Source organism: Quercus robur, chromosome 9, assembly GCF_932294415.1.
Source record: "Quercus robur chromosome 9, dhQueRobu3.1, whole genome shotgun sequence".
NCBI classification, from domain to species: domain Eukaryota; kingdom Viridiplantae; phylum Streptophyta; class Magnoliopsida; order Fagales; family Fagaceae; genus Quercus; species Quercus robur.
Genome location: NC_065542.1, coordinates 23,523,754 through 23,667,932, shown reverse-complemented (window position 1 = coordinate 23,667,932; position 144,179 = coordinate 23,523,754). Strand labels below are relative to the sequence as shown.

Genomic DNA, 144,179 nt, shown 5'->3' with positions numbered 1-144,179 from the left:
GCATCATCAATCTTGACATTGATGGACTCCATCACTATCTTAGTTCTCTTGTTAAAAACTCTATACGCCCGACTCGTAGTAGAGTATCCAAGAAAAATATCTTCATCACTTCTCGCATCAAACTTCCCAAGATTCTCCCTATCATTTAGGATATAACATTTGCTTCCAAACACCCGGAAATACTTCACTCTAGGCTTCTTTCCATTCCAAATCTCATAGGCAGTCTTCTTTGTTCCTACTCGGAAAAATATTCTATTGTCAATGTGACACGAGGTGTTGACAGCTTCTCCCCAAAACTTTTGAGGTATTTACTTGTCAAGCAACATGACTCTCGCCATTTCCTGAATCACCCGATTCTTTCTCTCTACCACTCCATTTTGTTGTGGAGTTTTGGGGGCTGAAAATTCCCTTTTGATTCCATTCTTTTCACAGAAAGACTCGAATCTTGCATTCTCAAATTCCCTCCCATGATCACTTCTTATTTTGGCAATAGGGACCCCTTTCTCATTTTGTAGTTTCTTGCACAGAATTTCCAACTTCTCACATGCTTCTGATTTTTCTCTAAGAAATTCAACCCAAGTGTATCTTGAATAATCATCCACAATGACCATAATGTATCTCTTTCCTCCTAGACTTTCAGTTCTGGTAGGCCCCATTAGATCAACATGAAGTAACTCCAAACACTGAGAAGTAGCAATCACATTCACCTTGTGATGACTTGCCTTTGTTTGCTTTCCCATTTGGCATGCACCACAAATAGTCTTCTTCACCTTTCCAAACTTAGGAAGTCCCTCAACTGCTTCAAGTTTGGACACTTTAGCTACTTGTTTGAAATTTTCATGCCCAAATCTGTGATGCCAAAGTTCCAACATGTCAACACGAGCACTTCTACACGAAATGGGTGCCGTGGGAACTACTCCATAGCAGTTGTCTGTAGTCCGATTTCCTTCCAAGACCTGAATCCCTTCTTCATTGATGATCAAGCATCCCTTCTTAGAGAATTGTACCAGGAAATCATCATCACAAATTTGAGTGATGCTCAGAAGATTTGCCTTCAGCCCTTTTATGTATAACACATCTTTCAACAGAGGTAATCCAGGTATCTCGATAGTCCCTTTGCCTAGGACTTGAGCATGACTTCCATCATCAAAAGTCACATAGTTACCAACTTTTTCTTTGAGTGTGTTAAACAGTGACTTATCCCCTGTCATATGACTTATCCCCTTTTTGGGCTTGAATTGCTGTTCAGGCTTAATTAAAATTCTATAGATACAACTCTCGATCGGTCGAGCTAGGTAGTTTCTGAACTCTTCTTTCTACAGCTTGTATATTCTTGAATCTTGACTTGTATAAAATTGAACATTGTCTAATAATACTTATAGACTTTAGGATCTATATCTAGACAAGTTTGTGTTCACAGTTTCCCAATTGTTTGTAAAGGGCTGTTTTCCTTGTAACTTTAAGCATTGTTTTTGTGTTTTGTCATGGATTGCCAAAGGGGGGTTTTGTTAGGTTCTAAGTACTTAGGAACTAATGTATTAGAACTCTAATTTGTATTTTTGGCAAACCATGATCAAAACAGGTTTTTAGTCTTGTTTTAAACTTGCTCAAAGTATGTGTTTTATGTAAAGTTGGAATCGAGCTGCTGTAGAATTCATTGTGCAATTCGGTTTGGCTCGATCGATCGAGAATTAGACTTGACCGATTGAAAGTCAAGCAGCATGTTTTTTTTGTAGAATTTCCAACTCAGCCCTAAGCCCATATGGCGTGTAGGGTTTTATGTTTTGCTCTAAGTATAAAAGGGAAACCCTAGCCACGAGGTGGCTCTATTTGCTATGTGTGCGAATCTCTTGTGAGATCTGAGAGATTTTTTCCTTCACACATGTTTAGGATTATCAAGAAGGAGATGTCATTGAGAGCTTGATGATCATTCAGTTGCTACACTAAAGAGCTTAAAGATACGCAAGCAGGAGTGCTTGTACTTGTTGAAGAATCCAAGAAAGAAGGAGCCCGTGGTCTTAGAGCTGTCACGTGGTCATGTCAGTAAGTTTTCTATTGGTGGGTAGTAATAGGATGTTAGTAGTCTAAGTCACTATTGTAAAACTTTGATTCTTTCATAGTGGATTCAGTTTTACCTTGAGGATAGCTAGGTTAAATCATTCCCAGGTTTTTACCGGTATGGTTTCCTGGGTCATCATATCTTTGTGTTCTTTAAATTCCACACTTTACATTAATATGATTATATGATTGTGTTAACCTAGATCTGGAATCTGGACTAAGTAATAACTTGGCTTGTTAACTAGGTTAATCCAATTGTGTTTGCTGGGGTCAAAAAATGTACAAGTGGTATCAAAGCAGGTAGCTCTGTTGTTTTAGATCTTTTAATCTAAGAACTGATTCTTGACCCCTGTTGTCATGGATAATTTGAAGTGTCTTTCTGATCATGTAACTGCTCATGCTTCTGTTGATTTTATTGATGCCTGTGAAACTGTTCGTAAGGAATTATTGAAATCTATGAAAACTGCTAAGAAATTCAAGGAAGAGTTTGTAAGGTTGAATTTATTCAACCATCTAATTGGCTTTATTCCGTGCCAAATTTGCTTGTAATTCAGCATTTAGTAACTCTGTATTTAGGTGGGTTTGTTGTAAGGGTAGTGAGTGAGATAGAGTGAAGATTGCTCAAGAGTGTGCAAGAAAATAGAGACTCGCGGCTGGGACTCGCGGGTGACTCGTGGTTGCAAGCCGCCAGAAGCAGCACACGTACCAAGCATGTTGGAAGATGAACAGTCATGCTAGCTGGAGCACTACAGGACAAAACAGGACAACTGGCCATACGGTTAACTCGCGACTGGATCTCGCGACTTAGTCAAGCCGCGAGGTCAAGCCGCGAGCCACCCCTGTTTTGTAAAACCTGACGTTTCACATTCCTCTCCCACTCCAGTATAAATACCCCTTTTACCCACGATTGAAAGAGAGCTTCTAGAGAGAATTTTGAGAGAGAAACCCTAAAGAAAAACCAGATTGTATCACCCACAATCTCTACCTTAGAGTCTCTTCAAATTCCTCAACTCTCTTCCTCTCCATTGTCAAATCCTTGAGAGACATTATACCAAACCTGGTTCTCACCGTCATCATCACTATGAGACAGTTGTTTGGATTTCTGGGAAGCAGTTAGGAAGGAACCAATCTTCATTGGTTGATGCTACGGTCTAGTAGTGGAATCCGGGAAGCTAGAAAAGAAAAAGGTTCGGCGCAACCTCGTTGGAGCAAGAAGCTTGGAGGGCTTAGGTGCACTGGGTAGATTAGGCTTGGAGGGTCTATTGTTGTCCTTGTATCCCAACTGTATTTTCTAGTGGATTGTTTACCGCTTGGAGGGCGGCGGAGAGGTTTTTCACCGAGGACTTCGGTTTCCTCTTCGATAACACATCGCGTGTTGTCTTTGTGTTTGGATCTTCCTTCCTCTCTATCTTTGCCTTTTTATTATCTGCTGTGGTTTTATTTTGTTATGGCTTAGATAGTTTTTAACCAATTTCATATTATAACACATGTTAAGTTTCCGCACACTAGTTGTTTGACATATTGCTTGAATTGGTTAAGTTGTATTTTGGGGGTCTAAACGTTCAAAGGTGTTTTGTACACGTTTTTGAACTTTCAATTGGTATCAGAGCGGGTACACTGCTATTGGTTTCATTACCATTGTGTGATCCTTGACTCCCTTTTGAGATGGATAGGTCTCAATCCCTAAATGCACCTCCATATTTTGATGGTAGTAATTATGCTTTTTGGAAGGTTCGCATGAGAGCTTTTCTGTGTTCTATTGATGAATCCGTTTGGGATGCTGTTGAGATTAGTTGGACCAAACCTGAGGCAGCCAAATCCACATGGGATAAGGCAGCACTTGCTGCATCTAATGCTAACAGTAAAGCACTCAATGCTATTTTCTGTGGTGTGTCTCCAGATGAATTTCACAGGATTTCTCATATTACCGTTGCCAAAGAAGCATGGGAGATTTTGGAAACCACCTATGAAGGCACGAAGAAAGTGAAAGACACCAAGTTGCAAATGCTAACCACTCGGTTTGAGGAGCTCAAAATGAGTGAGGATGAATCTTTTGACTCTTTCTATGGGAAGCTAAATGAGGTGGTGATCAGTAAGTTCAACTTGAGGGAGAAAACGGAGGACTCAAAGATTGTAAGGAAGATCCTTCGATCATTGCCGGAAAGTTTTCGTGCTAAAGTGACAGCAATTGAAGAGAGCAAGGACCTTGATGACATCAAAGTACAGAAGCTGGTTGGTTCTCTGCAGACTTATGAGATGTCGCTGCCCAATCAACGGAAGAGTAAATCTCTTGCTCTAAAGACCATTAATGAGAAGGTGGAAGATCAAGACTCATCGGGAGAAGATGTGGTTGACAAAGATGTTGCATACCTTGTCAAAAATTTCAGAAAGTTCTTGAAATTCAAAAATAATGGAAAATTTGATGATAAAAGAAAATTCCAAAGTTCTGGAAGGGAGAAGAGGGAATTCAAAAAGAAAGATGGAAAAGAATCCCAACCCACACAAGGTGTCACTTGTTTCGAATGTAACGGGCATGGACACTTTAAGAAGGAATGTCCGAATTATCTGAAATCGAAAGGTAAAGTGTATGCCACGACCTTGAGTGACTCGGATTCGTCTGACTCAGAATCTGAAGAGAGCTGTGATGGAGAGGGGAACTATTCGGCTTTTATGACTATTGCTCATGTTGAGTCTTCAGATGAGTTGAATCTGCTTGTACGAGACCTTGGAGAACATAGTGATGATGAATCACTAGGAATTGTTGAAGAATCAGATGCTGAAGAAGATGAAAGCACAGCAAATCTTCAAGAGAATTACAACTCACTCTTGGAGAAGTCGGGTGAGTACACAAGGGTGGCCAAGGCTGCTGTGAGAAAAATGAAGAAGGCTGAGGAGGACTACAAAAGTCTCCTAATTCGATATAGGGAGGCCAAATGTGAGATAGAAACACTGAATGGTGAGTTGTCCGAAACTTACACAAAAGTGAGATTTCTTGAGAATGAGGTTGTGCAAGCGAAAGCTAAAATAGAGAGGGTCACCACCAAGAAGCTAGATGATGTTATATCATCTCAAAAGAGCTTTTCAGACAAATCCGGATTGGGATATACCGGAGGAAGTAGTTCATCTGGAAATGTCACTAAAGAAGTGAAGTTTGTAAAGGCCAAAGATCCAGTTGTAGCTGACCTTACTGGTGAGAAGCTCGAGGTGGAGGAGAAGAAGAATGTGGTGAACCAACGGATGCTGAATCCCCGTAATCAGTCTGTGGGCAGGTCTGAATCTCGTGCCAAGTCACGTCCACAAACACAAAGAGGTCCTAGAGGAACTTATGTGTGCCATTATTGCGGACTTCAAGGGCATACTCGACCAAATTGCCAAAAGCTGAGAGTAAAGAACAGTGCAACTCTTCAAAGGTCAGGAGGACCCAGAAATGATAGGAGAATTTGGGCAGGTGATCAATCTAGAGATCAAAATGGAGATCCCGGAATGATGAACGTGATGAAGATGATTGGTGCATTCACCAACTGCGTGGAAAGCTTCTCACGAAGGTTTGAAAGCCCTAACTCCCGTACCCAATCCTATAAGGAAATCACCCCAAACGCAAGTGACGTGTGGGTGAAAAAGGGTACTCATGCATAAGCATTACAACATGTCTATGCATTAATACTTCCTATGCTTTGTGACAATGTTTGTTTGGTTTGCTTGCTGTTTTTGATGTTGGTTGTTTGCTTGTCTACTTGTGAATTTTTTTAATTTTGTTTTATCAATCTTTTTGTTTCTTTTGTGTCAAAAATCCAAAAATCACATAAAAATTAGAAAATCAAAAAGCTTGATTGACTTTGTTGAGTTTTGTCTCAATACTTGTTTTGTCTTGTACCTTTGTGCTAATGGCTTTGTGCATTTTCGAGCATTGCTTGTTTTCATGCACTTATATCACTATGGGAAAAATCTTGAAATCTATGTGATTGTTGTAAATAGATCTTCAAACTTGTCATGAATGATTAGTGAATGGTTATGTTGATCTTGAGACATGCATAGACTTGTGTCTATATATCTTCCCACTCTTTATTTTTGTTTTGCTAAAAAGAGCTCACCAAATGTAAATCTCCAAATTAAAATAGATATTGAGCTGCAAAAGCCTGTCGCACATTCTAGTATTCGACTAGGAAAAAGCGTAAGCGACCTTATATTAAAGTGAATGTTTATTCAAAAAGCCAAAGGCTTGTTCATTAAAGTGAAATGTCAAATATCACTCTCACAATGAGAGGTGATTGTCTCAAAAAGGATCAAAAAGATCAAATGGTATGATTGAAAGTGGAGTCAAATGTAAAGCTCCAAGATATATTATCAAGTTTTGTGGGAGGTCATATATACATATTTCTATAATTGAGATGGATCACATGATCTAGTGCTAATTGTGTATGCCTTGGTTGAATTGATCATTGAAGCTTCACATTAGACTAAGGACTATCTCATTGTTGATATCCACACACAACACACAAGTTTATGTTCAATAAATGCCATATTCATTTGTGCGATTGTACTTGATGAAATGTGTTTTCACATGCTCAATCTTTGTTAATTCAAGCACAAAAAGATTTTTGAGTGTTTTAGGTGTTTTTGGAAAGTATTTTGTTTGAAAAATCTGAAAATTTCAAAAATCCTGTTTTGCCCTGTTTTGGCGGCTCAGTCGCGGGTATGTCAAGTCGCGAGATTCAGTCGCATCTTCGCTGGTCATTTTTGGCGACTTGTTCGCGAGTGGAAGGTCCAGTCGCGAGGTTCACACAGAGATTTTCGCGGCTCAGCTCGCGACTCACTCGCGGGTAGACCTTCCAGTCGCGAAAAACACTTAGAAAAATTTTTCAAATTTTTGTTCTTAAGTGCTTTGGCGGCTTGAGCTGGCGACTGTGTGGCAACTTAATCAAGTCGCGAAAATCGCGTGTTTGGCAGAAACAGGAGCAGTTTTTAAACCTCTTTTCAATTTTCCCTCGAACTTTTGTGACTGTTCATCTTCTCTCTAAACTATCTTCCTTCCAAACACTTCGTGAATCCATTTTCAAACCTCATTGGTGCTTCATTTCTTATCCAAATCATCAAGAAAAGGTATGGGTTTTGCTTTCTCAATCTCATTTTCCTTTTTCCTGCATAGTTTTGTTACCGTTTGGACTGATATTGTGTTCGAAATACTTCTCTCTTTGTGTAATGGGTATGGCGTGTCTTGTTTGATATTGTTCTCACCTGTTTTCATGCTGAGCGGTCACAATGTGTTTTTCATTGTTCTGATATTTGCCTATTATTGAGTCTGAAAATCTTTTCTTAAATGGGTTTGGTGTCTATTTGACTTACTCATTACACTTACTTAAGTATTGATGTTGGTGTTCGGTATTGGTTACTGAGTTTTTATGATAACATAATGTATGTCTCTCAACCATGTGCTCTAGTGTGGATGATTGGTTTCTTCATGTTGAAATTTTTTCCCCTTGTTCATATCTCTGGTGGAGTGATTTATGTTATTTGCTCTAAATGTTCGAATGCTGTATCTGTTTGCATATCATGGTCATGTTAACCTGTCTCATTGACAGTTTTGTCAGTTGTGTTGTCTATCTATGTCTTGGTGCACTATCACCATTTTGCTGCACCTGTTATTTTGTGTTTTTTTTGTATTGTTGGAAGTTTGGTTGGGTCTGCACTATCTTCAGTTTGTGTTTATATATTGAAATTTTGTTTACACTGAATCTTGTTGACAATTATCTTGTGTGGTATTGTTGTTTGGTTCTTTGCTGTGGGCCTGTTCTCTTGCAGATGTCTCGTCGATCTTCCAGGGGTAAAGACATTGTTGCTGACGAACCAGCAACACCAGTTGCTAAAAGGACTCGACTATCATCTCAGGCATCTCAAGATCCCAATGAGGATAGATTCAGACTTCCGCTTAACTCACACGTCTACTCAAACGTGTTTGACAAGTCAACCACTATAGTGGAACAGGTGGTAGAGTTCAACACCTTAGGGACCACTTTCATCCCTCGAATCTTTGAGAAACGAGATTGGGCAAACTTGTTCGGGAACTTTGATGATCCAATGGATGAGCTAGTCAAAGAATGCTTCTCCAATGCAACTGATCTTGGACTTGAACTCATTTTCTGGGTCAGAGGAACAGAGTTTAGTGTTACCCCAGACTCCATCGCAGATCTTCTCGGCATCACCAGACCTCAGAATGTGAATATAACTCCTTACGATGAACGAAATCCAGAAGTTGGAGAAATTTTACAAATCCTAGGATACGATCATGAAGTATCCAGTGCAGGAACATCCATCAGCACCGCAAAGTTTGCACCTGAGCTGACCACACTGAAGTTGATCATGTTCACTAATCTCTACCCATTGTCCAACACTACATTCATCAATCTTGGGAGAGCTCTATTTCTTTGTGACCTTATTACAGGAGCCCCCATTGATATATGTGCTCACATCTACTACACCTTGAGGAAGACCGCGTGTCGATCTGCAGCTCGAGGAATTATTCCATTTTGCAGTCTCATCATGAAGCTCATTCTTCGTGAAGGCATTATTCCTCCTGCAGATGGAAAAATGTTGACTCGTCAACGTCCCATTTCCTTGTTCACTCTTCAAGCTAGCAGAAGTCACTCCTCTAAATCACCAAGGAGTGCTCACATCTCTCCGGTTACTCCATCTGCCCCTGACTCAAAGACACCTGCACATACCACATCTACATCACGTGCTGTTCCTGAAACTTCACCAGCTAGTATTCCGCAAGCACAGACTGCTCCTCATACTGATAGAGTCGGCAGTGTACTTGAGCATATTCAGAAACACGTTGATGAGCTTGTGGCACTTCTCTACTCCACAAACAACCATATCCAAATGCGTCTCGAGACTATGGAGAATCAGCTAGATGATATTCAACGAAAGTTGGACGAGAGTCTTTAGCTATTCGTGACAAAAAGGGGGAGAGCATTCAGTAAGGGGGAGAAAAGTTCAAAGGGAAGTGTGCATAGTGATAGGGGGAGTACACACATACTTTTGTTATAGTTTTGTTTTTAGTCTTATCCTCTAAACTTATGGTTTTAGGTTTATGTTTGTTGGGTACTATTTAATGTTTTTATAGGTTTGATACACTGTGTTTTGGTGTATAGCTGTTTCTAACTCTTAACCTATACTCTTGGTTTAAACTTTAATATATTTTGATGATGTTATTCAGGATGTTTTTGTAAGGTTGAATTTATTCAACCATCTAATTGGCTTTATTCCGTGCCAAATTTGCTTGTAATTCAGCATTTAGTAACCCTGTATCTAGGTGGGTTTGTTGTAAGGGTAGTGAGTGAGATAGAGTGAAGTTTGCTCAAGAGTGTGCAAGAAAACAGAGTGTCGCGGCTGGGACTCGCGGGTGGACTCGCGGCTGCAAGCCGCCAGAAGCTACACACGTGCCAAGCATGCTGGAAGATGAACAGTCATGCTAGCTGGAGCACTACAGGACAAAACAGGACAACTGGCCATACGGTTAACTCGCGACTGGATCTCGCGACTCGGTCAAGCCGCGAGGTCAAGCCGCGAGCCACCCCTGTTATGGAAAAACCTGACGTTTCACATTCCTCTCCACTCCAGTATAAATACCCCTTTAACCCACGATTGAAAGAGAGCTTCCAGAGAGAATTTTGAGAGAGAAACCCTAAAGAAAAACAAGATTGTTTCACACACAATCCCTACCTTAGAGTCTCTTCAAATTCCCTTACTCTCTTCCTCTCCATTGTCAAAACCTTGAGAGGCATTATACCAAACCTGGTTCTCACCATCATCATCTCTATGAGACAGTCGTTTGGAGTTCTGGGAAGCAGTTAGGAAGGAGCCAATCTTCATTGGTTGATGCTATGGTCTAGTAGCGGAATCCGGGAAGCTAGAAAAGAAAAAAGTTCGGCGCAACCTCGTTGGAGCAAGAAGCTTGGAGGGCTTAGGTGCACTGGGTAGATTAGGCTTGGAGGGTCTATTGCTGTCCTTGTATCCCAACTGTATTTTCTAGTGGATTGATTACCGCTTGGAGGGCGGCGGAGAGGTTTTTCGCCGAGGTCTTCGGTTTCCTCTTCGATAACACATCGGGTGTTATCTTTGTGTTTGCATCTTCCTTCCTCTCTATCTCTGCCTTTACATTATCTGCTGTGGTTTTATTTTGTTATGGCTTAGATAGTTGTTTAACCAATTTCATATTATAGCATATGTTAAGTTTCCGCACACTAGTTGTTTGACATATTGCTTGTGTTGGTTAAGTTGGTTTTTGGGGGTCTAAACGTTCAAAAGTGTTTTTGTACACGTTTTTGAACTTTCAATTGGTATCAGAGCGGGTACACTGCTGTTGGTTTCATTACCATTGTGTGATCCTTGACTCCCTTTTGAGATGGATAGGTCTCAATCCCTTAATGCACCTCCATATTTTGATGGTAGTAATTATGCTTTTTGGAAGGTTCGTATGAGAGCTTTTCTGTGTTCTATTGATGAATCCGTTTGGGATGCTGTTGAGATTGGTTGGACCAAACCTGAGGCAGCCAAATCCACATGGGATAAGGCAGCACTTGCTGCATCTAATGCTAACAGTAAAGCACTCAACGCTATTTTCTGTGGTGTGTCTCCAGATGAATTTCACAGGATTTCTCATATTACCATTGCCAAAGAAGCATAGGAAATTCTGGAAACAACTTATGAAGGCACGAAGAAAGTGAAAGACACCAAGTTACAAATGCTGACCACTCGATTTGAGGAGCTCAAAATGAGTGAGGATGAGTATTTTGACTCTTTCTATGGGAAACTAAATGAGGTGGTTGTCAGTAAGTTTAACTTGGGGGAGAAAACGGAGGACTCAAAGATTGTAAGGAAGATCCTTCGATCATTGCCGGAAAGTTTTTGTGCTAAAGTGACAGCCATTGAAGAGAGCAAGGATCTTGATGACATCAAAGTACAGGAGCTGGTTGGTTCTCTGTAGACTTATGAGATGTCGCTGCCCAATCAACGGAAGAGTAAATCCCTTGCTCTAAAGACCATTAATGAGAAGGTGGAAGATCAAGACTCATCGGGAGAAGATGTGGTTGACAAACATGTAGCCTATCTTGTTAAAAATTTCAGAAAGTTTTTGAAATTCAAAAATAATAGCAAATTTGATGATAAGAGAAAATTCCAAAATTCTGGAAGGGAGAAGAGGGATTTCAAAAAGAAAGATGGAAAAGAATCCCAATCCACACAAGGTGTCACTTGTTTTGAATGCAATGGGCATGGACACTTTAAGAAGGAATGTCCGAATTATTTGAAATCGAAAGGCAAAGTGTATGCCACGACCTTGAGTGACTCAGACTCGTCTGACTCAGAATCTGAAGAGAGCTATGATGGAGAGGGAAACTATTCAGCTTTTATGACTATTGCTCATGTTGAGTCGTCGGATGAGTTGAATTTGCTTGTACGAGACCTTGGAGAACATAGTGATGATGAATCACTAGGAATTGTTGAAGAATCAGAAGCTGAAGAAGAAGAAAGCACAGCAAATCTTCAAGAGAATTATAACTCACTCTTGGAGAAGTCGGGTGAATACACAAGGGTGGCCAAGGCTGCTGTGAGAAAAATGAAGAAGGTTGAGGAGGACTACAAAAGTCTCCTAATCCGGTATAGGGAGGCCAAATGCGAGATTGAAACACTGAATGGTGAGTTGTCCGAAGCTTACACTAAAGTGAGATTCCTTGAGAATGAGGTTGTGCAAGCAAATGCTAAAATAGAGAGGGTCACCACCAAGAAGCTAGATGATGTTATATCTTCTCAAAAGAGCTTTTCAGACAAATCCGGACTGGGATATACCGGAGGAAGTAGTTCATCTGGAAATGTCACTAAAGAAGTGAAGTTTGTAAAGGCCAAAGATCCAGTTGTAGCTGACCTTACTGGTGTGAAGCTCGAGGTGGAGGAGAAGAAGAATGTGGTGGACCAACGGATGCTGAATCATCGTAATCAGTATGTGGGCAGGTCTGAATCTCGTGCCAAGTCACGTCCACGACCACAAAGAGGTCCTAGAGGAACGTATGTGTGCCATTATTGCGGACTTCAAGGGCACACTCGACCAAATTGCCAAAAGCTGAGAGCAAAGAACAGTGCAACTCCTCAAAGGTCAGGAGGACCCAGAAATGATAGAAGAATTTGGGCGGGTGATCAATCTAGAGGTCAAAATGGAGATCCCGGAATGATGAACGTGATGAAGATGATTGGTGCATTCACCAACTGCTTGGAAAGCTTCTCACGAAGGTTTGAAAGCCCTAACTCCCGTACCCAATCCTATAAGGAAATCACCCCAAACGCAAGTGACGTGCGGGTGAATAAGGGTACTCATGCATAAGCATTACAACATGTCCATGCATTAATACTTCCTATGCTTTGTGACTATGTTTGTTTGGTATGCTTGTTGTTTTTTTTATTTTGGTTGTTTGATTATCCTCTTGTGAATGTTTCTTAATTTTGTTTTATCATTCTTTTTGTTTCTTGTGTCTAAAATCCAAAAATCACATAAAAATTAGAAAATCAAAAAGCTTGATTGACTTTGTTGAGTTTTGTCTCAAAACTTGTTTTGCCTTGTACTTTTGTGCTAATGGCTTTGTGCATTTTCGAGCATTGCTTGTTTTCATGCACTCATATCACTGTGAAAAAAAAAAAAATCTTGAAATCTATGTGATTGTTGTAAATAGATCTTCAAACTTGTCATGAATGATTAGTGAATGGTTATGTTGATCTTGAGACATGCATAGACTTGTGTCTATATATCTTCCCACTTTTTATTTTTGTTTTGCTAAAAAGAGCTCACCAAATGTAAATCTCCAAATGAAAAGAGATATTGAGCTGCAAAAGCCTGTCGCACATTCTAGTATTTGACTAGGAAAAAGGGTAAGCGACCTTATATTAAAAGTGAATGTTCATTCAAAAAGGCCAAAGGCCTGTTCTTCAAAGAGAAATGTTATATATCCCTCTCACAATGAGAGATGATTGCCTCAAAAGATCAAAAAGATCAGTTGTTATGATTGAAAGTGGAGTCAAATGAAAAGCTCCAGGTTATGTTATCATGTTGTGTGGGAGGTCATATATTCATATTTCTATAATTGAGATTGGTCACATGATCTAGTGCTAATTGTGTATGCCTTGGTTGAATTGATCATTGAAGCTTCACATTAGACAAAGAACTATCTCATTGGTGATATCCACACACAACACACAAGTTTATGTTCAATAAATGTCGTATTCATTTGTGTGATTGTACTTGATAAAATGTGTTTTCACATGCTCAATCTTTGATAATTCAAGCACAAAAATATTTTTGAGTGTTTTAGGTGTTTTTGGAAAGTATTTTGTTTGAAAAATCTGAAAATTTCAAAAATACAGTTTTGCCCTGTTTTGGCGGCTCAGTCGCGGGTATGTCAAGTCGCGAGCCTCAGTCGCATCTTCGCTGGTCATTTTTGGCGACTTGTTCGCGAGTGGAAGGCCCAGTCGCGAGGTTCACTCAGAGATTTTCGCGGCTCAGCTCGCGACTCACTCGCGGGTAGACCTTCCAGTCGCGAAAAACACTTAGAAAAATTTTTCAAAATTTTGTTCTTGAGTGCTTTGGCGGCTTGAGCTGGCGACTGTGTGGCGACTTAATCAAGTCGCGAAAATCGCGTGTTTTGCAGAAACAGGAGCAGTTTTTAAACTTTTTCAGTTTTTCCCTCGAATTTTTGTGACTGTTCATCTTCTCTCTAAACTCTCTCCCTCCCAAACACTCTGTGCTCCCTTTTCCAATCTCTAGTGTTGCACTCTTGTAGCTCAAAATCGTCAAGTTACAGGTATGGGTTTTCTGTTTTGCACTCTTTTCTACTTGATTTTGTGCTTTTACCCTTTGATTTTTCGCATATGATTGTGACTTTGAAATGGGTTTTTGTTTCGGTTTCTGCTCTTTGTTCTTGCTCAGCTTGTGGATGTTGTTGCTATAGTTTGTGTTAATGATAGTCATATTCTTGTTGCTCTTCATCTTGTGCTTAGCTAAGTGTTTCTTTTATTTCAATCTGAACTTTGAGCTGTTATGTTGTTTCTATTGGTTCTTTTTGAGGTTGTGAGTTTTACTGTGCTAAATTTGCATGTTTTAGTGGGTTAATCTGTGGGAAGCTTCTGTTAGGCTCAATATACTGTTTGTGTGTCATATCATTTTTCCATTATCTGTCTCAATGTCATTTATCTGCCTTTAGGATAGTTTCACCATGTTGTTCATGTGTTTCCTATCCTAGGCTTGGTTTATCCATGTGTTTGAACTAAGTAGCTTGTTGTTTAAGTTTTTAAAGTTCATTTGTATGGTTGATATCTCTTTGTTAATTACATGGTACTGACTGGTTATGCACATATATTGCTCTATGTTGTTGTGGCATTTTCTGATTGTTCACAGATGGCTCCCTCACCTCAGAAGAAGAAATCTACTGCAAAGAAGGCTGACAAAAGATTAAAGATGGATTCTAAACTGTTTAGGTCAGTTCACCACTTTGAGAGATACAAGGATAACTTCTTGAATGCAGGAATCATTCAAGAGAGATTTGTTGATTTGGAGGACTTAAGGCAAACATTTATTCCCAGCTGTTTTGAAGGAAGAGGATGGGAAAAGCTTCTGGGTGGTTTCCCTGTTGTGTGTGAACCCTTAATTAGGGAATTTTACTCAAATGCTGTGATAAAGGATAATGAATTAAGTTGCTGGGTGAGGGGTAAGGAGTTTGTCTTGGATGCTCATGTCATAGATGATGCATTAGGGCTTGAAGGATTAGATGATGAAGAATTTATCAATTACAAGGATAGGAGTGTGTCTATTGAAACAATTCAACAAAGGATAGGTGGGCAGAGAGAAGGGAAATGTTTGAATACCACTGCCTTTCCAGTGGACATGAGGTGCCTTACAATAATTATGATGTTTAACCTCTATCCCATTAAGAAATTGACTACAATCAATTGTGCTAGAGCAGTCTTTCTGATGGATCTCAAAGAAAAGAACTTCATAGACATAAGTTCCCACATTTATGACACCATTGTGGATGAGACTAGAACAACCTCTAGGCCTAAATTGATCTTTCCCAGTTTGCTAATGAGGATTTTTAGAAGTAAGGGTGTTCCAATCCCTCAAGACATCAGTCCCATGTCCACACCCTCTGCAATCAACAAGCTTACCTGCAAAAGGATAAGTGTTAGGCTTCCAGGAGAAGAAGATGAAGGTGATGAAGGAGAGGCTGTCCCAATGGAGACTGAAGCAGAGGCAGCAGGGCTTGCATCAACCTCAACACCTAGGAGGAGTGGCAAAAGACACAGAGCTTCAACTTCTGCAGACACACCTCCAGATGCTTTCCAGATCATTCTGGAAAGGCTTGATGGGATTAGGGCAGTCCAAACTGAGCACTCTGACAGGATGAGAGCCAAGCAAGACCAGATTGATGTCTTGGCTGCTAAACTTAACAGCTTCACAACTCAGCATAACCAGTGACCCTTTGGCCATTCCTGTCAAAAAGGGGGAGAAGTTCATTGATGATTGAGAAGCAGAAAAGCAGCTCTTAAGGGGGAGTAATTAGTTGAGGGGGAGTAATGTGTTTATATATGTTTATGATTTGGGTATTTTAGTGTTTTTATGGTTTTGATACACTGTGTTTTGGTGTATAGCTGTTTCTAACTCATTTCATATACTCTTGGTTTAATCTTTAAATATATTTTGATGATGTTATTCAGGAAGTTTTTTTGTTTGTACCCATGTGCTTTTGTAAGCTTTTAGGGTTATTGTTTTATGCATAGTTTGTAGGCTTTATGGTATGTACCTTGCTTAAGTGCAGCCTTTATGCTATGTTGAAATCAATACTTTAATCTAAATGTTCTGCATTTTGGTTTATGTACTGTCACTCTTGTGCCCTTGTAGGATTGTTCCTAGATGCATATGCCTTGTGTGCTATGCATTGGTTGAGTGTTGAGCATACAAGTGTCTTGCCTTGTGCTTGTTAACTTGTATGTCCTTGTGTTCATTCCAAGTGTGAATGAGCACTGTGATCACTACCTTGTGGTGTTCACTTGGTTGATCAAGCCATGGTTTGTTTATTAACTCCATCTTTGCTTGATCTCATATTGCCTGTTTCATATGCATTTATAATTTTCTGCTTACAACGATCATGGTGTATTGTTGTGTTTCAGGAGTATTATGTTCATATGATTCAAGTGCTTCACAGCTTCTAGATTTAGGTGTGAGAGAGTTTTGTTCAACTGTTCCCAACTCACATGTTAAGTCTAGAGTCTGTTTTAGGGTTTTGTCACGGAATAGCCAAAGGGGGAGATTGTAAGGTTGAATTTATTCAACCATCTAATTGGCTTTATTCCGTGCCAAATTTGCTTGTAATTCAGCATTTAGTAACCCTGTATCTAGGTGGGTTTGTTGTAAGGGTAGTGAGTGAGATAGAGTGAAGTTTGCTCAAGAGTGTGCAAGAAAACAGAGTGTCGCGGCTGGGACTCGCGGGTGGACTCGCGGCTGCAAGCCGCCAGAAGCTGCACACGTGCCAAGCATGCTGGAAGATGAACAGTCATGCTAGCTGGAGCACTACAGGACAAAACAGGACAACTGGCCATACGGTTAACTCGCGACTGGATCTCGCGACTTGGTCAAGCCGCGAGGTCAAGCCGCGAGCCACCCCTGTTTTGGAAAAACCTGACGTTTCACATTCCTTTCCACTCCAGTATAAATACCCCTTTAACCCACGATTGAAAGAGAGCTTCCAGAGAGAATTTTGAGAGAGAAACCCTAAAGAAAATCAAGATTGTTTCACACACAATCCCTACCTTAGAGTCTCTTCAAATTCCCTTACTCTCTTCCTCTCCATTGTCAAAACCTTGAGAGGCATTATACCAAACCTGGTTCTCACCATTATCATCTCTATGAGACAGTTGTTTGGAGTTCTGGGAAGCAGTTAGGAAGGTGCCAATCTTCATTGGTTGATGCTATGGTCTAGTAGCGGAATCCGGGAAGCTAGAAAAGAAAAAGGTTCGGCGCAACCTCGTTGGAGCAAGAAGCTTGGAGGGCTTAGGTGCACTGGGTAGATTAGGCTTGGAGGGTCTATTGTTGTCCTTGTATCCCAGCTGTATTTTCTAGTGGATTGATTACCGCTTGGAGGGCGGCGGAGAGGTTTTTCGCCGAGGTCTTCGGTTTCCTCTTCGATAACACATCGGGTGTTATCTTTGTGTTTGCATCTTCCTTCCTCTCTATCTCTGCCTTTACATTATCTGCTGTGGTTTTATTTTGTTATGGCTTAGATAGTTGTTTAACCAATTTCATATTATAGCATATGTTAAGTTTCCGCACACTAGTTGTTTGACATATTGCTTGTGTTGGTTAAGTTGGTTTTTGGGGGTCTAAACGTTCAAAAGTGTTTTTGTACACGTTTTTGAACTTTCAGTTTTTGTGTTTGTACCCATGTGCTTTTGTAAGCTTTTAGGGTTAATGTTTTATGCATAGTTTGTAGGCTTTATGGTATGTACCTTGCTTAATGCAGCCTTTATGTTATGTTGAAATCAATACTTTAATCTAAATGTTCTGCATTTTGGTTTATGTACTGTCACTCTTGTGCCCTTGTAGGATTGTTCCTAAATGCATATGCCTTGTGTGTTATGCATTGGTTGAGTGTTGAGCATACAAGTGTCTTGCCTTGTGCTTGTTAACTTGTATGTCCTTGTGTTCATTCCAAGTGTGAATGAGCACTGTGATCACTACCTTGTGGTGTTCACTTGGTTGATCAAGCCATGGTTTGTTTCTTAACTCCATATTTGCTTGATCACATATTGCCTGTTTCATATGCATTTATAATTTTCTGCTTACAATAATCATGGTGTATTGTTGTGTTTCAGGAGTATTATGTTCATATGATTCAAGTGCTTCACAGCTTCTAGAGTTAGGTGTGAGTGAGTTTTCTTCAACTGTTCCCAACTCACATGTTAAGTCTAGAGTCTGTTTTAGGGTTTTGTCACGGAATAGCCAAAGGGGGAGATTGTAAGGTTGAATTTATTCAACCATCTAATTGGCTTTATTCCGTGCCAAATTTGCTTGTAATTCAGCATTTAGTAACCCTGTATCTAGGTGGGTTTGTTGTAAGGGTAGTGAGTGAGATAGAGTGAAGTTTGCTCAAGAGTGTGCAAGAAAACAGAGTGTCGCGGCTGGGACTCGCGGGTGGACTCGCGGCTGCAAGCCGCCAGAAGCTGCACACGTGCCAAGCATGCTGGAAGATGAACAGTCATGCTAGCTGGAGCACTACAGGACAAAACAGGACAACTGGCCATACGGTTAACTCGCGACTGGATCTCGCGACTTGGTCAAGCCGCGAGGTCAAGCCGCGAGCCACCCCTGTTTTGGAAAAACCTGACGTTTCACATTCCTCTCCAGTCCAGTATAAATACCCCTTTAACCCACGATTGAAAGAGAGCTTCCAGAGAGAATTTTGAGAGAGAAACCCTAAAGAAAATCAAGATTTTTTCACACACAATCCCTACCATAGAGTCTCTTCAAATTCCCTTACTCTCTTCCTCTCCATTGTCAAAACCTTGAGAGGCATTGTACCAAACCTGGTTCTCACCATTATCATCTCTATGAGACAGTTGTTTGGAGTTCTGGGAAGCAGTTAGGAAGGTGCCAATCTTCATTGGTTGATGCTATGGTCTAGTAGCGGAATCCGGGAAGCTAGAAAAGAAAAAGGTTCGGCGCAACCTCGTTGGAGCAAGAAGCTTGGAGGGCTTAGGTGCACTGGGTAGATTAGGCTTGGAGGGTCTATTGTTGTCCTTGTATCCCAACTGTATTTTCTAGTGGATTGATTACCGCTTGGAGGGCGGCGGAGAGGTTTTTCGCCGAGGTCTTCGGTTTCCTCTTCGATAACACATCGGGTGTTATCTTTGTGTTTGCATCTTCCTTCCTCTCTATCTCTGCCTTTACATTATCTGCTGTGGTTTTATTTTGTTATGGCTTAGATAGTTGTTTAACCAATTTCATATTATAGCATATGTTAAGTTTCCGCACACTAGTTGTTTGACATATTGCTTGTGTTGGTTAAGTTGGTTTTTGGGGGTCTAAACGTTCAAAAGTGTTTTTGTACACGTTTTTGAACTTTCAGTTTTTGTGTTTGTACCCATGTGCTTTTGTAAGCTTTTAGGGTTAATGTTTTATGCATAGTTTGTAGGCTTTATGGTATGTACCTTGCTTAATGCAGCCTTTATGTTATGTTGAAATCAGTACTTTAATCTAAATGTTCTGCATTTTGGTTTATGTACTGTCACTCTTGTGCCCTTGTAGGATTGTTCCTAAATGCATATGCCTTGTGTGTTATGCATTGGTTGAGTGTTGAGCATACAAGTGTCTTGCCTTGTGCTTGTTAACTTGTATGTCCTTGTGTTCATTCCAAGTGTGAATGAGCACTGTGATCACTACCTTGTGGTGTTCACTTGGTTGATCAAGCCATGGTTTGTTTCTTAACTCCATATTTGCTTGATCACATATTGCCTGTTTCATATGCATTTATAATTTTCTGCTTACAATGATCATGGTGTATTGTTGTGTTTCAGGAGTATTATGTTCATATGATTCAAGTGCTTCACAGCTTCTAGAGTTAGGTGTGAGTGAGTTTTCTTCAACTGTTCCTAACTCACATGTTAAGTCTAGAGTCTGTTTTAGGGTTTTGTCACGGAATAGCCAAAGGGGGAGATTGTAAGGTTGAATTTATTCAACCATCTAATTGGCTTTATTCCGTGCCAAATTTGCTTGTAATTCAGCATTTAGTAACCCTGTATCTAGGTGGGTTTGTTGTAAGGGTAGTGAGTGAGATAGAGTGAAGTTTGCTCAAGAGTGTGCAAGAAAACAGAGTGTCGCGGCTGGGACTCGCGGGTGGAATCGCGGCTGCAAGCCGCCAGAAGCTGCACACGTGCCAAGCATGCTGGAAGATGAACAGTCATGCTAGCTGGAGCACTACAGGACAAAACAGGACAACTGGCCATACGGTTAACTCGCGACTGGATCTCGCGACTTGGTCAAGCCGCGAGGTCAAGCCGCGAGCCACCCCTGTTTTGGAAAAACCTGACGTTTCACATTCCTCTCCAGTCCAGTATAAATACCCCTTTAACCCACGATTGAAAGAGAGCTTCCAGAGAGAATTTTGAGAGAGAAACCCTAAAGAAAATCAAGATTTTTTCACACACAATCCCTACCATAGAGTCTCTTCAAATTCCCTTACTCTCTTCCTCTCCATTGTCAAAACCTTGAGAGGCATTGTACCAAACCTGGTTCTCACCATTATCATCTCTATGAGACAGTTGTTTGGAGTTCTGGGAAGCAGTTAGGAAGGTGCCAATCTTCATTGGTTGATGCTATGGTCTAGTAGCGGAATCCGGGAAGCTAGAAAAGAAAAAGGTTCGGCGCAACCTCGTTGGAGCAAGAAGCTTGGAGGGCTTAGGTGCACTGGGTAGATTAGGCTTGGAGGGTCTATTGTTGTCCTTGTATCCCAACTGTATTTTCTAGTGGATTGATTACCGCTTGGAGGGCGGCGGAGAGGTTTTTCGCCGAGGTCTTCGGTTTCCTCTTCGATAACACATCGGGTGTTATCTTTGTGTTTGCATCTTCCTTCCTCTCTATCTCTGCCTTTACATTATCTGCTGTGGTTTTATTTTGTTATGGCTTAGATAGTTGTTTAACCAATTTCATATTATAGCATATGTTAAGTTTCCGCACACTAGTTGTTTGACATATTGCTTGTGTTGGTTAAGTTGGTTTTTGGGGGTCTAAACGTTCAAAAGTGTTTTTGTACACGTTTTTGAACTTTCAGTTTTTGTGTTTGTACCCATGTGCTTTTGTAAGCTTTTAGGGTTAATGTTTTATGCATAGTTTGTAGGCTTTATGGTATGTACCTTGCTTAATGCAGCCTTTATGTTATGTTGAAATCAGTACTTTAATCTAAATGTTCTGCATTTTGGTTTATGTACTGTCACTCTTGTGCCCTTGTAGGATTGTTCCTAAATGCATATGCCTTGTGTGTTATGCATTGGTTGAGTGTTGAGCATACAAGTGTCTTGCCTTGTGCTTGTTAACTTGTATGTCCTTGTGTTCATTCCAAGTGTGAATGAGCACTGTGATCACTACCTTGTGGTGTTCACTTGGTTGATCAAGCCATGGTTTGTTTCTTAACTCCATATTTGCTTGATCACATATTGCCTGTTTCATATGCATTTATAATTTTCTGCTTACAATGATCATGGTGTATTGTTGTGTTTCAGGAGTATTATGTTCATATGATTCAAGTGCTTCACAGCTTCTAGAGTTAGGTGTGAGTGAGTTTTCTTCAACTGTTCCCAACTCACATGTTAAGTCTAGAGTCTGTTTTAGGGTTTTGTCACGGAATAGCCAAAGGGGGAGATTGTAAGGTTGAATTTATTCAACCATCTAATTGGCTTTATTCCGTGCCAAATTTGCTTGTAATTCAGCATTTAGTAACCCTGTATCTAGGTGGGTTTGTTGTAAGGGTAGTGAGTGAGATAGAGTGAAGTTTGCTCAAGAGTGTGCAAGAAAACAGAGTGTCGCGGCTGGGACTCGCGGGTGGACTCGCGGCTGCAAGCCGCCAGAAGCTGCACACGTGCCAAGCATGCTGGAAGATGAACAGTCATGCTAGCTGGAGCACTACAGGACAAAACAGGACAACTGGCCATACGGTTAACTCGCGACTGGATCTCGCGACTTGGTCAAGCCGCGAGGTCAAGCCGCGAGCCACCCCTGTTTTGGAAAAACCTGACGTTTCACATTCCTCTCCAGTCCAGTATAAATACCCCTTTAACCCACGATTGAAAGAGAGCTTCCAGAGAGAATTTTGAGAGAGAAACCCTAAAGAAAATCAAGATTTTTTCACACACAATCCCTACCATAGAGTCTCTTCAAATTCCCTTACTCTCTTCCTCTCCATTGTCAAAACCTTGAGAGGCATTGTACCAAACCTGGTTCTCACCATTATCATCTCTATGAGACAGTTGTTTGGAGTTCTGGGAAGCAGTTAGGAAGGTGCCAATCTTCATTGGTTGATGCTATGGTCTAGTAGCGGAATCCGGGAAGCTAGAAAAGAAAAAGGTTCGGCGCAACCTCGTTGGAGCAAGAAGCTTGGAGGGCTTAGGTGCACTGGGTAGATTAGGCTTGGAGGGTCTATTGTTGTCCTTGTATCCCAACTGTATTTTCTAGTGGATTGATTACCGCTTGGAGGGCGGCGGAGAGGTTTTTCGCCGAGGTCTTCGGTTTCCTCTTCGATAACACATCGGGTGTTATCTTTGTGTTTGCATCTTCCTTCCTCTCTATCTCTGCCTTTACATTATCTGCTGTGGTTTTATTTTGTTATGGCTTAGATAGTTGTTTAACCAATTTCATATTATAGCATATGTTAAGTTTCCGCACACTAGTTGTTTGACATATTGCTTGTGTTGGTTAAGTTGGTTTTTGGGGGTCTAAACGTTCAAAAGTGTTTTTGTACACGTTTTTGAACTTTCAGTTTTTGTGTTTGTACCCATGTGCTTTTGTAAGCTTTTAGGGTTAATGTTTTATGCATAGTTTGTAGGCTTTATGGTATGTACCTTGCTTAATGCAGCCTTTATGTTATGTTGAAATCAGTACTTTAATCTAAATGTTCTGCATTTTGGTTTATGTACTGTCACTCTTGTGCCCTTGTAGGATTGTTCCTAAATGCATATGCCTTGTGTGTTATGCATTGGTTGAGTGTTGAGCATACAAGTGTCTTGCCTTGTGCTTGTTAACTTGTATGTCCTTGTGTTCATTCCAAGTGTGAATGAGCACTGTGATCACTACCTTGTGGTGTTCACTTGGTTGATCAAGCCATGGTTTGTTTCTTAACTCCATATTTGCTTGATCACATATTGCCTGTTTCATATGCATTTATAATTTTCTGCTTACAATGATCATGGTGTATTGTTGTGTTTCAGGAGTATTATGTTCATATGATTCAAGTGCTTCACAGCTTCTAGAGTTAGGTGTGAGTGAGTTTTCTTCAACTGTTCCCAACTCACATGTTAAGTCTAGAGTCTGTTTTAGGGTTTTGTCACGGAATAGCCAAAGGGGGAGATTGTAAGGTTGAATTTATTCAACCATCTAATTGGCTTTATTCCGTGCCAAATTTGCTTGTAATTCAGCATTTAGTAACCCTGTATCTAGGTGGGTTTGTTGTAAGGGTAGTGAGTGAGATAGAGTGAAGTTTGCTCAAGAGTGTGCAAGAAAACAGAGTGTCGCGGCTGGGACTCGCGGGTGGACTCGCGGCTGCAAGCCGCCAGAAGCTGCACACGTGCCAAGCATGCTGGAAGATGAACAGTCATGCTAGCTGGAGCACTACAGGACAAAACAGGACAACTGGCCATACGGTTAACTCGCGACTGGATCTCGCGACTTGGTCAAGCCGCGAGGTCAAGCCGCGAGCCACCCCTGTTTTGGAAAAACCTGACGTTTCACATTCCTCTCCAGTCCAGTATAAATACCCCTTTAACCCACGATTGAAAGAGAGCTTCCAGAGAGAATTGTGAGAGAGAAACCCTAAAGAAAGTCAAGATTTTTTCACACACAATCCCTACCATAGAGTCTCTTCAAATTCCCTTACTCTCTTCCTCTCCATTGTCAAAACCTTGAGAGGCATTGTACCAAACCTGGTTCTCACCATTATCATCTCTATGAGACAGTTGTTTGGAGTTCTGGGAAGCAGTTAGGAAGGTGCCAATCTTCATTGGTTGATGCTATGGTCTAGTAGCGGAATCCGGGAAGCTAGAAAAGAAAAAGGTTCGGCGCAACCTCGTTGGAGCAAGAAGCTTGGAGGGCTTAGGTGCACTGGGTAGATTAGGCTTGGAGGGTCTATTGTTGTCCTTGTATCCCAACTGTATTTTCTAGTGGATTGATTACCGCTTGGAGGGCGGCGGAGAGGTTTTTCGCCGAGGTCTTCGGTTTCCTCTTCGATAACACATCGGGTGTTATCTTTGTGTTTGCATCTTCCTTCCTCTCTATCTCTGCCTTTACATTATCTGCTGTGGTTTTATTTTGTTATGGCTTAGATAGTTGTTTAACCAATTTCATATTATAGCATATGTTAAGTTTCCGCACACTAGTTGTTTGACATATTGCTTGTGTTGGTTAAGTTGGTTTTTGGGGGTCTAAACGTTCAAAAGTGTTTTTGTACACGTTTTTGAACTTTCAGTTTTTGTGTTTGTACCCATGTGCTTTTGTAAGCTTTTAGGGTTAATGTTTTATGCATAGTTTGTAGGCTTTATGGTATGTACCTTGCTTAATGCAGCCTTTATGTTATGTTGAAATCAGTACTTTAATCTAAATGTTCTGCATTTTGGTTTATGTACTGTCACTCTTGTGCCCTTGTAGGATTGTTCCTAAATGCATATGCCTTGTGTGTTATGCATTGGTTGAGTGTTGAGCATACAAGTGTCTTGCCTTGTGCTTGTTAACTTGTATGTCCTTGTGTTCATTCCAAGTGTGAATGAGCACTGTGATCACTACCTTGTGGTGTTCACTTGGTTGATCAAGCCATGGTTTGTTTCTTAACTCCATATTTGCTTGATCACATATTGCCTGTTTCATATGCATTTATAATTTTCTGCTTACAATGATCATGGTGTATTGTTGTGTTTCAGGAGTATTATGTTCATATGATTCAAGTGCTTCACAGCTTCTAGAGTTAGGTGTGAGTGAGTTTTCTTCAACTGTTCCCAACTCACATGTTAAGTCTAGAGTCTGTTTTAGGGTTTTGTCACGGAATAGCCAAAGGGGGAGATTGTAAGGTTGAATTTATTCAACCATCTAATTGGCTTTATTCCGTGCCAAATTTGCTTGTAATTCAGCATTTAGTAACCCTGTATCTAGGTGGGTTTGTTGTAAGGGTAGTGAGTGAGATAGAGTGAAGTTTGCTCAAGAGTGTGCAAGAAAACAGAGTGTCGCGGCTGGGACTCGCGGGTGGAATCGCGGCTGCAAGCCGCCAGAAGCTGCACACGTGCCAAGCATGCTGGAAGATGAACAGTCATGCTAGCTGGAGCACTACAGGACAAAACAGGACAACTGGCCATACGGTTAACTCGCGACTGGATCTCGTGACTTGGTCAAGCCGCGAGGTCAAGCCGCGAGCCACCCCTGTTTTGGAAAAACCTGACGTTTCACATTCCTCTCCAGTCCAGTATAAATACCCCTTTAACCCACGATTGAAAGAGAGCTTCCAGAGAGAATTTTGAGAGAGAAACCCTAAAGAAAATCAAGATTTTTTCACACACAATCCCTACCATAGAGTCTCTTCAAATTCCCTTACTCTCTTCCTCTCCATTGTCAAAACCTTGAGAGGCATTGTACCAAACCTGGTTCTCACCATTATCATCTCTATGAGACAGTTGTTTGGAGTTCTGGGAAGCAGTTAGGAAGGTGCCAATCTTCATTGGTTGATGCTATGGTCTAGTAGCGGAATCCGGGAAGCTAGAAAAGAAAAAGGTTCGGCGCAACCTCGTTGGAGCAAGAAGCTTGGAGGGCTTAGGTGCACTGGGTAGATTAGGCTTGGAGGGTCTATTGTTGTCCTTGTATCCCAACTGTATTTTCTAGTGGATTGATTACCGCTTGGAGGGCGGCGGAGAGGTTTTTCGCCGAGGTCTTCGGTTTCCTCTTCGATAACACATCGGGTGTTATCTTTGTGTTTGCATCTTCCTTCCTCTCTATCTCTGCCTTTACATTATCTGCTGTGGTTTTATTTTGTTATGGCTTAGATAGTTGTTTAACCAATTTCATATTATAGCATATGTTAAGTTTCCGCACACTAGTTGTTTGACATATTGCTTGTGTTGGTTAAGTTGGTTTTTGGGGGTCTAAACGTTCAAAAGTGTTTTTGTACACGTTTTTGAACTTTCAGTTTTTGTGTTTGTACCCATGTGCTTTTGTAAGCTTTTAGGGTTAATGTTTTATGCATAGTTTGTAGGCTTTATGGTATGTACCTTGCTTAATGCAGCCTTTATGTTATGTTGAAATCAGTACTTTAATCTAAATGTTCTGCATTTTGGTTTATGTACTGTCACTCTTGTGCCCTTGTAGGATTGTTCCTAAATGCATATGCCTTGTGTGTTATGCATTGGTTGAGTGTTGAGCATACAAGTGTCTTGCCTTGTGCTTGTTAACTTGTATGTCCTTGTGTTCATTCCAAGTGTGAATGAGCACTGTGATCACTACCTTGTGGTGTTCACTTGGTTGATCAAGCCATGGTTTGTTTCTTAACTCCATATTTGCTTGATCACATATTGCCTGTTTCATATGCATTTATAATTTTCTGCTTACAATGATCATGGTGTATTGTTGTGTTTCAGGAGTATTATGTTCATATGATTCAAGTGCTTCACAGCTTCTAGAGTTAGGTGTGAGTGAGTTTTCTTCAACTGTTCCCAACTCACATGTTAAGTCTAGAGTCTGTTTTAGGGTTTTGTCACGGAATAGCCAAAGGGGGAGATTGTAAGGTTGAATTTATTCAACCATCTAATTGGCTTTATTCCGTGCCAAATTTGCTTGTAATTCAGCATTTAGTAACCCTGTATCTAGGTGGGTTTGTTGTAAGGGTAGTGAGTGAGATAGAGTGAAGTTTGCTCAAGAGTGTGCAAGAAAACAGAGTGTCGCGGCTGGGACTCGCGGGTGGAATCGCGGCTGCAAGCCGCCAGAAGCTGCACACGTGCCAAGCATGCTGGAAGATGAACAGTCATGCTAGCTGGAGCACTACAGGACAAAACAGGACAACTGGCCATACGGTTAACTCGCGACTGGATCTCGCGACTTGGTCAAGCCGCGAGGTCAAGCCGCGAGCCACCCCTGTTTTGGAAAAACCTGACGTTTCACATTCCTCTCCAGTCCAGTATAAATACCCCTTTAACCCACGATTGAAAGAGAGCTTCCAGAGAGAATTTTGAGAGAGAAACCCTAAAGAAAATCAAGATTTTTTCACACACAATCCCTACCATAGAGTCTCTTCAAATTCCCTTACTCTCTTCCTCTCCATTGTCAAAACCTTGAGAGGCATTGTACCAAACCTGGTTCTCACCATTATCATCTCTATGAGACAGTTGTTTGGAGTTCTGGGAAGCAGTTAGGAAGGTGCCAATCTTCATTGGTTGATGCTATGGTCTAGTAGCGGAATCCGGGAAGCTAGAAAAGAAAAAGGTTCGGCGCAACCTCGTTGGAGCAAGAAGCTTGGAGGGCTTAGGTGCACTGGGTAGATTAGGCTTGGAGGGTCTATTGTTGTCCTTGTATCCCAACTGTATTTTCTAGTGGATTGATTACCGCTTGGAGGGCGGCGGAGAGGTTTTTCGCCGAGGTCTTCGGTTTCCTCTTCGATAACACATCGGGTGTTATCTTTGTGTTTGCATCTTCCTTCCTCTCTATCTCTGCCTTTACATTATCTGCTGTGGTTTTATTTTGTTATGGCTTAGATAGTTGTTTAACCAATTTCATATTATAGCATATGTTAAGTTTCCGCACACTAGTTGTTTGACATATTGCTTGTGTTGGTTAAGTTGGTTTTTGGGGGTCTAAACGTTCAAAAGTGTTTTTGTACACGTTTTTGAACTTTCAGTTTTTGTGTTTGTACCCATGTGCTTTTGTAAGCTTTTAGGGTTAATGTTTTATGCATAGTTTGTAGGCTTTATGGTATGTACCTTGCTTAATGCAGCCTTTATGTTATGTTGAAATCAGTACTTTAATCTAAATGTTCTGCATTTTGGTTTATGTACTGTCACTCTTGTGCCCTTGTAGGATTGTTCCTAAATGCATATGCCTTGTGTGTTATGCATTGGTTGAGTGTTGAGCATACAAGTGTCTTGCCTTGTGCTTGTTAACTTGTATGTCCTTGTGTTCATTCCAAGTGTGAATGAGCACTGTGATCACTACCTTGTGGTGTTCACTTGGTTGATCAAGCCATGGTTTGTTTCTTAACTCCATATTTGCTTGATCACATATTGCCTGTTTCATATGCATTTATAATTTTCTGCTTACAATGATCATGGTGTATTGTTGTGTTTCAGGAGTATTATGTTCATATGATTCAAGTGCTTCACAGCTTCTAGAGTTAGGTGTGAGTGAGTTTTCTTCAACTGTTCCCAACTCACATGTTAAGTCTAGAGTCTGTTTTAGGGTTTTGTCACGGAATAGCCAAAGGGGGAGATTGTAAGGTTGAATTTATTCAACCATCTAATTGGCTTTATTCCGTGCCAAATTTGCTTGTAATTCAGCATTTAGTAACCCTGTATCTAGGTGGGTTTGTTGTAAGGGTAGTGAGTGAGATAGAGTGAAGTTTGCTCAAGAGTGTGCAAGAAAACAGAGTGTCGCGGCTGGGACTCGCGGGTGGACTCGCGGCTGCAAGCCGCCAGAAGCTGCACACGTGCCAAGCATGCTGGAAGATGAACAGTCATGCTAGCTGGAGCACTACAGGACAAAACAGGACAACTGGCCATACGGTTAACTCGCGACTGGATCTCGCGACTTGGTCAAGCCGCGAGGTCAAGCCGCGAGCCACCCCTGTTTTGGAAAAACCTGACGTTTCACATTCCTCTCCAGTCCAGTATAAATACCCCTTTAACCCACGATTGAAAGAGAGCTTCCAGAGAGAATTGTGAGAGAGAAACCCTAAAGAAAGTCAAGATTTTTTCACACACAATCCCTACCATAGAGTCTCTTCAAATTCCCTTACTCTCTTCCTCTCCATTGTCAAAACCTTGAGAGGCATTGTACCAAACCTGGTTCTCACCATTATCATCTCTATGAGACAGTTGTTTGGAGTTCTGGGAAGCAGTTAGGAAGGTGCCAATCTTCATTGGTTGATGCTATGGTCTAGTAGCGGAATCCGGGAAGCTAGAAAAGAAAAAGGTTCGGCGCAACCTCGTTGGAGCAAGAAGCTTGGAGGGCTTAGGTGCACTGGGTAGATTAGGCTTGGAGGGTCTATTGTTGTCCTTGTATCCCAACTGTATTTTCTAGTGGATTGATTACCGCTTGGAGGGCGGCGGAGAGGTTTTTCGCCGAGGTCTTCGGTTTCCTCTTCGATAACACATCGGGTGTTATCTTTGTGTTTGCATCTTCCTTCCTCTCTATCTCTGCCTTTACATTATCTGCTGTGGTTTTATTTTGTTATGGCTTAGATAGTTGTTTAACCAATTTCATATTATAGCATATGTTAAGTTTCCGCACACTAGTTGTTTGACATATTGCTTGTGTTGGTTAAGTTGGTTTTTGGGGGTCTAAACGTTCAAAAGTGTTTTTGTACACGTTTTTGAACTTTCAGTTTTTGTGTTTGTACCCATGTGCTTTTGTAAGCTTTTAGGGTTAATGTTTTATGCATAGTTTGTAGGCTTTATGGTATGTACCTTGCTTAATGCAGCCTTTATGTTATGTTGAAATCAGTACTTTAATCTAAATGTTCTGCATTTTGGTTTATGTACTGTCACTCTTGTGCCCTTGTAGGATTGTTCCTAAATGCATATGCCTTGTGTGTTATGCATTGGTTGAGTGTTGAGCATACAAGTGTCTTGCCTTGTGCTTGTTAACTTGTATGTCCTTGTGTTCATTCCAAGTGTGAATGAGCACTGTGATCACTACCTTGTGGTGTTCACTTGGTTGATCAAGCCATGGTTTGTTTCTTAACTCCATATTTGCTTGATCACATATTGCCTGTTTCATATGCATTTATAATTTTCTGCTTACAATGATCATGGTGTATTGTTGTGTTTCAGGAGTATTATGTTCATATGATTCAAGTGTTTCACAGCTTCTAGAGTTAGGTGTGAGTGAGTTTTCTTCAACTGTTCCCAACTCACATGTTAAGTCTAGAGTCTGTTTTAGGGTTTTGTCACGGAATAGCCAAAGGGGGAGATTGTAAGGTTGAATTTATTCAACCATCTAATTGGCTTTATTCCGTGCCAAATTTGCTTGTAATTCAGCATTTAGTAACCCTGTATCTAGGTGGGTTTGTTGTAAGGGTAGTGAGTGAGATAGAGTGAAGTTTGCTCAAGAGTGTGCAAGAAAACAGAGTGTCGCGGCTGGGACTCGCGGGTGGACTCGCGGCTGCAAGCCGCCAGAAGCTGCACACGTGCCAAGCATGCTGGAAGATGAACAGTCATGCTAGCTGGAGCACTACAGGACAAAACAGGACAACTGGCCATACGGTTAACTCGCGACTGGATCTCGCGACTTAGTCAAGCCGCGAGGTCAAGCCGCGAGCCACCCCTGTTTTGGAAAAACCTGACGTTTCACATTCCTCTCCAGTCCAGTATAAATACCCCTTTAACCCACGATTGAAAGAGAGCTTCCAGAGAGAATTTTGAGAGAGAAAACCTAAAGAAAAACCAAATTGTATCACCCACAATCTCTACCTTAGAGTCTCTTCAAATTCCTCAACTCTCTTCCTCTCCATTGTCAAATCCTTGAGAGGCATTATACCAAACCTGGTTCTCACCATCATCATCACTGTGAGACAGTTGTTTGGATTTCTGGGAAGCAGTTAGGAAGGAACCAATCTTCATTGGTTGATGCTACGGTCTAGTAGCGGAATCCGGGAAGCTAGAAAAGAAAAAGGTTCGGCGCAACCTCGTTGGAGCAAGAAGCTTGGAGGGCTTAGGTGCACTGGGTAGATTAGGCTTGGAGGGTCTATTGCTGTCCTTGTATCCCAACTGTATTGTCTAGTGGATTGTTTACCGCTTGGAGGGCGGCGGAGAGGTTTTTCGCCGAGGTCTTCGGTTTCTTCTTCGATAACACATCGCGTGTTGTCTTTGTGTTTGCATCTTCCTTCCTCTCTATCTTTGCCTTTTTATTATCTGCTGTGGTTTTATTTTGTTATGGCTTAGATAGTTTTTAACCAATTTCATATTATAGCATATGTTAAGTTTCCGCACACTAGTTGTTTGACATATTGCTTGAATTGGTTAAGTTGTATTTTGGGGGTCTAAACGTTCAAAGGTGTTTTGTACACGTTTTTGAACTTTCAAGAGTTAAAATTGGCTAATCTTGAAAAAGAGGAATTGGTTGTTAGATTAGATGAATCTAATAAAAAGAATGAATTTTTGAGAAATCAAATTTCCTCTCAAGATGAGAAGATGAAAAGCTTGGAACAAGAGTTAGTTGAATCTAAAGCTAAAATTGAAAATTTGACTAATACCAAGCTTGCTGTTGATAACAGAAGTGTTTCTATTTCTCTTATGCCTAAAACTGAGAAAGTTTATATCCCTCCTTTTAAGAGGAATAATAAAGAAAGGGCTTATTTTGCTAGGTTAGACAAAAGTAAAAGTCCTAGTGTAGACGCTGAAGTTTCTAAACCTAAGTCTAAACCTACTGTTAGAGAGCATAATAAATATGTTTTTATGCCTACCTGTGACCTTTGTGGTGTTGTTGGTCATATTAGACCAAATTGTTCTTTGTTGAGGCAAAAACCAAAATCTGAGACTAGATTTGTTGGTAGGAATACTGATATTCGTAAATTTGTTCCTGTTTGTCACTTTTGTGGTGTCTCCAGTCACATTCGTCCAAATTGTCATAAATTGAAATTTAAGCCATAGGTTGTCTCCAGTCACATTCGTCCTAATTGTCCTAATTGTCTCCGGTCACATTCTGTGTTTTAGTCTAGGATTTGTGATGATATTTCTCCTGCCATAAGTCCATATAAATTGTTTCATATTCTTTTGAAAAATTTGAGCTTGTTGGCTTGTGAAAGGAATTTGCAGGATTTCAGTCTCTCTCAGAAAATTGGTGTAATTCCTCAAATACACTCTGCTTCTTATGAATTTTCACCTACAAAGCCAAAGACTTGTGCTATATGGGTGAGAAAAGATTCTCTAGGGTGAGTGTTGTTTTACTTGTCCCTGATTTAATTCTTTCAATTGTTTGTGGACATGTTTTGTTTTTGTTTTTGGTTGTTTTGTTTTTTATTTAAAAAAAAAAACCAAAAACATTGAAAATTTTCAAAAAGAAAAAAATGGTTTATTTTGTGTCTTGTTTTATTTGTTTTTAAGGATTACATGAATTATGATATCTCTCTCTTGATTTAGAACATGCTTGACTTTGTGGAGAAACTTGAATAGTATCTGTTATATAAGTGCTAAGCTATTTCTGATTTTGTGTGAATATGTACTAATTTGTACATGTACCCAAGTGTTAATTAAGAAATTGATATTCCTTGTTTGTGTGCCCTCTATAGCTTAGTTAAACATTGTCATGCATTGCATTTGCATTGTTCATTTAGCAAAATGTGTGCTTTTTGTTTTTTGTCATAATTTTTTTTACCAAAAAGATTTTTGTGTTTTGTATTTCACATCTTGGATTTATAATCAAGGATTGGCCATATTATCTTTACATAACATGTTTATGTTCCTTGTTTAGCTTGGATGAGCTTCTTTTATTGCATTTTACTAGTTTGAGCTTTGTAATGCATGTTGTATGTTTTCAGACCCCTTAAAACACAATTGGATTAACCTAGTAAATTAGCCAAGTGATTACTTAGTCCAAATTTCAGATCTAGGTTAACACACAATCATATAATCATATCAATGTAAAGTGCGGAATATAAAAAACACAAAGATATGATGACCCAAGAAACCACACCGGTAAAAACCTGGGAAAGATTTAACCTAACTATCCTCAAGGTAAACCTGAATCCACTATGAAATAATCGAAGTTTTATAATAGGACTTAGACTACTAACATCCTATTGCTACCCACTAGTAGAAACTTACTGACACGACCACATGTAAGTTCCAAGACCACGGACTCCTTCTTTCTTGGATTCTCTAGCAAATACAAGCACACCCGCTTGTGTTTCTTTAAACTCTTTAATGTAGAAATTGAATTGATCACCAAGTTCTTGACATAGTCTTAAATCTTGGAAACCCTAAGTATGTGTGAAGGCAACCACCTCTTGATCTCACAAAAGATTCACACACACAGCATAATGAACAACCAAAAACGTGGCTAGGGTTTTACCTTTTATACTTGACAAAACATAAAACCCTACACGTCATATGGGCTTGGGCTGAGTTGGAAAACTCTGTAGAAAAACATTCTGCTCGTGTTTCAATTGATCAAGTCTAATTCTTGATCGATTGAGCCAAACAGAATTGCACAGTAAATTCTGCAGTAACTCGATTCCAACTTTACATAAAACGCATATACTTTGAGCAAGTTTAGACAAGACTAAAACCTATTTTGATCATGATTTGCCAACAATACAAATTAGAGTTCTAATACGTTAGTTCCTAATCCTTAGAACCTAACACATGTTGTGTGGGAGATGTTTATAGTTTTTGATCACTTTGTCTTGATCTTGAAGTCACATGTCTTTGACTGTCGGACTTGAACCTTTGGAGAAAGGCATAAATAACCATCTCATCACTGTTCACTAGTCAATTATGAACACCTTAGTGCATATCGTAAGATTTTGTGCTCGATAAAGTATAGTACATGCATAAAAAGAACATAAGGTGTCACCTCGGTTTAAATGCTTAAAATTGGTGTGTACATTATTGGACTTAAAGTTAAATCAATCAAATAAAATTGGTGTGTACATTATCCTGGCTATTTTAATAATTTTCTGCTAAATTAAAATTTGTGTGTACAATATGAGTCAAATCAAGAAACTTACATGATTACAAGCTTATGATCTAGGAGATGTGGGAGTTATATGATGTAACTCTTTAGGTAATAGTCCCTTTCAAAATTTATGTGATGAATTTTGTAGACAATTGTGATTAATTGCTATTCACATATTATCTCACATGTATCTCAAGCTTTTGCTAGTTGCATGCACTACACAAGTTACTCTTTGCAAAACTTTGTACATGTTAATGTGTGTGATCTTGTTGTGGTCATCCCAGATTATATGTTCCTTGATTTTAATGCAAAATATGTTTAATGTTTAAGTTGTTAAGGACAAATTGATTCAAAAATGTGTTTTTGGAAGATCTGGGTTGAATACAAGTGTTTTTGAAAAACATTTAATCTCATACTCATGCATTCTATTCACAAAATACTATGCTTTGAGGAGTTTCTGCATAAAATTGCTCTATTTTTCAAAAATTTGGTTTTCCTAGATTTTAGATCAATCGAGTGTGATTTTCGATCAATCGAAAAATTCCAGATTTTTCAAATCTAGCTTTTGCCTGACTCAATTGGTATTCGATTGATGCTCGACCAATTGAAACTGAAAAATTTTCAGCTTTTAAGTATTTGACCAATCTTTTTTTTTTTTTTTTTTTTTTTTTGCATCATTTATGTTTAGGATTCACATGCATTGCATTGTTTTCTGTATCCATCTTACAGTTTTGCAGTCATATCTCTCATTGTTTTCACACATATCATGCATATACTTTATTAAATTGGATACTCAACTTGATTTAAAAATTGATTGATTAGTTTTTGAGTCCTTTGTACATTTTAGTATATGCTATTTTTTTATGTGTGAATTGTAGGAAATTTTTTTCTTAAGAGATATGATGGATAATCAATTTACAAATACTTTCTCTACTCATGTAACTGTTTATGGGTCACATAGTGTCAAGTTTGCATTTATTGAAAGAGAGAATATTTTTCTTCATGTGTATCCTCAACTTAGTTTTCAAGTTTGGTTTGTGTGTCTTTATTTTCCCCACCTCCTAAATTTTCCCTAAAACTATTTTTCCCAAAATTTGTTTTGTTTTTCCTATTTTTATGGGGGGGGGGGGGGAGTTTTATTTAACCTTTATGTTCTTAGAGGGAGTTGCTGCTCTTCACAGGGGGCATTGTCTCTATTCTTTATAGAGCTGTATTCATTTGTTTCCTTGATTCCCTATTTTCTCTTGACTTTTGTTGCATATGTTTTACTCTTTGTTTGAGTTGTCTTTGTCAATACGTGACAAAAAGGGGGAGATTTAGATAAATATGTGGGAATCCTGTCTGTTTTGTTTAGGGGGAGTTGAAATTATTTTTGTTAGGGAGAGATATTATGTTTTTATTTTTGTTTCTTGTTTCACATTACTTATAGATTTATATTTATGAGTTATTCATGATATATGTCTTTATTGTGTGTTATGTGAAATCAAGAATTCATTTTTGTTTACTTGTATTTTCCACACATGCATTTATGCGTTTGTTGAGTATTTCAGAAAATATACAGGTTGATTCAGTTGTGCTGCTGTCTACACTTTGATTCAGGAAATATATAGGTTGGATTTTTTGTAATGGGCTTTATTGTTTGTAAAGGGCTGTTTTCCTTGTAACTTTGAGCATTATGTTTGTGTTTTGTCATGGATTGCCAAAGGGGGAGTTTGTTAGGTTTTAAGTACTTAGGAACTAATGTATTAGAACTTTAATTTATATTGTTGGCAAACCATGATCAAAACAGGTTTTCAGTCTTGTTTTATACATGCTCAAAGTATGTGTTTTATGTAAAGTTGGAATCGAGTTGCTGTAGAATTCATTGTGCAATTTGGTCTGGCTTGATCGATCGAGAATTAGACTCGACCGATCGAAAGTCAGGAAGAATGTTTTTTCTGTAGAATTTCCAACTCAACCCTAAGCCCATATGACGTGTAGGGTTTTATGTTTTGCTCTAGGTATAAAGGGAAACCCTAGCCACGTTTTTGACATGGCTTTATTTGCTATGTGTGTGAATCTTTTATGAGATCTAAGAGGTGGTTGCCTTCACACATGCTTATGATTATCAAGAAGGAGATTTCATTGAGAGCTTGATGATCATTCAGTTGCTGCACTAAAGAGCTTAAAGATACATAAGTAGGAATGCTTGTACTTGCTGGAGAATCCAAGAAAGAAGGAGTCGGTGGTCTTGGAGCTGTCATATGGTCATGTTAATAAGTTTTCTACTGGTGAGTAGCAATAGGATGTTAGTGGTCTAACTTGCTATTGCAAAACTTCATTTCTTTCATAGTGGATTCAGTTTTACCTTGAGGATAGCTAGGTTAAATCCTCCCCAGGTTTTTACCGGTGTGGTTTCTTGAGTCATCATATCTTTATGTTCTTTAAATTCCACACTTTACATTGATATAATTATATGATTGTGTAAAGTTGTTATTTACAACTATGCTTTATGTTGGCTTTATTCCATGACAAAAAGTGTTGTAATTGCTCTAATTTTGTTCCTTGTATTTTGTGGGATTTTATTGTATTAGGTTTAGTATTAAGTTGGTGAAGACTCAAGCTTAAATGAAGAATCAGTGGATTTCGCGAGAAGCTCATGAGAAGCTAAGCCGTGAAAGAGCATGTGAGGAGCATATGACTGGAAGCTGAGAGATCATGCCAGACTATCGTTTTCATGAGTGTTTTGCGGGTAAGGCCTTCCCGCGGGACAGTCGCGAAACATTCTGCTTGGAGGATTTTTATGTGTGACTTCCTTACCCTTCACCCATGCTATATATAACCTTATTACACATAAATGTATATAAGGCCATTCAAAGAGAAAAACCCTAGATAAGTTTTCTACGATACACACCCATCCTTTTAAGAGAGAGCTTTTCATCCTTAGTGGGAAATCTGTAAGGTTGAATTTAATTAACCATGTGTTGGCTTTATTCCGTGACAAATTTGCTTGTAATACAGCACTTAAAAACCCTGTATTTAGATGGGAATCATGTAAGGGTAGTGTGTGAGAGAGTGTGAAGAAATGCTCAAGACTGTGCAGTGAAGCAGGGACTCGCGGCTGCAAGCCGCCAGAAGCAGCACACGTGCAGAGCATGTAGGGGAGTTGAACAGTCATGCCAGCTGGAGCACTACAGGACAAAAATATAGACTGGCCACTCAATTAGCTCGCGGCTTGAACTCGCGAATCAGTCAAGTCGCGAGGTCAAGTCGCCAACCAGCCTTGTTTTGGAAAAACTGACTCTTCACATTCCATTTTCACACCAGTATAAATACCCCTCATTCCCACAAAATAGGTGTGGCCATTCAGAAAGAAAAACCCTAAGAGAGGTTTCTTCAAAACACCCACCTAATTAGAGAGAGCTACTCATTCTTAGAGAGAAATCTTTGTAGTCTCTTCTCATTCCCTCTCTCATTGTCAGACCTATTGAGAGGAGATTTCTATCCAAACACTGCCCACACCTATTTAGAGTGTTGAGTGTTTTTGGAGCTTTGGGAAGCGTTGGAAGATGCTAAGGATGGCGGATGCTATGGTCAAGTAGCGGAATCCGGTAAGCTAGAAAAGAAAAAAGGTTCGGCGCAACCTCGTTGGAGTAAGAAGCTTGGAGGGCTTAGGTACATCGGGTAGATTAGACTTGGAGGGTCTATTGCTGTTCATGTATCCCAACTACATTTTCTAGTGGATTATTGACCGCTCAGAGGGCGGCGGAGAGGTTTTACGCCGAGGGCTTCGGTTTCCTCTTCGATAACACATCGTGTGTTGTCCTTGTGTTTGCATCTCTCTTCCCTTTATCTTTGCCTTTTATTTTCTGCTGTGGATGTGATTTATAATTGGCTTAGATTGATTTCCAATTCTGTTTATAGCTTATGTTCATTTTCCGCACACTAGTTGTTTGTCATAAAGCTTGAATTGGTTATTTTGTATTTGGGGGTCTAAACGTTCAAGGGTGTTTTATACACATATTTGAACTTTCAATTGGTATCAGAGCGGGTACACTTGTTTTGGTTTTATTACCTAAGTGTGATCCTTGACCCCTTGTGTGTTTTGCCATGGATAATGCTTTGTATGCTTCTATGGATATTGTTGATTGTAACATGCCATGTGTTTGTGAAAATGCCTCTATGAGTGTTAATCCTCATAATTGTGATGACATGTTACTTGAATCTATGGGTGTTGTTGACAAACTCTTGAAGAAAGGAGCTAAGAAGTTTCAAAAGAATTTGAGCAAGTTAGTTTGTGAAAAGGATGATTTGATTGCTAAACTCAATGAATCCAACAAATTGGTTGAGAAATATAAGAATCATGCTGAAATTTCTCTTGAAAAGCTGAAAGAGTTTGAATATTTAAATAAGAACTTAAATGCTAAACTTGTTTTGTCTAACAAACTTGTTGATGATCTTAAATCTGAAAATGAATCTCTTAAGATGCATGCTAAGTGTTTGATTGCTGAACCTGTTGCTAAAATGGAAGAAAATATATGTTGCAATCATGTTGTGGTACCCGATTTTGTGCCTATTGTGTGTTCTACCTCAAAGGACAAATCGGTGTACATTCCTCCACACAAAAGAAATCAAAAAGTGGAGAGAAAGGCTCTTAAGCCTAAGCCTTTGTTTAGGTCCCAATCTAGCGAATTGAGTGGATCTAAGTTTGTTCCTACTTGCCACCATTGCGGTATGATCGGTCACATAAGACCCCAATGCCCCAAGTTAAAAAGAGAACAAACCTTTGTTGTTAGATCCCTTCCCAAAAAGCCTAATGGACCTAAATACATTGTTTGTCACCATTGTGGTGCCTTTGGTCATCTAAGACCCCTTTGGTCTAAGTTTCAAGCTCTTAAGAGAATCAAAAGAAAAGAGAAACTTGAGCTTTTTGGAAGTTGTGCTTTGAAAGCTAAACCGGATTGGATGGAAAATGGTAAGTTGTTGAAGAAAGTGGTTAATGCTCTTACCTCCTTGTCTATGTGCATCTCCGGTTTTCATTCTTCCAACCCTCGTCTCACTTCCCATGAGACACTCATTCCAAACAATCATTCCGTTTGGATGAGGAAGGGTTCCTATGGTTGAGCTTTTGCTCTTTTGGTCCTTGATCTAATTCTTTCAATCTTTGTAGGACCCTTTTTGCATTAAATGTCATATCTTCATGCATTTTGTGCATCTTGCATTTATTTGTATGCATTGTTTTGTTTTTTATCTTACTTTTATATTTCAGATTTGTATGAGTAAAAAATCCAAAACCACATAAAAAGTGAAAAATTCAAAAAGTTTGAACGTATATGTTTGAGCACATATCACATGTGAGTTTGGCCTTGTACCTTTGTACAAATGGCTTTGTGCATTTACGAGCTTATGTGATTGTTGTAAATCGATCTTCAAGCTTGTCATGAATGATTAGTCAATAGTCATGTTGGTTTTGATACTTGCGTAGACTTGTGCTTATATCTCTTCCCACTCTTTTATTTTTATTGCTTAAAGAGCTCAATAAATGTAAATCTCAAAATGAAAAGAGATAATGAGCTGCAAAAGCCGTCGCACATACTAGTATTCGACTAGGAAAAAGGGAAAGCGACTTATATGAAAATGTATGATACCCAAATAGCCAAAGGCCTGTTCATCAAATTGAAATATCAAGAATTTCAGGCATCAATCTCAAAAATGAGATGTATTGCTCAAAATGAGTTGTATTGCTCAAAATGAGTTGTATTTGTAAGGTTGAATTTATTCAACCATCTAATTGGCTTTATTCCGTGCCAAATTTGCTTGTAATTCAGCATTTAGTAACCCTGTATTTAGGTGGGATTGTTGTAAGGGTAGTGAGTGAGATAGTGTGAAGATTGCTCAAGAGTGTGCAAGAAAACAGAGTGTCGCGGCTGGGACTCGCGGGTGGACTCGCGGCTTCAACCCGCCAGAAGATGCACACGTGCCAAGCATGCTGGAAGATGAACAGTCATGCTAGCTGGAGCACTACAGGACAAAACAGGACAACTGGCCATACGGTTAACTCGCGACTGGATCTTGCGACTTGGTCAAGCCGCGAGGTCAAGCCGCGAGCCACCCCTGTTTTGGAAAAACCTGACGTTTCGCATTCCTCTTCACTCCAGTATAAATACCCTTTTAACCCACGATTGAAAGAGAGCTTCCAGAGAGAATTTTGAGAGAGAAACCCTAAAGAAAAACCAGATTGTTTCACCCACAATCTCTATCTTAAAGTCTCATCAAATTCCCTCACTCTCTTCCTCTCCATTGTCAAATCCTTGAGAGGCATTATACCAAACCTGGTTCTCACCATTATCATCTCTGTGAGACAGACGTTTGGAGTTTTGGGAAGCAGTTAGGAAGGAGCCAATCTTCATTGGTTGATGCTACGGTGTAGTAGCGGAATCCGGAAAGCTAGAAAAGAAAAAGGTTCGGCGCAACCTCGTTGGAGCAAGAAGCTTGGAGGGCTTAGGTGCATTGGGTAGATTAGGCTTGGAGGGTCTATTGCTGTCCTTGTATCCCAACTGTATTTTCTAGTGGATTGATTACCGCTTGGAGGGCGGCGGAGAGGTTTTTCGCCGAGGTCTTCGGTTTCCTCTTCGATAACACATCGGGTGTTATCTTTGTGTTTGCATCTTCCTTCCTCTCTATCTCTGCCTTTACATTATCTGCTGTGGTTTATTTTGTTATGGCTTAGATAGTTGTTTAACCAATTTCATATTATAGCATATGTTAAGTTTCCGCACACTTGTTGTTTGACATATTGCTTGTGTTGGTTAAGTTGGTTTTTGGGGGTCTAAACGTTCAAAAGTGTTTTTGTACACGTTTTTGAACTTTCAATTGGTATCAGAGCGGGTACACTTATTGTGGTTTAAATACCTAAGTGTGATCCTTGACCCCTTTTGTTTATTTGCCATGGATTGTGCTTTGTATGCTTCTTTGCATGATTTGGTTGGTGATGAATGTAACATGCCACGTGTTTGTGAAAATGTCTCTATGAGTGCTAATCCTCATAATTGTGATGACATGTTAATTGAATCCATGGGTATTGTTGACAAACTCTTGAAGAAAAATGCTAAGAAGTTTCAAAAGAATTTGAGCAAGTTATTTTGTGAAAAGGATGATTTGATTGCTAAGCTCAATGAATCCAACAAATTGGTTGAGAAATATAAAAAACTTGCTGAAATTTCTCTTGAAAAGCTGAAAGAGTTTGAATGTTTGAATATGGACTTGGATGCTAAACTTGTTTTGTCTAACAAACTTGTTGATGATCTTAAATGTGAAAATGAATCTCTTAAGATGCATGCCAAGTGTTTGATTGCTGAACCTATTGTTAAAAAGGATGAAAATATTTGTTGCAATCATGTTGTGATACCCGATTTTGTGCCTAGTGTGTGTTCTACCTTAAAGGACAAATCGGTGTACATTCCTCCACATAAAAGAAATCAAAAGGTGGAGAGAAAGACTGTTAAGTCAAAGCCTCTGTTTAGGTCTCAACCTAAGGCTCTGGATGGATCTAAGTTTGTTCCAACTTGCCACCATTGTGGTGTGATTGGTCATATAAGACCTCAATGTCATAAGTTGAAGAGGGAACAAAACCATATTGCTAGATCCCTTCCCAAAAGGCCTAGTGGACCTAAACACATTGTGTGTCACCATTGTGGTGCCTTTGGTCATCTAAGACCTCAATGCTCTAAGTTTCATGCTTTTAAAAGAATCAAAAGAAAAGAAAAACTTAAGCTTCTTGGAAGTTGTGCTAAAAATGATAAACCGGATTTGAGTGATAATAGCATGTTGTTAAAGAAAGTGTTTAATGCTCTTAACTCCTTGTCTATGTGCATCTCCGGTTCTCATTCTTCCAACCCTCGTCTCACTTCTCATGAGATACTCATTCCAAACAATTGTTCTGTTTGGATGAGGAAGGGTTCCTATGGTTGAGCTTTTGCTCCTTTGGTCCTTGATCTAATTCTTTCGATCTTTGTAGGACCCTTCATGCATTAGATGCTTCATTGTCATGCATTTGTGCATCATGCATATCTTTATATGCATTGTTTTGTTTTTGTTTTGATCTTACTTTTATGTCTTTGGTTTGTGTGTGTAAAAATCCAAAACCACATAAAAAGTAGAAAATCAAAAAGCTTGATCGACGTTGTTGAGTTTTGTCTCAAAACTTGTTTTGCCTTGTACCTTTGTGCTAATGGCTTTGTGCATTTTCGAGCATTGCTTGTTTCTTTGCACTCAGATCACTGTGGAAGAAATCTTGAAATCTATGTGATTGTTGTAAATAGATCTTCAAACTTGTCATGAATGATTAGTGAATGGTTATGTTGATCTTGAAACTTGCATAGACTTGTGTCTATATATCTTCCCACTCTTTATTTTTGTTTTTGCTAAGAAGAGCTCACCAAATGTAAATCTCCAAATGAAAAGAGATATTGAGCTGCAAAAGCCTGTCGCACATTCTAGTATTCGACTAGGAAAAAGGGTAAGCGACCTTATATTAAAGAGAATGTTTATTCAAAAAGCCAAAGGCTTGTTCATTAAAGTGAAATATCAAATATCACTCTCACAATGAGAGGCGATTGTCTCAAGAGATCAAAATGATCAAATGTTATGGAGTCAAATGTAAAGCTCCAAGATATGTTATCAAGTTTTGTGGGAGGTCATATATACATATTTCTATAATTGAGATGGATCACTTGATCTAGTGCTAATTGTGTATGCCTTGGTTGAATTGATCATTGAAGCTTCACATTAGACTAAGGACTATTTCATTGTTGATATCCACACACAACACACAAGTTTATGTTCAATAAATGCCATATTCATTTGTGTGATTGTACTTGATGAAATGTGTTTTCACATGCTCAATCTTTGTTAATTCAAGCCAAAAAGATTTTTGAGTGTTTTAGGTGTTTTTGGAAAGTATTTTGTTAAAAAATCTGAAATTTTTCAAGAAACCCAGTTTTGCCCTGTTTTGGCGACTCAGCCGCGGGTAAGTCAAGTCGCGAGACTCAGTCGCGTCTTCGCGGGTCATTTTTGGCAACTTGTTCGCGAGTGGAAGGTCCAGTCGCGAGGGTTACTCAGAGATTTTGGCGGCTCAGCTCGCGACTCCCTCGCGGGTAGACCCTCCAGTCGCGAAAAACACTTAGAAAATTTTTCAAAATTTTGTCTTTGAGCGTTTTGGCGGCTTGCCCTGGCGACTTAACTCAGTCGCGAAAATCGCATGTTTTACATATTGAGGGTTATTTTCAAAGTTGTTTTCAAAAATTTTTTTTTTTTTTTTTCCCCTCATGCATCATTGGCATTGTTCGTACCTTCATCTCTTGCCCTTGTTTCTCCTTGACCCTTTGTCTATTCCTGACAAAAAGGGGGAGAGTATACTCTAATGAGTATGTCGGAGTGTTTTGTCATTTCTATATGACTCTTGTGCACATCCTTAGGGGGAGAAATTCTATTTCTCATGCACATTTGTAGGGGGAGAGATATTCCATAGGGGAGATGCATATACCAAGGGGGAGAAGACATTGAGATAATAAGAAAACTTTGTTTTGAACAAGCACAGGCTTTATGGTGCTTTGAGTTATGTTTTGTGATTCTCTTCGCATCATGTTTTTGTTTTAGACATGCATACTTCCTTATGCTATTGTGCTTCTTTGAATGCATGTTCGGATGATCAATTGCTTTGCTATGTGATCATTGTTGTCATTCCTATATGACTGTTTTGGTGTTTGATCAAGTTGCTCACATGTTTCACATCATGTTTACTTGATCGCAATTTACTTGTTACATTATACTTATCCTTTTATTACTTGCTTTACCTTGAAGGTCTAATGTGTTTTGTGCAAGTGTTTCAGGTTACAAGTATATATCTTCCAACTGCATCACAGCTTCTCATCACTTTGAAGGGGAGAAACTTTATGCACTTTTAGTTTATATTGTTTAAATTTTTATTCAATATAATGTGTTTGTACCCATATGCTTTTGTAAGCTTTTAGGGTTATTGCTTTATGCATAGTTTGTAGGCTTTATGGTATGTACCATGCTTAAGTGCAGCCTTTATGCTATGTTGAAATCAGTACTTTAATCTAAATGTTCTGCATTGTGATTGTTGTACTGTCACTCTTGTGCCCTTGTAGGATTGTTCCTAGATGCATATGCCGTGTGAGCTATGCATTGGTTGAGTGTTGAACATACAAGTGTCTTGCCTTGTGCTTGTTAACTTGTATGTCCTTGTGTTCATTCCAAGTGTGAATGAGCACTGTGATCACTACCTTGTGGTGTTCACTTGGTTGATCAAGCCATGGTTTGTTTATTAACTCCATCTTTGCTTGATCTCATATTGCCTGTTTCATATGCATTTATAATTTTCTGCTTACAATGATCATGGTGTATTGTTGTGTTTCAGGAGTTTATGTTCATATGATTCAAGTGCTTCACAGCTTCTAGAGTTAGGTGTGAGTGAGTTTTTTTCAACTGTTCCCAACTCACAAGTTAAGTCTAGAGTCTGTTTTAGGGTTTTGTCACGGAATAGCCAAAGGGGGAGATTGTAAGGTTGAATTTATTCAACCATCTAATTGGCTTTATTCCGTGCCAAATTTGCTTGTAATTCAGCATTTAGTAACCCTGTATTTAGGTGGGATTGTTGTAAGGGTAGTGAGTGAGATAGTGTGAAGATTGCTCAAGAGTGTGCAAGAAAACAGAGTGTCGCGGCTGGGACTCGCGGGTGGACTCGCGGCTTCAACCCGCCAGAAGATGCACACGTGCCAAGCATGCTGGAAGATGAACAGTCATGCTAGCTGGAGCACTACAGGACAAAACAGGACAACTGGCCATACGGTTAACTCGCGACTGGATCTCGCGACTTGGTCAAGCCGCGAGGTCAAGCCGCGAGCCACCCCTGTTTTGGAAAAACCTGACGTTTCGCATTCCTCTTCACTCCAGTATAAATACCCTTTTAACCCACGATTGAAAGAGAGCTTCCAGAGAGAATTTTGAGAGAGAAACCCTAAAGAAAAACCAGATTGTTTCACCCACAATCTCTACCTTAGAGTCTCATCAAATTCCCTCACTCTCTTCCTCTCCATTGTCAAATCCTTGAGAGGCATTATACCAAACCTAGTTCTCACCATTATCATCTCTGTGAGACAGACGTTTGGAGTTTTGGGAAGCAGTTAGGAAGGAGCCAATCTTCATTGGTTGATGCTACGGTGTAGTAGCGGAATCCGGAAAGCTAGAAAAGAAAAAGGTTCGGCGCAACCTCGTTGGAGCAAGAAGCTTGGAGGGCTTAGGTGCATTGGGTAGATTAGGCTTGGAGGGTCGATTGCTGTCCTTGTATCCCAACTGTACTTTCTAGTGGATTGATTACCGCTTGGAGGGCGGCGGAGAGGTTTTTCGCCGAGGTCTTCAGTTTCCTCTTCGATAACACATCGGGTGTTATCTTTGTGTTTGCATCTTCCTTCCTCTCTATCTCTGCCTTTACATTATCTGCTGTGGTTTATTTTGTTATGGCTTAGATAGTTGTTTAACCAATTTCATATTATAGCATATGTTAAGTTTCCGCACACTTGTTGTTTGACATATTGCTTGTGTTGGTTAAGTTGGTTTTTGGGGGTCTAAACGTTCAAAAGTGTTTTTGTACACGTTTTTGAACTTTCAGTATTGATTCAAAATGATCAAATGATATGAATTGTAAGAAGCCAAATGAAAAGCTTCAATCTTATGTAATCATTTTCTTGTGGGAGGTCATATATGTTCATTTCTATAATTGAGATAGACCACTTGACTTAGTACTAGTTGTGTATGACTTGATTGAATTGATCATTGAAGCTTCACTCTAGACTAAGGACTATTCCACATTTGATACACACACACAACACTCATGCCTAATGTTCAATAAATGTCTTATTCATTTGTTAGATTGTACTTGTCTAAATGTGATGTGTGTGTGCTCAATCTTATATGGATTAATCCAAAAAGATTTTTGATCATTTTTTATGTTTTTGGAAGTGATTTTTATCACTCTTTGTGATCATGTTTAGTGTTTACTTTATTTTTCATTGTTTAAACATGTTCTGTATTGAAAAACAGGTGTCAGAGTTTTTCGCGGCTCAGCTGGTGATTCGCCAGTGGCGAAACCCCAGTCACGAGTTCATCCAGAAGCTTTTGGCGACTCACTCGCGGCTTGCTCGCGACTTACTTGCGACTCGCGAAAATTTTCGCGACTGAACCTCGCGACTCACTCGCGACTCGCAGCTTTCTCGCGACTCACTTGCGACTCGCGAAAATTTTTGCGACTGAACTTCGCAACTCGCCCAGTCGCGAAATGCCCAGAAATAGCTTTTTAAAGGGCTTTTTGTGGGAAACTTGTTTTAAACCTCTCCCATCCTCTCTAAAACCCCTCTTTCAATATTTTTACATCAAAACCCAACCAAATTTGAATGGTTTTTCATTCCATTAACATTTCTAAGGTAATTATAAATTCTTTTCATTATTTTTGATCCTTGGATTATGTTTTGGAGAGTTTTGTGCTCTTGGTTGGGATTTTTATCATAGGGGTTGGGAAAACTTAATTTTTGTCAAATTTCTTCATGGGATTGGTTTCTTTTGTTGATTTGCATTGGATGTTGGCCCCTTGTGGCAGAAAGAACATGTATTAAGGGTGAATTTCATGATGTTCATGCATTGTTTCACATTATTGTTCATAGTGTGCATGCTAGGTGTTTGATAAAATGCCTCTTAGACATTTTCTCGCTTGTTTGGACTTCGATGAGTACCAAACTTTGGGGTTCTCATGTCTCCTCATTAGGAACATATTTCGTTCGTTGGTTGTGTATTTAGCACACTTTGCCCCACATGTGCATTTTTCATGCATTGGTCATGCATTGCACTTAGCCACCTCTTGCACACACCTTTGCTACCTTTGTCATGCATTGGTCTATACCTTGCTTCTTCATCCTAGCATGTCATGTCTACCTTATGCTCTGTAGCATTTTACATAGTCTTAGGTGTGAGCTTCATTTTCTCATTCATCTCGCACCCCTCATGCATCATTAGCATTGTTCGTACCTTCATCTCTTGTCCTTTTTTCTCCTTAACCCTTTGTCTATTCCTGACAAAAAGGGGGAGAGTATACTCTAGAGAGTATACCGGAGTGTTTTGTCATTTCTATATGACTCTTGTTATGACTCTTGTGCACATCCTTAGGGGGAGAAATTCTATTTCTCGTGCACATTTGTAGGGAAGAGATTTTCCATAGTGGAGATGCATATACCAAGGGGGAGAAGACATTGTGTTAACTAGAAAACTTTGTTCTGTTTGTTTTCTTGTTGGCTTTATGGTGCTTTGAGTTATGCTTTGTTGTTCTCATTGCATCATGTTTGTGCTTTGGACATGCATATATCCCTATGCTATTGTGCTTCTTTGAATGCATGTTCGGATGATCATTTGCTTTACTATGTGATCATTGTAGTCATTTCTATATGACTGTTTTGGTGTATGATCAAGTTGCTCACATGTTTCACATCATATTTACTTAATCGCAATTTACTTGTTACATTATACTTGTCCTTTTATTACTTGCTTTACCATGAGGGTCTAATGTATTTTGTACAAGTGTTTCAGGTTACAAGTATATATGTTTCTAGTGCATCACAACTTCTCATCATTTTGAAGGGGAGAAACTTTAAGCACTTTTAGTTTATATTGTTTAAGTTTTTATTCAATATAATGTGCTTTGTACCCATGTTGCTTTTGTAAGCTTTTAGGGTTTATATCTTGTAGGCTTTATGGTCTGTACCATGCTTTTATGCAGCCTTTTATACTTTGTTTAAATCAGTGCTTTTAACTAAATGTCATGCTCTTTCTTGTTAAGTACTGTCACTCTTGTGCCCTTGTAGGATTGTTCCTAGATGCATATACTTAGTGTATTATGCATTGGTTGAGTGTTGGGCATACAAGTAACTTGCTTTGTTCTTGTTAACTTGTATGTTCAAGTGTTTATTCCAAGTGTGAATGAGCACTGTGATCACTGCCTTGTAAGTGATTACTTGGTTGATCAAGCCATGGTTTGTCTATTAACTCCATCTTTGCTTGATCACATATTGCCTGTTTCATATGCATTTCATGCTTTTCTGCATACAATGATCATGGTTTATTGTTGTGTTTCAGGAATTTCATGTTCATATGATTCAAGAGCTTCACAGCTTCTAGATTTAGGTGTGAGTGAGTTTTTCCATTGTTCCCAAACTCACGTTTAAGTCTAGAGTCTGTTTTAGGGTGTTTTGTCACGGAATAGCCAAAGAGGGAACTTGTAAGGTTGAATTTAATCAACCATGTGTTGGCTTTATTCCGTGAAAAATTTGCTTGTAATACAGCACTTAGAAACCCTATATTTAGGTGGGAATCATGTAAGGGTAGTGTGTGAGAGAGTGTGAAGAAATGCTCAAGACTGTGCAGTGAAGCAGGGACTCGCGGCTGGATCTCGCGGGTGACTCACGGCTGCAAGCCGCCAGAAGCAGCACACGTGCAGAGCATGTAGGGAAGCTGAACAGTCATGCCAGCTGGAGCACTACAGGACAACAGTGGGATTGGAGGAGCGAAGTCAAAGAAAAGATGAAAGAGGCAAGGCTCGGAGGGAACATCAAAGAACTAATGGATTACACTTAGTTAGAAGGGGAATTGTATAGAAGGCTGCCGGGTGGAATATTGTCCAGATGTATCACCGAGAAGGAAGGAAAGCTAAAACTAGAAGAATTACATACACAAGCTTGTGGAGTTGCAAGGTCAGCCTATATAGAAGGATGCAACGCATGGGATATTACTGGCCAAATATGAACAAGGAGGCAGCAATTATACAGGAGAAATGTCAAGAGTGTCGTTTGGCAATAGATAAGGAAGAAAGTTATGCTGTGTTTGTTGCATAAGATTGGTGAGTTCCTTTCATAGGATACCTGGCTCAGGGGATCCTGCCAACTGACAAGACACTAGCTCACAAGCTCAAGAAGCTAACAGGCAGGTATTTCCTACAGAACGGCATCTTATTCAAAAAGGGATACAGTGGGGATCCCCTAAGGTGCCTGGGGTTAAAAGAAGCTAGAGAAGTAGTCAGGGGAGTTCATTCCGGTGATTGTGGGAGCCACCCGGGGAAAAGAAGGCTGTATAAGCAATTATTGTTGTTGGGATATTACTGGCCAACAATGAAAAGAGACTCTGAGGAGCTAGTCAAAACATGCCACGCCTGCCAAGTCCTGGGAGATGCAATTCACACTCACCCAAATGTTCTACAGGATATGACAACACCATGGCCTTTTCACACTTGGGGGCTTGACCTCATAGGGTCTATAAACCCTCCATCCAACGGTTACATATGGATCTTGGCAGCCACCGAGTACTTTACAAAATGGGTAGAGGCCATCCCTTTGAAGAAAGCCACTGGAGCAGTCGTAGCAAACTTTATTCGAAACCACATCATTACAAGGTTCGGGATCCCCAGAAGATTGATCAGTGACAATGGGACCCCATTCATAAATAAAGACATGAAAGGGTTAACTGAAGCATATCACATCAAACATGGGAGGTCTACCCCATACTACCCACAAGGAAACGACCAAGCTAAAGCTACCAATAGGGTAATGTTGAAGATCCTTAAGAAGATGAAGCATGAGTATGGAGGGAAATGGAGTGATCATCTGGCAGATGTACTCTGGGCATGTAGGAGCTCTGTAAAGACAGCCACATGATTCTCGCCATTTTCCCTAGTCTATGGAACAGAAGCTATCAGCCCCATGGAATTAGTCATTCCTATACCAAGGGTAGTTCTTGAAGAAAGCCAAGAAGAAAGTGAGAACACAAACAATGAAAGGAGGCTGGCAGATCTAGAAGGGGTAGAAGAAGAAAGAGAGCTAGCCAAACAAATAGAGAAAACACACGCCAAAGAAAAAAAAAATCACACGCACAAGACAAAATTTACGTGGTTCGGCAATTTGCCTACGTCCACGGAGTTGCAGGGATTTCACTATTATCATGGAAAATACAATAGTGCACAAGAACACTCTCAAGAAACCCAAATCCCAATTACACCCTAGCACTCTCTCACAGAAAAAATAAGAATAGAAGCTGGCTGCCTCTCTTTTCTCTATTTTCTCTCATGCGGCTTTCTCACTAGGATAATTGGAATTTTTCTTTTTTAATCTCACGGCTGCACTGCTTCTAAAAACCTAATATATATATATATATATATATATATATATATATATGTCAAAGTCGGCTGAAGAGGTAGGATCCTATTCCAAATAGGATTCGGTCAAATAAGGTGGGCTTGTGGCAATTCAAGCCACACACGGGCCCACTTTAACAAATCTCCACCTTGGCTTGAATTGATCAAGCTACACTAGCAAACTCCTCCATCAGCTCCACCTTAGCCATTAAGGGCTCACAAGCTACAAACATCAGCCACAATCCTCCATAACACAATCCCTCATCCCTGCAACTCATCCTCCTGTCGTCAAGCTAGAAGACCAATTGAAGCTGCGCACAGCTTCAACTTCTCAATAGTGACAACCTTAGTCAACATGTCTGCCGGGTTCTTAGATCCACAAATCTTCTCAAGCATTACCAGTTTATCTTTAACAAGGTAACGGATAAAGTGGTATTTTGTTTGTATGTGCTTCGACTTTGAATGAAAAGCCGAATTTTTGGCAAGAAAGATTGCACTCTGACTGTCACTGTGTAGAATGCCCATCTCTTGCTTCTTACCCAATTCATCTAAGAAACCATGTAGCCAAATCATCTCCTTTCCAGCTTCAGTTGCTGCAACATACTCAACTTCTGTAGTAGACAAAGTGACAATCTTTTGCAGATTTGAAGCCCATGATATAGCTGTACCACCTAGAGTGAAAACAAACCCAGTAGTACTTTTTCTACTATCAATATCACCAGCAAAATCAGCATCTACATAACCCTGCAGTTTCAAACTTGCACCTGTGAAGCAAAGACATGTATCTGATGAACCCTTCAGATATCTCAGAATCCACTTGACTGCCTCCCAATGCTGCTTTCCAGGCCTACTCATGAATCTGCTCACAACTCCCACTGCATGTGCAATGTCTGGCCTTGTACACACCATAGCATACATCAAGCTGCCAATAGCTGAGGCATAGGGCACCTTGCTTATATGGTCCCTTTCTTCTTCTGTCTTCGGTGATTGTTCTTTGCTTAGCTTGAAATGACTACCCAAGGGTGTGCTCACTGGTTTAGCTTCATTCATGTTGAATCTGCTGAGAACTTTCTTCACATACTCTGACTGTGAAAGCTTCAATGTACCATTAGTCTTGTCTCTAATGATTCTCATACCAAGGATTTGCTTTGCAGCTCCCAAATCCTTCATTGCAAACTGTTTGGACAATTGCTTCTTCAGATTATTAATCTCCTCAATGCTAGACCCTGCAATAAGCATATCATCCACATACAATAGTAATATGATGTAAGAATTGTCAAAAGACTTAACATAGCAACAGTGATCAGCTTCACATCTCTTGAACCCAATTCTATGTATAAAACTGTCAAATTTCTTGTACCACTGTCTAGGAGCTTGTTTTAGGTCATACAAGCTCTTTCTCAGTTTGCAGACTAAATTCTTTTGTCCTTGAGCAATGAACCCTTCTGGCTGAATCATGTAAAGGTCTTCCTCCAAGTCACCATGAAGGAATGCTGTCTTCACATCTAACTGCTCAAGATGTAAGTTTTTTGCAGCCACCATTCCCAGTACTAGTCTGATTGTTGACATCTTCATAACTGGAGAAAATATCTCTGTGTAATCAATGCCTTCCTTCTGCTGGAATCCTTTAACAACTAATCTGGCCTTGTAACATTTGCTACCATCATGCTCATTCTTTATTCTGTATACCCACTTGTTGTGCAAAGCCTTCTTTCCTACTGGCAATTCAGTCAGTTCCCATGTTTGATTCCCCAACAAGGAATCCATCTCATCCTTCATGGCTAACTCCCACTTGCTTGAGTTTTCATCTTGCAAGGCTTCATCATAACACTCTGGCTCACCACCATCAGTCAACAAGAGATAATTTAAAATGGGTGAATAATGCTGTGGAGGTTTAATGTTCCTGGAAGATCTGCGGACTTCAGCTACAGGTGTACTCAGATCTACCTGTGAATTTACATTCTCCTTATCTTCTTCACCCCTTTTCTGGACAGTACCTTCAGTCAATTCATCTAAGTTGACAAACTCAGATTTCTTTTGATCTATCTCTGTAACATCTGACACTACAGTTGACCTGTCCTTATACATAACCTGTTCATTAAATATCACATTTCTACTTCTGATGATTTTCCTGTTTTGTTCATCCCAAAACCTATAGCCAAATTTCTCATCACCATAGCCAATGAAAAAACACATTTTAGACTTTGCATCAAGTTTACTACGAGCATCAGAATCAATATGAACATAAGAAACACAACCAAAAACTTTTAAGTGTGAAAACTTTACCTCTTTACTGCTCCAAACCTCCTCAGGAAGTCTGAACTCCATGGGAACTGAAGGTCCTCGGTTTATCAGGTAAGCTGCAGTGCTAACAGCATCAGCCCAAAAAGTTTTTGGTAGTCCAGCATGCAACCTCATACTCCTAGCACGCTCATTGAGAGTTCTATTCATGCGCTCAGCCACACCATTCTACTGTGGTGTCCCAGGAATGGCCTTCTCCATCCTAATTCCCTGTGCAGCACAATACTCACTGAACCCTCCATTTATGTACTCTCCTCCATTATCTGACCTCAAACATTTTACTTTCAAACCTGTTTCTGTCTCAACCATGGCCTTCCACTTCTTAAAGGTTTCAAATACAACTGATTTATTTTTCAGAAAATAAACCCATACCTTTCTACTTGAGTCATCAATGAAAGTGATGTAGTACCTTGAACCTCCAAGGGATGCAACCGGAGAAGGCCCTCACAAATCAGTGTGTACTAACTCCAATTTTTCAGCCTTCGGTGTCCTGCCAGTTTTCAAGAAGCTCACCTTTTTCTGCTTTCCTAAGATGCAACTTTCACAGATGTCAAAATTAATGGACTTTAATTCTGGTAATTTTCCTTTTGACAGCAGCATCTTCATCCCTTTCTCACTCATGTGACCAAGTCTTCGGTGCCATAGGCTTGTATCAGTACTTGCATTAGCAACTGCAATTGTGTCTCTTGGACTTGAGGTCATGTACAGAGTACCAGTTTCTTTCCACGAGCCAATACCCTAGCTCCCTTTGTAACCTTCCAAGTACCACCAACAAATAGTATTGCATGTCCTTCATCATCAAGTTGTCCAACAGAAATCAGATTCCTCCTCAGGTTAGGAATATGTCGAATCTTCTCCAGTAACCAAACAGACCCATTGGGCAACAATATTCGAACATCTCCCATATCCACAACATCCAAGGCTGAACCATCAGTCAAATACACCTTACCAAAATCACCTGCAACATAATTCTGTATGATTTCTCGGTGTGGAGTGGTATGAAACAAAACTCCTGAATCCAAAACCCAATCATCAAGTGGACTGTCTACTGCAAGAAGTAATGCATCCTGTACATCTTCTGTTACAGCATTAGCTGAATCATCTTCATTCTTCTTCTTAGGACTTTTGCATTGATTCCTAAAGTGACCTGTTTTCCCACAATTCCAGCATTGTACTTGTTGGCCTGATCTAGATTTACTTCTATTCCGATTAGAATTTCTGGATTTTGATCTGCCCCGATTTGAATTTCTGTTATTACCTCTGCCTCTTGTCTCAAGGTTTAGGGCAGAACCAGATCCTGAGGATTCACCTGCATCTCTTCTGCGAATCTCCTCAGCCAGAATTAAATCTCGTATATCATTGTACTTAAGTTTTTCCTTTCCTATAGAATTGCTTACTGCCATCCTCATTGCCTCCCAACTGTTTGGCAAAGAAGCCAAGACGATCAGAGCACGAATCTCATCATTAAAATCAATTTCTACAGACGACAATTGATTTGTGATAGTATTAAATTCATTCAGATGTTGTGCTACTAATGCATTCTCTGCCATCTTCAGATTGAACAGTTTCTTCATCAAGTGCACCTTATTGTTTGCTGACGGCTTTTCATACATACCAGACAAAGCCTTCATCAGATCTGCTGTGGTCTTCTCCTTTACAACATTGTGTGCAACAGACCTAGACAGAGTTAGCCTGATGACTCCTAGTACCTGTCTGTCAAGAAAAGCCCATTCCTCAGCCTTCATAGCCTCAGGTTTTGTCCCCAAAAGAGGCAGATGCAATTTCCTCCCATAGAGATAATCTTCAATCTGCATCCTCCAATACGCGAAGTCTGTGCCATCAAACTTTTCTATTTCAGACGCCTTTCCTGCTTCCTCTGCCATTGCTCCCACTCAAAACCTAACCCTAGGCTCTGATACTAGTTGTAGGGAATTTAACCAAAAATTCCTAACCTGTGAGAAACAAAACAAATAGAGAAAACACACGCCAAAGAAAAAAAAATAATCACACGCACAAGACAAAATTTACGTGGTTCGGCAATTTGCCTATGTCCACGGAGTTGCAGGGATTTCACTATTATCAGGGAAAATACAATAGTGCACAAGAACACTCTCAAGCAACCCAAATCCCAATTACACCCTAGCACTCTCTCACAGAAAAAATAAGAATAGAAGCTGGCTGCCTCTCTTTTCTCTATTTTCTCTCATGCGGCTTGCTCACTAGGATAATTGGAATTTTTCTTTTTTAATCTCACGGCTGCACTGCTTCTAAAAACCTAATATATATATATATATATGTGTGTGTCAAAGTCGGCTGAAGAGGTAGGATCCTATTCCAAATAGGATTCGGTCAAATAAGGTGGGCTTATGGCAATTCAAGCCACACACGGGCCCACTTTAACACGTGAAACTAATCCCTTAATAATAAAAGATCAATCCAGAATTACATTTAAGTAACTCTATGCCAATGTATGAGTTTAAAATAAATAGGAATATCTTTTACTGCCAACAGTCATCATCACCGGTAACGAGAATATAGAGTTCATGCTTTAACATGTTAGAAGAGGTATGTCATTTACCATTAAAAACATTGCAGTCCACACTTTTTGATTCTGATGTTTTCGAAATATATACAATTCTGCAATTGCTGTTCAAATATTTGTCATGTTCTTCAGAATAGTCACCATTGCTATATTTATGTACTTCAAACTGAAAAGAAAAATGCACCAGAAACATTAAATGAACATAAATATTAGACAGAATATTTCAGTAATATGTCAAATAGAGGAAGTGAACGTAATTAGATTTTTTTTTCCTCACTTATATTCCCTTCATATTTAGGATCTTCTTCTCTTTTCTCTAGGTCTAAACAATTGCTCATAATAGGAGTACCTAACAATTGCAGTTCATAACATACCTATACATGCAGGATACAAGCATTCCAATGAATATTACATTGACAGGGATCCAGACCCTAATCAGCTTCCAGTTCAGCTTTTCCACAGAAACTACTCGACAGAGGCCCAATAACACGACAACTAAAGAACAGGTAAGGTTTTGCATAAAATTACATGAAAAAAGAATAGATGTCATCATGTTTATATGAATTTGATATAATGCACAAGGAAGAAAATATGCCATTTAACAGGTGACAAGGGTTAATTCAACTTATAAAATATCCATAGGTACAACAAATAGGCTGTTCAGTTATAGATTGACTAGCAAAAGCATGTAATGTAGAAAAAAATGTTGCTACTAGGACTCATTAGACACCTAGGCATACTTCATCCTACCTGAAAAGCAAATGGATGACATACCTGATAAAACATTAGGGATATTCCTGCATTGAAATTATAACCAGATAAAACCACTTTATTCAGCAAAATCATGCTGCAAGAGGAAATGCAGTAAGCTGTCCCAGACAAAAGAGGTCCAGATTTAATTTCGATGATGGTCCATGTTCACGCTTTTCATCACCATCAATTTGAAGATTGACACTATCATCAACCGCAGCTTGTTTCCCTCTAGAAACTCTATTTGAAGGATGTAGTCAGGTTTTACCCATCAATTTGCTATCAGTAAAATGCACCTAACTGACCATGAATTCAAAATTTTCAAATTTTTCTAGCTTAAAAATAACTCCGTTCATGAATGTGCAGACTATTTCAAAGCAAAAAGATTAGTTAGTTCTACACAAGCATTAAATTTGGACCAGTACGTGTCATTTTTAACAAGTGAGCTAAACAAAAAACATAGGATATGGTACTTAAAGCCCAGAAGTATTAGACGAATGCATTTAGTATATTATAAAATGACAAAGTAGATCAAATTATACTGTAATCAAAACAAAGCAACGGATGAAGAGAATACCACACACACACACACACACATTATTGGAAACCAATCCACTTTAATACTGATTATCATTAATTGACAGAATTGAAGTAGCCAGCAGTCAAAGAGCCATTTCTCTTATAACAAGTCAAGCATTCATTGCCTTAGAAGAAATAAGAACCTAATTTTCTTCCTTTTTTATATTAATATTTTATTTTAGTCAGAAAACTTTCTTTATGAAGCCCAAGCCTGGGGATTGCAATTACAAACAAAAAGTAATAAGCACCTTTTTTCTTCCCCCCTCCCCCTGTCAAAAAATATACATAAAAAAAAAAAATCAAATGAAGAAATTAACATCAAAAATATAAATCACCTAAATGTCTATAAAGCGAAGCATGAAGAAACCAATGGAATTGGAAGTCTACTTGTCTAAAGTCTTCAGAAAAGAAAACTTGATATGTGGCACCAGCAACTCCCTTTCCTCAAATGTATGAATATTCCACTTTCCAAAGACACCATTGCTCGCATTTGGTAGGGAATATTAAAAGCTACATTCAGAAATGGGAGAGGATTTGCAGCAACCTTGTATGCAGCAATTGCTGCATATAGGGTAAAGTGGCAGCCAAAGAGAAGTGACACGACCAGCTTAACCCATGATTTTCTGTCACTTCTTTTTCGCTGCGACCTTACCCTTTATGCAACAATTGCTACATAATAACATGCACTCTCCACCACATCCAAGAAAACCTGATTTATAATGAATGAAACAATATTTCACATGTCACATTGCAACTCAATTAAATAATAATAACATGCACAAAGAAATCAACCTACTTCATTCTTCTTGTACCGTATCCCTTCACTACTCCAAGAAATGGCATTCGTCACAGCCATGGGAGGATGCTATGTCATTTCCATTATCTAAAAGCATTAGTCTTGATAAACTCACTAAGAATCGTTGCTTCAGTGAATTGCGGGAACCCAAAGTCCATCATTTCATCAAGTTTCATCCTGATCAGTCAAGGGGATAGCAGGACCTAGCGTAAATGGAACCTCCACTTCGAAAGATCGCAACATGGTAAAGGTAATTGTGAACTTAGCGTAACCTAATATGGCTGGGTAAGCAAACCGGATTAAGAGATCCATGGTCGCATTAGTGAGTAGAGCATTCTTGTTAATAATAGGGAATGGCTCTATGAAGTAATGTGTTGCAATGATTAACCCAGGATGGGGATTATGGTATTCAGATCGTTCAGTTTTTTCCATCATCCAATCCACAACAAATCGAATGAAACCTGGCGAAAAAGAAGTGAACACTTTGCTGAGGTTATTTATATAGCTCGACCGTAGGGAGAGGAACTTTGCTTCGTGTTTGTTTTTCTTCAAACCCCCAATCCGCTCTCGCTCGCCGCTACTAACGGGGTCTCGGTTGATTTCCCTTCCTTTAGCTACTCAGATGTTTCAGTTCGCTAAGTTTGAAAAGTCCATCCTCAAAAAAAGGTTCTTATACATCCCAACCCCATCCCTTGGAAATAAAAAGGTAGCACCGAAGAAAGGAAAGAGCGAGATGGTTGTTTTTGTTGTTCCCGCGAAGCGAAGATCATTCGCTTGGCGAATGAAGTGGGTCAACCTCTTTTTGGCTTCGGCCAAACACTTTTTCTCGCTGGTCAAGCTTTCTACAAAAAAAGCGATGCGAGAACATATTCTCTTATTCTTCTTCCACGAAGATTCAGACAAAACCAAGCTTGGATGGAACTGAACAAGATTTGGCGAACGAATACAAAGGTAAAAGGCTTTATTATTGAGAAAGTAAAAGGAGGTTATTCAGTAGCCATCGCGAGTTTCATTACTTTTCTTCCATTCCGTCCTCTGGGTCAGGTAGGTGAAGCGTCTAGCTTAGGGGGGCGCATCGAATCGTTGAAAGGCCTTGGTGATTCTCCAATTTGGTAATCTGAAGATAGAAAACAAAAATGATTCCAAACTTCACTTCAATAGTCTCGTATTCATGCTGCCCCGACTCCAAACTCGATGTTTGTTAACTAAGCGGGACATTCCCAAACTCTTTTTTATCAAACTCCTTTCTCGTTCCCTTGTACAGCCCTTACCGGGCTGTTTTCATTATGTGTTCTTTGCTATGTCTAGGGAGGTTAGGAGTGAGTGAAGCCAATGCATACAAATAGACAGACCAAGTTCAACATACAGATGCACACTCCTCCATGTGAAATATTCATCTTCATTGGAGCTTTTTGGTAGTAGTCGTGACCAACAGCCATCAGCTGTCGGCTTGTTGGTAAGGCGAGAGCTTCAAGCTCGATTTCTGGTGGCACACCCCCCACACAAGCACCCCCCGACGAAGGGGGGACGAGAAAAGCGACAGGCCCAAAACCATCGACCCTTTTTTGAATCATACCTACCTACACACTCTCTCTTTCCAATCATGATTTGAACCAAGTTTAACAGGCAGTTTTTTTTTACCATGCCTTACTATTGATCAAGGGTCTTCAGGAGAACCACGACGTTACTATTTAAGGAAATAGTGGAAGATCCTCTAGATCACATTAGCATTAGCATGATGATAGCAGACCCTTTGACCAAGGGGCGGGCACCTGGGCCACTGCCTGGAGACATTCCTACGGCTATTCTCTGGTCTTTTCTTTATAAGTTTTTCATCAATTGGAAAGAGGCTGTTAATCCCCTCGTCCTGCGAGAGGGACGCCTCGCGAGCCGGGCTCCAACGAGATGAGGCCTTTTGGCGAAGCCAAGTCAATTTCGGGCCACCAAACCCTGCAACTAATGAGAAGGCCCTATGGAGGGAAGCGTGTACGTTGTCACACTCCCTGCCTTCCAAAGGTGCCTAGAGGACGGGCCAGACATAGCAGAGCGACGACCCGGGAGCGGATTCCCCCCTGCCTTGGTAACAATGTTGAAAAAGCAATATTTGTAAAAGAGATAGGCGGAATCACCATTTGATTATCAGATAGTGGTAATAGCTCACAAGTTTTTATTAAAAGTTTCTTCTGCTTCGGCGTTTGGTAGGGAAGAATTCGTCACATGTGTCAACTAATTTAGAACGCTCGACCGAAGGAATGAGTCACAAGGTGAATTGTAAGCCCCAACGACAAAGGAACGAGCATTTTTGGGGACTAGCCCGCTTCCCATTACTCAAGAGGGCAATTGTCCGGTCCTCTTTCATGTGGAATCGGTTTAGTTAGATCGTACCCAAGCCCTGCCTACTTTATTCGGATTGTTCTGACGATGCTTATTCTTTTCTTTTTGATATGACCTCGTCTCAAGGGCCGCCTTGCATAATTGGGTGACTACTGATAAGCAGGAGTCGCGCTCTCTTTGAATATACCCTATCTCAGCGAAGGAGATAGATGCACAGCGGAAAACTCTTCCAGAAGACCAGCAAACTAGCATCCCGAAAGACATCGAAGACTGACCTTGGTCTTCAACCAATGAGAGGGGAGGGTTCTTTTGCCGATTACCTCTCCCCTAATCTAGTAATAAGGCTGGGGAGATCGAGAGCCACTTCCCACTCGAGTTTGGGAAATGCGGTAGACGGGCCCGATTCCGCCCCAGCAGGGAGCATCATATTACCGAAAGGGGGCGCAGCTCCGGTACTGTAGCAAATTGATACAAGTAGCTAAACAGCTTGCTATACCATACAAAGGCATCTCCGGCCGAACGGTTAGGCAAGACTACGCCGCCTGGGTAAACATCCCGTTTACCAAACAAGACGGCGAGAGTTTCACTTAACCATTCCCCTCCTGCAGCCAAAGCGATAGCGGCTGTAGCATCCACCGGTAATGTGTGGAAGAGGGTAAGCTTTCTATATGGATAGGACGTATCAACACCTTTCATGCCCGGCAAAGTCCGATCGTAGAATATCAAAGTATGTTTCCCCGGAGTGGTTCAAGCTTATGTGACCAAGGAAAGAAAGAAATATTCTTCACCAAGAAAGGTAGCGAAGTCACCTCCATTCTCGATTTCTATTGCGACAGAGGAAGGTATCATAATAGAGTCAAAATCACGATTAGAGTCAGTCCGGATAAAAGGAAGAATCCAATCCGCAGCTAGTCTTGGGATCAAGGCTTCTTTCCTTTGTTGAATCAGGAATAGCCGACTCCAGGTAAATGCTTTTCCCAACTCAAAGGCGATGACTAGTAGATTCGGGGGTACCTAGAAAGTGAACAAATGTTCCCATGGTCATGATTGTTGACTAAACTGCCCTTTCTTTGATTCCCCTTGCCGACTCTGAACTAACTCATGCTTGAATGTGAACAACCGATAGCACGGAAAGCAGCATTCTACTGATTTGATTACCTTCTTCCCTTCCAAATATTATAGTAGGAATTCTCTCTCGATATTGCCAAAACCACAAGGCTTGATCACTACTAAACTCCAAAATATTCAAAACTTTATAAGATTTGTAAAATGAAAATATGTCACTTCAGCCATATATCTCTCAAAAACTTACATTATTACCTTGAGCAGAAGAGCTCAAAATATCACCATGCTATGAGTGAACTGCGATGTTTTCTGTAGCAAAGTATAGGATTTTTTACAGCAGAAAATGTAAAACCAAGAGGATCTAAGTGCAAGACACTAACCTTTGTACTTCTGAGATAATTGTTGCCATAAGTTAGGACCTTTTGACTTTCTGTATTGTTGCAATAGACTACCCTTCAGAAGCCAGGTCCTCCAATCAATGAGTGTTCAGGTTGAATTGATTCTTTTCCAGGTTTGAAGGGACGGAATCTGGGTAAATGCAGCTTCTTTCTTGTACTGCTAGCCATTTTCTAAGATATCATCTCCACCCCTAATTGTTTAAAAACTTCTATTCCACACCATAGAACAACTGTGAACCTATAGAGCAAATAATATCTGAAAATTCACCCTTCTAAGGAAGCTTATCCACCAACAAACTTTCTAAACTCAATTCCCAATTACTAATAACAAGTCCTGCCCCCTCACAATTTAGGCTCAAATCAATGACAAAATTTAAAAATTTAATATGGCAAATGAACCAATCCAAAAAGAATGTTATATGAAAGGGTTTTTTTCTTGAGCTGAAGTGTATCTCAATTTTTATTGTAGACTTGACCACTGGCCAAATTGGCCAAATACCACCTTTTCCTAAATTTATTAGCAAAAAAACAGTTGTGCAACTGAAAAATAACTTACATAAGTTATTCTATAGGTCTCAAATGGAAATTTCTGAAGTTCATTGGCAGAATTTTGCAACTTACGAACAAAAAATATATCAGCTTTTAAGCCTAAATCTTCAAGTTCATTGCCAAAATATATGTGCTACAAAAAATATATCACCAAAGGACAAGAAGATCCTATACATGACAAAAAGATGATTTACCATTACAGACCCAAAGTAGCACTGATTCTTGACCATTCTTGAATCATTCTTGTTTTCTTCTCCTCACCAGTTCCTTGACTGGTCTCACCTTGCATGAAAAGAACACAACACAAGCAAATATTAATATGCAAATGATTTAACTATGAAGAGATGTATATGTAATCGGTATCGAATCAAACTATAGTACCATGTCCAGTCCCACAATCAGGAGGATGTGTCTGTGTCTGTTGCGGCCTTCGTGGTCGATCCTCAATGTGCGAAGGCTCTGGTGGGGGGGGTAGGTATCTGTGTCTGGATGAACTCGGTATGCACAAACTTAGGGGGGATAGCACCAGGGGTGGGTCGCCCAGGAGTGGGCATGAACCTCATCTCATCTCTACCATGTACAACTGTGGGGGCAGTGCCGGTAGTCAGTGGGAATGTATGGGATGGACCCGCATCATCGTGTGCCATAGAGCTTATGTCATAAGCAGTGTCCAAACACATCTCATTTGTTGTCTGACTTGCTTCCTCCATGGTGTGGTCATGCACGGGTGTGTGGCACCGACTAGATGTGGGCACGGGTGTGTGAGGCCGACTAGATGTGGGCACGGGTGTGTGACGCCGACTAGATGTGGGCATAGGTGTGTCACACGAACCAGATGTATGACGCTGACTAGATGTACGTTGACTAGATGTGGGCACGGGTGTGTGACGCTGACCAGACGTGGGAGGCCAACTAGATGTATGACGCTGACTAGATTGATGCCTCCATGCCCTTGACGTCCACCTGCTTGCCGACCACGCCGTACAGCCGGTTCACTTGTGTTGCCCACCTCGCGTGCATGGTCCAAGGTTAACCGACCGATCTCTTCAACAGCTTGCAAGGCATTAATAGAGTCGGTGTAAATCTCAGACCCTAGTTCGCACTTCGCCAAAATGCTCAACTGCGATTCAACCTGTCACAAATATACAAGAGTAGTGTTACTAGGTTGAACTAAACTATGCGAAGCAAGGTACATTTATAATGAAACAGGCTTTGTAAACTTACCAAAGTGTCCCAGTATGAAGTCTCTTTTGTAATATGGCAAACAGTGCAGGGACGAAACCACACCATATACTCGTCATTGTAGCTCATCTCCCCATGAAAGGACGGTGCATCAGCAATTGTGTTGTGTGTAGCCCATTTAGCAATATGCGGGGCATGTACTTCGGCCCAATCTTGATGGTACTTGCCCTGGAGGGTTATCTTGTGCAGTTCATTTGAAGTATCAACATTGACTGGCATGCCTTGCTTCATCCCAAACTGTCGGAGAACACGTTCGGGATGATGGCCTTCAACCACCCAAAAATGTATGAGCGGCATGATAGAACTCCATATGTGTTGGCCTGCCGTACAATATGTGGGCAGGGAACCCAAATAATTTCTGTACGGTTCCCAGACAATCTACAATGATCCAACAGATGCAAACAACCATATTAACAATATAATTAGAAAAAATGAGTAAAGAATGTGAACAATACATGTAACTCTGAAATAAAAAATGTTTATTCATTCCAAAGTGAATTGTAAGTACAACAACTACATGCCAAAGCGGTTCGCACTTGTAAGACACGATACCTAATTTGGCCGTAGCGAAGTAAGCGACACACGATAGGCACGTAGGACGTGCATTGAATGTTCAATTGTTATCTTAGCCCCTTTCCATCTATCAAACAACACAAACATAACCTTCATATTAGTTACTTACATAATTCCCATGCGAACAAAGTTAATGAGGAAATGTAAAATGATTACTATCTAAGATGCTACATACCTGATAGCAAGTGGACCTGGAGGTAGTGCCTGGTGTGGATGCCTCATCACAGGACATATGTGTGGAAACCTCACCCACGCCCACAACTGCACCAATAGCAATGCACCACCGATTTGCTTGGCCGTCTTCTTTGATCCCTTACAAAGGTGTCTATAGAGCCAACTTAGTGCTGCACTACCCTAACTATACTTCTTTCCATTGCTGATTGGATCGAAAAATTGCAGATACCTAATTGAGATCCGTTCTCCAGACTTGACCATAAACAGCGTACCACCTAACATCTCCACTATATAAAACCGAGAATACTTCTGCACAAGCTCCTCAGGGGCGTCAACCGGGAGAGGGTTGCTAAACCAATCCTCAAGCCATTTGGCTTTTACCCTCGGCCCTTCCATCATTCCAGTGTTCTTATTACGACCAAGTTCTCTCTCTGGCGGCCTATGCTCTAGCAACCTGCCGCAGAGGTTGCGCCAATTGACTGTCGGGGATGTACATCCCACCACCGGCAAGCCATCTATCGGAACCCCCATTATAACCTCCATATCTTGTAGCGTGATGGTCATCTCACCATGGGGCAAGTGGAATGAGTGCGTCTCCGGCCGCCATCTCTCCACCAACGCTGTGATCAATGCGTGGTCAAGGTCCATATGTGGGACCCGAAATAGACCATCTAACCCCGCATCAGTGATATAAGCGACAATTCGTGGATCTTACCCATCTAACCCACCTTCAAGCAGACCTTTCTCTCGGTGACGACAAGTCAATACACCTGGCACATCCTGCAAATACAGCAGCTTAGTATTAATAATAATTAGAATACCACATAATAATTACGCTTCAAAGTTAAATTCCAAAAATCTTTCTACTACATATATTGAACAAGTGCGTACCTCACCTTCCAAATGAGCATCCCAAAGCAAACTTGAACGATGCTCATCCTACCTCGTCAACAAAGTCCATATAGAGGGTCCTGCTCCATGTGGGTCCATATCTGGCATTTGGTGACAACAACAAGACAGTCTTATTTATTTATTTTTAATTATAAACATATTTGGCTAAAAATGGCAATAATATATATCTAATGCAGCCTTCACTGATTTCAATTAAAAAAAATTGAATTAAACTTGAGAGAGTGAGAGGGAGACTCAGACAGTGAGGGATGAGAGTTTAAATTGTGGGTAATAGTAACAGGGGTTCTTAGAGTTTAATGGGAGTAGACTAGAACAATACTCCCAGTATTCAACTCAAGCTAAGGTGTTTTCCAATGTCAAACATAGGCCATCACGTCTTTCCCACAACCTGAATAACAAGTTTTCATTCGGTTTGACATGCCCCCCTACTCCTACTGCCCCTAACTTGAATCAAACACTCATTTTTCCTAATGCAGTCCTTCACCCTTACTACACATGGCAATCAAATTATAGATTGAAACAATTATGGGATTAAACATTAAGATGTCTTTGTATTACATTGTACTATCATAAAGAAAATGCGTAAATAACTTTGAGGATAAGTTTTCAATATAGGAAACCCACGAACTTATTTACAAACCAATCACACCCAAAAAATGTCAAAAATGTAAGCGCATCATGGGTAGTTCAATTTTCTTCTCAAATATAGAGTTTTAATGGCTTATTGACTTGAATAAAATGAATTACAAAAAAAAAAAAAATTTGAGTACGCGATTGTGTGGTGCAATAACATTCTTCACAATACAAATTGCATGAATTCTCTTTTTAATAAATCTAAAATATTCAAATAAACTTGCATATTCACATTTGCATTAACCCAGTATGCTGAAAAAAATATTGGAGACAAAAGCCAACATTATTGTACTAATCCTCAAAGGCTTTAAATATTTAAGGACTTGCATGTTTCCAGTTGGACTAGTCCAACTTATTTCCTTCAAAAGCATTGCTTGATGTCATCAAAGTTTTGAAGTTTTAGTTATTTTTCAGTTTGTTAAAAACTATAATATATTTTTTTCTAACTATGTTGCTTTCTTTTAGAGATAACAAATAGAATATTTTTAGTATTAGAAAAGAAAAGCTGAAAATCTAGAAAACAAGGGTCCATAATTATTCCATTTGTGTGTAATTAGTAAATGATTAAAAAAAATATCAGTGTTTAAATACTAATAACTATTAATTGAAGATAGGTTAGCATCTAATTTGAAATAAGAAAGGAATTTAGTATAATAAAGTGATCAAGGACCTTTTGAGTCATCCCAATCTGAATTTTACTTCATTTGTTGTTGGTAAAAAGAATCTGGTTGATACAACAATTGATGAATTCATAAATACATTTATTGAGCTATTTTGTGTATAATTGTTTATCACAAGCTGTGCCTAGCTTAACAGATGGTTTATAGTTTCTTTTGATGGATGAGGTCTGTTGAAATTAAAATGAAATAGAAAATACTGTAAGGATAATGCAGAAAAAAAGAGAGAACACAATGGGGTTACGTAGTTTGGTCTGCCGGCTTACCTCTACAATTTAAAGTCTTTGATGGCTACATCTTTCACATTTATTAAAATAGTTCTTTGGGCTAATTGCAATTTTCCCACCCCTCCCTAAACTATGGGGTCAAATTTAATTCCCTCTAAACTATGAAGTCAAGCATTGTCACCCCTAATAATTGGTAATAAGCAAAATACCTCTAGTTATTAACAATTTTTGTAAATTTCAAGATTTTAACTAAAATTGTTATTTCAAAATTTCAAAATACCTATATTTTTTATACCTGCTATCAATCCATCCTAAATATCAGCTATTGACAAATTCTCCAGTTCATTGCAATCAATCAGGATCAAAATTTCAGTAATTTGACTAACTGATGTTTTGCATATGAGCTGCTCTTGCACTTGAGAGCAATCAGGAAGCTCCAAAAAATCAACTTAACTACAAAGACCAACTTCTAAACTAATGCAGCAACGTATTAGGGAAAACATAAGGCCAATTTAACTAAGCTCACCATTGTCCAAAGCTAAGCATCATCAAGTTTACACCTTGCTTTATTGAAGTGCCCCAAGAGATCATACCACTCAATAAATTAGCACCATTGGTCTTACCCCCCAACAACTAATTGAGTATTAAAAATTTATGTATCTTTGTAAAAATAGCCCCTATCAACCCAACAATAACTTAGACATAGAATTAGAAAGATTCTAGAATAGCATAAGTCTGAAGCTGGAACCAGAAATCCAAATGCAAAGACCCTTATTAAATCTAGAAACGAAACGATCAAATCTATTCATAAAGACAACACTTTTCATATTTGTTTTGCCTCATAACCTCTAAAATTCTTTAATATAAGCAAAAGGAAACAGAAGGGGCATAAAATAGAAGACCCATTTGCATAAAAGATCAACACAGAGAAAGCTTAGGGTGGCAAAGTAATATTACTTTAAGATATACCAGGTGTAACTTAGGGTGGCAAAGTAAACCCAAACCCACCCAATTATTAGTTGGGTTAAATGGGCATCAACCTTGTTAGGTTCTAAAATCTTAGGATTTTGTGTATTTAGAACTCTAATTTGTATTATTGGCAAACCATGATCAAAACAATTTTTAGAAGTGTTTTTAGTTCAGCTCAAAGTTGTGATTTTATGAAAAGTTGGAATCGAGTTAAAGTAGGAAGCATTGTGCCTTTCGGGCTAGCTCGATCGATCGAAAGACAGGCCCAATCAATCGAAGCTCGGGCAGAATGTTTTTCTGCAGATTCGTCCAACTCAGCCCTAAGTGTTTTAAAACATTTTTAGGGTTTCTTATTTGTCCTAAGTATAAAAGACAAACCCTAGCCACGTTTTAGTGTTGCTCATATTGCGATTTGTGTAAATCTCTTGTGAGATCTAGAGGAGCTTTCCTTTACACAAACTTAGGGTTTTCAAGGAGAAGATTTATCTACACCTTGATGATCAATTCAGTTGCTGCCATTGAAGCTTAAAGAAAACACAAGCGGGTGTGCTTGTATCTGGTGGTGAATCCAAGAAAGAAGGAGTTCGTGGATTCGGAGCTTGCACGTGGTCGTGTCAGTAAGTTCTACTGGTTGGTAGTAATAAGTAGTCAAGCGTGAGGGATTGTAAGTCTTATTGTATGAACTTTGATTCTTTCAAGATAGTGGATTCAAGTTTACCTTGAGGATAACTAGGTCAAATCCTCTCCAGATTTTTACCGGTTTGGTTTCCTAGGTGATCATATCTTGTGTTATTTATTTTCCGCTACTTTGCATGATTTGATCTTGTTATTGTTATAACCTAGACTTGTTTAATTGGACTAAGTAACAACTTGGCTAATTACCTAGGTTAAATCAATTGTTAAGGGGTCTAAAAACTATCAAGTGGTATCAGAGTAGGTTGCTCTTTTGTTGTTGATCTTTTGATCACTGAACTGATCCTTGACCCCTGCTGTCATGGAACACAGACACTCTCTAGTTATTCCTCCTCACTTTGATGGGAATAATTATGCTTATTGGAAAGTAAGGATGAAAGCATTTTTGAAATCCATTGATGAGAGGGTGTGGAACTCCATTGAATACGGATGGGAGAAGCCCACTACTCCTATGAGTGAGTGGGAAACTTCTCAAAAAGAAGCAGTTGCATTTAATAGCAAGGCTATGAATGCGATCTTTAACGCTATTTCTATGGAGGAATTTAAGAGAATCTCTAATGTTGAGGTTGCTCATACTGCTTGGAATATCCTCCAAACTGTGCATGAAGGCACAAAGGCTGTCAAAATCAATAAATTGTAGCAATTAACTTCTAAATTTGAAAGCATTAGGATGTCTGATGATGAATCGTTTGATGACTTCTATGCTAAATTGAATGACATTGTTAATTCTGCTTTTAACTTGGGTGAAATCTATGATCAACCTAAAATTGTTAGGAAGATTCTTAGATCTTTGACTGAAGACTTTAGACCCAAGGTGACTGCCATTACTAAAAGCAAGGATGTGGATTCCATCTCTGTTGATGAACTTGTAGGATCTCTTCAATCCTATGAGTTGGATCTACCCAAAACTACCAAATCCAAATCAATGGCTCTTAAGTCAGTTGATGATGTTGAAGGTGGTGGATTTGATGATGAGCTCTCTGCTACAGAGATTGCTTACCTTGCCAAGAACTTTAGAAACTTTCTCAGGAATAGTAATAGAAAGGCAAGAGGCACAAACACTGCTGAACCTAGAAACTTTAGGAAGCATGATCCCACTAAGGTTAGCAACAATGATAAATCTAGAGAAAAAGTAGGTCAATCCTCCAATAATTCCTTGAGCTCTCAGTGTTTTGGATGTCAAGGGTATGGACACATGAAATCTGAATGTCCTACTTATTTGAAGTCTAAGGGTAAGGCTATGGCTGTAACCCTTAGTGATGGTGAAGTTTCTGATAATGAGTCAGATTGTGATGAGGATGGAAACTTCATTGCTTTCACCGCTCCTGCTGTAGTTGATGAGAGCATATCTGTTGAAGAGAACCCTTCTGATGGGGAACTCTCTGAAGATGCAGATCTTTAAGAGGCCTATAATAAACTTTGCAAAGTTGCTGCAAAGGATGCTATGAATGTTGAACTTGGCCTGAAGAAAATTGAATCTCTTGAGCTTGAAAAGAAGAATTTGCTTGTTAAACTGTTTGATGCTAATGATCTTTTGAACAATGTGAAAACTGAAAACATGCTTTTGCTTGATAAAGTTAAATCTTTGGAACTTGATTTATCTGATGCTAGATCTGCTAGTTCTAAACTTGATCAAATGCTGAGTGTTCAAAAGTCTTCTTCTGACAAAACTGGATTAGGTTATGTTGAAAGCATCTCTGTGCCTGCTGCCCATTCCACAAAGTTTGTTCCTTCATCTTCTTCCTCTGAACCTTCAGTGAGAGAGATAGTGAGTGAAACTGTCAAACCCCCTGTAAGTGAGGTTGTCAAACCCATAGAAGTTTCATCATCTAGGAAGATTAGGGTTGATCTGAAAGAGTCTAAATCTAGGAAGCCTACCCTATCTAAGGACAAGACACATAATAAGCCTGCATGTGTTTGTCATTTTTGTGAAAAGTCTGGACACATTCGTCCAAACTGTTACAAGCTGCAAGCTGCTAAGAGAGCAAATAAACCAAAAGTACCTGTGTCTCAAGCACTTGATCATATGGTACTTATTGGTCATTTGGTAAAGGATTTAAACCTTTATTCCAATCCTGGAGTTGGTAATCATTCTCATGTGAATAAGAACTCCAATGCTCATGGTGCATCTAAAAGGTTTTGGATGCGAAAGACTCGATCTAATTGAGTCTTTCTGACATGGTTCTTGTGCTTCATTGCTCTACCCTTTGTGACCATTGCTCTTTGGTTTTGTTCTTGTTTTTCTAGGATTTGCATTGCATAACATTCATGCATTTCATTCTAGGTGTTTTTTTTTTTTTTTTTTTTTTTTTTTTTATAATAATAAAAAAAAATAAATCGAAGCAAATTTTGTTTTGTACTATTCTTCTTGGTTTTTGAGAACAAGATTGGTCAATTTATTTTCACTCACATGTCTTTTGTACCTTGTTTAGCTTTGATGAGCTTATTTACTGCACTTTACTAGTTGAAGCTTTGCAGTGCATATTGTGTGGGAAAGATGTGTATGGTGTTTGATTATTCTGTCTTAATCTTGAAGTCACATGTTTTTAAATGTTTGACTTGAACTTTTAGAGAAAGGCATAAATAACCATCTCACCACTATTCACTAGCCAATCATGAACACCTTAGTGCATATCATAAGATTTTGTGCTCGAGAAAGTGTAGCACATTGCACAAAAAGAACATAAGGTGAAGCCTCGGTTAAAATTGCTTAATTCTTAAAATCAAAATTGGTGTGTACTATTTGGCTTGATGCCAAACTCACATAACTTAAAATTGGTATGTATATTATGAGGCATAAATACAAGAAACTTACATGATTGCAAGCTTATGATCTAGGAGATGTGGGAGTTATATGATGTAACTCTTTAGGTGATAGTCTCCTTTAAATTCTTTGTGATGAATTTTGTAGACTTTGTGATTGATTGCTATTCACATATCACCTCACATGTATCTCAAACTTTTGCTATTTGCACACACTACACGAGTTACTCTTTGCTAAATTTTGTACATGTTATTGTATATGTTTATGGTCTGACCAACCAAATTTTGCAAATACTTTGAATTTTGTACAAAATTGATTTGTTGCTTGAAAATCTGTGGATAATGCAAGAAATTTTGTTTTTGGGAATTTGGGCTTAAAATTCTTGTTTTGAAAATCATATCATCACATACTCATGCATTTTTGTTCTTAAATTTCAATGTTTTGAGTCAATTTTAATGTTTTTCAAAATCTGTGTTTTTCCCTCAAAATTTGGTGAGCCTCTGCCTATTTCGATCGATCCATTCTGCTATTCGATCGATCGAAAATTTTTAAATTTGATAGAGAGAGTCTCTGTCTATTTCGATCGATTGAGGCTGATTTTCGATCAATCGAAACTCGTGAATCAGGTTTTTTTAAAAAGACAGATTGGACTTTTCAAAGTCACTTTTTCAAATAGTTCTTCAACTTTTCTCTCTCTCCGCGTTGGCTAAAGGCTCCACCATCAAATTTTTGTTGTTTTCCTCCATGATTTTTACAAGGTTTTTGTCCTTGAAGGCTGGTAAGTCTCTTTTGCCCCTCCTTTTGCATTTTATTTCATGTTTTCATGCATTTTTCATGCATAATTATGGGTATTTTTGGCACTTTCATTACATTGATATTTTTGATGATTCGAACCTATTTTTGTGAATTTGATCAATGGGTTTTTGTTCTTTGATGCTATAATGATGATTCATATAGTTTAATTTGATCAATTTTGTGGTTTTTGAGAAATTAAAAATTCTAGGGTTTGAGATTGTTTCGAATTGGGGATTTTTGTCTAATTGGCTTAAATTGATGAAATTGGCTTGTTACATTGATGAATTTGGTCGTTAATTTGTGATTGATATCATGCGTGATGATCAATTCGTCAATATTTTCAAATTAATCAAGTGTTTTTTTTTTTTAATTTTGGGATTTTTGTGCTAAAACCTCTATGTTCAAGCCAAATTTTGTGAATTTGAACTTGTTGGACTTAATTGCACTACATTAGAACATGCATCATGTAATTTAACATGTTCATACATCATATATATTTTTATTCTATTTTATCTTCTTGTGCTAACTTGCAGTCTGCCTTTGGTTTTGTTTTGTTTTTTTTTTTTTTTTTCTCTATGTGTTGGTCCTTATCCTAGCACCATGCCTAGGAAAACTAGAGCTCATAGGACTACTTCCACTTCCTCTGAGTCTCCCACTAGGGTTGAGTTGTTTAGGAATGATAAGTCTAGAGAAGCCTTTGAGACCCTGAACTGTAAGCGTAAGATATGGGCTAAGCGAGCTGTGGTCTTAGACGAGCTTGATCCGGCCATTAGGGTCAATTTTGAGTCTCGAGGTTGGTTGCCTCTCTTAGAGATAGATCATCCACCCCCGACCGCCCTGATTAGAGAGTTCTTCTCGAACCTCTCTTGCCACGTCTATGATTCCAACACCCTTGTTCGGAGTTGGATACGAGGTGTAGAGTTCACCATTACCCCTCGGGTAGTGGCTGAGGCTCTTGGGGTTTCAGTTGTTTGGGAGCCTGACTATCCCTATGATGAGTCACCCACTTTAGATGTAGTCATATCTTACATCACTGGGTCATCTATCTAGTGGGGTTCTGATCCTCGGATCACGTCCGCTGAGCTTACTGAGATGGCCTGTCTCTTCTTTAGGATAGCGTGTCATTCCTTGTGGCCTATTTCTCACCTCCACACTATCCCTTTAGAGCGATGTGTGTTTTTGTATGCTTTTGCTTCTGGAGTGTCTATCAGCTTTCCTCACTTGTTCCTTCATTCTTTGAACGAGGTTTATAGGAGTTCTGCCGTAAGGCATGCGCTGATTCATCCTATTTTCATTCATAGGATTTTGCTCTTTTTAGGTTTAGATGGTTTTTCGTCGGGTGAGCCTGTGCATGTGATTGCTCCCATAGGTGCCACTTTCCTTCGACAGAGGGTTGCTCACTTGAGAGCTGCTCCTTCTCATCCTAGAGGTGCGTCATCTAGTGGTGTTCCCTCTCCTCCCTCTTCTACAGGTACTGATGCTGTTGAGACATCAGGTGCTGCTGTTGATGCTGATGTTCCTCCATCGACTGCTTCGGATGATTCAGACATTCGTCACACGTTGGATCATGTCTTGACCGTTCAGGCGGCTCATGGACAGATTTTGGTGGATGTGCTCGATGAGATCCGTGCTTTGCGTGCGGAGTTGGCGTAGTTTAGACGACCTTCCTTTTGATGATGGATATCTTGTTTGCCCTTTGGTATTCCGTCACAAAAAGGGGGAGTACTTTGTAGGTTTTTGCTTTCAGGGGGAGTTTTATTTATTTTGGTTGGAGCTTGTGGAGTTTAGATTGTATCTAGGTGCTTCACTTTATACTTTACATTTTTAGCTCTTGCCATGTGTTTTTGATGGGATATTATTGTTAGGGGGAGTTTTTATGTTTTGTTGGTACTTTATATGTTTCTTGTTTCAAACTGCTTATTGATTTATATTTATGAGTTATTTATTGATATTTGTCTTTATTTGTGTGTTGTTTGAAATCAAGAAGTATTTTGTTTAGAAGTATTTTGTTTACTTGTATTGTTTCCACACATGCGGTTATGCATTTTGTTTAGTGTTTCAGGAAATATACAGGTTGATTCAACTAAGCTGCTGTCTACACTTGCAACTGATGGATAGTAGTTAGGATTGAATTTTTTTTATGAGCATTATTTTGTAAAGGGCTTTTTATTTTGTAAACTTTGAGCTTCTAGTTGTGTTTTGCCATGGATTGCCAAGGGGGAGTTTGTTAGGTTCTAAAAGTCTTAGGATTTTGTGTATTTAGAACTCTAATTTGTATTGTTGGCAAATCATGATCAAAACAATGTTTTAGAAGTGTTTTTAGTTCAGCTCAAAGTTGTGATTTTATGAAAAGTTGGAATCGAGTTAAAGCAAGAAGCATTGTGCCTTTCGGGCTAGCTCGATCGATCGAAACACAGGCTCGATCGATCAAAGCTCAGGAAGAATGTTTTTCTGTAGATTCGTCTAACTCAGCCCTAAGTGTTTTAAAATGTTTTTAGGGTTTCTTATTTGTCCTAAGTATAAAGACAAACCCTAGCCACGTTTTAGTGTAAATCTCTTGTGAGATCTAGAGGAGCTTTCCTTTACACAAACTTAGGGTTTTCAAGGAGAAGATTTATTGTAAGGTTGAATTTATTCAACCATCTAATTGGCTTTATTCCGTGCCAAATTTGCTTGTAATTCAGCATTTAGTAACCCTGTATCTAGGTGGGTTTGTTGTAAGGGTAGTGAGTGAGATAGAGTGAAGTTTGCTCAAGAGTGTGCAAGAAAACAGAGTGTCGCGGCTGGGACTCGCGGGTGGACTCGCGGCTGCAAGTCGCCAGAAGCTGCACACGTGCCAAGCATGCTGGAAGATGAACAGTCATGCTAGCTGGAGCACTACAGGACAAAACAGGACAATTGGCCATACGGTTAACTCGCGACTGGATCTCGCGACTTGGTCAAGCCGCGAGGTCAAGCCGCGAGCCACCCCTGTTTTGGAAAAACCTGACGTTTCACATTCCTCTCCACTCCAGTATAAATACCCCTTTAACCCACGATTGAAAGAGAGCTTCCAGAGAGAATTTTGAGAGAGAAACCCTAAAGAAAAACAAGATTGTTTCACACAAAATCCCTACCTTAGAGTCTCTTCAAATTCCCTTACTCTCTTCCTCTCCATTGTCAAAACCTTGAGAGGCATTATACCAAACCTGGTTCTCACCATTATCATCTCTATGAGACAGTCGTTTGGAGTTCTGGGAAGCAGTTAGGAAGGAGCCAATCTTCATTGGTTGATGCTATGGTCTAGTAGCGGAATCCGGGAAGCTAGAAAAGAAAAAGGTTCGGCGCAACCTCGTTGGAGCAAGAAGCTTGGAGGGCTTAGGTGCACTGGGTAGATTAGGCTTGGAGGGTCTATTGCTGTCCTTGTATCCCAACTGTATTTTCTAGTGGATTGATTACCGCTTGGAGGGCGGCGGAGAGGTTTTTCGCCGAGGTCTTCGGTTTCCTCTTCGATAACACATCGGGTGTTATCTTTGTGTTTGCATCTTCCTTCCTCTCTATCTCTGCCTTTACATTATCTGCTGTGGTTTTATTTTGTTATGGCTTAGATAGTTGTTTAACCAATTTCAAATTATAGCATATGTTAAGTTTCCGCACACTAGTTGTTTGACATATTGCTTGTGTTGGTTAAGTTGGTTTTTGGGGGTCTAAACGTTCAAAATTGTTTTTGTACACGTTTTTGAACTTTCAATTGGTATCAGAGCGGGTACACTGCTGTTGGTTTCATTACCATTGTGTGATCCTTGACTCCCTTTTGAGATGGATAGGTCTCAATCCCTTAATGCACCTCCATATTTTGATGGTAGTAATTATGCTTTTTGGAAGGTTCGTATGAGAGCTTTTCTGTGTTCTATTGATGAATCCGTTTGGGATGCTGTTGAGATTGGTTGGACCAAACCTGAGGCATCCAAATCCACATGGGATAAGGCAGCACTTGCTGCATCTAATGCTAACAGTAAAGCACTCAACGCTATTTTCTGTGGTGTGTCTCCAGATGAATTTCACAAGATTTCTCATATTACCATTGCCAAAGAAGCATGGGAAATTCTGGAAACAACTTATGAAGGCACGAGGATGAGTCTTTTGACTCTTTCTATGGGAAACTAAATGAGGTGGTTGTCAGTAAGTTTAACTTGGGGGAGAAAACGGAGGACTCAAAGATTGTAAGGAAGATCCTTCGATCATTGCCGGAAAGTTTTCGTGCTAAAGTGACAGCCATTGAAGAGAGCAAGGATCTTGACGACATCAAAGTACAGGAGCTGGTTGGTTCTCTGCAGACTTATGAGATGTCGCTGCCCAATCAACGGAAGAGTAAATCCCTTGCTCTAAAGACCATTAATGAGAAGGTGGAAGATCAAGACTCATCGGGAGAAGATGTGGTTGACAAAGATGTAGCCTATCTTGTTAAAAATTTCAGAAAGTTTTTGAAATTCAAAAATAATAGCAAATTTGATGATAAGAGAAAATTCCAAAATTCTAGAAGGGAGAAGAGGGATTTCAAAAAGAAAGATGGAAAAGAATCCTAATCCACACAAGGTGTCACTTGTTTTGAATGCAACGGGCATGGACACTTTAAGAAGGAATGTCCGAATTATTTGAAATCGAAAGGCAAAGTGTATGCCACGACCTTGAGTGACTCAGACTCGTCTGACTCAGAATCTGAAGAGAGCTGTGATGGAGAGGGGAACTATTCAGCTTTTATGACTATTGCTCATGTTGAGTCGTCGGATGAGTTGAATTTGCTTGTACGAGACCTTGGAGAACATAGTGATGATGAATCACTAGGAATTGTTGAAGAATCAGAAGCTGAAGAAGAAGAAAGCACAGCAAATCTTCAAGAGAATTATAACTCACTCTTGGAGAAGTCGGGTGAATACACAAGGGTGGCCAAGGCTGCTGTGAGAAAAATGAAGAAGGCTGAGGAGGACTACAAAAGTCTCCTAATCCGGTATAGGGAAGCCAAATGCGAGATTGAAACACTGAATGGTGAGTTGTCCGAAGCTTACACTAAAGTGAGATTCCTTGAGAATGAGGTTGTGCAAGCAAATGCTAAAATAGAGAGGGTCACCACCAAGAAGCTAGATGATGTTATATCTTCTCAAAAGAGCTTTTCAGACAAATCCGGACTGGGATATACCGGAGGAAGTAGTTCATCTGGAAATGTCACTAAAGAAGTGAAGTTTGTAAAGGCCAAAGATCCAGTTGTAGCTGACCTTACTGGTGTGAAGCTCGAGGTGGAGGAGAAGAAGAATGTGGTGGACCAACGGATGCTGAATCATCGTAATCAGTCTGTGGGCAGGTCTGAATCTCGTGCCAAGTCACGTCCACGACCACAAAGAGGTCCTAGAGGAACGTATGTGTGCCATTATTGCGGACTTCAAGGGCACACTCGACCATATTGCCAAAAGCTGAGAGCAAAGAACAGTGCAACTCCTCAAAGGTCAGGAGGACCCAGAAATGATAGAAGAATTTGGGCGGGTGATCAATCTAGAGGTCAAAATGGAGATCCCGGAATGATGAACGTGATGAAGATGATTGGTGCATTCACCAACTGCTTGGAAAGCTTCTCACGAAGGTTTGAAAGCCCTAACTCCCGTACCCAATCCTATAAGGAAATCACCCCAAACGCAAGTGACGTGCGGGTGAATAAGGGTACTCATGCATAAGCATTACAACATGTCCATGCATTAATACTTCCTATGCTTTGTGACTATGTTTGTTTGGTATGCTTGTTGTTTTTGATTTTGGTTGTTTGATTATCCTCTTGTGAATATTTCTTAATTTTGTTTTATCATTCTTTTTGTTTCTTGTGTCAAAAATCCAAAAATCACATAAAAATTAGAAAATCAAAAAGCTTGATTGACTTTGTTGAGTTTTGTCTCAAAACTTGTTTTGCCTTGTACCTTTGTGCTAATGGCTTTGTGCATTTTCGAGCATTGCTTGTTTTCATGCACTCATATCACTGTGAAAAAAAAAAAATCTTGAAATCTATGTGATTGTTGTAAATAGATCTTCAAACTTGTCATGAATGATTAGTGAATGGTTATGTTGATCTTGAGACATGCATAGACTTGTGTCTATATATCTTCCCACTTTTTATTTTTGTTTTGCTAAAAAGAGCTCACCAAATGTAAATCTCCAAATGAAAAGAGATATTGAGCTGCAAAAGCCTGTCGCACATTCTAGTATTTGACTAGGAAAAAGGGTAAGCGACCTTATATTAAAAGTGAATGTTCATTCAAAAAGGCCAAAGGCCTGTTCTTCAAAGAGAAATGTTATATATCCCTCTCACAATGAGAGATGCTTGCCTCAAAAGATCAAAAAGATCAGTTGTTATGATTGAAAGTGGAGTCAAATGAAAAGCTCCAGGTTATGTTATCATGTTGTGTGGGAGGTCATATATTCATATTTCTATAATTGAGATTGGTCACATGATCTAGTGCTAATTGTGTATGCCTTGGTTGAATTGATCATTGAAGCTTCACAATAGACAAAGGACTATCTCATTGGTGATATCCACACACAACACACAAGTTTATGTTCAATAAATGCCGTATTCATTTGTGTGATTGTACTTGATAAAATGTGTTTTCACATGCTCAATCTTTGATAATTCAAGCACAAAAAGATTTTTGAGTGTTTTAGGTGTTTTTGGAAAGTATTTTGTTTGAAAAATCTGAAAATTTCAAAAATACAGTTTTGCCCTGTTTTGGCGGCTCAGTCGCGGGTATGTCAAGTCGCGAGCCTCAGTCGCATCTTCGCTGGTCATTTTTGGCGACTTGTTCGCGAGTGGAAGGCCCAGTCGCGAGGTTCACTCAGAGATTTTCGCGGCTCAGCTCGCGACTCACTCACGGGTAGACCTTCCAGTCGCGAAAAACACTTAGAAAAATTTTTCAAAATTTTGTTCTTGAGTGCTTTGGCGGCTTAAGCTGGCGACTGTGTGGCGACTTAATCAAGTCACGAAAATCGCGTGTTTTGCAGAAACAGGAGCAGTTTTTAAACCTCTTTCAGTTTTTCCCTCGAACTTTTGTAACTGTTCATCTTCTCTTTAAACTTTTTTTCCCTTCCAAACACTTCGTGAATCCATTTTTCAAACCCCTTTGGTGCTTCGTTTCTTATCCAAATCATCAAGAAAAGGTATGGGTTTTGCTTTCTCAATCTCAGTTTCTTTTTCCTGCATATTTCTGTTACTGTTTGGACTGGTATTGTATTCGTTATACTTATCTCTATGTGTAATGGGTATGGAGTGTCTTGTTTGATATTGTTCTCTCCTGTTTTCATGCTGAGCAGTCACAATGTGTATTTCATTGTTCTGAATTTTTGCCTATTATTGAATCTGAGAATCTTTTCTGAAATGAGTTTGGTGTCTATTTGACTTACTCATTACACTTGCCTGAATATTGATGTTGGTGTTTGGTTTTGGTTACTGAGTTGATATGATAACATAATGTATGTTTCTCAACCACGTGCTCCAGTGTGGATGTTTGGTTTCTTCATGTTGAAATATTTTCCCCTTGTTCATGTCTCTGATGGAGTGTTTTTTGTTATCTGCTTTAAATGTTCAAATGATGTATCTGATTGCATATCATGGTCATGTTAACCTGTCTAAATGACAGTGTTGTCAGTTGTACTTTCTTTCTATGTTTTGTTGCAATATCACCAATGTTGCTACACATGTTAGTTTGTGCTTCTGTGTATTGTGAGTTGTTTTGGTTGGGTCTGTACTATCTTCAGTTTGTGGTTATATATTGAAATATTATTCACACTGAACCTTGTTGACATTCATCTTGTGGGGTATTGTTGTTTGGTTCTTTGCTGTTGGCCTGTTCTCTTGCAGATGTCTCGTCGATCTTCCAGGGGTAAAGATACTGTTGCTGACGAACCAGCAACACCAGTTGCTAAAAGGACTCGTCTATCATCTCAGGCATCTCAAGATCCCAATGAGGATAGATTCAGAGTTCCCCTTAACTCACACGCCTACTCAAATGTGTTTGACAAGTCAACAACTATAGTGGAACGGGTAGTAGAGTTCAACACCTTAGGGACTACTTTCATCCCTCGAATCTTTGAGAAACGAGACTGGGCAAACTTGTTCAGAAACTTTAATGATCCAATGGATGAGCTGGTCAAAGAATGCTTCTCCAATGCAACTGATCTTGGACCTCACCTCATTTTCTGGGTCAGAGGAACAGAGTTTTGTGTTACCCCAGACTCCACCGCAGATCTTCTCAGCATCACCAGACCTCAGAATGTGAATTTAACTCCCTATGATGAACGAAATCCAGAGGTTGGAGAAATTTTACAAATCCTAGGACACGATCATGAGGTATCCAGTGCAGGAACTTCCATCAGCACCGCAAAGTTTGCACCTGAGCTGACCACACTGAAGTTGATCATGTTCACCAATCTCTACCCACTGTCCAACACTACATTCATCAATCTTGGGAGAGCTATATTTCTGTGTGATCTCATTACAGGAGCCCCCATTGATATATGTGCTCACATCTACTACAACTTGAGGAAGACCGCGTGTCGATCTACAGCTCGAGGAATCATTCCATTTTGCAGTCTCGTCATGAAACTCATTCTTAGTGCAGGCATTACTCCTCCTGCAGATGGTAAACTGTTGACTCGTCAACGTCCCATTTCCTTATTCACTCTTCAAGCGAGCAGAAGTCACTCCTCTAAATCACCAAGAAGTGCTCACATCTCTCCGGTTACTCCATCTGCCCCTGACTCAGAGACACCTGCACATACCACATCTGCATCACGTGCTGTTCCTGAAGCTTCACCGGCTGGTATTCCGCAAGCACAAACTGCTCCTCATACTGACAGAGTTGGCAGTGTACTTGAGCATATTCAGAAACGCGTTGATGAGCTTGTGGCACTTCTTTACTCCATAAACAACCATGTCCAAATGCGCCTCGAGACTATGGAGAATCAGCTTGATGAGATTCAACGAAAGTTGGATGAGAGTCTTTAGCTATTCGTGACAAAAAGGGGGAGAACATTCAGTAAGGGGGAGAAAAGTTCAAAGGGAAGTGTGCATAGTGATAGGGGGAGTACACACATACACACATACTTTTGTCATTCTTTTGTTTTTAGTCTTATCTTCTAAATTTATGGTTATGGTTTTGATACACTGTGTTTTGGTGTATAGATGTTTCTAACTCTAAACTTATACTCTTGGTTTAAACTTTAATATATGTTGATGATGTTATTCAGGATGTTTTTGGTTTGTACCCATGTGCTTTTGTAAGCTTTTAGGGTTATTGTTTTATGCATAGTTTGTAGGCTTTATGGTATGTACCTTGCTTAAGTGCAGCCTTTATGCTATGTTGAAATCAGTACTTTAATCTAAATGTTCTGCATTTTGGTTTATGTACTGTCACTCTTGTGCCCTTGTAGGATTGTTCCTAGATGCATATGCCTTGTGTGCTATGCATTGGTTGAGTGTTGAGCATACAAGTGTCTTGCCTTGTGCTTGTTAACTTGTATGTCCTTGTGTTCATTCCAAGTGTGAATGAGCACTGTGATCACTACCTTGTGGTGTTCACTTGGTTGATCAAGCCATGGTTTGTTTATTAACTCCATCTTTGCTTGATCTCATATTGCCTGTTTCATATGCATTTATAATTTTCTGCTTACAATGATCATGGTGTATTGTTGTGTTTCAGGAGTATTATGTTCATATGATTCAAGTGCTTCACAGCTTCTAGAGTTAGGTGTGAGTGAGTTTTGTTCAACTGTTCCCAACTCACATGTTAAGTCTAGAGTCTGTTTTAGGGTTTTGTCACGGAATAGCCAAAGGGGGAGATTGTAAGGTTGAATTTATTCAACCATCTAATTGGCTTTATTCCGTACCAAATTTGCTTATAATTCAGCATTTAGTAACCCTGTATCTAGGTGGGTTTGTTGTAAGGGTAGTGAGTGAGATAGAGTGAAGTTTGCTCAAGAGTGTGCAAGAAAACAGAGTGTCGCGGCTGGGACTCGCGGGTGGACTCACGGCTGCAAGCTGCCAGAAGCTGCACACGTGCCAAGCATGCTGGAAGATGAACAGTCATGCTAGCTGGAGCACTACAGGACAAAACAGGACAACTGGCCATACGGTTAACTCGCGACTGGATCTCGCGACTTGGTCAAGCCGCGAGGTCAAGCCGCGAGCCACCCCTGTTTTGGAAAAACCTGACGTTTCACATTCCTCTCCACTCCAGTATAAATACCCCTTTAACCCACGATTGAAAGAGAGCTTCCAGAGAGAATTTTGAGAGAGAAACCCTAAAGAAAAACAAGATTGTTTCACACACAATCCCTACCTTAGAGTCTCTTCAAATTCCCTTACTCTCTTCCTCTCAATTGTCAAAACCTTGAGAGGCATTATACCAAACCTGGTTCTCACCATTATCATCTCTATGAGACAGTCGTTTGGAGTTCTGGGAAGCAGTTAGGAAGGAGCCAATCTTCATTGGTTGATGCTATGGTCTAGTAGCGGAATCCGGGAAGCTAGAAAAGAAAAAGGTTCGGCGCAACCTCGTTGGAGCAAGAAGCTTGGAGGGCTTAGGTGCACTGGGTAGATTAGGCTTGGAGGGTCTATTGCTGTCCTTGTATCCCAACTGTATTTTCTAGTGGATTGATTACCGCTTGGAGGGCGGCGGAGAGGTTTTTCGCCGAGGTCTTCGGTTTCCTCTTCGATAACACATCGGGTGTTATCTTTGTGTTTGCATCTTCCTTCCTCTCTATCTCTGCCTTTACATTATCTGCTGTGGTTTTATTTTGTTATGGCTTAGATAGTTGTTTAACCAATTTCATATTATAGCATATGTTAAGTTTCCGCACACTAGTTGTTTGACATATTGCTTGTGTTGGTTAAGTTGGTTTTTGGGGGTCTAAACGTTCAAAAGTGTTTTTGTACACGTTTTTGAACTTTCATTTATCTATACCTTGATGATCAATTCAGTTGCTGCCAGTGAAGCTTAAAGAAAACACAAGCGGGTGTGCTTGTATCTGGTGGTGAATCCAAGAAAGAAGAAGTCTGTGGATTCGGAGCTTGCACGTGGTCGTGTCAGTAAGTTCTACTAGTTGGTAGCAATAAGAGGTCGAGCGTGGGGGCTTGTAAGTCTTATTGTATGAACTTCAATTCTTTCAAGATAGTGGATTCAAGTTTATCTTGAGGATAGCTAAGTCAAATCCTTCCCAGGTTTTTACCGGTTTGGTTTCCTGGGTGATCATATCTTGTGTTATTTATTTTCCGCTGCTTTGCATGATTTGATCTTGTTATTGTTATAACCTAGACTTGTTTAATTGGACTAAGTAACAACTTGGCTAATTACCTAGGTTAAATCAATTGTTTAAGGGGTCTAAAAACTATCAAACCCAATTAGATTTTAGGGATTATACTAATATGGAAGACATTTAATCAAACCATAAAAACCGTTAACATTAATAACCAAATTCAAAAACAAAATTAATTGCAAAATCTTGGTAAAACATAAAATCTTAGTTCCCTGCATCATTGATGGGTTGGGTTTGCCTCCTTAGGTTAAATCCCCAATATCCTTTGACCATTGAAACCAAGATCTTCAAAATAAAAGTTTCATTTGAAGCAAGGAGTGACCACAGTAAGAGAGCAGAGTGAGAGGTCTCATTTTGAATTCTACACTTTCCAGGGATTCTTATTCATCTATCTTAACATTCTCATCTCCCCTAAACTAATTTTACCTAATAATTAGAAAATAAAAAACCCAAAAGACAAGCACAACCAGACCAACATTCTAGTAATAGAACAACCATCTAAATATTCATTAACAGCAGCCTTGGGGAAAATTCTAACTAAAAGAGTATCACTTTGTAAATCAATATTGTATTTGCAAATGTAATAGTGAAAAAGTAGACCATTTGCTTCTTCATTGCAAAGTTGCTCCTAAGTTAAGGGCTCTCATTTTTTTTCCCCTATGTACAGAGAACAGTGGTGACTGGTGATGCCGAAGAGAGCGATAGATGATTTATTTGGTTTTTATAGCTGGTTTAGCAAACATAGAAGCCTCTTACTTATAATGGCACCACCTTTGTTTAATGTGGACCATATGGAGGGAGAAGGAAGTGAATGTTTAATGAAAAGGAGTCAACAATTCTAGAGATAAAATCTAGCTTCTTAAGATCATTGTTCGAGTGGTCCCGATCATAGGCAATAATGAGTAAATTTCTATTCTTAGATTTCATTGATTCACTCTCTATTCATAGGCAATGATTAGTGTTTTCATTTTTTATGAGTATCTTCTACACACATCCAGTGTGCATAGAGTATCTCCCCTTTCACATTAAAATCTTACTACTTATAAATAAAAAATTGAAAGAGAAGAAGAAATTTTAGACAGTCTTAAAATGAGTTTTACGGCCTTGAAAATTGTCTGATGACAGCATAAGACCTGTTAAGCACTAAGATTGTGCGGAATTTACTAAAGCATCTTGCCATCTTCTACATGCAAGGTTGAAGGTATAAGTAAAATGTTAGCATTTATTTGCTCATATAGGTATATGTATGTAAGAACAGTGTGTGTCCATAACCATTCAAATAGCATTTGATAGAACTTAAATGCATTCATTGTAGTTAAATGTTTATATCAACTAACCATGAACTGTTAACTATGATTTTTCATGGTTGTAAAGTTTAATTAGAAAATGTTTATATCACTTACTGCACTGCAATTCTCATCTCCCCTAAACTCATTTTACCTAATAATTAGAAAATAAAAAAACCCAAAAGACAAGCACAACCAGACCAACATTCTAGTAATCACCCAAAAATAAAAATTAACTAACTAAATTGAATGAATTCCTTAATTAATTTCTGGATCAAAACCCAGAATCAAATTTGGCATAAAAATACAAAATTTACAAACACAAATACCCACAAATACCCAATGCTCAAATTGAAGATGCAAGCTGAGCGAGACATACCTTGTGAGAGGGAGACCGAGAGCGTGAGCAACAGAGCGAGAGGGAGACCAAGCAACCGAGCGAGAGGGAGACTGAGAGCAAGAGGAAGACGGAGAATGAGAGCGAGAGTGAGACTGAAAGGGAGATTGAGAGCGTGTGGGAGAGTTTGATAGCGAGATTGAGCAAGTCAAAGAGAGTTGAGAGGGAGATTGAGAGAGTGAGAGGGAGATTGAGAGAGTGAGTGATGAGAGAGTAGCTGTGGGAATGAAGTTCATAAGCTGGGTTTCAGTTTGTATTGAGAGAGGAAGTTTTGATATTATTATAAAATTGAGAGAGTGCGTGGTACCCGAGTCCATCAAGCTCAGGTACCATTCTGTATTGGCCGGCCCATTTTTTAGGAGTTCAGTCCATAAGCTGCCAGTACAGAATGGTACCCGAGCTTGATGGACTCAGGTATCATGAATAGTACTCGAGCCCACCAAACTCGAGTACTAAATGGCCAATTTTTTTTTTTTAATTTTTTTAATTGAACTTTCCATGTCAGCAGGCCATGGTGGAGTAGAAAAATGGGGTACTCGAGCTCACCAAGCTCGAGTACCACAAAAAGTGGTAGATAGCTATATTGTTCCGAAACAGTGTTTCTGGGCAAAATATTTCAATAATTAATGGTAATGGGCCATTTTGCCCTAGGTAGTAGCGTAGTGTAGATTGAGGTGAACGTATCTAGTTATTCCTAACGGGGTGGTTCTAATACTTACGTAGTTTTGCTCTGATTATTTCGATAAAAAAGTTTTCTAAAAAGTGAGTCATTTAAAAAAAAAGTATTATTTGAGAAACTATCTTATTTTTGTGTATAACATATAGGAAAACATTTGTCGGTATTTGGTACACTCATAGAAGTAGTATCATTTTTTTTTTTTTTTGTGCAATTCAAAATCATGTATACCATTTCTGTAATAATACTCAAAATGGTTACGAGTAATTCCCAAATCTGCAACACGTACAGATAATTTCATCCAGCCACTTCACAACTTCTAACTCCTTCAAATATAGATAAAGAACCCAAATATCCAACACACTAATAAAGAACCCAAACTCCACTAATTCAATGACGCCCTCACTTTTCAATCAAACAAAATGAAAATTAAAAAAAAAAAAAATCACACAAAATTCGAAACCTTAGATTCACTAATTTTGTAGAAAAATGATAGCAAATTTGCAAAAGGAATCAAAATAACTGCAAGTAAACTTATTGTGATTTTCGAGTAACCAGATTCCGATAATTGTCAAAGAGGATTTAGGGCTTAAGGCTTATAAAGGGAAGAGAGATAGAGATGAAGGGAGAGAGAGAAAGAGAAAGGGGGGGGGGGGGGGCGCTTACTAGTGAAGCCCAACATGAGAATGAGGTTGTTTTCTGTTGACCAATTTTTTGTTTTCCTTTGACCCACATTTTTTAATGCTACCAAATATTGAAAAACTCAGAAAACTATCTTTAAAGAACGTTTTCCACTGAAACAAATGAAGCAGTATAACATGGAAATGAGATGAGAGAGACATTGGAGACACGGTAATAAAAGAGAGAGATGAGTGTTTTGAGGGGTGATAATATAATAAGGGTAAAAAAAGAACATACCTACTAAATTAGAGATGGCTACAATTTTAACAATGACGATGACGCTTCTTAAACTCTAATTAGTTTTCTGGCCTTAGTTTCACTTCCAATGACTCCTTGTCATATGTCTCTGGTGGTGGTGGTGGTGGTGTATGATATGGGTTGGTGGGTTTGTAAGAGATTACAAAAGGCTGTGGGTAAAGGGAAATAAATTATTTTGTGATGTGGCATGATTCTTATTGTTAGATTCTTTATATGCCACATGTCTTTTATCTAACTAAAAATGAGAAGAAATGAGAGGATTTTTAATGTGAGGGGAGCCAAACCTATTGAAAAAAAAAAAGGTTATTTTTTACTTTATTTTTATATATAAAAAAAAACCCACTTTTGGCTTCTTTATTTTTTTAAAGAAGATTTTGGCTTCTTTATGTGAGTTTGTGATACATTTAATATCAATAATATTTTATTTTGTGTCATTGTGGGTGATGGAAAATCTAAAAAGGCATCCACCCTTAATTTTTTGAGTGAAAAATACAATTAATATCGATAATATTAAATTTTGTGTCATGTTTATCCAAAAATTTGGTAATATCTGGATGTTATGATAATGCAATATTGATACATTAATTTATTTTTAATATATGTACGATTTCAAAACACGTTTTATCATATATAACATTTAGGGTACGTTTAGTACACTAAATGTGGATTACAACAAAAATGGTAATTTTTATTACTGAGAATAAAATGTGTTGTAATGGAATAACTAAACCTATTCATTAGTTTGGTTGTAAGTTGTAACATTAGAATAAAACATATGATCTATTTTAGGAAATATCTCATTCATACAATTATATTTCTTAGAAAATAATATATTTTAAATTTTAAAGAGATAAGTTATTTTTTGATGATTTTTTATTTCCATAATTGTTAGGTGAATATAGAAAGTTTATTTATTTGGAAATATATTAATGTTAGAAATTATTACATTTACTAAAGAATAACTATTACAACCCTTTTAGAGAGGAATAATTATTCTTTATTTTAAAGAATAGCTATTCATAAGGAATGACTATTCACTGTAATAAAAACATAACCATACTATTGAATAATTAAACCATAGGAATAGCTGTTACATTACAATGCTTATTACAGTCTACAAAACATACCCTTAGTAATGCAATATATATTTTTTACATGTTTATAGGGAGAAACATAATTTTTTCTTCTTTTGGTTAAAGAGGGAAAAAAAAAAAAAAACATATATAGTGTCATTTTTTATTAAGAAAGACTAAATAATTGGATGAATTAAAAACAAATATTAAGAAATAAACTTTATAAATGTCAAATATGTATAACTGTAGTTTAATTAAGAGTATATTTAAGGAGACTCATTATGACATGTCAATTATTTATGATGTCTACAGATTGATATTTTCCATTTACATCACTCTAAAATATGACATATATTGTTATAAGCTTTTACTTCATTAGTATAGCTAGCATATTCCTCATCCACTCATTTGTGATTTGTCAATGCATGACCTGTTATAATTAAAAATGCAAATTTTATCCAAAATGCTGCTTACACAAAAAATAATTAAATAAAAAAATATCCATAATCAATATTGTACTTATTGCTATCTAAAATGCCATTTTTTAATGCTTAATAATAATAATAATAATAATAATTAAAAATAACTCTTGAAGGATTATGTCCCTTACTCGGCAAGTCCCAAATATTGATGCGTATGTGTGTGTGTGTATATATATATATGTGGTGGGCAAAAAGCAAAAAACCAACTTTATGTCTTAAATGATGATTCTTCCTATTTACCATCACAATTAATTTCTTTAGAGATGGAAAGTCAAGTCTATTTTATAATACCCAGTGCAAAGATTAGGAAGGCTTATGTCATTGAATTAAGAGAGAGATGGTATTTATTCATTGATTTAGTTTGAAAGCTAATTAAAGAAAAACACAAGTGTTGATCCTTGGGTCTAATTCGAGGAGGATATTTCAAGAATGGATGAACTCCCTTTTTTTTTTTTTTTTTTTGCACTCTTTCTTTGTCTCCCTCACTCTAGATCTTTTTCTTGCTTTATATATCCAGCTTAAATGTATCTGGATTCTACAATTGGAGAGTTAGGATCACATTCCTAGAATTCTTGTCTCATCTAGAACATACCAGCAAGCTTTACACTAAAATCTTAGTTGTGCCACCACTGTTCATTGTCACTTCCTCATTAATATGACTAGAGAAGTGGTTGTCTTGCATTTAATGCAAAGAGGATGGCTTCTATATCCTTCTTTCTTCATCTTTCTCGTATTCCATGCCAAGTCAGTTTTCTTTCCTTTTTGGCAGTTTAGCTTTGTGTCCTTTATATAACTAGTGCTCGTCCCTCTGAGGTTCGAAGTATGTCCTAAGAATCCTCATCATGTAAGTTACCCCAACCTCTCTTCAAATCGTGAGATCACCCCCCTAGATCATTTTTTTGGATTTTAGCTCCATGGAAATAACTTTGACTGCCTGTTTACCTGTTTTAGATCCCCTCAGAACCTCATTTTTCGTCCTTGACTTAGAAAAGTGAGGTTTTGGTTAATAAAGACTATTTGTTGTAATACGCTTGCAAGAGATTCCTACGTGAGTGCGTCCTTTCAACCGGCTACGACAAGCTACTGACGCTTTGGAATCCACAACTCTGTAATAAATGCAACGGTGGCTTGTTGTCCTCCACGTTCCATGGTGAAATCACAATCGAATGGCTCTCAATTCCCCACCAAAGAGGTGGGAGAGTAACCGCTCCTTTTTTACTTCCTATATATAGGGAAATGGGGGATTCTTATCTCCATTTCACTTCCCTAGAAGCAAAAAAGAATACAAATACGCTCCTCACTCCTAGTAACTTTGCTCGAGAAGCCCTTCTTCCCCAAATTCGTAAGTGTGCATTTTTATTAAAAGGATTCTTCCCTTATTCTTTCACACTAGTAGATTTTTCTTTTTTCCTAAATGGGTAGATTTTTTAGTTTGGTTGATACTCCTGAACACCGAGAGGAGTTTAAGAGATACTATAGGATTCCCAGAAATGTGTCAATATAGCATTGTAATTTAGGTGAATGGCATGAAAAAAGGCCTACTGAAGCTGTTGTAATTCCCATGATTTCTTTCATTGAAGGGGGCATGAGGATTCTCATGGGTAGAGTCACTAGGGATTTTTAAAATCTTTTTAGACTTTGTCCCACCCAATGCGCCCCAAACATGTTTAGGATATTAGGTAGTGTAGATGCAATGAATGAAAGGTTAGGTATATACTTCACCCATCACAATGCAAACTAGGTTTATAGTTGTCAAAAGAGTAGCGACGCAGGGTACTACTTAAAAACTAGGGTTCCTACTATCAGGCTAATCTCCTCCATTGCCCTATCACGGATGGAACTCCAGGTAGGATGGCTTAGGGATACTCAAAAGACTTTGTGCTAACTTGGGAAATACTAAAAACAGTTTACTTACATGCAAGCCATTTTTTTTTAAATAATTAAAACTTGATTTTATTTGGCCTTAAGACTAACATGAATTCTAAATTTATCTTCTTTAGATAAAAAAAGCTACTGCCAAGAGACGAAGTTTGGTGAACTGACTTACTGAACCGAGTTGTGAGGTCCGAGATCTTCTTACACCGGGACGGTCAATTCCGTGCGGCTCACATTATTTTGGGCCTCAAGCCTATCTCCAACTGCTTCTAAGTGTCCAAGCACATGATCAAGACTCGAGATTCTCGTCTTGCTCAAGTTGTCGTGGCTATTGAGGGATTCATTAGTAAACCTCCTCAAGCGAGAATGCAATTAGTTGAGCTTCCTACGTTCAAGGACCTTTAACTAATCGTTGAAGAAATTACATCTTCAGATGAAAATGTTGAGACAGAATCTGAGGATAATACTTCAGAAGAAAGTACTGAAAGCTTCGTCGAGACGAAGATTTTAAGGTTTGTTACTGTATAGATGAGACTGAGGAGGAAGCATCCAGCTCGTGTCTAGTTGCAGCCCTCATTAGTGAGAACCAAAAGGCGACCGAAGTACCTGAAGCAATGGTGATAGAAAAGAGGTTGCTAGATTTACTTTCTTTGTTAGAGTCCCATGCTGGGACTACTACCTCTAAAATTCCAATGGTTCCCAGACCCCCATGCCAATTCCTCCTCCTCCTCCACAAACCGTACTGGCCAAGAAAAAAGGGAAAAGGAACAAAAAAGGAGGGAAAGGATCTATCGAGGAGGGCGAAGTCAAGGAGGATACTTCTCCTGAGCCAACCAAGGTGGATAAGCCAACCCAAGCCCAAAAAAGAAGGGGAGGGGAGAGTTAGGAAGCAGTTTCCGAGCGCCGATCTTGGGTTCCAAGCTGGAACCCCTCTTTTGTGTTGGATGGCTCGCCTCTCCCTGAGGATTCTTCAATCCGTAACTTTGACAATGGGAGGGTGGGTTATGTGGCTAATTTAAAGGAGTAAACGCTTCTTCTTCCTAGAGACATGGATGAACTCCGTAACTTGAAGAAGCACGAACTATTCCTACCCATAAAGAGGGACTTAGCTCTAGTAAGACCCCATTCTACTTGTTCTTTTATTTTAGCAACCTCATTACCATAGTCTTGTCAGTTTTCCGTATACTTATTAATTCCTATCCTAATTATATGTGTGCACAGGCCACCTAAGCGGCGCATGTAGTGGAGGAATGGGTTGACCAAGCCCTCCGTGAGTAGAAGGAAGAAGAATCCAAACATTACGCCGCACAAAAATCTCTCACCCAAACTAACAAGAAGTCAAAGGAGACTTTCCTTCAATAGAGAGTACAGAGAGGTAGGTCCGAGAGAAACTCCAACATCTGAGGGAGGCATAGAGCCAACTTGCGATTGCTCTAAGTTTGTCATCATTATTTGTGGACCTAAACACATTGTTTGTCATCATTATTTGTGGACCTAAACACATTGTTTGTCATCATTATGGTGCCTTTGGTCATCTAAGACCTTATTGCTCTAAGTTTCATGCTCTTAAAAGAATTAAAAGAAAAGAGAAACTTGAACTTCTTGGAAGTTGTGCTAAAAAAGGCAAACCGGATTTGAGTGAAAATAACATGTTGTTAAAGAAAGTGTTTAATGCTCTTAACTCCTAGTCTTTGTGCATCTCCTGTTCTCATTCTTCTAATTGTCGTCTCACTTCTCATGAGACACTCATTCTAAACAATTGCTCTGTTTGGATAAGGAAGAGTTCCTATGGTTGAGCTTTTTGCTCTTTTGGTTCTTGATCTAATTCTTTTGTTTGTAGGACCCTTCATGCATTAAATGCTTCATTGTCATGCATTTGTGCATCATGCATCTCTTTATCTGCATTGTTTTATTTTTGTTTTTGATCTTACTTTGTTGCATTTGTTTTATGTGAGTAAAAATCCAAAACCACATAAAAAACGAAAAATTCAAAAAGTTTGATCATATATGTTTGAGCACATTTCACATGTGAGTTTGGCCTAGTACCTTTGTACTAATGGCGTAGTGCATTTACGAGCTTAGCTTGTTATGTATGCACATATATTTTTGTGGGAGAAATCTTGAAAACTATGTGTGATTGTTGTAAATATATCCACAAGCTTGTCATGAATGATTGGTCAATAGTCTTGTTGGTCTTGATACTTGCATAGACTTGTGCCTATATATCTTCCCACCTTTATTTTTATGTTTTTGCTATAAGAGCTCACCAAATGTAAATCTCACAATGAAAAAGAGATTATAAGCTGCAAAAGTTTGTCGCACATACTACTATTTGACTAGGAAAAAGGGAAAGCGACTGTTGTATTGAAAAATATGGTGCTCAAAAAGCCAAAGGCTAACTCTCAATGTTGAAATATTAAAAATTTCAAGCACCGATCTCAAAAAGAGATGTATTATCTAAAAATGATCAAAAGTTATGACTTATGCAAAAGCCAAATGAAAAGCATCTAAGTTTTGTAATTATTCTCTTGTGGGAGGTCATATATGCTCATTTCTATTATTGAGATTGTTCACTTGACTTAGTACTAGTTGTGTATGACTTGATTGAATTGATCATTGAAACTTCACTCTGGTCTAAGGACTATTCTACATTTGATACACATACACAACACACAAGTCTAATGTTCAATGAATATCTATTTCATTTATGTGATTGTACATGTTCAAATATGATGTGTGTATGCTCAACCATTTGTGGTTCAAACCAATAAGATTTTTGTTCTTTTTGTTTGCTTTTGGAAGTGATTTGTATCACTCATGTTTTTCAAAGTTTTTCAAATTGTTTTTGTGTGAAAAAACATGTTTTCTGGGTGTTTTTGTGACCTATTTTATGTGTAAGTTCAACAGGGAGTTAAATGGTCCAATTCTCAAGTTTTTCAGTTTTGGATAGAGAGTTTCGCGATTGTTTCGTGACTGTTTTGTGAGTAAGGCTTACCAGCGAAATACTAGTGAAATACCAGCGAGATACCAGTGAAATTTTCGTGGGAAGCTAACCAATGAAATACCAACAAAAACTTCCAGATCAGCTTTTTAAAGGGCATTTCGTGGGACATTTGTTTTAAACGCCTCCCATCTTCTCCCAAACTCTTGTTTTAATGTTTCTACATCAAAACCCAACTAAATTCAAGTGTTTTTCATTCCATTAACATCTCTAAGGTAGTTTTTAACTCTTTTCATTGATTTTGATCCTTAGATTATGTTTTTGGGGGTTTTATGTTCATAGTTGAGATTTTCTCAAATGGGAGTTGGAAAACTTAATTTTTGTCAATTTTTTTGATTGGGCTTTGTTTTAAAATGATAATTTGCCTTGGATTTTGGCCCCTTGTGGCAAACATAACATGTTTTTAGGCAAGCTTTTCATATGTTCATGCATTGTTTAACATACATGTGTAGTGTGTGCACTCTAAGTGTTGATAAAATGCCCAAATGCCATTTTGTTGTTGTTTTGGTCTCCGATGAGTACCAAACTTTGGGGATCACCATAATTATTCATGTTTATCATGTTTTGATCATTGGTGGTGTGTTTTATGCACTTAGCCCCGTGAATGCTTATTCATGCATTGGTCATGCATCTCACATGCACACTAGATGCACCTTGCTGCACACACTCTAATACTTGACATGTTTTGCACTTCACTCATGCTAGTTAAGTCTTTTTAGACCATTTAGCACACATAAGATGTTCTTGTGTCTATGTGATGCCTAGGTTTATATCATGTTCGATCATGCTTAGCATGTTATGTTTTTTATGCTTTGTAGCATTTTTTTAAAGATGTTTTTTTGTCTTTCGGTTTAGTTTCATTTTCTCATTCATCTTGCACCCCTCATGCATCTTGTCCTTGTTTATATCTTCTTTTCTTTCCCTCATTCCTATTGATTCATTTGTCTATTCGTGACAAAAAGGGGGAGAGTATACCAGAGAGTATATTGGTGTGTTTCGTCATTTTATGACTCATGTGCACATTTTTAGGGGGAGTAATTCTACCTCGTGCACATTCATAAGGGGAGAAATCCATAGGGGAGATGCATGTATCAAGGGGGAGAAGACATTCTTTTATGAGAAAACCTTGTTTTACCTTGTGTTTGTTTTCTCAGTGTTTTATGGTGCTTTGTGTTCTATGCTTTATTGCTCTCATCGCATCGTGTTTATGTGTTGAATATGCATACATCCTTATGCTTGTTCGGATGATCATTTGCTTTGCTATGTGGTCGTTGTAGTCATTTCTATATGACTGTTTTGGTGTATGATCAAGTTGCTCATATGTTTCACATCATGTTTACTTGATCGCAATTTACTTGTTACATTATACTTGTCCTTTTATTACTTGCTTTATCTTGAGGGTCTAATGTGTTTTGTGCAAGTGCTTCAGGTTATAGGTATATATGTTTCAAGTTCAGCACAGCTCCTAAGATTCATGATTGGGGGAGTAATATGATAGGGGGAGAAAGAGAGAAAGAGCTTTGTGCTACATTAACTATGTTTGCTTTGCTCATAGTTCATGATTATGCTTAGCTATTTAAAATATTATTTTTTGTTTACCTTATTGCTTTGTAGCATCTTTTGTTACTCTTAAGATATTGCCAATATGTCTTGAGTACCTCACACTTGTGCCCTAGTAGGATCTTGTTCCTAGATGCATATACTTCATGTATTTTGCATTGGTCGAGTGCTGGACATGCAATTGATCCATGGGATTGCTCTTTATTGCATTGCGTGTCTAGATGAGCATTTACTTGCTAAATGTTCATTGTAGTCATTCTTCAATGGCTAATCTTGTTTGATCAAGTTTTGCTTACATGCTCTAGTGTGTTTACTAACTTGATCACATTTTACTTGCTCATATATGTACCATGTATTCAACTTGTCATAAGCTTAATGGAAGTTTTGTTTGTGTGCAAGCGTTTCAGGTTATAGGTATATAAGTGCAAGTGCTTCACAACTTCCAGATTAGATGCGAGTGAGTTTTGTCACTGTGCCCAAACTCACGTTTAAGTTTAGAGTCTATTATAGGGGTTTTGTCATGGAATAGCCAAAGGGGGAGATTGTAAAGTCGTGATTTACAACTATGTATTTAGTTGGCTTTTATTCCGTGCCAAATTTGATTGTAATTTTATTCAATCTTTTGTACTCTATATTTATTATGGGATTTAATTGTAAGGGTTGTGTGTTAGAGAGAGAGAGAGAGAGTGTGTGAAGACTCAAGCAATTGAAGCCAGAAGATTTCTCGCGAGTAGCTCGCGACTAAGCATCCCTCGAAGTGAAGCATGTGCCTTGCACATGACTGGAATGCGAAGAGTCAGTACAGATGGAAACAGTTGTGTTTTGCGAGTATCTCGTGGGTAAGGCCTTCCTGCGAGACACCCGTGAAACATTCTATTATGCCAGACTATACTATCTGATACACAATTTTTGTACTCACACTATATATATCCACATTACCCACAAATGTTAAGAAGTGCTTCTGAGAGAAAACCCTAGCCAAACACCTTGAGAGTTAGAGATTGTTATACCCACAATTCGCTACAAAATAGCTTGTAGATTTTCCTTAACTCCTACCTCTCCATTTCCATAACTCCTACCTCTCCATTTCCATAACATTGAGAGGTTGATAGCCTAAACACTTAACACACCCTTTCAGAGTGTCAAGTGATCATTTGGTGCTGCTGGGAAGCATTGGAAGAAGCCAAGGATGGTAAATGCAACATAGAGCTTATTACGGGATCCGGAGAGCCAGATAAAACACGGTTCCGAGGAGCCTTATTAGAGTAAGAGCTTGGAGGGCTTAGGTACAGTGGGTAGATTAGGCTTGGAGGGTCTCTCGCTAACCCATGTATCTCAACCGATTGTCTAGTGGGTCAATTACCACTTGGAGGATGGTGGAGAGGTTTTTCATCGAGTTCTTTGGTTTCTTCTTCGATAACATATTGGCGTGTTATCTGTGTTTTCTTTCTTCTTCCCTACTCTTTTACATTTCATTTTACTGCTGTGATTATATGAATATGTGTTAGAGTAGCTTGTTTGTTTATCCGCTCGCATTTACACTATTCCACACTTAGAATTAAGTTAGTGTAAAATTTATCAAGCCATAACTTTTATTTAGGGGGTCTAAATAGCTCTTGTGTTTTTAACACATTTTCGAGTTTTCATAAAAAAATAATCTAAGGAATACAACCAAAGTCATAAAAATACATTTGACTGCATATAATATATGATTCCTTACAATACTGTAGAACTAGAAATAATACTTTCACAAATTGTTCAGATTCCATGGGTGAGGTACAATAAGTCCATCCAGATCTTCTAGCCGATAAGCCCTCACTCTTACTACTGAAGTTACTCGAAAAGGCCCTTCCCAATTAGGGCCCAATTTTCCCAAGAGGGATTCCTTGCACTTCCAATGACCTTTCGTAAGACTAGATCTCCCGGAATGAAAGTCTTAACTTTTACCCTTTTTTCAAACCCCTGCCTAAGCTTTTGTTGGTATTGTGCCAATCTAACTATAGCAACTTCCCTTAGTTCCTCAGTCAAATCGAGGCTATGGGTAGGAATTGCTTGTTGCCGTCACCAAGGGATTGGTTGAACCTTGGAGTTGGGAATCCTGTTTTTGTAGGAATAACCACTTCGGATCCATAGGTCATGGAAAATGGGGTCTCACCTGTAGATCTTCTAGGCATCGTGCGGTAGGTCCATAGAACATGAGGTAGCTCGTCCACCCACTTTTCCTTTACTTCTTCCAATCTCTTCTTCAAACCATCCACAATAACTTTATTTGTGGCCTCTGCTTGCCTATTACTCTAGGGATATGACAGAGTAGAGTATCTGTTCTTTATTCCTAAGTCACAACAGTACCTTCGAAAGGCCTTATTGTCGAACTAAAGTCCATTATCCAAAATAAGAGTGCTCGAGACCCCTAATCTTGTGATGATATTCTGCCAAACAAACCTTTTCATGTCTTGATCTCGGATGTTTGCCAGTGGTTCAGCTTCCACCCATTTAGTGAAATAGTCAGTAGCAACAAGGAGATACTTGCGATTCCCTGTGGCTCTAGGGAAAGGTCCAACGATGTCCAAACCCCATTGGGCAAAAGGCCAAGGACTACTTAGTGGATTTAATAGTCCTCCTGGTTAATGAATGTTAGGAGCATACCTTTGACATTGGTCACATTTCTTAACATAATCTTGTGAGCTTTTTTGCATACTCGACCACCAATATCTTTGCGTCAAAGCTCTGTGAGCAAGTGACCTGCCCCTCGTATGGCTACCATAAATTCCCTTGTGTAGTTCTTCCAGCAACATATCCACTGCTTTGGGATGAACACATAACAAGTATGGTCCCAAGTATGAGCGTTTGTATAGTTTTTGGTCTTCAGAAAGCCAAAATCTTGGTTCTTTTCTATGAACCTTCTCCGCCTCAACCTTGTCCTCAGGTAGAATCCCATCTTTTAGGAACACAACCAATGGGTCTTGCCAAATGGAGCCAATCCTTGTAAAATTAACTCCTACTGGAGGCAGCTCATCATAAGCAGGCGACACATAACTCTCAATGAGTACAATTCGAGGCAGGTCCTCCCTACTAACCGTAGCCAGAGTTGCAAACAAATCAGCATGGGAGTTCATGCCTTGAGGGACTTGCTTAAGCGTAAAGGAATGAAAGTACCTCAACAATAGCTTAACTCGATTTAAGTACCAAAGCATCCTCGGGTCCTTCACCTCGTACTCACCTTGGACTTGTCCAACCATGAGCCTTGAATCACAATATGCTCTTAAAGTCTTACCCCCAAGTTTTTGCACAACAATTAATCCTACTAATAAAGCCTCATACTCCGCCTCATTATTTGTTGCCAAAAAACCGAGCCTGAATGACTTCTCCAAAGTAATCCCATTTGGTGAAATCATCACGATTCCTATTCCTGATCCCTTTTGGTTGGTTGCATCATCCACAAATAGTTGCCAGGTGCGATGAACTACAACAATCTCCACATGTACTGTCTCTTCAGGGTTTACCCTTTCCTCTGAGTTTCCCAATTCCTCGGTAAATTTCGCCACTAAATCCGCCAAAACTTGGCCCTTCATGGCTGTTCGGGGCATGTACTTGACATTAAATGCTCCGAGCGTGGCTCCCCATTTTGCCATTCTTCTTGTATAATCTAAATTTTGAAGCAGTGTTTATAAGAGCAACTGAGTCAAAACAAACATGGTGTGGGCTTGAAAATAATGAGGCAGCTTCTTGGTGGCATGGATTATAGCAAGAATTGCCTTTTCCAAATGGAGATACTTGACCTCGGCCTTTTGGAGGGACTAGCTAAAGTAATATATTGGTTTCTGAACTCCTTCGTCTATATGTACCAAGACCAAACTCATAGCATGCTAGGCCACAACCACATAGGCATATAAGACATCCTTTTTCTCTGGCCTGGACAGGATTGGTGGATGGGCCAGATACGCCTTCAACTCCACCAAGGCCCTATCACATTCTTCAGAACACGTAAAATCTTGCCATTTGTGCAAGAGTTGGAAGAACGGTCTACACTATTCTACAGATCTTGATATAAACCTGTTCAGAGCCGTCGTCATCCCAATCAGGTGTTGAACTTCTTTCGGGTTCTGAGGAGGATGCAAACCATGAATAACCTTAATCTGATCGGGGTTAACCTCAATCCTGCAATGGGTTATCATATAGCTTAAAATCTTTCCTAACCCAACTCCAAAATAACATTTTGAAGCATTTAGACGTAGCTTGTGTTTTCTTAAGATTGCGAAAATGTCACTGAGGTCTAACAGATGGTCAGTCTTTTCTTTACTTTTCACTACCATATCATCAATATAGGCTTCCACATTCTTTTCTAACGGACTCTCAAACATTGTTGTCACCATTCTTTGGTACGTGGACCCAGCGTTCTTTAGTCTGAATGGCATTACTCTATAATGGTAGTTTCTTGTTAGAGTGAGGAAGGCAGTTTTTTCTTGATCCAACAATGCTAAGGGGATCTGGTGGTATCCCTGAAAAGTGTCCAGGAAACTCATCCTAGGATGTCCAAATGTTGCATCCACTAATTGATCTATTATGGGAATCGGAAACGGGTCTTTTGGACAGGCCTTATTAAGATTTGTGAAATCTACACATACTCTCCACTTTCTCGACTTCTTCTTCACCACCACCATATTGGCCAACCATTCAAGGTAGAAAACCTCTTTGATTGCTCCAGCCTATTGTAAGAGACCTCGAAAGTAGCGTCCCTCAAAAAAAGAGATTCAAGTACCTTTTAGGGTACCTCTCTTTTTGGGTAAGTGGTATGGAGTTGCTACTTACTTTTTTATACAAAAAATAAGAAAAAATAAATACATGATTGAATTGTTTTCTTCATTGATTGAATAAATATTACATATTTGATAAACTTGAAAATTATATAGTTTTGGGTCCTAATTACAATCTACCAAAAATACATGGCTTGTTGTCCTAGTCACATTCTACCCAAAAATAAACAAAAACAAGGCTAGATCTACTTAGTCAAAGACCTAAATCTGGAGGCTAGGTTACAGAATGGGATGGTGTTAGGCAGCCATTCCACCCAAACAGAGTCTAGTCTTGTAGACTTTTGTGACCAATGTACCTTTTTATGCATGTTATGAATGATATGTTGAACATGTGAATTAAAAACTAAATCACACAAATTTATTTATGAATGAAGTCTCTTCTTTTGTTTTTTAAAAAATTCAGATCTGTTTTGATTGGTAAAATAATTGATTTTGATTTGTCAAAATACCAGATCTGTTTTGTAGTATGTAGAAAAAATAGTTTTTGATGATAAAAATCCAGATCTGTTTTTAATACATAAAATAAAGTCTTTTGATTTGAAAAAACATCAGATCTAAATTTAGGAGCTCAAAATAGTGGTTTTTGATAACAGAAAAATCAAATCTGTTTTATGATGAAATAAAAAAAAGGGTTTTGGCAATAGAAAAACCAAATCTGTTTTTTATATGTTTTAAAAGAATGGTTTTTTTTTTTTTTTTTTAAGAAGAGAGTTTCACTCATAATTTAAATTCATGCAAAATGAATAAAACAAACACAAACACAACAAGGTTTTATCTTTTTCTTTATTCCAAAAATTTGCATATGTTTTAAGAAAAATCGGATTTCTATTTTAAGAAAGATACAAATAAGTTTTGATGTGAGAAAATTTAGATCTGCATCTAAAGAAGATGCAGATCCCTTTTATTTTGAAGAAAAATTCAGATCTACAGCTTAGAAACGATGCAGATCTGTTTTTATATTGAGAAAAACTTAGATCTACATTTAGAAAAGATGCAGATCTATTTTTGTATTGAGAAAAATTCAGATCTACATCTAGAAAAGATGCAGATCTGCTTTTGTATTGAGAAAAATATAGATCTTCATTTAAGAAAGATGTAGATCTATTTTATTTGAAGAAAAATTCAAATCTGCATCTATAATGAGGTAGATTTATTTTATTTGAAGAAAAATTCAGATCTGCATCTAAGGAAGATGCAGATCTATTTTATTTTTATTTAAAAAAAAAAAAGAGTTGACTACATGCAGATCTTTAAAACTAAGAAATAGATTATACCAACAATGAAGGAATCAAGAACATATTTTCATGAACTAAATTAACAAGGTAAAATATGAATATCTAAAACAATTAAGCATGCATCATCATGATAAAGAAAAGCATAAAAACAAAAGGGTTAGAAAACAACCTCTTTCATGAGCACACTTTGTTCTTGGGTGGATGTTTTAGGGTTCAAAGAAACTTATTAAGTTATCTTTGAAACCTAAAAAACCCTAATTTAAGCAGCAACACTCAGAGAGAGGATAAGAAAATATGAGCAATTTGAGAGTCTAAAACGCATGCCTCTTAGAGTGTTAAAAAAAAAGGTGCTGAATTATGAGGTTCAGTCTCTATTTATAGAGATCAGAGGGCTCTAAAATATAGGTACGGACGATTAGGGTTTGAATCTGGACGCATCCTTTTGTGAAAAGGTCGAAAAGGGTGTGCCTTATCATCACCCAAAGGTCGTTGGGCCAAAGCCCAAATAATGGAAATTCGGCCCTTTTAGAGTGTTGTTCGGCACTCCAAAAGTGCCTAATTGCCCTTTGGACTCCGAACACTCTTTCGTGTTCAGGTGCCGTTTGGACTCCTCCTCTAGGGTTTTTTGGCCAGTCCTTGTACCTAGACGTGTTTTCATCCTCCGTTTATGATTTTTAATCTCTTTTTTTGGGATAATTCGGGCTATTTAAGAACAATTATCTTGTAGATAAATACCCTAAAATAAATCTTGATAAAGTTCAGATTATCCACAATTTTAATGTTATCCAATCATCCCTTTTATTCATATGCATGCAATCTTATTTTAAACACTAATCATCAACCAATCACAAAATTATCTAATTAATTTTAATTGTTTAACTAATCAAAATTAATTTAAATTGATCATGTGTGGTTGATTTTACCTAGACACAATGCATGTTGACCTTGCAAACTTGATCATGCGATATCTTTCGATCCGATTGTTCAATTTGGAAATTAGAAACACCGTTGTGACCGTTAGAATCTCAAGATCATTTTTATGATATGCAATGAATGAATTAATTCATGTAATGCAAAGACAAGTTGATGCATGTAATGCAAGAACGATTTGATGTATGTTATGCAATCATGATTTTGAAGTACATGGATGGTCATTCAAGTCATTCTCCTTGATTAAATCATGGGTGCAAAATTGAGTGTCTACACCTATTTAAGTTTACGGACCTTGTCTTTTACGACTTCAGAGTGTTCTTTGGATGACCACTGAGGTAATTGTTTCTTTGGTGTTGCATTAGGGTTAGCATTCAGATGATGATAAATAAATTTGGGATTAATCCCAGGTGCTACATATGCACTCCACATGAAAATATCAAGATTATCTTCCAAAAAATCAATCAGCTGTGCTTTGTCCTTTACTAGGAGTAGAGCCTCGACTTGAAAATATCTGTCCATGTGTTCCCCAATAATGACCCTCTCCGACTCCTCGCACGATAATGAATTTTTCGAAAATGTTGGCGACCCGAACTATGATTGCTACAACGTCGGGACCATTTCAAAAGAACTCAACTTAGTAACGTGATGATCAATCGTTGCCACTATGCATTGTCTAGCTATTGATTAACTTCCCACTAATTAGCCACCCCTCCATTAGTGAGATACTTCACCTTAATGTGCAATGTAGATGCGACCGCCCCCATGGCATGCAACCATGGTTTGGCCAAGATGGTAGTGTACGGCGAAAAGGCACCCACTACTATGAAATCTACATTCACCATTTTATCCCTAGTCAAAACGGGCAATCAAATTCTCCCTTTAGGGATAATGACGTTCCCATCGAACCCAATCAGCAGGGTGTCATATTGGTCCATATCTTCGGGTTTGAGCCCTAGACCTTTAAATAGGTCTGAGTACATTATTTCAACCCTACTGCCTTGGTCAATCATCATCCTTTTGACATCATACCTCACTATCCACAAGGTCACTAGCAGGGCATCACCATGTGGCTGAATGGTTCCTAACTTATCATCTTCAGAAAATCCTATGATTGGTTGATATGAGATTCTAGGCCTTTTACTTGAGGATTTTCCCTCAGGGCCTTCCACCTATGATGACACCAGCATTATCCCACTAGTTGGATGAGGCTCCTCTATTAGGGTTACAAAGATGACATTTATTGTCCCCAAAGATGCCCGAGGTGCACCATCATTATGTAATGCAATCCTGGACCGATCTACCTGATTATTTGACTATTGCAGGAATTGCTTCAATGTACCAGCTTTAACCAATTGATCCGAAAAGGCTTGCAAAGTTCTGCAGTCCTCAGTCGTATGGCCACGGTCCTAGTGATATTGGCAATATAGGCTTTGATTTCTTTTAGTGGGGTCACCCCCATCTTATTTAGTCATTTAAAATAAGGCTCATGCTTAATCTTATCTAGCACTTGATATATCAGCTCCTTAAACACCGAATTCACCACTTGAGGAGCCATAACATTATGGGATGCTTGATTATAATACTCCTTCCTTGGTCAAGAGGACGAGAACCGGCCTCCTGAGCTATCCCTTCAATCAGTGGTGGAAACCTTAGTTTTACCCCTAGTGGAGTTTCGATTATCCTCGACCCTTTTTTGATCTTTAATCTGGTCCATTAATTGGTGCATATTTTGAGGTGGTTTTCATGGCAAGTGACTTCCACAAATCAGAGTTTGTTAGAAGACCCACTTTAAAAGTTTGCACGGCAACGTCCTCAAAATTTTTGTCAATTTCATTATAAACTTCCCAGTAACGGTCAAAATAAGTCTTCAATGTTTCTCCCTCTCTCATTGACATTGAAACTAAAGAGTCCAAAGGTCTGGGGACTTGATTACAGGTCAAGAATCTTGCCCTAAATGCCTTGGTTAACTCCTCAAAAGAATGTATCGACCCCTCCGCAAGACTGTCAAACCACCTCATTGCTAGTGGACTAAGGCTTGAGGGGAAAACCTTACATATCAAAGCTTTATTCTTGGAGTGAATAGCCATTCTTTGGTTAAAGTGGCTCACATGTTCAACTGGGTCAGTACTACCATTGTAGATGGTGAAGGTCGGTTGGTGGAAATAGCGAGAGAGCTCAGCTTGCTCGATACACTGAGAAATTGGAGAGCAAGATATTTGAAGGAGAGCTTTACTCATGGCATCATGCCCCTAACCCCTCCTTGGTGGGGTTCCAGATTTCTTACAATGATGCCTCAGTCCTGAAGTATGCCAGGACGATGATGTGAATGAATCATTGGGTGGAGTCCTGCTCCTAGGCCGATAACTTTCATCACTGCCAGTACTTGAGTATTAGCTTGAAGGAGGAGTCTTGTCATTCGTCACTTGAGTCCTGTGTCGAAGATGTCTACATAATCGTTCTAATTTTCTCTCCAAGCTATGCACTTCTTCATCTAGCGATTGACGACTAGCCTCCTGCTGCCTCATTCTCCCTGAAGAAAAAGAAGATGCTCCTTGACTATGCGCATGAGCCTCATGGCGATCTCTCCTCCGCTCCAAATTAATGAAGTGGTCCCTATGCTGGGAGCCAACAGATTCCATTGATCCACTTTGTCTTTGACCAGACATAGTTAAGAAGTTGTACAAGCATATTCAAAGAGACTTTCCCACAAATGATGCCAATGATGGTGGAAAAAAAGCGAAAAAACAACTTTATGTCTTAAATGATGATTCTTGCTATTTACTATCACAATTAATTTCTTTAGAGATGGGAAGTCAAGTCTATTTTATAATACCCAATGCAAAGATTAGGAAGGCTTATGTCATTGAATTAAAAGAGAGATGGTATTTATTTCATTGATGTTCAGTTTGAAAGCTGATTAAAGAAAAACACAAGTGTTGATCGTCGGGTCTAATCCGAGGAGGATATTTCAAGAATGGATGAACTCCTTTCTTTCTTTCTTTTTCTGCACTCTTTCTTTGTCTCCCCCACTTCAGATCTTTTTCTTGCTTTATATATCCAGCTTAAATGTATCTGGATTCTACATTTGGAGGGTTGGGATCACATTCCTAGAATTCTTGTCTCATCTAGAACATACCAGCAAGCTTTACACTGAAATCTTAGCTGTCCCACCACTGTTCATGATCATTTCTTCATTAATGTGGCTAGAGAAGTGGTTGTCTTGCATTTAATGCGGAGGGAATGTCTTATATATCCTTCTTTCTTCATCTTTCTCATATTCTGTGCCAAGTCAGTTTTCTTTCCTTTTTGGTGGTTTAGCTTTGTGTCCTTCATATAACTAGTGCTCATCCCTCCGAGGTCCGAAGTATGTCCTCGAAGTCCTCATCATGTAAGTTACCCTAACCTCCCTTCAACTCGTGAGATCACCTCCTTAGATCATTTTTTCAGATTTTAGCTCCTCAAAAATAACTTTGACCGCTTGTTTACCTGTTTTGGATCTTCATCCCCCCACAATATATATATATATATATATATATATATATATATATATATATATACATAACTATAAATTCCATCCTCTCTTATTTTTTACCTGGCTAAAAATAAAATCAGACTTGTCAAAATGATACATAAATATTTTTGTTGTTGTTCCCCTGACCCCATAACAAAAGAAGATCAAATAAAATTTTGTGAGAGCATAGGGATTAGTCTAATAATCAAAGACTCTGAGATACAAAAGATTTAACTTAAAACTTTGGACTATTATTAATTGCAAGGGCCATAAGGTTGACCTTTATGTCCTTATCTGTTTAATTATGCATCAATTGGCTTAGCTAGCATATTCCCATCCTCCTATATATATATGCACTGTCATTGACCCATTGCCACCTCTCTCTTTCTCTCACCATTAATTATTAGCCCCACGAAAGTGAGCAAATGCAACTATGCAAGCTTCAGTCCTTCAAACCAATCTCTTTCATAAACCCCATTAATATTAATACTACCAATCGTTCTGTCCTTACGTTCTTCTTTCTCATTTCTTCAACTTCCACCTTCCCCAACCATCAACTAACTAGTATATTACTTCAATAATCTTTCTTTATGTTATTTTCTCTGTTATAAATACTACTACATTTCATTTGCTTACTTCATCTTGAAGACACTTCCTCCTCATCTTCCCCTATAGCCTTAGCTATCTATCTAGCTATCTCCCATGGCTCCAGCTTCTTTCACTCAGAACTCAAAGACAGTTTGTGTAATGGACGCTTCTGGCAGCTTAGGCTCCACCCTTGTGGAGCGGCTTTTGCATAAAGGCTACACAGTCCACGCCGCTGTCCAAAACCATGGTTGCTATTGCTTTTCTTCTTTTTAACTATTTATTTACTTAATTATTTCTTTCATCAAAATCAATAATGTTTTATCTAGCTCTTTGTGCACCGGACTTGTTTTCCACTACTTTTCTCTCTTCGTAGCTTTCATTTTTGGAAAATATGTTGCATAATAAGGTACTTTTTTGTTTGAAACTATAGTTGTATGAATCACTAGAAGCAACCCATCCACACTGTTGCCATTGACAATCTTTAAGAAACATGTTAGATCGATGTGAGTAGAATTTTGTGTGTATTTTCTAGAAAACCATCTTAAAAAATCCACAAACAATTTGCCCATTTCGTTACAAATAACATGGGAGAAATTATAGTTTATTTTGCACATTCACATCATTTTCCAGGCAGTTGAACTGATAGAGTGCAACTGCAACCGGCCCTTATTGGGTTTGCTGTCCAATTATATTATTATTTTTAGAGTTTATTATTGTAGTGCTTATGTTTACAATGCCACAGCCGACTATTAATTATGTTTACAAAGACTTATTTTGGTCCATATGTTTTATGGGAATCAGGTATACAATGTTTTGAAGGGGAGCATTATGATAATAAGAAATTGAGGGTTTTTCATTCAGACCCTTTGGACTACCATAGCATTATGGATGCCTTGAAGGGATGCTCTGGCTTATTCTACTCCTTCGAGCCTTCTTCAGATCAGCCCACTTATGATGTATGCCTACTACTTCCGATAGTACTCTTCATGTTTTCATATATCTATTGTAGACTCTTTTTTGTTTAGTAAAAATTCAGGTGAATTGACCCCAGATTTAAGCCCATAGATAAAGGGTAGAATATCAAGGTAGTTAATGGAAATATGGAATAACTATTATACCAGAAAATTCGAATTTCTTTGGTGATAGATAACATAATTTTTAATAATTAACAAAATAAAGTTAGACAACTCGGGGTTTAAGTGATATTCCAATGGTATTGTTATCTTTTGATACTCAATGTCTATGGTTTAAACTTGAATCGCACCTCACCGGCCCTTACCCACTTGAGAGGGAGAGAAAAGATGGCTTGTCCCACTTTTTTTCTTCTTAATTAGTTTCAAATAAATAATACAAATAAAAGAGGATTCTCCAAGACCTAGCGACCTAAAATAGTCTCTTGAATTTGTATATGATTATAAATTCAATTTTATTCAAGAACACAAACAAGCCCAAGGACACCATATCTTACTTAATGTCTTTTAGTTTTAGGGTCACTTCCTAACATATGTACACCTAAAATTAAATCCGATGTAGAATTAACGTAACTTGCATCGTTTCATTAAAACTCCCAACCAATACTATGTACGAATTAGTCCAGTACTATGACAGCTAGTGCAGGCATATAATTTGGGGTTGAGAATTCAAATAAATGAAAATTAAAGGATAATTCTGCAAAATGAAGTAGCTGTGGGTGCTCCATGCATGTAATTAATAATAAGGGCGTGTTTGGTGCAGGAATTTATGGCAGAGGTTGAGGTCAGGGCAGCTCACAATGTGCTGGAAGCTTGTGCAAGAACAGACACTATAGACAAAGTTGTCTTTACATCGTCTGCTACCGCCGTTATATGGAGAGATGACCGTAATACGATGTCGTCTGATATTGATGAGAGGCATTGGAGTGACATTAATCTTTGTAGAAAATTCAAGGTACCAATGCATTAACCATGCTGCAAAAAATTGTTCAAATTAATATTCAAATGCATTAGATGTATGTGTAATATGATATGTGTATAAATATATTCAATATGCCAATTTAGATTTTGTTTACTATTATAATTAGTTTATAACTTTTCCAACCTTCCCAGGGTGCTTGCTTCCTAACATTTATACTTGTTTGTTTGTGATTTGAATGAACTTATTTTTATATCAATGGTAAAGTTAACGGATGCCATAAAGATATTGGTTTAAGAAATATTTTTAGAAATGTTTTATGCGAAACGAAAAAGTAATTAAAATTTTGAGTAATGTTATAGCCACAAACTATTTTTAACATTTTTATAGATTGTTGTTGTGACTAACTTCTTACTGGTTCTCATCCTGGCTTACTAATTACATTACTTTTTTATTTACCAATAATCAGTCATCAATTAGCAATTTGTAAAAGATTTTGTAAAAAAAATTTGTATCTCTAGCATTTTCCTAAATTTGTATGGCTTTTTATATTTTTAATTAAAGTTGTAAGGTTGAATTTATTCAACCATCTAATTGGCTTTATTCCGTGCCAAATTTGCTTGTAATTCAGCATTTAGTAACCCTGTATTTAGGTGGGATTGTTGTAAGGGTAGTGAGTGAGATAGAGTGAAGTTTGCTCAAGAGTGTGCAAGAAAACAGAGTGTCGCGGCTGGGACTCGCGGGTGGACTCGCGGCTTCAACCCGCCAGAAGATGCACACGTGCCAAGCATGCTGGAAGATGAACAGTCATGCTAGCTGGAGCACTACAGGACAAAACAGGACAACTGGCCATACGGTTAACTCGCGACTGGAACTCGCGACTTGGTCAAGCCGCGAGGTCAAGCCGCAAGCCACCCCTGTTTTGGAAAAACCTGACGTTTCGCATTCCTCTTCACTCCAGTATAAATACCCTTTTAACCCACGATTGAAAGAGAGCTTCCAGAGAGAATTTTGAGAGAGAAACCCTAAAGAAAAACCAGATTGTTTCACCCACAATCTCTACCTTAGAGTCTCATCAAATTCCCTCACTCTCTTCCTCTCCATTGTCAAATCCTTGAGAGGCTTTATACCAAACCTGGTTCTCACCATTATCATCTCTGTGAGACAGTCGTTTGGAGTTCTGGGAAGCAGTTAGGAAGGAGCCAATCTTCATTGGTTGATGCTACGGTGTAGTAGCGGAATCCGGAAAGCTAGAAAAGAAAAAGGTTCGGCGCAACCTCGTTGGAGCAAGAAGCTTGGAGGGCTTAGGTGCATTGGGTAGATTAGGCTTGGAGGGTCTATTGCTGTCCTTGTATCCCAACTGTATTTTCTAGTGGATTGACTACCGCTTGGAGGGCGGCGGAGAGGTTTTTCGCCGAGGTCTTCGGTTTCCTCTTCGATAACATATCTGGTGTTATCTCTGTGTTTGCATCTTCCTTCCTCTCTATCTCTGCCTTTACATTATCTGCTGTGGTTTATTTTGTTGTGGCTTAGATAGTTGTTTAATCAATTCCATATTATAGCATATGTTAAGTTTTCGCACACTAGTTGTTTGACATATTGCTTGTGTTGATTAAGTTGGTTTTTTTTGGGGGTCTAAACGTTCAAAAGTGTTTTTGTACACGTTTTTGAACTTTCAAAAGTGATGTCAAAACTTTTCTAAAATGATTTATTAACAATTGCTCTAAAGGCACCTATTAACATGACCATTTTATCAATTTATTTTGCTTATTGTGTAAAAGTATAATTTCACATTGAAAGAGATGATTTAAATGTATGTTTGAATTTCATTTGAAATGGATTTGGAGTAGGTTCCTAGACTTTTATGGTGTAAATTGTATAGAATTGGACAAATTATTAAAGATTGGTTGCCTTATGGTTGGAATTATAAGATTGGGTAAACTTTATGAATATTCATGGGTTCTAGTCAATTGAGCTGGCAAGATATTTTTTATCGGATAAGGAATTAGTGAGTTTAGCAAGAAAAAGAAAAAAGGAATTTGTGTTCAAATCTTGTATAAAAAAAAAAAAAAAAAAAAAAAAGTTAGTTAATGTCTTAATCTGATAATAAAAAGTAATTATAATGGATGTAATATTAAAATTTTTAAATTTATAATATTTTTATATTAACACAACTTAAAAAAAGAAGATAATAATCCTGATTTAGTTTGTACAGGATTGGACAAACAATTAAAGAGCTGTTGCCTTATAGTTGGATTGGATCTATAAGATAAGAACAGCATGACAAAGTAATAAAGAGTGGTTGACTTATTATGGGTGGACATAAAAATGCAACCGCTTGAATGGTTTGGAATTTCAATTTTTGATTAACAATTTATCACACATTTTGAAATTGGATTGGATCTATATGTAGTCACACATTTTGATTGACAATTCATCACTTCAACGACAATTTCAATTACTTTTTAGCACTTATTAATCACAATGTAAACAATAACATATTACAGTTTAAATTAGATTTCACATGCAATTGAATTGACAAAATTTTGCATTTGATTAGTTGTGGCACGCTTTATCAAAGACCCTGGCCGAGAAGACAGCATGGGCCTTAGCCATGGATCGAGGTGTGAACATGGTGTCCATAAACGGAGGGTTCCTGATGGCTCCTCCTCATCTAACAATCAAAAACCCATATTTGAAAGGAGCGGCTGAGATGTACGAAGATGGTGTATTTGTTACTGTGGATCTCAACTTCATTGTGGACTCTCACATCTGCATCTTTGAAAATGTCTCATCCTATGGCCGATATCTCTGTTTCAATCATGTCATCAGTTGCAACAAAGATGCCACTAAGCTTGCTGACATATTATTGCCACCCTCTGAAGCCTGTTCTCCTGAAAGGTTTGTATGGTTTTGGTCATCTCAAAAATTGTTCAAAATCCTAAGTAACTTCTAGTGGGACATTTTGCAATCAATGGTGTTATGAATAAGCTTGGTAACCCGATAGTTATATCGGTTAATTGAGGATTTAAATTCTAGATGTCTTGTAAATATCAAGAGGTATCAACTAGTTGATCTCCATAACTCATATAGTTTAGTATTATTAGTGAATACAAGCCTTGAAAATCAATTCATACAGTCTAATGAAGTTGATAAAAGATAATTCAATAGAAGTAAAATATATTAATAATAATAGAAGAAAAATATTTTAATAATAATTAAATAAAATTAAGGAAAATGATCCGACTCCCATTTATATCCTCCCTGTCTCTAATTTATTCATGTGTTGCATCTAGCTAGGTGCTACGGCCTTAATAATTGTCCATTTAAGCTCTATTCTATGTATAGACTATAGCAACATATTTATTTGATTATTATTATTATTATTATTTTTGGGTAGATTGGAGGACACAAGAGTGTACCAGCAAAGGATAAGCAACAAGAAACTAAACAAATTGATGGTGGATTTTGAAAGTTGATCACCTCAGGAAGATTGATTTGCAGCTTCAACAAGCAGAGACCATCTCTTTCTTTCTTTCTTTTTTTGGGTTTGCTGAGGTTTCTTTTAATTTTTGGTATAATTTCGTTACTGAAAGGTGAAAAATTAGCTTTTTTATTTTTTATTTTTTTAGGGTGAAAGGTTAGTTCTAGGTATGGGATTGCTGAATTCCTTAATGAAATCTTGCAGTCAAAAAATGAATGTTACCGTCAATGGTCTGGAAGGAATTGATCTTCTTCTTCTTCTTCTTTTATTTTTTAATTCTTTTTATGCCTTAACTAAATCAGTTAGAAACTTAGAATATAAATGACTAAAACCATCACTACAAAACGTCCTTAATCTTTATTTTACATTTGAAATCTTTATAATGCATACCAAAAAGGCAATAAAACATATATCATCACATAATCTTAAACAAGCAATCGCCTACAGCAGTGTAAATTTGATAGATTATGTAAGGTTGAATTTTATCAACCATCTTGTTGGTTTTATTTCGTGCCAAATTTGCTTGTATTTTAACAATTAGTAACCCTGTATTTAGGTGGGAATTATGTAAGGGTAGTGAGTGAGAGAGTGTGAAGAAATGCTCAAGATTGTGTAAGGATGCAAAGACTCACAGGTGACTCACGGCTGGCAAGCCGCCAAAGTTGGCACACGTGCGGAGCATACAGGGGAGCTGAAGAGTCACATCAGCTGTTGCACTACAAGACAAAAGTCCCAGGCTAGCCAGGCCGTTAACTCGCGGCTTGAACTCGCGACTTAGCCTAGTCGCGAGGTCAAGTCGGCAGACCACCCTATTTGGGAAAAACTGGCTTTTCACATTCCTTCTCACCCTACTATATATATACCCTTATACCCACGATATTCAGAGAGCTTTTAGAGAGAATTTTGAGAGAGAAACCCTAGAGAAAAACAAGATTGATTCATCCACAATCTTCACATAAAGACTCTTCAAATTCCTCAACTCTCTTCCTCTCCATTGTCAAATCCTTGAGAGGTACATTACCAAAACCTTTTCTCACCATACCTATATCGGTGAGAAGGCCATTTGGTATTTGGAAAGTAGTTAAGAAGGGACCAATTTTATATTGGTTGATGCTATGGTCAAGTAGCAGAATCCGGCAAGTTAAAGAAGAAATAGGTTTGGCGTAACCTTGTTGGAGTAGGAGTTTGGAGTGCTTAGGTACATTGGGTAGATTAGGCTTGGAGGGTCTTCTGCTGTTCATGTATCCCAACTAAATTCTTTAGTGGATTTTTTACCGCTTGGAGGGCAGTGGAGAGGTTTTACGCCAAGAGTTTTGGTTTCCTCTTCGATAACACATCGAGTGTTGTCTTTGTGTTTGCATCTCTCTTCCCTTAATCTTTTCCATTTAATTTTTGTTGTGGATGTGATTTTATTTGGTCTAGATGGTTTATCAATTCTGTATTAAGCTTATGTTCATTTTCCACACATTAATTGTTTGATATTAAGCTCGAATTGGTATTTTATAAATTGGGGGTCTAAACATTCAAGGTGTTTTATACACTTATTGAACTTTCATTTGGTATCAGAGTGGGTACACTTTTATTGGTTTCATTACCATAGTGTGATCCTTGACCCCATATTGAGATGGACCGGTCTCAATCTTTAAATGCTCCACCATATTTTGATGGTAGCAACTATGCCTTTTGGAAAGTAAGGATGAGAGCATTTCTGTGTTCTATAGATGAGGCTGTTTGGGATGCTGTTGAAATAGGTTGGACAAAGCCAGAGACAGCCAGCCAAATCCACTTGAGATAAGGCAGCCCTCGCGGCGTCAAATACTAATAGTAAAGCACTTAACGCAATTTTTTGTGATGTGTCCCCAGATGAATTCCATCAGATTTCTCATATCACCGTTGCCCAGGAAGCATGGCAGATTTTGGAAACCACTTATGAGGGTACAAAGAAAGTTAAGGACACAAAGCTACAAATGGTGACTACCTGGTTTGAGGAGCTCAAGATGAGTGAGGATGAGTCCTTTGACTCGTTCTATACTAAACTAAATGAAGTGGTCATCGGCAAGTTTAACTTGGGAGAGAAAACGGAGGACTTGAAAGTTGTAAGAAAAATTCTTCGTTTGTTGCCGGAGAGCTTCTGTGCAAAGGTGACTACAATTGAGGAGATCAAAGACCTTGATGAAATCAAAGTCCAAGAGCTGATTGGTTCTCTCCAAACGTATGAACTTTCATTACCAAATCAAAGAAAGAGCAAACCATTGGCTCTTAAGAAAATAAATGAAAGGGTAGAAGGTCATGGTTCATCAGATGAGGATGCAGTAGAAAAGGATGTTGCCTACCTTGTAAAGAATTTTCAAAAATTTTAAAGTTCAAGAACAGTGAGAAATTTGTTGATAAAGGGAAATTCATGAGTTCCGGAAAGGAGAAGAAAGACTTCAAAAAGAGAGAAGGGAAGGAGTCCCAATCCACACAAGTAGTCACTTGTTTTGAGTGTAATGGACAGAGCCATTTCAAAAAGGAATGTCCTAATTATCTAAGATTGAAGGGCAAGGTGTATGCCACCACTCTTAGTGATTCAGATTCCTCCACCTCTGATTCGAAGGATAGTTGTGATAAAGAAGAGAATTTCTCAATATTCATGACTGTTGCTCATGTTAAATCTTCGGAGGACTTGAATTTGCTTGTGGAAGTGCTTGGGGAGCATAGTGATGAGGAATTCATGGGAATTGTAGAAGAATCAGATGCTGAAGAAGATGAAGATACAGCTGGTCTTAAAGAGAACTATAATTCTCTACTTAAGAAGTCAGGAGAATATGCAAAGGTAGTCAAGACAGTTGTGAAAAAGATGAAGAAAGCTGAGGAGAACTATAAAAGTCTTCTAGTGAGATATAAGGAGGCCAAGTGTGAGATAGAGACGCTAAATGGCGAGCTAACCGAAGCTTACACCAAGGTAAAATTCCTCGAGCTTGAGGTGGTTCAAGCAAATGCCAAGGTAGAGCAAGTCTCTACAAAGAAGCTTAATGATGTCCTTTCCTCTCAAAAGACCTTCTCCGACAAAATCGGATTGGATACACTGGAGAAAGTAGTTCAACTATGAACATATCCAAAGAAGTGAAGTTTGTGAAGGCCAAAGAGCCGGTTGTAGTTGCCCCTACTGTTGAAAAGGCAAATGCTGAGAAGAAGAAGAATGTAACTAACCAGCGGGTGTTGAACAAGCCCCGTAATCAATCTAAGGGTCAGGTTTGAAGTCAGAGCAAAATCTCTTCCACGATCGCAAAGAGGTCCTAGAACGAATCATGTGTGTCATCACTGCGGACTTCAAAGGCACACCCGACCTAATTGTCATAAGCTGAGAGTATTAAGGAATGCTAGTGATCAAAGGTCAAGAAGGCCAAGAAATGACAAGTGGAATTGGGCTGTGGAGCCATCAAGAGATCGAAATGTTGATCCTGGAATGATGGACGTGATAAAAATGATTGGTTCATTCACCAACTGCTTGGAAAGCTTCACTAGAAGGTTTGAAAGTCCTAACTCTCGTACCCAATCCTATAAGGATATCACCCCAAACGCATGTGACATGTGGGTGATGAAGGGTACTCATGCATAAGCATTACCATATGTCCATACATTAATACTTCTTATGTTGTGTGACTGTTGGTTTGATTATTGATTATGAGAATTGAAAATTGTTTGTTTGTTTTTTTTTTATTTTTTATTTTTACATTGTTGCTTCTAATCAATCTTTTCCTTCTTGTGTGTCAAAAATCCAAAAACCACATAAAAAGTAGAAAATCTAAAAAGATTGATCGACTTTGTTGAGTTTTGTCTTAAAATATGTTTTACCTTGTACCTTTGTGTAAATGGCTTCGAGCATCTTCGAGCATACCTTGTTTCCTATGCACTCATATTATTGTAGGAGAAATCTTGAAATCTATGTGAATGTTGTAAATAGATCTTCAACCTTGTCATGAATGATTAGTGAATAGTTTTGTTGATCTTGAGACATGCATAGAATTGTGTCTATATATCTTCCCACTTTTTATTTTATTGTTTTTGCTAAAAGAGCTCTCCAAATGTAAATCTCCAAACGAAAAGAGATATTGAGTTGCAAAAGTTTGTCGCACATACTAGTATTTGACTAGGAAAAAGGGAAAAACCAAAAATTAAAAAATTGTATGATGCCAAAAAGCCAAAGGCTAACTCATCAATGTGAAATATCAAAAATTTCAGGCATCAATCTCATAATGAGATGTGTTGATTCAAAAAGATCAAATGTTATGTCAAACATGGAGCCAAATGAAAAGCTTCAAAGATATTGTACTCAAGCCTTTGTAGGAGGTCATATATACATATTTCTATAATTGAGATAGATCACATTATCTAGTGCTAATTGTGTATGCCTTGATTGAATTGATCATTGAAGTTTCACATTAGACTAAGGACTATCTCATCTTTGATATACACACACAACACACATGTCTATGATCAATGAATGCCATATTCATTCATGTGATTGTACTTGACTAAATGTGTTTTCACATGTTCAATCTTTGTTGATCAATCACAAAATTTTTTTTTGAGTGTTTTAGTTGTTTTTGGAAAGTACTTTGTTTTTTCAAAAATTGTCAAAAATTTCAAAAATTGTATTGCCTTGTTTTGGCGACTCAGTCACGGGTAAAACCAGTATGCCCCAGTCGCGACAGAGATTTTTCGCGACTCACTGGCGACTCATTGGTGGGTAAATGCTTCAGTCACGAAAAAGACTAAGAATATTTTTCAAAATTTGGAATTTCTTGTTTTTCGCGGCTCAGGGTGGAAGGTCCAATTGCGAGAGGTACACAGAGATATTCACGGCTCAGTTCGCGACTCTCTCGCGAGTGGAACTTCCAGTTGCGAAAAACACTTAGAAATTTTTTTCAAAAGTTTTCTTTCAAGTGTTCTGGCAGCTGGTCTTGGTGACTTGCACACGACTTGTGTCAGTCAGGAAAATCGCATGTTTTGCACAAAATGGGTCAGTTTTTAAACTTTTTCAGTTTTCCCTCGAACATTTCTGACTGTTCATCTCTCTCAAACAAATTTCCATTTTGAATCATATCATTCTCAAATCTTCAAGAAAAAGGTATGGGTTTTCTCTCTCTCACTACATATTTCATGTTTTGAGCTTTGTTTTCTTGGATTTGTGATTCTTTACTGAGTTTTGTGATATCTGTGGTTTTGGCTATGGGATGGGTTCAAGTTTGTTGAGTTTGGGTGTTTGGGCTTTGTTGATCTTGTTTCTAGGAAGCTTAATATGGTCACTTTTATGTTTCATTTCACTATTAGAGTTTATAACCGGATCTATGATGATTGGTTATTCTCATACCCATGATTATTGGTCACATTGTCATATGATATATTTTTTTTTGGGTAATATACTATGTTTTTGTTTTGTGTGTGTGTGTGTGTGTGTTTCTTTTTCAATTTGGTTAAGCTCTGTTTGTTGGGTTATAATGTCTTGTCTGATTGTTGCTATAGTTTCTTGTTCTCATGAATGCTGCTATTGCCTTGAGGATACTGTTTGCTCTGTGGTGGTTTGATCAGATAATAATCATTTAGATATGTCTCATAGACATATATATTTTTTGGGATAAATGTGGTATTCAATACCTCAATTCAACAAAGTAGTAGTTGTTGCATTTTGTGTTTGGGATTGTGACCTAGAATGTTTGTGTTTGAGCTGTTGTGTTAATAGGTTGTTCTATTCCTCTTTGTTTTAAGCTTTCTCTTTCAACACTTGCCTCTGAACTGTGTCTTGATTAAGTGTTTTGGTGCTATATTTTTAACAATAACATGTTACTAATGCTCTGAGTGTTCATCTATTGTGCTCTGTATTGTGGCCTTTTCTTCTTGTTCACAGATGGCCCCTTCTCCTACAAAGAAGAAGACTCCTGCTAAGAAAGCTGACAAAAGGTTGAATATGGACCATAACTTATTTAGGTCGGTTCAACACTTTGATAGATATAGGGATTCTCTCTTGAGGGGAACCATCATTCAGGAAAGATTTGTTGACTTAGGGGATTTGAAGGACACCTTCATTCCAAGTTGTTTTGAGGGCAGAGGATGGGATAAATTGTTAAGTGACCTTCCTGCTGTCTATGAGCCTTTAATCAGAGAATTCTATGCAAATGCTGTGATAAAGAAGGATGATTTGAGTTGTTGGGTTCAAAGAAAGGAATTCACCATAGATGCCCATGACATTGATGATGTGCTAGGGCTTGAAGGATTAGAGGACCATGACTTCACAAACTACAAGGATAGGATGCTCTCTATAGAAACTATCCAAACTCGCATTGGTGGACAAAGAGAAGGGAGATGCCTCAACACTACAGCATTTCCAGCTGACATGAGGTGCTTAACCACCATCATGATGTTCAATCTATACCCTATGAGGAAGCTGACTACAATCAACAATGCCAGAGCTATCTTCCTCATGGAACTTAAAGAGAAAACATTCATTGACATCAGCTCTCACATCTTTGACACTATTGTAGATGAGACTAAAACCACCTCTAGGCCCAAGCTGATCTTTCCTAGCCTTCTTATGAGGCTTTTTAGAGCAAAAGGTGTTGAAATCCTTCAAGATATCAGCCTCATGCCTACACCCTCAGCCATCAACAAGTTAACCATCATTAGGATACAAGTCCGTCTTCCAGGTGATGAAGAGGAAGGTGATCAAGGTAAAGGTGACCAAACGCTGGAGATTGAGACAGTGACTACAGGACAAACTTCAACACCCAGAAGCCGTAGCAAGAGGAGCAGAGCTTCAACCTCACCAGAGGTCCCTCTTGATGAATTTCAGATCATCCTAGAGAGGATTGATGGACTCAGAGAAGTCCAAACTGAGCATACTGACAGGATGGCAGCACTTCAGGATCAGCTCAACATACTTTAGCCAAGTTTAATAGCTTTAGCCACTAGCAATGACCCTTTGGTCATTCCGGTCAAAAAGGGGGAGAAGTTTTGAGGGACAGCTCTTGAGGGGGAGTGCCATTTTAAGAGGGAGCTTGTCACAAACAGTGTTTCTTTTCAGTTTATGTCTTAGATTAACTTTATGTTTATTATAGTTTATGGATTTGATATGTCAAAACACTTGGGTTATTGTTTTGGTTTTAAACTCACGGATCTATTTTAAAACAATTCATGTTACTTTGGTTTGTTAATATTTAAAGTTGTTATTCAGTATGTTTATGTTTGTGCCCATGTTGCTTTTGTAAGCTTTTAGGGTTTGTTTCCATGATTTGTAGGCTTTTATGGTTTGTACCTTGCTTATGAAGCCTTTTTATTTTGCTGTCTAATACTTCTAGTTAAATGTTATGCATTTTTTTTTTAAGTATTCTCACTCTTGTGTCCTCGTAGGATTTTGTTCCTAGATGCATATACTTTATGTATTGTGCATTGGTTGAGTGTTGGGCATGCAAGTGATTTGCATTGAGCTTATTGGCTTGTATGTCCGGATGTTCATTCCAAGTGTGAATGAGCATTGTGGTCATTATTTTATAGTGATTGCCTATTTGGTCAAGCCTTGGTTTATTTCTCATTCCATTTTGCTTGATCGCATTGTGTTTGCCTCATATGCAATTACAAGTTTTTCTACATACAATGATGATATTGTGTTGTTATGTTTCAGGAGATTCTTGTTCATATGATTCAAGAGCTTATCAGATTCTAGAGTTAGGTGTGAGTGAGTTTTGTTCAACTGTTCCCAACTCACATGTTAAGTCTAGAGTTTGTTTTAGGGTTTTGTCACGGAATAGCCAAAGGGGGAGATTGTTGGCTTTATTCCGTGCCAAATTTGCTTGTATTTTAGCAATTAGTAACCCTGTATTTAGGTGGGAATTATTTGAGGGTAGTGAGTGAGAGAGTGTGAAGATATGTTCAAGATTGTGCAAGGATGCAGAGACTTGCGGCTGGACTCGCGGGTGACTTGCGGCTGGCAAGCCGCCAAAGTTGGCACACATACGGAGCATGCAGGGGAGTTGAAGAGTCATGCCAGTTTTTGCACTACAGGACAAAAGTCCCAAGCTGGCCAGGCCGTTAACTCGCAGCTTGAACTCGCGACTTAGTCCAGTCGCGAGGTCAAGTTGCCAAGCCACCCTGTTTAGGAAAAACTGACTTTTCACATTCCTTCTCACCCTATTATATATATACCCTTATACCCACGATATTTAGAGAGCTTCTAGAGAGAATTTTGAGAGAGAAACCCTAAAGAAAAACAAGATTGATTTACCCACAATCTTCACATAGAGACTCTTCAAATTCCTCTACTCTCTTCCTCTCCATTGTCAAATCCTTGAGAGGTACATTACCAAAACCTTTTCTCACCATACTCATATCTGTGAGGAGGCCATTTGGTGTTTGGGAAGCAGTTAAGAAGGGACCAATTTCATATTGGTTGATGCTATGGTCAAGTAGCGGAATCTGGCAAGCTAATGAAGAAATAGTTTCGGCGTAACCTCGTTGGAGTAGGAGCTTAGAGGACTTAGGTACATTGGGTAGATTAGGCTTGGAGGGTCTTCTACTGTTCATGTATCCCAACTATATTCTTTAGTGGATTGTTTACCGCTTGGAGGGCGGTGGAGGGGTTTTACGCCGAGGGCTTCGGTTTCCTCTTCAATAACACATCGAGTGTTGTCCTTATGTTTGCATCTCTTTTCCCTTAATCTTTTCCATTTAATTTCTGCTGTGAATGTGATTTTATTTGGTCTAGATGGTTTATCAATTATGTATTAAGCCTATGTTAATTTTCCGCACATTAATTGTTTGATATTAAGCTTGAATTGGTATTTTGTAAATTGGGGGTCTAAACGTTCAAGGTGTTTTATACACTTATTGAACTTTCAGATTATATAGCATTCCTAACAATTTACCATATCCTTGCTTGTCCTGGTGAGACTGTGTAGCCCTAGGAAAGTGGATTTGGAGTTGATAATAGTTGAGAAACCATGTGCACAGTTGGTCTACATTCTGGATTAGCATGCAAGCATGCAATTGCCAGCTTTGTGACCATCAGTTGACTCTTAAACTAAACTATGGGAGGTGGAAGGAGTATGTCTAACAAATATTTCAACAATAATGAAAGGTCAAATAGTGTAAAAACACCTTTGAACGTTTAGACCCCCAATTTACAAATTACCAATTCAAGCTTTATATCAAACAATTAATGTACGGAACATGAACAAAAGCTTAATACAGAATTGATAAACAATCTATGCCAATTAAAATCACATCCATAGCAAAAAATAAAAGGAAAAGATAAAGGGAAGAGAGATGCAAATGCAAGGACAACACACGATGTGTTATCGAAGAGGAAACCGAAGCCTTCGGTGTAAAACCTCTCCGCCGTCCTCCAAGCGGTAAACAATCCACTAGAAAATGTAGTTGGGATACATGAACAGCAATAGACCCTCCAAGCCTAATCTACCCAGTGTACCTAAGCCCTCTAAGCTTCTTGCTCCAACGAAGTTGTGCCGAACCTATTTCTTTTCTAGCTTCCCGGATTCCGCTACTTGACCATAGCATCAACCAATGTAAATTGGCTCCTTCCTAACTGCTTCCCAGAACACCAAACATCCCTCTCACAGTAATGGATATGGTGAGAAAATGTTTTGGTAAAATGCCTCTCAAGAGTTTAACAATAGAGGGGAATAGAGTTGAGGAATTTGAAAAGACTCTTATGTAAAGATTGTAGATGAATCAATCTTGTTTTACTTTAGGGTTTCCCTCTTAAAATTCTCTCTAGAAGCTCTCTATCTTTCGTGGGTATAAGGGGTATTTATACTAGGGTGAGAATGAAATGTGAAACGTCAGGTTTTTCAAAACAGGGCTTGCTCGCAGCTTGGCCTCGCGACTTGACTGAGTTGCAAGATCCAGTCACGAGATAACAGAACGGCCAGTTGTCCTATTTTGTCCTGTAGTGCTCCAGCTAGCATGACGCTTCAACTTCTGGCATGCTTGGCACGTGTGCTGCTTCTGGTGGTTTACAGCCGCGAGTCACCCGCGAGATCCAGCCGCGAGACTCTATTTTCTTGCACACTCTTGAGCATTCAATACTCTATCTCACTCACTACCCTTAGAACAAACCCACCTAAATACAGGGTTACTAAATGCTGAAATACAAGCAAATTTGGCACGGAATAAAGCCAACAAGATGGTTGATTAAATTCAACCTTACAAATAAATTCTCCCCCACATCTGAAGCAGATAGAATTGGGATCATTTCACCCAGATGTCTTCCTTTGATCTCTTTAATAGCAAAAGCTCCAAAGCTATAGATATTGCATTTCTCAATTATCTTTATTTGTATAAGCAAGCTCTGCAAACAAATAGAATATCATGCCAATATTTTCATATGCTCTTTGTTCAACATTAGTTAAAAATATATTACCTGGTGCAACATATCCTATGTGCCAGCAAGTGAAGTCCAATTGGACTTCAAAATTGGAATTTCTTCACTACCACTATGTTCCTTGATATTAGACTTGCTTTGTAAATGGTTCCATGCCATCCCTTCCCAATGCAAAACATAGAATCAAAACCCTTGGTTGTTTCAAGGATTTCCTTGTACATTACTCTTCCATCAAAAGTTGATATCGAAAAGACCTTTTAATTGTGCATGTTATTTGTTCAATTTGCATGTCGATTGTTCCTTTTTCTTTGTAAAAAGAAGAAGAATATTCCAATGAATGCCAATACAAGTAAAAGTGTTCCTAAAAGAGGGAAAATGATTAACAAAATGACTTTATGTCCCTCATTCAGAATATGTTTTTCTTCCACACAAGTTTGCAATCCTTTATTTCCTTCTTAGGCTTCTGTTGTAGTATCTTGAAATGATTTGCTATTGAGAAGAGGACCTTTCAATTCATTGTAGGATATGTTCTTGTTGGGGAGATAAACACCTTGGGGAGACTCCTTGAATAGTTAATATAATATAAGCTCAACTGTGGACATCACTTAACCCAAAAGGCCTAAGCCCTATAGGTATGAGCTCATCTATGTTATATTAACCACTTATTATTCTCATCATTATTCAATGTGAATCTCCACTCACATGTGAACATCCAATATGATATACAACAAGCCATGCATTTCTTCAAAAGAAGTGGGAATTAAACCATAGAGATATTGTGGGAGAAGTTCAGTAGCTCCAAGCTTTGTAAATTTCCACTTTGGAAAGATATCTCTCCCTTAAGCGAGTTATAGCTCAAATCTAGTTGGGACAAGTGTGCTAAATTATACAAATCAACTGGAATGCCTTGGCTAAACTTGTTGTTGCTCATATTCAAGTAGTTTAGCTTCAAAAGTTCCCTATATATCTGGGGATTGAGTTAGTGATTGTTGGCAGATAGATCTAGATACTCAGGTTTTGTTAATGATCCAAGCACTAGAGGTATATCCCATGAAAATTGATTTCCATTCAACATCAACTTCAACAAAGAAGTCAACTTTCCAAATTACTTTGGAAGCTTCCCAACTAATCAATTATAAGAAAGATCAAGTAATAGAAGTTGAGTTGAATCTCCCATTTCAAGTAGTATGCTACCAGTAATATTGTTCCCAACAATCTGTAAGGCGGTTAGTTGTGGGCATCGACTCCAATTGTGTGAGATTTTACCATAAAATCTATTGTAACTTAGGTCCATGCATCGCAGGTTTCTATAGACACTGAAATCTTTAGATACATTTCCAAAGAGTTGGTTTCTTTCAAGGCGGACTCTAAATAAGCTTGTACAATTTCTCAAGGTTTTGGATATTGGACCTATAAGTTGGTTGTTGAAGGTAGTAATGTTTTGAAGGTTTGTATCTAGTTGTAGCACTGCTAATTGAGAAGTCTATGTTAATTGGCTTTATTCAGTGACAAATTTGTATGTATTTATTTTCAGTTTTAATGTATCTTTCTAGGACTTAATTATATTTGGGGTAGAAGTACTTGAGCCTCATCTACTGTTTGGAAAGCTGCATTCAGAGTCATCTCGCAATCTCAGGCAACCTTCTTTGCCCGCGAGTGACATGTGGCAAAATTTCAGAATTAGAATGATGACTAAGCAAGTTATGATCATCTTGCAAATAGCCAAGTCGCATCAAGCTCGCGAGTTGCAAGCGGTCAATATACTCTGCTCTTTGTACATTTCTGGCCACTGTGATTATGCTAGCACACACCTTCACAACTTCTGTGCATGGCTAGGCCTTTCAGATAAGGGTCTTAACAAACCCTAGAACATAAGTTCAATATCCAAGAGGCCAACGCTTGCAAGAAAAGAGAGATCTTTTAGTTTTGAGCAAAAATAACTCTATCATCTTTTTCCTATCTCTTTCAATCATTGATTAAGATTTTGTATTCCTTCATCTCATCCACACACAGACCCTATGAGTTGAGTGAAGGTCCTTAGAAACTTGAGAAGTCACTTTCAAAATCCAATTCATGTTGGTGGGCTTTCCCTTGATGCTTCAATTGAGGTTCTTTGGTAAGGTAGAAAGAGAAAGGACTCGATGAAGTTGATTGCTAGCTGGAGCTTGGAGGGCTCAAGTATACTTAGGCTTATAGACTTGGATAGTTCATAATGATCTATTGTACAACAACTATCTTGTGTAGTGGAGATTTCCAACGGGTGGTCCACCGGGGGGGGGGGGGGGTGTTCCGCTCGGGGTTTTGGGTTTTCCTCTTCCAAAACACTTTTTGGTGTTTAGTTGTGGTTTGTTTGTTGTTTACCCTCTTTTTGTATTGCTCTATATGACATGCTTTGTGTAGCTTAGTTCTTGGTGTATGGAAATTGGTTATTCAATTATACTTGGACTAATTCATTAGTTTAGCTTAAAAGTGATCTAGTTGTAATTGGCATGGTTAGGGTTCTAAATATTTTGCTAGGTTTGCTTTAAAATCTTTCACTAGCTTCATCAAATTTCCTATCTCTTAAGGAATGGGACCAGAAAGTTGGTTTTTACGGAGGAATAAAACTTCTATGTTCCTCAAATTGCCCAAGAATAATGGAATGTTACCATTTAACTAATTGTTGTCTAGTTGAAGACTTATCATGGATTTCAATCTCCTAATGATATGAAAATTGAGCTTGAGAGGTTATTACACTGAAAGCTTAAAGAGAAAAGAGACTCCAGATTCCCTATTTCTAGGGGGATGGAGCTAGAGAGCTGATTTTCATACATATGCAACCATGTAAGCTTTTCTAAGCTTCTAATACTAGAAGGAATTAGACCTATTAGGCTATTGTTGTTCATGTCAAGTTCAACTAACTTGGAGAGGTTTCCTATTTCCCTAGGAGCAAAACCATATATTTGATTATCATATGAGTACAAATAAACTAAGTTACTTAGATTACCTAAAGAAGAAGTAATGGAACATGAAAGGAAATTATCATTGAAAAACAAGTAGACCAGGATGCTCAAATTGCCTAAAGATGCAGGAATGCAGCCATGAAGATGGTTGGCATACAAAGAAAGGGCATTGAGAGACTTTAACTGATCTATTTCTGGAGTAATTGAGCCGTTTAACTAATTTTTAGCTAAATCTAACACCTCAAGATTGGTCAGTAGTCCAATCTATGGTGGGATTTCCCCTAGAACTTATTAAATGACAGATCAAGGTGTGTGAGTTTGGACAGTTTACTAATTTCAATAGGGATTGTACCAAAGAGTTCATTCATGCTGAGATCAAAGAATTGCAAGGTTGGGAAGAGATGAGAATGAAAATCCATGAAGCGTACCTTCCAAGCCTGAGTTAGTCATGTTTAAGCCAATAACACTTCCTGCTTGGTTGCAAGAAATGCCTAACCAACTGCATGGGATTGAGCTCGTATTTTGATTGTTTGAAGAATTGGTTGCATAATTACGGAGATTCCATGAAAGCAGGGGTGGCTGGGTTTCATTTCGAAGACTGGCTTTCCAATTGAGTAGAGCATCTGCCTCTTCATTCACCTAAAAAGAAGCAACATTGAATGAGGAATGTAACATGGCCAACGTTACTAGAGAAAAGAGGGAAAACACTTTTTTCAAGCTAGTGAATACCATGGGGCTTTGTTTTACAAGTTGCAAACTAGTTCAGAATTCTTTTTTTTGGGAGAAGAATTCTATTTAAAATGTCTAAGTCTCCCCACACTATTTATAAGTTTAAGATTTGGTTGTGTCTTGTGCAATCAGTTCTCACAATGAATCGAGAAAGAAAAAAAAGGATTTGATACAATGGGATCATTGAATTTACAGTTCTTCTAATTTAATCTTGTATATCATGATACAAGTGTTCCGTTGGATTATTATTATTATTTTTTTATCTTATTTGATCTTGTATTTTTATGTTTTTTTTTTCTTTTTTTGGAGGAGAGAGACATAAAAGTGGAACAAAATTACATATTTAATCTTGTTTTTAATAGAGGTAGGTTATGAAAATCTAACTGAGCTAATCTCAGGTGGATAAAGTATCAAATTTCAAATCACATGTAGACAACTTAAATTTTGGCCAAAGTATAGGTGGGTAAGTTGTAATTTTCCCTTAATAAAATAAAGGAAAATGTTCAGCTCCAACCGCCAACAGGAAGATGACATGTGTCTTGGTATGTGCATAAGAATAAATGTTATCTTTCTATTGGTGGTTGGGGCAAACTTTTATCCTAAAATAAATACTTTATGTAGCAATCTTGACTAAACTAATTTCTAAAGAGGCTAAGTATAAGGAGGTTAAAGAAAATATGATATCTTTCACAATTTATAGCAGAGTTTTATTTTATTTTATTTTATTTTTGAGATGTTATTGTAGAGATTAGGTATATCTTTTCTGATTGAAAAATAATCCACTTTTGAGTTTTGACCCCAATTACGGCTAATAACCAATTTTAAACAATTTCCACAGTTAAGTCCGATTAATTGATTAGCCAATAGATTAATTGCACGGATATGCAACACAAAACAGCAAATCCAACAAACTCACACACCCAATTGTGTATGTTGAGGTTTGATTCAATTTCAGTCTAATTCAACACTATTAAGTTCTTTATCCACTGTACATTTGTTAGAAATCTAGCTAAACCAGCAATTAAACCAGTGGATTTAAAGAAGATATGCAGAAGATGACTTGTGCGACGTGTAGCTTAGGCTCATTGATGTTTTCTACTTCAATTCGTATAAGTGTAATATTTTGTACATGTGTAGATCACGTGATTCTTTAAGTCCTTGATACACATTACTACATAAGCGAAAAAACGGTAAGGAAGGTTGTTAGATTCGTTTTTCTGTCTTTGCTTAGTCTCTTTTGCTCTGTTTCAAGTGTATATAGAGCACCTTGATGTATTTTATTCCGGCTAATATGTTAGGTTCTAAGAAATTAGGAACTAATGTATTAGAACTTCAATTTGTATTATGTTGGCAAACCATGATCAAAACATAGAGTCTAGGTTTAGGCTTGCTCAAAGTATGTTTATTTGTGAAATTAGAATCGAGTGATTGCAGAATTTATTGGACTAAATCTGCAAGGCTCGATCGATCGAAAATTAGACTCGATCGATCGAACCACGTGCAGATTTATTTTTCTGCAGAGTTCCAGTTCAGCCCAAACTCTACTTAAATGTATTAGGGTTCAAGTAAAACTCTCCTATATATAAGGAAAACCCTAGAACGTTTTTTAAAGTTGTTTTTAGAGAGATTAGAGTGCCTCTTGTGCCTCTTTTTGTATTTAGGGTTTTGTACCCAAAGGTTCTCTAAAGGTTGCTCATATTGCGGTTTGTGTAAATCTCTTGTGAGATCTAGAGGAGCTTTCCTTTACACAAACTTAGGGTTTTCAAGGAGGAGATATTTTCTACACCTTGATGATCAATTCAGTTGCTGTTATTAAAGCTTAAAGAATACACAAGCGGGGGTGCTTGTAGCTGGTGGGAATCCAAGAAAGAAGGAGTCCGTGGATTCAGAGCTCGCACGTGGTCGTGTCAGTAAGTTCTACTGGTTAGTAGCATTAGAAAGTCGAGCGAGGGTGCTTGTAAGTCCTTTTGTATGAACTTCGATTCTTTCAAGATAGTGGATTCAAGTTTACCTTGAGGATAGTTAGGTCAAATCCTCCCCAGGTTTTTACCGGTTTGGTTTCCTGGGTGATCATATCTTGTGTTATTTATTTTCCGCTGCTTTACATGATTTGATCTTTATTATTGTGATAACCTAGACTTGTTTAATTGGACTAAGTAACAACTTGGCTAATTACCTAGGTTTAATCAATTGTTTAAGGGGTCTAAAAACTAACATAATCAATAAAATTACTCAACAAGTTTCTTTCACAATAGCTCTTTAAACTACAATTTTTGGTCTATCTATCTCTAATGACAATGACATCTTGCAGACGAGAATTGTTACCATCAGTTATTGACAATTGGCTTGCAAACAAAGCGCAAACTATAATTAAAATTTTTCCATCTACCCTTTTATATGCCTCAGTTGGAATATAAAGGACTAAAACAAAAAGATCACCATTAATCTCTTTTTTACTACATTTGAATTATTTATGCATATACCAAAATAGCCAATCAAAAATGTACAATCACAATGCCCTTAAATCTGTGTTTCCAGCAGCACATTATTAATACTTGTACGTAATTAAAGATCTGCTCAGCAGCATAAATTTGACAAAATGTAGTGTCCCATAAAATTCATGTTCTTTCATGTTCTTTCTTGTCCTAGTCAGAGTCGGACTGTGGATGGCTTTAAGAAAGTGTACTTCAGCTTGATAACACTCGAGAGACCAAGTGCATCGTTGGTCTAGATTCTGGATTCGCTCGCAAGCATTCAATTGCCAACTTTATGATGAGTATCAGTTGATTCTTAGCCTGCAGCATGGGAGGTGGAATGCGTAGGTCAAACAAATCTTTCAACAAAATATTCTCCTCCACAGATGAAGCTGATAGAATGGAGGTGATTACACCAGGATGCCTTCCTTTGATCACATCAATAGACAAAACTCCAAAGCTAAACACATCGCATTTCTCAGTTATCTTCATGGTATAGGCAAGCTCTAAAAAATAGCAGAATATTATGCCAATGTATTAATATAATCTATGTTCTATAATGATTGAAGAAATAAGAATATTACCTGGTGCAACATATCCATATGTGCCAGCAAATGAAGTCCAATTGGATGAGTCTTGATTAAGAAGCTTAGCTATGCCAAAGTCTAAAACATGAGCCTCGTAAGCAAAACATTTTTGCTTGATATGTCCCTGTGAACAATTGGTGGTGAGCAATCATGGTGCATGTAAGATAGAACATGAGCCAAAACTTTTGATGATATTCATCCTCTTATTCCAGTCCAACTTCTTTGCTCCTCCATCACTGCTCAAAATTGTGGCCAAGCTACCCCTTTGAAAGTACTCATAAATCAAAATCGAGTGTTGTGATTGTGAACAAAAGCCATGCAATTTTACAATGTTTTGGTGGCGTATTTCTGTTAATGCCCTTATCTCATTGAAGAACTCTTTTTGTTGTACAATCTCACCATCAGACAAGGATTGGAGTTTCTTTACTGCCATTGTGTTTCCTGATGTTAGAGTTGCTTTATACACGGTTCCATGTTTTCCCTTCCCAATACAAAACATATCATCAAAACCCTGTGTTGCTTCAATGATTTCCTTGTACATTGCTTTTCCATCAAAAGTTGATATCGAAAACACTTTTTCATTGTATGTGTTAGTCGTTTGATCTATATGAGGGTCCTTCATATTTCTTTGCAAAATGAGGAAAACTCCAAGAAACATCAATACAAGTGATAGTGTTCCAAAAAGAGGGAAAATGATTAACAAAAAGATTTTGGGTCCCGTCTTTGAAGCTGGTCTTCCTACCATACAGGGTTGCAATCCTGTAACATTTCCACACAACCTTTTATTTCCTCGTAGTGCTTCTATGCAAGCATCTTGAAATGCTTTGGTATTGGAAAGAGGGCCCTCCAACTTATTATAGGATATGTTCACAGATGAAAAACCATGCATCTCTTCGAAAGCAATTGGAATAAAACTAGAGAGGTTATTGTGGGAGAAATTCAACATCTCCAAGCTTTGAAGAGTGCCAATTTGTGAAGGTATCTTTCCTTCGAGCGAGTTATGACTCAAATCTAGCTTAGACAAATGAGCTAATTTACAAATTTCAACTGGAATATCATTGCAAAACTTGTTGTTGCTCATATTCAAATAGTTTAGTTTCAAAAAGCTCCCTATAATTCCGGGGATTGAGTTGTCAAATCTATTACTGGATAGATCCAGATACTCAAGATTTGTCAATGATCCAAGCTCTGGAGATATATCACCAGAAAGTTGGTTTCCATTCAACTTCAATTTCAACAAAGAAGTCAACTTCCCAAATTCCTTTGGTAGCTTCCCAACCAACCGATTATAAGAAAGATCAAGTACATGGAGTTGAGTGAAGTTTCCAATTTCAGGTGGTATGCCATCACCAATACCATTCCTAGAAATCTGCAGGGTGCCTAGTTGCGGGCACCTACTCCAACTATGAGAAATTTCACCAGAAAAGCTATTGTAACTTAGATCCATGTATTGCAGGTTTCTATAAACACCAAAATCTTCAGATAAATTCCCAAAGAGTTGGTTTTGTTCAAGGCGGACTATAATTAAACTCATGCAAGTCTTCAAGGTTTTTGGTATTGGACCTATGAGATGGTTGTCATATGCAGAAAAGTTTTGGAGAGATCCACTTTGGCATAAGTTTTGAGGCAAAGAACCAGTAAAATGGTTTGTACTCAACTGCAACGTAGTCAGCTTTGTGAGATTTCCTATCTCTTGAGGAATAGGACTGCAAAATTGGTTATCATGGAGGAATAGACCTACTAAGTATCTTAAAATTTAGGGATGGCAATTTTGGCCCGACCCGCAGGTATCCGACCCGGCCCGGCCCGACCCTAATGGGCCGGGTTTTACCCGGTCCGATTAGGAATAGGGTCGGGTATGGGTCTTTAAAAAAAAAAAAACCCGAAGCGAATCCGGGTCGGGTCCGGTGAAAAAACCAGAAACCTGACCCGTTTAAAACCCAGTACCCTAAATTACTAAAATACCCTCTATATATATAAACCTATAATTCTAACCCTAAATCCCTGACCTGGTATTCCCCAAATTACTCAGCCTCCCTCACTCAGCTCTCCCTCACTCCGACCGGCTCTCTCTTACTCCACAGCCCATCTCCAGTCACCGGTTCTCCCTCACTCCGCAGCTCATCTCCAGGTTTATGTCACCGGTTCCTTTTTTTTTTTTTTTTTTTTTTTTTGTTGTTGTTGTTGTTGTAATGTTGTTGACCATCGACCAACAGGTCCGGCTCTTTCTCACTTGGCAGCTCATCTCTAGTCACCGGCTCTCCCTCACTTCGCAGCTCATCTCCAGGTTTGCGTCATCAGTTTATTATTATTATTTTTTTTTTTTGTTGTTGTTGTTGTTGTTGTTGTTGTTGTTGTTGTTGTTGTTGTAATGTTGTTGACCATCGACCAACAGGTCCAGCTCTCCCACACTCGACAGCTCATCTCTAGTCACCGGCTCTCCCTTACTCCGCAGCTCATCTCCAGGTTTGTGCTCTCACCAGTCACCGGTTCTTTTTTTTTTTTTCTTTTTTCTTTTTTGCTGTTGTAATGTTGTTGTTGTTGTTGACCGACAGCTCATTTTGCTCAGTTGCTCTGTTTTGATCTCCATCAGGTTTGTGCTTTCATTTTCCTTTTTTTTTTTTTTTTTGGTTGTTGTTGTTGTTATAATGTTGTTGTTGTTGTGGTTGTAGTTCTGTCTGTGCGCTCTCTAGAGCCTGAACAAGTGCAGAAAAAAGAACCCAACAGGTACTCCCTCTCTGCATTTTCTATTCCTCTCTGTTATTTTCAAAGTTTCTCAATAAAAATGTTACCTTTACTGTTATGTTCTTTATTGATTTGGTTCCTAAGAATCACAGTAATCTGAATACTTTAGAGTAGTTTCCATTGTTAAAGGGTTTATGGGGTTTTAGGAATTAAAGAACATAACAGTAAAGGTATTTCCACTTGAAAATAGCAATATTAATAAAGTACGATAATCTCCGATTAGCAGAGAGAGAGAGAGATAGTCAAGCTTTTGTCAATCTCCGATCTTAGCCTCCCTCCTTACCTATAATCTCCAATTCAGGTACGATATATCGATTCCTCCAAATTAAAGTTTCATTATTGCTACGTTTATGTTCTCTTCTTTTTCTTTGTTTCTTTAATTTTCCCTAAAGTTCAATAATTTTTTAAAGGTTCCAGTTTTTTTTCTTTTCTTCGTAATGGGTTTTGTCGTGAACTCGATCTTTTGTTATAAAAATCGTTCTTTTTGATTTTGTTCGAATTTGTATTTTCTTGTTTGAGTGCTATTTTTGTTGAATAGGATCGGCTTGTTTTGATTTGATTTTTTTGGGTCTTCTTGTTCGAACCTAGGGTTTATATGTTAATTATTGTTTTTAATATTGGTAAGGGAAAATAAGTTAATAAAAATAAAATAAACGAGAAAATTTTGATCCTTTTTTCTTTATCTTGAAGCCTGGGGAGAAAAAAAGCTCTTAACTTTATATCTAGTTCAGCTTCATTGTTTTTGTATTTTTAATTTTAAGTTTATGGGAGTTCAAAATAAATAATAATATGAACTGGGTTTTTTTTTTTTTTTTAATCAGCTTGGAGTTCAATAGGGTTTGGATTTTTTAAAAATGGGGTTTTGATGATTTGAAATTGTAGACATGTTGTCTAACCGGTTCTTGTCTCTGTTGTTTTCTCTGTATAGATTTGTGTTGGTTAGTGTGGACTGAGACTGCTTGTGGTTTTGGGATTCCAATTAAATCCATTCTTTCTACGCATAAGGTAAGGAAGCCGAATCAAATTTTTGTTCTATTTTGTTCTTTCTATTTTGATTAATATTGTTATTAACATAGAAATGTCAATGCTCTGAATATGCATCCCCTATGCAGGCAGACAATTGGGTGGTTAATGGTTAATATTCACTCTCCATTTTACTTCCAAATCCTGTTGAAACTGGGATTCCATAATGACCCACTTGTGTGGGTTTGGATTAATATTTTTTGCTGAACGTTGGTAAAGTATAAGGGCAAAATACTACCTTAGGTTCCCTTCTCAAATTTTTTCCATCTGTTTAGTTAAATAACCATTCAAATGGCGTTAAAACACTCTCTCTCTCTTCTTTTCTATTTTATTTGTTGGCCCACGAGAAAATCCATCCACTTCAAACCTCTCACACAATTTCCTAGTTCTATCCCATATCAACACCCAGATCAGACGCACTGCAAATAGATTAGAGGGTCTCCTTCAACTTGAACACAATCTTGATAAAATTTTTGTCACTATATAGAATAACTTGAAGGCCATCTTGATGCTATTTGGAAATACATGGTGAATTCCTAAACTTTTTTGCTTGGAGAGAACAATGAGGCGAGGAGATTACTAAGGTGGTTGCAGTGAGTAGGGGATTGGGATTGGGATTGGGTTTGGTTGCTTTTTGGTGTTATTTACTTTTGGAGCTAAAATTTAGTAATTTACATGAATTGTTGTTGCTTTGAGGAGCAAGAAAGTGTTTCAAAGGGTCAATGCCATAGGGTTTTGTGACTTTGTTTCATGTGATAACTTTGGTGTCTTCTTCATTTCTGCATAGTTTGTTTAATGGAAGAAATTGTTTGCTTTTTTGTGTTTGTTGGGAATGCAGATCCTAAAACGGAGATGGAAGACACAAACACAGACACAAACAAATCTGGTTCTTCCTCGCCAAGTGGTTCTCCCTTGAGAACCGGACATTGTCCCTTGCCGACTATGCGGTCTCCTTCGCCATTTTCACGATCACCCTCACCATTGTCACCTGGCAGTTCACCCTCAGGATCACCATTAAACAACGAGTAAGTGTTTGAATTTGTAGTTAATCAATGAGTATGTGTAATAATAAATTTGTGATAATTTGTTTTGATTCTAACTCCCAAACTTTTGAACCAATTAGGAATCCGAAATCCCCAACGGTGGACTTAGTGGGAGAAGACTTAGAGGTAGAGGAACAAGAAGGGACAGAGGGAGAGCAAGAGCCTACAAATGAGGACTTGGATACAAGTAGAAAAAGAAAGACTACCTTAGATGTTTGGTCTCATTTTACAAGGAAGAAAGTTGAAGGAAAAGTTAAAGCCCAATGCCATCATTGTAACAAACTTTACTTGGGTGAGTCTAGCCAAGGTACAACTCATTTGCGTAATCATTTGGCAAGATGTCCACGGATGAAATTTAAAGATATAAGGGATATGAGACAACAAGTCTTGATCAAACAACAAAATAAGGTGGATGGAAACCATGAGTTTGAGTACTTATCAATTTGATCAAGTTAGAGTGAGGAATAAGCTTGCTCGTATGGTCATCCCACATGAATATCCTCTTTCAATGGTTGACCATATTGAGTTTAAAGAATTTGTGGCCGATCTTCAACCTATGTTTAAACTTGTCACAAGAAATATTTTGAAGAGTGACATTCTTAAGATCTATGATAATGAGTGGGATAAAGCTTTGAAGATGACGGACAAGAATGGAAGTAGGATGGCCATTACAACCGATATGTGGACTTCAAGTAACAAAAAGAGAGGGTTTATGGTCATTACCGCTCATTTCATTGATCATACCTAGACGTCGCAAAGCCGGGTTCTAAGGTAATTTTTTTTATCTATAAATTGAATGTTAAAGACTTTACATTTAGAATGTTTATTGAGTTATGTTATAATTATTCATATTATTTTTCTAGGTTTGTTTATGTTCCTTCTCCACACACAAAAGAAGTCCTTGCTAAAGTCCTTGTTGATCGTTTTTTAGAGTGGAACATTTATAGGAAGTTGTCTACAATAACTGTTGATAATTGTAGTACTAATGATGCCATGATTAGACTTCTTTTGAATAAGCTTGATACTAGTTCTCTTATGTTGGGTGGGTCTATGTTGTATATGAGGTGTGCTGCACACATTTTGAATTTGATTGTTCAAGATGGGTTGTCTCTTATTGGTGATGGTATTAAAAGGATTCGTGATAGTGTGATTTATTGCATTGGATCACCAAAAAGAAGGCAAAAATTTGAAGAAAATGCATGTTAATTGCGTGTTTAATGCACCAAAGAGTTAGTCTTAGATTGTAAAACTCATTGGAATTCAACTTACTTAATGCTTTCTACTACATTGATTTATAAAGATGTTTTCTCATGTTTGGCTAAACGTGATATATCTTATACTTGTTTACCATATGATTATGATTGGGAGTTAGCCAAAGATATTTGTGGGAGGTTGGAGTTGTTTCATAGTGCGACTGAGTTTTTCTCTGGTCGTAAGTACCCCACAACTAATATGTATTTTAATTTGGTGTGTGAGTTGAAAATTGCATTGAATGAATGGAGTGTGTCTTCAAATGAGATGATAAGTACGATGGCAGAAAGCATGCTTGCTAAGTTTAATTCTTATTGGGCTAATGTTAGTGTTGTTATGGCTATTGCTGCTATCTTAGATACAAGATATAAGATGAAGTTATTAGAATTTTATTATCCTAACATTTATGGTGATAATTCTAATTTGGAGATTGGAAAAATTAAGAATCTTTGTTATGATTTGCTTCATGAGTATGGAGATATAAATGAGTCCTCTGTAGATAATGAAGGAAGTTCTCATATGCCTGCTAGTACTTCAAGCCCTGTGGCACAAACGAAATTTAGGTTGAGTAGGGCAATGTCATCTTTTGATGAGTTTGTGAATAATAGTTCAAGTAGTTCAAAGAAACATGGGAGTGCTAGAATGGAATTTGATCATTTCATTAATGATGGAGTGTTGAAGAGGAGTGAAGATTTTGATATTTTGGGATGGTGGAAAAGTAATGGTTTAAAGTATCCTACTTTAAGTTAAATTACCCAAGGAAATTGGAACAGTACCATTTAATTGATTGTTGCTGAGAACAAGTTGAGTTATGGACTTTATGTACGTTGACAGAAAGTTATGGAACCGCAGAGCTGATTTTTGAACATTTGCAACAATGTTATCTTTTCAAGGTTTACAATACTATAAGGAATGGGACCTGTAGAATTATTGTTACTTATATCAAGTTCAACTAAATTGCTAAGGTTTCCAATTTCTGGTGGAATGGAGGCAGAGAGTAGATTATTATAAAGGGCCAAAGAAGCCAAGTTGCTTAAATCGCCCAAAGATGCTGGAATGGAATACAAAAGTACATTATCATTGAGATACAAGTAAAATAGGTTGCTCAAATTACCTAAAGAAGCAGGAATGGAGCCACGAAGATTGTTAGCATACAAAGAAAGGGCATTGAGAGACTTCAACTAGCCTATTTCTGGAGGAATTGAGCTGTTTAACTGATTTTCAACTAGGTACAAGAACTCAAGACTGATCAGTAGGCCAATCTGTGGTAGGATTGCCCCCGAAAAGTTATTAAAGGACAGACCAAGATATATGAGTTTGGAGAGGTGACTAATTTTAGAAGGGATTGTACCAAATAGCTCATTCATGCTGAGATCAAGGTATGCAAGACTAGGGAGAGACGAGAATGGAAAATCATGAAGCGTACCTTTCAAGCTAGAGTTTGTCAAGTTTAATGTAGTAACACTTCGTGCTTAGGTGCAAGAAATACTGAACCAACTGCATGGACTTGAGCTTGAGCTTGTATTTTGATTGCTCAAAGAATTGGTTACATTATTAGGAAGGAGAGTCCATGAAGGCAGGGGGGCCAAAATTGGGAATTAACCCTGTTTGCCAAATAATATAATTAGTAGGCACTATTTTCAAACTATATTTTTTACTAACATCTTGAGTCTAAGAGGGTCGATTTTGGGCTTATAGACAGAGTCTTTGAGGCTCGGTTTTCATGTTCTAATTCGTTTCATTTGGCATTTCTTCCATGTGGTGTCCACTTGGAAATCAAGTCTCTAAGACTCGATTTATGAGCCAAAAAAAATTTTAAGTCTAAGTCTCTCATGTACAAGCCATTCCCAAAGTTACCAAAAAAAAAAAAAATTTAAGAAATCCCAGAAACACAACAATCCTAGCACAATGAACTTGAAGAGAGAAAGAATCAGATTAGATCAGAGACCCAAAATTGAACTTGAAAACCCAAATCAGATCAGAGAGAGAAAGAATCCGAGGAGACCTAAATCAAATAGGAGAGAGAGCTCACCTCACCTCGCCAGGTTGTTCGCCAAATCCAAAGAATCTAGAGACCCAGACCCAAATCGTTGTTGGTTGTGTGATTGAACCCAGATCGTCGTTGGCTGTGCAATTGAACGGAGAGGAAAGCAATGCCGGGGTTTAATTAGGGGTAACCACTGTTATCGGAGAAAGGGAAAGAGAGGTGGCGGATTGCGGAGAAGGTAGGCGGAACGACGACAAAGGAGGTAGTCGTTCTCAATCTTCGACTGATTTGGGTCTAAAATGGGGATTTTGGTTTTTTGTTTTTTGTTTTGTTTTCTCTCTCTCTCTCTCTCTCTCTCTCTCTCTCTCTCTCTCTCTCTCTCTCTCTCTCTCTCTCTTTCTTCTCTGATGAGAAGGTGTGGGTGTGCTAAAACATTATACTTGTCTATAAATTAAATCTCTAAAACTCGATTTCTAGGTGGTCACCACGTGGAAAAAATGCCACATCAGACGTGATCAGAACATGAAAACCGAGCCACAAAGACTTGATTTATAGGCCCAAAATTGAGCCTCTTAGACTCGAGATGTTAGTAAAACATATAGTTTGAAAACAATGCCTATTAATTATATTGTTTGGCAAATAGGGTAAATTCCCAATTTTGGCCAGGCAGGGGTGATTGTGTCTCATTTTGGACTAGCTTTCCAATTGAGTAGAGCATCTATCTCTACCACTTCATTCACAGAAAGAGAGGCAACATTGAATGAGGAATGTAAGATGGCCAACGTGACTAGAGAAAAGAGGGAAAACACTTTTTTCAAGTTAGTCAATGCCATGGCTCTTTGTTTTACATGTTGCAAACTGGTTCAGAATTCTATTTAAAATGTCTAAGCTCCCCTGCACTATTTACAGGTCCAATCAGTTTTGACGATGACGATGATGGGTAAGAGAGAAAGGATTTGATACAGATTTCACACGGAAAGTACCATTACACAGAAATTATCTTTACCAATTCGTTTGAAGCTGGTCAAAAAGCTATTCAAAAAGATTAAAAAAAAAAAAAAAAAAGTCATAAAGTTAGTGTGAAACATGGTTTTAAAAACTAAATTACCAAAAGAACATGGAAAAACCGGTCTATGAATTTGGATTTGTTCTTCACACTGAAATTATCTTTATTAATTTGTTTCAAAGCTGGTCAAAAAGTAAATTCATAAAAAATAACCGCTAATCAAAAAGTTATTCCTTTCATTAAAAAGAAAAAGAAAAAAGAAAAACAGCTAGTCAAAAAGTTATTGAGAAATGGGTCTAAAAATAAACTGCTAAAAGAGGAGGAAAGAAAGATAGTGGTATTGTTTGGTGTTGGCTTATCTCTCACGACAAATTTCTATGTATTTTTGGGTTTCATTGGTATTGTAACAATTTTCTAGATTCGATATTTGTAGAAATCTAGCTTAATTGTATACGATGAATTTTTTCAACCCAACTCATTATGGTGGGTTAAAAAAAAAAATCCAACCCATCACAGGGCTCCAATTCAACTCACGTGGATCAGTTGGGTCAAGTAGACCCATGAGTTGGACAATTTTTTAATTACTATATGAGAATAACTTAGAGCAAATTTATAATCAAATAAACATGAGCATAATACCAAACAAACACAAACTATATGAGAAAATTTAGAGTTAGAGTTTTATTTAGGAAGAGGGGCAAAAAAGTAAATAACAAAATTAAATAATTTTTTTAATATATTTTAAAATTTTTAATAATATATTAATTATAGGTGGGTTGGGTCGAGTTAGGCAGATCTATAAATCTCATGACTCAAACCCAACCCAACCCCCCACTGTAAAAATAAAAAATAAAAAATGTCCCAACTAACCCACCAACCCTAAAAACTGACCCAATTCATTGGGTTGGGTTAGGTTGGGTCAAGTCGATTTTGACTGGTTGGCTAGTTCGTTACACACCCCTACCCTTTAGCAATGGAAATTAATTAGACCCTCTAGATTAGGGAAAAGGAGCTAAAAATACAAATAAATATGACTTTAAACAAAAATATTTATACACACTAGCTCCAAATAAACATGTAAGGATATGTTAGGAACCTGGTGGTTCCTAATGGGGATGGATAGGAATTATAGGGGAATCGATGGGAATTGTAAGAAAATTGACTTAATTTGATATAGAGAAATATTAAGAGAGAGAGGAAATGCACTAAGCAATGAGTTGGTTTATTCTTCTATGATGGAAGTGCGATTACCAGTAGATATTTATAGAACCATAAAATTATTCTATTGACTCACATGACCTAATTCTAATGGTTCTATTATTTCCCATGTGCTTTATTAATAATTTCAACATGTGTTAAATATATTAACATACTTGGAATTGTAACTAACTAACTAAATGCAACATTACAATAATTATTATTTATATAAGGGTTCCTAATAGGATACCATCTAACCAAAAATCTTAGACTTGTGAGTTTGGGACCTTTGGGCCTAACTATGTTATTGTAATCACCTACTTTTATCATTGTTATTCAATATGAGATTTCACTCACATTGAAGTCATACTCAAATATATGTTTATGCCTCAAAGAGAAACAAAGTGTGGGGAAAAGAAGACATTTATTTATGTTTTATTTTGGTAAATGGGTTGCAATTTAAGGAAAAAAAATATATATGGTAGACTAGTAGTAATGAAATTTAAGGATGAGAAGATTTAGTAACAATTTTATAGTACAAGTGTATTTTTGTTTTTTAAATTCAAAATAGAGGAGAAGAGAATTGAAAAAATAAAAACAAAACACAAAAAAATGAAAACAAAAAAATGTGAGATTAAGAGTAAGGAAACCACAAATTCAAAATAAAAAAAAAAAAAAAAAAAAATTTAGAAGAAGAAGACGATTAAGACTTAAGGTAAAAAAAATTAAATTAAATTAAAAACATAGGCCTAAATTAGACAAGCAGACCATCATCATGCATAATGAGGAACTTTCCTTCAACATTAGAGTGAACAATGAATCTAATTTATTTGGATTTTAACAAGACTTGGGACTCATATAGCAATTTAAGTAGTCAAGTTTTGAGATTCCATGTTTCTTAAGCCTTTTCTTTTTATCAAAAAAAAAGTTTCTAACAACTTTTTTTTTTTTTTCTTAAAGTTTCTAACATCTTTTAATTCTTCTTTGCCACCATCAACTTGTAAGCACTCACACCAATTATTTACACACTTTCTATTTTAATATATTTTTCCTCACTTGTTTGTCACTTTTGTCATACCCACTCTCGCCTTGACTCTCTTTTCCATATTTTTCCAATCCGAGAGAGAGAGAGAGAGAGAGAGAGAGAGAGAGAGAGAGAGAGAGAGAGAGAGAGAGAGTGGTGGTAGTTGAAATAATAATAAAACATAATTATTTAAAGAAAATAAATTGTTTAAGAGTTCATTAGTGAATTTTAGGAAAGAAGGAAAAAGGAAGATAAAAAAGGAAAGGAAAGAAATTTATTGGGATGTTTGGTTGGGTGAATTGGTCGAAGGAAAACTGGTGTGACCTAAGTTTTTTCTCTTGAGGTCCTCCTAAACATTGTCTCCCCAAATTGGGAAAGAAAATTGAAATGGGAAACCAAGAAAAAGAAGTGGACCAAAAAACCTATGTTCTGGATTAGGAAGATTTTTTCTCACCCATAGTGGTTTTTTTTTTTTTTTTTTTTTTTTTTCAACAAAACCGTGAGTTTTGGCTTTTCTAACCTGTTTATATAAATATTAGCACGTGTTTAGAGAATTTATTTTTTAATTAAAAAATTATTTGTATTTCTAATATAGAAGAGTATTTCAAGTTTGAACACCTAAGGGGGTTAAGGAAAATCTTTTATAGTTGTTAAAGTAAAAACTTTTTTTTTTTTTTAAACATGGGCTTGTATTAGTGATTGATTAAGCCTTTGAAATTGGACTAGCAGACCATCATCATGCATAATGACGGACTTTCCTTCTATATCAGAGTGAACAATAAGTCTAATTTATTTGGATTTTAACAAGACTTTGAACTCATTTCGCAGTAGTCAAGCATTGAGATTCCATGTTTCTGACACCTTTTTTTACAAAAAAAAAAAAAAAAAGTTCCTAATACCTTTTAATTCTTTTTTGTCATTACCTACCCAGAAGCACTCACACCAATTATTTACACGCTTTCAATTATAATATATTTTTCCTCTCCTACACTAATTTTTTAAATGCTTTTTATTTAATATATTTAGGGCAAATTATAACTTAGCTATATATGGTTTGACCAAAATTTAAGTTGTCTACCTAATACCTATGGTTTAAGTTGCCTACATGTTGTCACATAGAATTGTAAAAGAACCAAGCTTTGTCTAGCAGTGAGTATTTGAGTTTGGTTTAACAACAAAAGTAAAAAGTTCAAACTTGGCTCAAGTTCTAACCAAGCCTATAAATTATGTTTGAGCATGAGCTCATCAAAAACTCTAAAAGCTTAAGCTCAGCTCGACGTAGCTTGTTTTATTAGTCATGCGAATCTAGATATTAGGTTCGTAGAGTAGTTTTTATTGTTGGTAGATTGTAACTAGGAAAAAGAACTTTGTAATTCTTTACATAGATTATAATTAGGACCAAAGCCATGTATAGTTCATTTCTATCAATTGTAAGTGTTCAAATAAATAAGAACTTGAAGTTATTCATGCACTTTGTATATTTAAGTTTTTTTTTTTCTTTTCTTTTTTGGTAATATATAAAAAGTAAGTGGCAACTCCACAATAATCAAAACCCCAAAGAGAGGTGCCGATACTTTCTTTTTTGTTAAGGGTGCGGTCTCTCACGAAGGCCACTCAGCCATTTGAGAGGTGCAATCCAAAATTTCGAGAGAAACACAATGAGAGTGTGTGAGAGTGAAAAAGAAAAAGAAGAAATTTTTCTTTGCTTGAGCTACACACAAGAAATATAAAATTGGTGGAGTTCTCTTAGAGGATTTTTGAGTGTTACAACCATAGGGAGTTGAAGTGTTCAAAGGGAAGATCTTTGCTATTGAGTTTAATGGTGAGATTGTATTTATTCCTTAAGATTTATTTGTTGTATCTAAAATTTATTGTGAACTCAAGTTTGGCATAAACTTGAGAGTTATAATATCTATTTTCATAGTGAATATTTTTCAGAGCTACCCTCTGATTTTTCCCTCTATACCAGAGGGTTTCTTTTATGTAAGATTTAGTGTTCTTGTGTGGTCGTATTTCTATTGGCGCTTGTTGAATTTTTGTTTCCATAGATATTGCTATTGATTGATAGTCATTTATTTTAATGTACATATGGACATTGAGGGAATTTAGGTTTTTTCCTCAACAATATCAAACTTATTACCAAACCCATAATCAAGCCTAGACTTATCTTATTTTGTATCAAGCCCTAATGTTCACGAGCTTGTTCATGAATAATTTTTTTTTTCCTGGGCCTAACTTGTTTATTAAAAAAGTCAAAAACTAAGGTTTAAGCTTGGCTTGTTTATACACAAACATGAACAAACTTTTTCTCTAGCTAATCTCGAGCTTAGTTCATTTACAGCTCATTGTGTTGATAACTTATATACAGGGACGGACCCAGGTGGGGGCTCGCGCCCCCCTAGGTGCAAATTTTTTATTTATAATCATTCTATATTTCATTTTTATAGTCGGGCCCTCCTTCTCCCCAGTCAATTTAACTAGCCTAACCCAAATAGCAACTACCCAATCCAAAAACTTAACAAAAACAATAAAAATATTCACAATGGTGATTGTATTTTAGCAAAAAAAAAAAAAAAAAACTATTTTACCACCAAAGAACAAAAAATTCATGTGTAATTGGAGAAGCTAAAGCTAAATTTTTTACAATTACAGTAAATTGGTATAAATACTAGTTGACTGTAGCAAGTCGTTAAAAATAAAATACAATATTTTATTGAGATTATATCTCTTCCTTCAATTAAAAAAATTCAAATTCTCTCTCTTCCTTTTTATTTTAATGAATTTTTTATATTATTTTAAATGAAGTGATAAAAAAATAGAATATTTGATATTGGGTGTAGTGTAAATTGAGGTGGTAAAATAGATAAAGTAGTTTTTGGAGGTACTAAAAGCTTAAAGTTTTAGCACCATCACTGTGAATGCTCTAATTTTAACCAAAACAAAATTCTAGCCAACTTAGTATTAAAAAAAACATTATTTTGTTTTTGTTTTTGTCTTTGTTGGTAGATGATTGCATTTTAATGTATTTAGAAATAACGATTTTGTATATTTATAATTTTACAATACTACATGGATGTTTTTTTTTTTTTTTTCTAGCCTCCGATAGCTTAAAATCTTGGATCTATCCTTGCTCATATAGCTATAGGCATGTTGTTGGTACGTGTAATGAATGGGTTACTAAGCCTAACTATCATGGTAAGGTTCCTTTAGCTAAGTTCGTTATCCACTGTACATTTGTTAGTGAATGTTCAAATAGTGTGTAAAACACCTTGAACGTTTAGACCCCCAAATTACAAATTACCAATTCAAGCTTATTATCAAACAATGTATGTGCAGAATATGAAAATAAGCTAAAAAAGAATTGATAAAACAATCTAAACCAAATAAAATCATTACCACAGCAGAAATTAAATGCCAAAGATTAAGGGAAGAGAGATGCAAACACAAAGACAACATAGCGATGTGTTATTGAAGAGGAAACCGAAGTCCTTGGCGTAAAACCTCTCCGCCGCCCTCCAAGCGGTCAATAATCCACTAGAGAATGAAGTTAGGATACATGAACAGCAGAAGACCCTCTAAGCCTAATCCACCTAGTGTACTTAAGCCCTCCAAGCTTCTTGCTCTAACGAGGTTTTGTCAAACCTTTGTCTTCTCTAGCTTATCGAATTCCGCTATAGCCCATAGCATCAACCAATATCAATTGGTCCCTTTCTAACTACTTCCCAAGCACCAAATAACCTTCTCATAGATATAGGTATGGTGAGAAAAGGATTTGGCTAAATGTACATCTCAAGGATGTAACAATGGAGAGGGTGGGAGTAGAGGAATTTGGAGAATCAAAGGATGAAGATTATGGATGAGTCAATCTTGTTTTTCTCTATGGTTTCTCTCTCAAAATTCTCTCTCGAAGCTCTCTACAATATGTGGGTATAAGGGGTATTTATATTGGTGTGTGTTTGGAATGCGAAAGGTTAATTTTTCCCAAACAGAGTGGTCTGACGACTTGACTGAGTCACGAGTCTAAGTCGCGAGCTAACTGCCTGGTCAGACTGGAAGTTTTGTCCTATATTGCTCCAGTTGGCGTGACTCTTCAGCTCCTCTACATGCTTCACAAGTGTGCCTCCTTTGGCGACTTGCCAGTCGCGAGATCCAGTCGTAAGGCCCTCTTGAGTGCACACCCTTGAGCTTTTCTTCACACTCTCTTACACACTACCTTTACATGATTCCCACCTAAATACATGGTTTCTAAATGCTGAATTACAAGAAAATTGGTACAAAATAAAACCAACAAAATGATTGATTAAATTCAACCTTACAGTTAAAAATCAAGCTAAACCAGCAACTAAACCAGTGGATTGAAAGAAGACATAAAGAAGATGACTTGTACAGCAACATGTAGCTTAGACTCAATGATGCTTTATACTGCAAGTCATATAATTGTAGTATTTTTATACATGTGCAGATAATGTGTGATGATGCCGAAAATACCACTAGTAAGCCACACAATCCTCGCGTGCTACGAATAGCACCTGCACAACGAAAAAGAAAGGACCTAGCAGAGAGTATCGGTGTGGTACCGGCCAAATACCCTCCGAAGGTCAAGTCAGAATTATTCTCACTGCTCTAAAGTGCTAGAGAGGGTAAATTATGCATACCTTGGTTCGTGAGGGTGCATGGTTTTTATAGTAGTAGGGCTTGACCCCTTTTCCTTGGAGTAGAAGTCTTTTCCTTATAGGAGTCTCCTTGGGCGTATTTTGCGGGATCCTTTCCATATAGGAATCCTTCTTAGGTTTCATGAAACGTGGAGAGCAAGTCATTTACTTATACACGCAAATGTTGTTATCAAGCATTCACTGATGGATGCCGTCAGTCTATGTTGTGCCTTCAGGTTACGTACCGTCAGCTTCAGGATGGCCTTCAGCTTTATGGTACCGTCTGTGTGTGGAGTTCCTTCACTTCATATCGCCGTCAGTTTGTTAGAAAGGCTGACAGCAAAATATGTACCGTCACCCTTGTCTTTTACTTATTTTATCCTTATCAGTTGCCCCCTACTCCATACCTCCGTCAGTATAGATACTGACGAGTAATGGAGTTGATGGTGTTATTTTCCAAAGAGGCGGGAATATTGCTCACATGGGTCTCCTCGAGCCGTTGTGTATTTAATGCTTTGGACAGGTGGCTCGTTTTTATTGGCTTTGCTTTTAACGAGGTGTCGCTTCGTCTTCCGCACCATTTTATCCCATATATAAACAACACCTCCTCCTCATTTTTCTCTATTTCATTCCTGCTGATCTTTGAGAGAGAGACCGTCGCCCCTATTTCGTCAGCTTCACTTTCGTCAGCTTATCCGTTGCTGTCTTTAAAGCCGTCCAGAAGGCCATCATACCAGTAAGTTTTCATCTCCTCTTTCTTTTTTATTTTTGCCCAATTAGTGAGGACGTCAGTCTAGGTACTTAGATTGAATCCGTCACTTGTAGGTAGTCAGATGTCAAGTGACGCGACGTGTGAGGAGTCGTCAGTCCGCGAAGGAGTGGGCTACAACGAGGCCTTTAGTTTTGGAAATGAGTCAGACTTTTCCCTTCCGTCAGAGAGAGAGACGTTGGCCCAATCTCCTGACGGCGATGAGAGTTATGCTGAGGGAGACAAGGATGAGGAAAAAGGGGATGGAAATAACAAGGATGAAATAGACATTGACGGAGACGATAGTGACGGAGATGAAGGATCCAGTGAAGGAACCTCGGAGGGTCCCGGCGATAACCATCCCTTCATTCTCCCTGAGGATTGGGCCGTTAACAAATT

At 38.2% G+C, this 144,179-nt stretch overlaps 3 protein-coding genes and 1 long non-coding RNA gene across 4 annotated transcripts; 1 reads left to right on the top strand and 3 right to left on the bottom strand.

Annotated features, from left to right (window-relative positions):
- Positions 1-63,425: 63,425 nt before the first annotated feature.
- On the bottom strand, positions 63,426-84,230 carry LOC126700003 (uncharacterized). Its single transcript, XR_007646968.1, has 3 exons — positions 83,916-84,230; positions 64,141-64,241; positions 63,426-64,029 (listed from the first exon to the last, which is right to left on the bottom strand). It is a non-coding gene; the product is annotated as an uncharacterized LOC126700003 (long non-coding RNA).
- An 11,333-nt stretch (positions 84,231-95,563) lies between these two features.
- Positions 95,564-97,171, bottom strand: LOC126700865 (uncharacterized). The gene is made up of 3 exons (XM_050399043.1): positions 96,186-97,171; positions 95,982-96,083; positions 95,564-95,825 (listed from the first exon to the last, which is right to left on the bottom strand). The coding sequence occupies exons 1-3, from the start codon at positions 97,169-97,171 to the stop codon at positions 95,564-95,566; spliced, it is 1,350 nt and encodes a 449-aa protein (XP_050255000.1).
- A 7,469-nt stretch (positions 97,172-104,640) lies between these two features.
- Positions 104,641-110,236, top strand: LOC126699888 (cinnamoyl-CoA reductase-like SNL6). The gene is made up of 5 exons (XM_050397857.1): positions 104,641-104,867; positions 105,422-105,576; positions 106,355-106,546; positions 109,071-109,411; positions 109,911-110,236. Exons 1-5 carry the CDS (start codon positions 104,735-104,737, stop codon positions 109,987-109,989), a joined length of 900 nt encoding a protein of 299 aa, XP_050253814.1. The 5' UTR covers positions 104,641-104,734; the 3' UTR covers positions 109,990-110,236.
- Positions 110,237-127,252: 17,016 nt separating this feature from the next.
- Positions 127,253-128,638, bottom strand: LOC126700864 (MDIS1-interacting receptor like kinase 2-like). Its single transcript, XM_050399042.1, has one exon. It carries the CDS (start codon positions 128,636-128,638, stop codon positions 127,253-127,255), a length of 1,386 nt encoding a protein of 461 aa, XP_050254999.1.
- Between the last annotated feature and the right edge of the window lie 15,541 nt (positions 128,639-144,179).

What these genes read in the sequence shown, in the direction of transcription:
- LOC126700865 (XM_050399043.1), bottom strand. Translation starts at nt 97,171, where the DNA reads ATGGCAAAATGGGGAGCCACGCTCGGAGCATTTAATGTCAAGTACATG. An exon ending in AAATGTGACCAATGTCAAAG is followed by an intron (nt 96,084 to 96,185) that starts GTATGCTCCTAA and finishes ACCTTTCCCTAG; the next exon opens with AGCCACAGGGAATCGCAAGT. An exon ending in CGAGATCAAGACATGAAAAG is followed by an intron (nt 95,826 to 95,981) that starts GTTTGTTTGGCA and finishes CTAGAGTAATAG; the next exon opens with GCAAGCAGAGGCCACAAATA.
- LOC126700864 (XM_050399042.1), bottom strand. Translation starts at nt 128,638, where the DNA reads ATGAGTTTAATTATAGTCCGCCTTGAACAAAACCAACTCTTTGGGAAT.
- LOC126699888 (XM_050397857.1), top strand. Translation starts at nt 104,735, where the DNA reads ATGGCTCCAGCTTCTTTCACTCAGAACTCAAAGACAGTTTGTGTAATG. An exon ending in CGCCGCTGTCCAAAACCATG is followed by an intron (nt 104,868 to 105,421) that starts GTTGCTATTGCT and finishes TATGGGAATCAG; the next exon opens with GTATACAATGTTTTGAAGGG. An exon ending in GAAGCCTGTTCTCCTGAAAG is followed by an intron (nt 109,412 to 109,910) that starts GTTTGTATGGTT and finishes ATTTTTGGGTAG; the next exon opens with ATTGGAGGACACAAGAGTGT.